At 37.6% G+C, this 131,432-nt stretch overlaps 1 protein-coding gene, 1 non-coding gene and 1 pseudogene across 3 annotated transcripts; 2 read left to right on the top strand and 1 right to left on the bottom strand.

Annotated features, from left to right (window-relative positions):
• The first annotated feature begins 20,499 nt into the window (after positions 1-20,499).
• ARIH1 (ariadne RBR E3 ubiquitin protein ligase 1) lies at positions 20,500-127,042 on the top strand. Of its 2 annotated transcripts, XM_040227398.1 has the most exons (15): positions 20,500-21,873; positions 47,510-47,577; positions 65,053-65,120; positions 83,395-83,539; positions 91,055-91,147; positions 91,653-91,708; positions 100,047-100,113; positions 101,403-101,509; positions 104,013-104,055; positions 104,572-104,643; positions 107,375-107,505; positions 110,929-110,986; positions 116,317-116,577; positions 117,741-117,853; positions 118,838-122,186. In XM_040227398.1, exons 1-15 carry the CDS (start codon positions 21,843-21,845, stop codon positions 118,920-118,922), a joined length of 1,398 nt encoding a protein of 465 aa, XP_040083332.1. In that variant the 5' UTR covers positions 20,500-21,842; the 3' UTR covers positions 118,923-122,186. The 2 variants fall into 2 exon arrangements, with proteins under 2 accessions (XP_040083332.1, XP_040083331.1); XM_040227397.1 differs by lacking the exon at positions 47,510-47,577 and having other exon boundaries at positions 21,195-21,873; positions 118,838-127,042.
• Positions 32,088-37,135, bottom strand: LOC120853587 (annotated as a pseudogene).
• Positions 89,991-90,063, top strand: TRNAE-UUC. Its single transcript has one exon. It is a non-coding gene; the product is annotated as a tRNA-Glu (tRNA).
• Positions 127,043-131,432: the final 4,390 nt, after the last annotated feature.

Here is a 131,432-nt window from a genome sequence, read left to right as displayed (position 1 = left end):
CAGAAGGCCTTTGCCAAATGGGTCTTCCCATGACCACTACCATGTAATAGGTCTCCATGGCATAACTGAGGCAGTTGAGGGTGACAGCAAGTGCAAAGAGAGGGAAGAGGGTGGAGGCAGAAGGAGGACTACCATAGGTATTAATAGCTTTCATTCTGATCCCAGGTACCTGCCTACTCTCCTGCCTCATCTTTTTCCTGGTGCAAGTGAAACTGTACAGTAAGAATGTCTTGGAACCCCATTTCCTGATAGTCTACCACATCAATTGGTTGGGCAGTATCTTCTACGTGATGATTGGTGAGTTAAAGCTCTTGTTAGGTAGGGAAGGCACAGAAAATGCAATTTTACGTGATTGCTTTTCTATCTCCTTTTCCCTTTCTTTGGGTTGTTTGTTTGGTATATTAAAATCTCATAATTTGGAAGGATTCTACAAGTGTCACTTTCATGTCAATGAACAATCCTAAAGCAAGAGCTTCCAATTTATCTAAAGCATTTTTTCAATAATGATACAGGACCCTGAACAGATGCATTCAGGAAGTAGAGAAGGTAAAGATATAACTGAGCTATTCACAGTTCTTCTGCTCTTTCAGAAGATAGTCTCTTAGTTCCCCTCTCCCTTTGTCATATCAAATAAACGTTATGGATCTTTATGGATCTCCAGAATAAAGCAGAGCAATAACACTGGAGTTTGCCTGTGTGACACTTCTCCTATAATCTTTCTAAGCCACCTACTTATCTTTATTAACGGCAACAGTAGTCTCCAAACCATTGCCTCACACACTGTCTCTTCATAAGACCCTTTTCAGCAAACATTCCAAAAAGATATATGTTTGTTTATAAAATATGCACACATATTACATTACTAATATAGTCATTACATTGTAAAATACACTCAAAAACAGAATTTAAACATTATTTGTTAAAAATATAAAAATAAATTATTATTTTCTTCCTGTGTCCCAGTAAGCTGGTTTGCATACTGCTGGAAAACATCGTATTACAGAAAAAACTGGGACTAACGTTTTGAATTCCAAGCCCCTAAAGATAATGAACAGGATGTTCAGAAATGTGTTATTAATCAAATCCCATTATAATTAAGTCAGTGTTACTCTTCAGGGGTGTTTGATGACTTGAGATTTTGTCTATTACTCATCTACAATGCTGACCTTGACCTTTTCTTTTTCTCTAGGGTTCCTCTCTGTACTCAATCACTTAAGTTCTCAAGTTCCTCCTCCAGATCAAAACCTCCTCGTGATCCCTATAACAAGGATAAGGGTAGGAAATATAGCCACAGTGAAACTGAGTCTGTCTGAGGGAGACTCAGGTGTTTCTTCATGGGTGAGTAAGGCACCAGAAAGACAGTTAAGTTCAGTGGTACAATCAAGGGCCCAAGCAGAAGCCGAGACATAGAGCCAGAGACACACACAGGGCCAGAGACAGCAAGTGAGTCAGTAATATGGGATGGGTTAATAGTTCAGGCAAGGCCAGCTACTGAGGCAGAACCAGCTGACACAGCAGAGCAGAGAACACAGCAGCAACTGTGAATATGCCAGGCAATGGACCTGACATTATTGAAAAGAAAATGAAGACAGACGCAGTTGAGAAAAATGATGATAACAAGACAAAAAGAAGTTAACCTTCGATCCGGGGTAGTAGAGGGCAGAGAAAGAATAAAAACAAAACAAACCCCTGCAGAGAGATTTCCCTTCAGAGCTGAAGATATTTGGTTGATTCTGTTTCAAGAGGAGTAGCAGTATCAGCGGTAATTCTGGGAGGAGAGTAGGATGACTGTTGAACTGCCCTGCCCCCCACCCCGGCCACTGGATTATGCTTCACTCACTGAAGAGGTTGATATTATGCATGAAATGGAGTCATTTGTATGGTTTAGGTCAAAGATGCCAACAACCTACAAATCTCAAATAAAGCTTACTAAAAAAGTTTCCATGTAGTGTTGTGTTCTGTGACTAGCAAAGGCTGCAAAAGATGGAGCACCCAATCCTCTAAGCCTTTCCAGAGTTCCATGACCACAAAATGGAACATCTCAGCAGAATGGAAAGAGCAATGAGTTCGGAAATCCAAACTCTCATTTTGGGACCTCCCTCCCCTAATGAGCTAGGCTGACTTTTGGCAAATATTTAACTTTCTTTAGCCTTGACCTGCAAGGCTCTGAAATTTCTAGTGCTTTTTTGGCCTTAAATGGTGAATAATAGAGAAATGATTCCTGTTGGTACATACAACCCCAGGTTATTTTAGTAAGTAACTTCCTAGTCAGAGTAATTAAATTTAGTTCTCTACCTCCAAGGCTACTTTTGGCTAGTCACTTCTTATTTTTATTCAGATAGCTCATTAAAAAAAAAAATGTAGGTGATGCCCATGTTTTTTTGACTATTTTCAGGAACTGGAAAGGAACTAAAAAGATAAAAGCAAAAGGAAAACAGACTCTGAATGAGAGTATACCATCTAGACTCAGAATTTCAGTGAGAGTTTAAATGGTTTTGCAGAGGGGTTGTGGCCTTTAAAACCAGAAGCTAGTTTTTTTGGTTTGCAGTATGAGTAGTTCACCATGAAAACTCACTCTTAACTCCTTAAATGGTCGATATTTTTACTACTTCTGCCGCCTGTACCTTTTGTGCATGCTCACTTGTGTCTGAGTCTTTGTGACCCTACGGACTGTAACTCACCAACCTCCTCTGTCCATGGGATTTCCCAGGCAAGAATATTGCAGTGAGTTGCCTTTTCTTCTCCAGGGGATCTTCCCAACCCAGGGATCAAAACTGTGTCTCCCGCATCTCCTGCATTGCAGGAGGATTCTTTACCATTTGAGTCATTGGGGAAACCTGTACCTCTTATTAGCTAAATGCTATGGCCTTTAATTTCACCATTTAAATATGACCTCATTGTAAAGCAATTATCCTCCAGCTTTTAAAAATGACCCCTATTTTAGTACTTTTATCTAAAAAACAATATGTTTCTGGAAACCAAAGCAATTGATGAAACAAATTTAACTCTAGCAAAAAGGGGGGCCTTAACAAATAGTATCACCATTCCACATATTTTACTTTCTAGAACATTAGATAAGGGACCAGGATTGAGAATAAAGGGTGAAAAAGGGTAGGGAGTATTAGAAGTATTCCAGTATTCTTTCTGGAAAATAGGAATTAGCAGATGTCCATATGAAAGAACAGACTCTCTGTGAGGACAGTTAAAATCTTAGTCATACCTTAATTTAGATTACTTAAATCGATTAGATAATTACATAGCCAAATACTACTAAGCAGATGTTTTGATGGTTGAGAAAAATCATAGAGAACATTTAGAGATACCAAGGGAACATTTCATGCGACGATGGGCACAATAAAGGACAGAAATGGTACGAACCTAAAAGAAGCAGAAGAGATTAAGAAGTGGCAAGAATACATAGACGAACTATACAGAGAAGATCTTAAGGATCCAGACAACCACGATGGTGTGATCACTCACCTAGAGCCAGACATCCTGGAATGCGAAGTCAAGTGGGCCTTAGGAAGCATCACTACCAACAAAGCTAGAGGAGGTGAAGGAATTCCAGCTGACCTATTTCAGATCCTAAAAGATGATGCTGTTTTACTGCTGCACTCAATATACCAGCAAATTTGGAAAACTCAGCAGTGGTCATAGGACTGGAAAATGTCAGTTTTCATTCTAACCCCAAAGAAAGGCAATGCCAAAGAAAGTTCAAACTACTGCACAATTGCACTCATCTCACATGCTAGCAAAGTAGCACTCAAAGTTTTCCAAGCCATGCTTCAACAGTACATGAACCAAGAACTTCCAGATGGAAGTTCAAGTTGGATTTAGAAAAGGCAGAGGAACCAGAGATCAAATTGCCAACATCCATTGGATCATAGAAAAAGCAAGAAAATTCCAGAAAAACATCTATTTCTGCTTTATTGACTACGCCAAAGCCTTTGACAATGTGGATCACACAAACTGGAAAATATTTAAAGAGATGGGAAAACCAGACCACCTTACCTGCCTCCTGAGAAATCTGTATGCAGGTCAAGAAGCAGCAGTTAAAACTAGACATTGAACAATGGACAGGTTCCAAATTGGAAAGGAGTACGTCAAGGTTGTATATTGTCACCCTGCTTATTTAACTTATATGCGAAATGCCAGGCTGGATGAAGCAGAAGCTGGAATCAAGATTGCCGCGAGAAATGTCAATAACTTCAGATATGCAAATAACACCACCCCTATGCAGAAAGCAAAGAAGAACTAAAGAGTCTCTTGACGAAAGTGAAAGATGAGTGAAAAAGCTGGCTTAAAACTCTCATTCAGAAAACTAAGATCATGGCATCCGGTACCATCACATCATGGCAAATAGATGGGGAAACAGTGGAAACAGTGACAGACTTTTATTTTCTTGGGCTCCAAAATTACTGCAGGTGGTGACTGCAACCATGAAATTAAATACACTTACTCCTTGGAAGAAAAGTTATGACCAAACTAGACAGCATATTAAAAAGCAAAGACATTACTTTGCCAACAAAAGTCCATCTCATCAAAGCTATGGTTTTTCCAATAGTCATGTATAGATGTGAGAGTTGGACTATAAAGAAAGCTGAGTGCAGAAAAATTGATGCTTTTGAATTGTGGTGTTGGAGAAGACTCTTGAGAGTCCCTTGGACTGCAAGGGGATCCAACCAGTCAATCCTAAAGGAAATCAGTCCTGAATATTCATTGGAAGGACTGATGCTGTAGCTGAAGCTCCAATACTTTGGCCACCTGATGCAAAGAGCTGACACGTCTTTTGGGGAAGGATTAAAGGCAGGAGAAGGGGACAACAGAGGATAAGATGGTGGGATGGCTTCACCAACTCGATGGACATGAGTTTGAGCAAGTTCTGGGAGATGGTGAAGGACAGGGAAGCCTGGTATGTCGCAGTCCGTGGGGTCCCAAAGAGTTGGACATGACTGAGCAACTGATGGTTGATTTATAATATTGTGTTAGTTTTAGGCATACACCAAAGTGAGATATATCGTGTCCGACTCTTTGTGACCCCGCAGGCTCCTCTGTCCTTGGGATTCTCCAGGCAAGAATACTGGACTGGGTTGCCATTTCCTTCTCCAGCGGATCTTCCCACCCCAGGGATCAAACCCGGGTCTCCTGCATTGCAGGCAGACGCTTTATTCTCTGAGCCACCAGGGAAGCCCACTAGTATTAGATAAATTAGAACCAGACATGGAACAATGGACTGGTTCAAAATTGGGACAGGAGTAAGTCAAGGCTATATATTGTCACCCTGCTTATTTATTTAACTTGTATGCAGAGTACATAATGTGAAATGCAAGGCTCAGTGACACACAAGCTGGAATCAAGATTGCCCGGGAGAAATGTCAACACCTTAGATATGCAGATGATACCAATTTATGGCAAAAAGTGAAGAGGAACTAGAGAGCCTCTTGATGAAGGTGAAAGAAAAGAGTGAAAAAGCTGGCTTAAAACTCAACATTTAAAAAACTAAGATCATGGCATCTGGCCCCATCACTTCATTGCAAGTAGATGGGGAAAAAAATGGAAACAGTGACAGATTTTATTTTCTTGGGCTCCAAAATCACTGTGGATGGTGACTGCAGCCATGAAATTAAAAGATGCTTGCTACTTGGAAGAAAAGTTATGACAAACCTGGACAGTGTATTAAAAAGCAGAGACATCAGTTGGATGGTTGGATGGTATCACTGACTTAAAGTACAAGAGCAAACTTTGGGAGATAGTGAAGAACAGGGAAGCCTGGGTGCTGTGGTCCATGGGGTTGCAAGGAGATGGACATGATTTAGCAACTGAACAACAACAAAACTAGTAATATCACTATGGGCCAATCATAATTTTTCTGATTTTCTTATTCATAAAGAGATTGATGTAGAGATAACTAGTATCTCATTTCACAACATCCTGTGATCCTATTGTGTGAAAAATGTATTTTTAGGTTTTTTTCTGACATGGATAGTCTTTGGAATTTCATCCTCCTCACCAATATTTTCATATTTATACTAACACTGGCTTACATTCTAACAGTGAAATACAGGTTTATGTTCTAGTTCTGTAAAACAAAATTAAGAAAACTTCAGAAAATTTCACATCTCATTCCTATTTTTAGATCTGATTTCTCCGTGATGGCATAAGATATTTAAACATGGAAAATGATTGCAGTTTTGCCCAGGAAATCAAATGTTTATTTGGTATATACCATATATTTTCCATAGCTATAATAATTGTTAATTAGATATTGATCTTTGAAAGAGCAATCTATTCCATTATCATTTTTCGCTGATTCCATATTCCTGTTTATTTCTTGAGTTTGTTTTCCCTTATACTTGTCACCCTGATTACATTTACTTTTAAGAATTAAAGCTGAATTAGGAATTTGGATAACTCCAAAAATAAAAGTTCTTATTCCTTTGAGCTGAAATATGTTAAGAGGATCAGTAAGGGTGGAGGTGGGAAGAGAGAGAGAAAAAGTAAGAGACACAGAGAGGGAGAGCAGGGGGGGATAAAAGTATGCCTGTATGCTGTTTTGCACCTTGTGTACAAGGTGGCTCACTTTCACTTTCCTACTGAGACTGAGAGCAGGTCCTTTAATCTCTATGAGTCTTTAATCCTTCCATAAGAATTAAAGTGTATTTGCTTTCTATCTTTTTTGTTCTTTGGAAATTTTTTTTAACTACCATTACAGTTATTTTGGCTTTTTGTATCTTTTTTTTTCTTAAACATCAGTAGTAAAACAGAGGAAATTAAATTTAAAAAAAATTACCAGTTATACATACGTATTGTAGAAGTATAAGAAAATATAGGTAAATTAGAGAAGAAAAAAATCTCTACCTGATATGGGATGGTTGTACAACTCTGTAAATGTATTTAAAATCCTTTAATTGTACACTTGAAATGTGTGGATCTTATGATTAGTAAATGAACACTTAGTAAAGTTTTAGAAATTCCTCTGAGTCACTCATGTGAATCTGCATACAGGACACAGGACCATCCTTTAACCATGTTTTGCAGCTGCCTTTTCTTCCCAATTCAGCTGCATAGCATGACCATCTTTCCAGATCAATTCATAGTTTCCTATCATATAATTTAAAATGGTAGCATGGCTTTTTAAAAAAAAACGCTCTCCCAGTGGCTCAGTGGTAAAGAATTTACCTGCGGGAGAGGCGGGTTTGATCCCTGGGTGGGGAAGATCCCCTGGAGGAGGGCATGGCAACCTATTCTGGTATCCTTGACTGGAAAATCCCTTGGACAGCGGAGCCTGGAGGGCTACAGCCCAGAGGGTCGTAAGGAGTTGGACACAACTTAAGCGAATGAGCACACACATGGCACACGATTTATGATTTGTTTAACCAATGCATTCCTTGAATGTTTGGCAGCGAGATTTTGGTATAAATTTTCTTAGGTTAGTTTGCTAGAATTATTTCTACTGCTGGATAAAGGGTATGCTCATTTTAAGATTTTTCATACTTATAAATTGCCCTCTAGAAAAGCTATACTCCTACAAAGTATCATTCTATCTCTGTTTCTCTCCCATCAAAATGTCTCTTCCATTATGACATGAAAATGAAATATTGTTATTAATTTCCATTTCAATTACTAATAAAATTAACCTTTTTGAGTCATTTATTGGACATTTGTATTTCAGTTTATGTCAGTCCATTCCTCAAACACACTAGTATGTGTATATATGCATGTTTCTCAATAATTTAAGTGAGATTTGTATATATTAAAGATAAATAATGCTTTGTCAGGTATATCAAATATTTTCTGTTTGTATTTTTTATTTAGGATGTTGCTTTTACAGAAGGAAACTTCAAATTATGTAGTCAAAACTATTAATCTTTTGCTTTATAGATATTGTTGTTGGTCCTACTTTTGTAAGGTTTTTCTCACTCTCAGATGATTAAATATTCACCAATATTTCTTCTACGAATACTTTTCTTTCATTATACTTAGATATTTAATTTGTCTGGATTTTATTTTGATATATGACATAGAGTAACGATCTAATTTGGCAGAGAGAATGAATAGGAAACAGATTAAGTTGGGAGCTTTATCTTATTTATTGTATGCCTTCTAAGTGTTGAAAACTGTGTTAAATATGCGGTTTGGTTTAGTCACTCTGTCGTGTCTGACTCTTTACGACCCCATGGACTGTAGCCCGCCAGGCTCCTCTGCCCATGGGGTTCTCCAGGCAAGAATACTGGAGTGGGTTGCCATTGCCTTCTCCAGGTGTTAAGTATGTAGTTTACAGTAATAATGGCTTCCCTGGTGGCTCAGAGATTAAAGCTTCTGCCTGCAATGTGGGAGACCTGGGTTTGATCCCTGGGTGGGAAGATCCCCTGGGGAAGGAAATGGCAGCCCACTCCAGTATTCTTGCCTGGAGAATCCTGTGGACGGAGGAGCCTGGTGGCCTACAGTCCACGGGGTCGCAAAGGGTCAGACACGACTGAGCGAGTTAATTTTAACTGGTAGCTCAGTTGGTAAAGAATCTGCCTGCAGTGGACGAGACTCAGGTTTGATCCTTGGGTTGGAAGATCTGCTGGAGAAGGGAACGGCTACCCACTCCAGTATTCTTGCCTAGAGAATTCCATGGGCAGAGTCTGGTGGGCTACAGTCCATGGAGTCCCAAAGGATTGGACATGACTGAGTGACTAATATTAACTATGTAATTTGCCAACTCAGAGAGAAGATATATTATACAGGTTTGATGACGGCTGTAAAAAAGTGCTAAGTTCTGAGGTAGTGTATAGTATGTGTGTGTCAATCACTCATTCGTGTCCAACTCTTGTGACTCCATGGACTGCAGACCTCCAGGCTCCTCTGTTCACGGGATTTTTCAGGCGAGGATACTGGAGTGGGTTGCCATTTCCTTCTCCAGGGGATCTTCCTGACTCAGGGATCAAACCCTGCATTACAGGCAGATTCTTTACCCTCTGAGCTACCAGGGAAGCTACTAGAATGTAGTAGGTAGACTAACCAATTTTTTGATACCTAATAAACTCTTGATTATAAAAAAAGAGACATTTTGATTCAAATAAAGGGCTTCCCTGGTGGCTCACATGGTAAAGCTTCTGCCTGCAATGTGGGAGACCTGGGTTTGATCCCTGGGTGGGAAGATCTCCTGGCACAGAAAAGGGCAACCCACTCCAGTATTCTTGCCTGGAGAATCCCCATGGACAGAGAAGCCTGGTGGGCTATAGTCCACGGGGCCACAAAGAGTTGGATACCACTGAGTGACTAAGCACAAAGGAAAGTTCAATTTAAAACAATGACAAACCCATGATCTCAGAGTATCTGTGGGTCAAAATCTGGGTGTGACTTAGCTGGGTCCTAGGTCTCAGGATCTCTCACAAGGATTAAACAAGGTGTTGACCTTGAACCCAATTGGGATTTCATTCCAGTCTCAAAGAAAGGCAATGCCAAGGAATGCTCAAACTACAGCACAATTGCACTCATCTCACACGCTAGTAAAGTAATGCTCAAAATTCTCCAAGCCAGGCTTCAGCAGTACGTGAACTGTGAACTTCCAGATGTTCAAGCTGGATTTAGAAAAGGCAGAGGAACCAGAGATCAAATTGCCAACATCTGATGGATCGTCAAAAAAGCAAGAATTCCAGAAAAACATCTGCCTTATTGACTATGCCAAAGCCTTTGACTGTAGATCACAAAAAACTGTGGAAAATTCTTCAAAAGATGGGAATACCAGACCACCTGACCTGCCTCCTGAGAAACCTGTATGCAGGTCAGGAAGCAACAGTTAGAACTGGACTTGGAACAACAGTTATGGAACCAACAGACTGGTTCCATATCAGGAAAGGAATATGTCAAGGCTGTGTATTGTCACCCTACTTATTAAACTTATATGCAGAGTACATTATGCGAAATGCCGGGCTGGATGAAGCAGAAGCTGGAAGATTGCTGGGAGAAATGTCAATAACCTCAGATATGCAAATGACACCACTCTTATGCAGAAAGCAAAGAAGAACTACAGTCTCTTGATGAAAGTGAAAGACGAGAGTGAAAAAGCTGGCTTAAAACTCAACATTCAGAAAACTAAGATCATGGCATCCGGTGCCATCACTTCATGGCAAATAGATGGGGAAACAGTGGAAACAGTGACAGACTTTATTTTTGGGGCTCCAAAATTACTGCAGATGGTGACTGCAGCCATGCAATTAAAAGATGTTTGTTTCTTGGAAGAAAAATTATGACCAACCTAGACAGCATATTAAAAAGCAGAGACGTTACTTTGCCAACAAAAGTCTGTCTCGTCAAAGCTATTGTTTTTCCAATAGTCATGTATGGATGTGAGAGTTGGACTATAAAGAAAGTTGCTACTGCTACTGCTAAGTCACTTCAGTCGTGTCCGACTCTGTGCCGACCTCATAGATGGCAGCCCACCAGGCTCCCCCGTCCCTGGGATTCTCCAGGCAAGAACACTGGAGTGGGCTGAGTGCAGAAGAATTGATGCTTTTGAATTGTGGTGTTGAAGAAGACTCTTGAGAGTCCCTTGGACTGCAAGAACATCAAAGCAGTCCATCCTAAAGGAAATCAGTCCTGAATATTCATTGGAAGTATTGATGCTACAGCTGAAACTCCAATACTCTGGCCACCTGATGTGAAGAGCTGACTCATTTGAAAAGACCCTGATGCTGGGAGGGTTTGAGGGCAGGAGGAGAAGGGGACGACAGAGGATGAGATGGTTGGATGGCATCACCAACTCAATGGACATAGGTTTGGGTAGACTCTGGGAGTTGGTGATGGACAGGGAGGCCTGGTGTGCTGCAGTTCATGAGGTCGCAAAGAGTCGAACACGACTGAGCAAATGAACTGAACTGAACTGATACACTATGAATTTTCTGGTTGGTATATACTTCCTGCCTATATAAAAATTAATATTATTGTGATTTAATTATTCACCGAGAATTAATTACATTTTGCACAGGAGAAGTTGAAGATGATTAGGATGGGCTGAAGTTGAAATAATTTATAAACTTGAATTTCTCTTTCAAACACATCATGGTTATAGCTTCAAATTGTTTTCCATTTTCTTCTTCCCTTCCCATCACACATACTACATTATGAATATACTCTTTGGGCAGTCAAGCAATGTGGTAGCTCTGAATTTAGCCACACAAGTACTCACACATGAATACACACAATAATTTTATTATTCAAATCGAATGTTGTGAGCTTTATTTTTAACTCAGGAAATTCAATTTTTAAATTATATTTAATCTTTGGCAGATACCAAAAATCTGAAACTGGAATTTGACTGTCAATATTAGACTTTGAAAGTGATAGCCTTAGCTAAGTGCATATATTTTCATCACAGGCAATATTGCCTCCAAGGGGAGAGAAATTGGTTCTTTGGTGCATGTATGTGTGAAAAAAGTACTCTTTTTAAGTATGAAATATAGGTCTAATACCTTATATAAATAGATATATAGTATTTCTGTGGTTTTAAAATTTCATGAGGGAAATGTTTAGGATTAAAAGGTCTGAAAAGTTTCCTTAAGGAATGATAATGAAGAAAGATAGTTGAGAAACACTACCCTAGTGCTAAGCTTAACAGATAAGCTCCCAAGTATGAAGTTTTCCAGTAAGTATCATTTCCTATATTAGACTGTAAGCTTCTTAGGGATAAGAAATGTAAACTGATTTGTATTTTCAATAATGTCTAACACAATGGTTTATATCCAGTGGCATTCAGTAAATGTGTATTTAATTGAACTAGCATGGAACACATCTTCCCCTCCTTGAACCCAGCCTATTGCCCAATAGAATCCAAATGTGATGATCAAAATGAGTTTAGTAAAATGAGGAACCTGACACAGTCTCACAAAAAGCTAGGAAAATAATGAGAAGCTTTGTTAAAAGAGTGGAATATCTTCAAAGAAGCGTAACAGGAATAGCATAATCTCTGGAAATGGAGGAACTGAGGCTTTGATCTCTAGCTCTACCATTTGCAAGCTATGGACTTTAGACATGTTACCTGTGGAGGAAGGGGGGAGAGGATGGAAAAGACTGAGAAAAGGGAAAATAATATAAGAAGGGTACAGAAGGGACAAGAACATTGTCCAAACAGGCCATGGTTCAAATATGCCATGTTATTTCATATTTATTTATTTATTTCTTTATTTTTAAGAAAATGGATGTTTTTTATTTTTTATTTTTTTTTATTTTTTTTAAATTTATTTATTTATTTATTTATTTTAATTTTTACTTTACAATTCTGTATTGGTTTTGGCATATTTCATATTTATATGTATATACAACACTCCTTTGTTCCAGAGCATCACTTATTTTTTCTCCGATTCTTAGCTCAGGCCACACCTCCCCTAGGAAGCCTTCTTTGACACTTTGTCTGCTTCCCACACTAATGTGCCTTATCCTCTTGCTACCCTAACATTCAGATCATACATCATTACAGTACTTATCATGTTATAATGTAATTAATGGTTTACACGTTTCCCTCACTACTCCAGCTTTATCTTCTTATTCTCAACATCTAGCCCATTGCCTGAGATACTGTTGGTGAACAATTGTCTTGTTGAAGTACCTAATAAAAATACAAGCATATAAAGAGTATAGCAACATTTTTCAATATTTGACAAATGAATAATAAGCTATACTTTTCAAAGGACAACTGCTTTAAAATTGACTGAATAATTTTCTTTGTATATTCTCAGGTCTAAAACAAAACATTGTAAGTCTCCTATGTCCAATGATGATATTGTAAAGAGTCCTTTACAGTTAAGTCAGGTAATCCTTATAATGAAAGGAGGAAAATCCTATTATTCTTCCTTTTTTTTTTAAAAAATGGGAAAACAGGCTCTTAAGTGGTTAAGTAACTTGCCTAAGGTCATATACTTAATAAATGGGGCTTCCGCATCTGGAGCTTATGGGGCTGTCACACAATAATATGCATCTTAAAGTTAGCTGAGTAAAATTTACTCTAGTAAAACATCTGTTTGACCCTCTTTACCTGCAACCTCCCACATACAATCATCTAGAAGAAAATAGACTCATAATTCATATATGCTGTTGTTTATCGTTCACAGAAAATTGTCTGTATTGTTTGCTTTATGAAAAAATGTACTAATCATTAACATGGGGTAAACCTTTAGGACTATACTATTTTAATAACATTTAGAGACAATGTTATAATTTTAATTATTATTGACCTTCCAAACTCTTTAAAATGAGAACTTGTTCAGTGCTTCAGCGTTTGAGTGTGTCAAAACACGCAACCAACATACTAACCTGTCTTCTCATGAAAGCAAAATGTGAAGCAGCTCATAAAGAATTCTGGACATAAAGTCATGTATCACAAGCCCTCCATTATTATTTTACTGATGATGTCTGTGAGGGTACAGTCAGGAAGACAGAATTGAAAAACCGGTTCTTGGCACATTGCAACATAACTCTAAGGAGTGGCATCCGGTTCCTGGAGCTGGAAGACGTGACTACGTCTTTTCAATCATGGTATTGTTTCAAACAAAACAAATGAAAAACAAACAAACAACAACAACAACAAAACCCAAGAGAGAAACAAAAAAATAAAGAAGAGACAGAAGAAAAGTGTTTATTCCTGAATGCTTTGGAGCTGGGTGGGCCTGTCAGATACTACTATTTCAGGTTCCCTCAGTTACTCCAATCTTTAGCCCCTTAAGGCTTTTCCATTTGTTCCTTGCTACAGTCCTTCACTCATTCATGAATAGGCAGCATTGAATCAGCTGTGTCCAATGTGCTGAATTCCAACATCAATCCTGTCTTGCCATGAACTATTAAAAGCTGAGGTACCCCTGGGGGTGTGAGAAGTGGGTTGGGCATTCGCACTAGAGAAACCCTAGATGAGGGCTGCCATGGAGAACATGTACGTCAGGTCCCCTCCTCCTCTTGCACACAACCTTCAAGTTTTCATGGAGACCTAGAGGAATTAACAGGTAACCCCTTGGAAGGAAAGTTATGACCAACCTAGACATCATATTAAAAAGCAGAGACACTACTTTGTCAACAAAGGTCCGTCTAGTCAAGGCTATGGTTTTTCCAGTGGTCATGTATGGATGTGAGAGTTGGACTATAAAGAAAGCTGAGTGCAGAAGAATTGATGCTTTTGAACTGTGATGTTGGGGGAGTCTTGAGAGTCTGTTGGACTGTAAGGAGATCCAACCAGTCCATCCTAAAGGAGATCAGTCCTGGGTGTTCATTGGAAGGCCTGATATTGAAGCTGAAACTCCAATACTTTGGCCACCTGATGAGAAGAGCTGACTTATTTGAAAAGATCCTGATGCTGGGAAAGATCGAGGGCAAGAGGAGAAGGGGACGACAGAGGATGAGATGGTTGGCTGGCATCACCAACACAATGGACATGGGTTTGGGTGGACTATGGGAGTTGGTGATGGACAGGGAGGCCTGGTGTGCTGCGGTTCATGAGGTCGCAAAGAGTCGGATACAACAGAGCTACTGAAGTGAACTGAACACTAATCTTGATATAATGTCAGCAAGATTCGATCAACACATTTTGAGGTAAGAAGGCAATGTCTATTGGTTTTAAGCTTTGTTGTTGTTTAGTCGCTGAGTGGTGTCCAATTCTTTTGCGACCTCATGGACTGTGTAGCCCGCCAGGGTCGTCTGTCCATGGGATTTCTCAGGCGAGAATGCTGGAGTGGGTTGCCATATCCTTCTCTAGGGGATCTTCCCGATTTAGGTTTGAATTAATTCATTCCAACATAATCAAAAGCTTGGAAGTATGTCAGTAACAGGTGATACATAGTAGTTTTGAAGCATATGGGTTAGTTGGGGGTAGAGTGATTGGAAAGGATGTCATGCAGAGGAAATAAGTATATGTGTGTGCTAAGTTGCTTTAGTTGTGTCTGACTCTGCCCTATGGAATGTAGCCTGCCAGTCTCCTCCATGGGATTCTCCAGGCAAGATTACTGGAGTTGTCATGCCCTCCTCCAGGGTTGGGGAGGGGGAGCTGAGAGAGCGGGATATCTTACTGATCCAAAGATTGAACACGCCACTCTTTCGTCTCCTGTGAAAGTGAAGTCGCTCAGCTGTGTTCGACTCTTTGCGACCCCGTGGACTGTAGTCCTACCAGGCTCCTCCATCCATTAGATTCTCCAGGCAAGAGTACTGGAGTGGGTTGCCATTTCCTTCTCCAGGAGATCTTCCAGACCCAGGGATCGAACCTGGGTCTCCCGCATTGGAGGCAGACGCTTTAACCTCTGAGCCACCAGGAAGCCCTGCGTCTCCTGTACTGCAGGCAAATTCTTTACCATTGTACCACCTGGGACGGAGAAGGCAGTGGCACCCCACTCCAGCACTCTTGCATGGAAAATCCTATGGACGGAGGAGCCTGGTGGGCCGCAGTCCATGGGGTCACTAAGAGTCGGACATGACTGAGCAACTTCACTTTCACTTTTCACTCTCATGCATTGGAGAGGGAAATGGCAACCCACTCCAGTGTTCTTGCCTGGAGAATCCCAGGGTTGGGGGAGCCTGGTGGGCTGCTGTCTATGGGGTCGCACAGAGTCGGACATGACTGAAGCGACTTAGCAGCAGCAGCAGCACCACCACCACCTGGGAAGCCACTGCTGTCTTAGAACCACTCAGTTTAGTGACTTCTGCCTTTGTAAACTCCTTAGCACTTAACATTTGTGCCATTCTTCTTGTTTTGTCATAGTTACCATTTTTATCATTAAACTTTGCTTTAAATTTGTCTCTTTCCCTTAAACAATGATTTCTTAGGTGTTCTCAGGGTTCTTCCTTTTCAAGCTCTGTAGAATGATTAGGTCCTTTGCACTGAATAGTCACTAATAACTATTGTTTGACCAAAAAAAGTGCCATGTATTTTAGAACATATTTTATTAAAAACAGTAAGACTGTATCTGCAAGATTAAAGTGGGACTATTTTAATTGAGGATAACACATCTGTTTATTCACTATTCTATTTTTATTAACTGTTTCCAGGCGGAAAAAACATTGCATACTGTCAATGTTTATGCTGCCAGTCTGGACAAGTAGGCTTGATAGCAATTACTCCATTACAACAAATACAAAGACATATTTTAGAAAAAGGAATAAGATCTTATTACAATTACTGAGAATTGTGTGGAAAAAACAGAGGACTTGGACTCTGAAATTTTGGATATGAAAGCGCTGGTGAGACTTGGCAAATTACTTTTTGTCTTTTTCCTTACCTATAAAATTAAGAATCTCAGCTTCTAGATGCAAACTACTTCATTTAGAATGGATAAACAGCATAGTCTATTGTATAACACAGGGAACTGTGTTCAGTCTCCTGGGATGAACCATATGGAAAATATTGTTTAAAAAGAATGGGTATGTGTGTAAAACTGAATCACTTTGCTGTAACAGCAGAGACTGGCATAACATTATAAATCAACTATGCTTCAATTAAAAAAAGAATCCCAGCTTCATGAAATCATAAGGAATAAATTTAAAATATACATGCACTCACTCTAGCATACAGTAGACAATAATACATTTGCTCACTTTTTGCCCATTCATTCAAATGCATCCACAAGGCAACACAATAGATACTGTAAATCAGAGAAGCCATTCTTTTGCAAATTTTGTTATAAAAAGTTTTTTCATCAAATGATTAAATATTAGGACAAACATATGTTCACTTCTGGGGTGGTGGTGATCATTTGCTATTTTTTTGCTGTAATAAGTACACAATTAGGCGAAATACATGTGTCTTGCAATCATGGGAAACACAGACATTTGTACATTGTAAATTTGTCTAATTGCAGGAGGGCGTGCATGTATTCTCCTCCTAGATACAGCATTATCTTACCACACATTGTAGATAGTTACTTGCATAAAATCTCTGGTTCAATAATAAAATCACTAATTCTGTATGCTAGAAGAAAAAGATAAGGTAGAGAGTGTATCTTAGGGTGTCGCAGTCAAAAATATCAGGTTCCATTTTTGGTTATCACTATTTCTTCCAGACTTCTAATGAGGCATACAACCTCAATTTCTCTAAGCCGCCTTATATTATTTACCACATAGAACTGGTATGATAAGATCTACCTCTCAACAATGGTGTAACATTTAATTGTTGCTTGTAATAAAATACAAAGTACACAGATGGTGTTAAAGAAATGCAAAGTATTCAATTAGCTTATTAGAATCTCTTTGCATTTTTGCTAAAATTGAATTTTAAATTAAATTTATATTAAAATTTCATTTTCTTACCTCCTGCCTGGTAAAACACAGAAACAATTAAAACATAAAAAAAAGCAAAAAGTGGTACATGATAAATTGCTATTTCCATTTAGTTTTAGAAACAGTGTTTTGATTAAATCATATAAGAATTTTGGGGGAGGTGAGACTCCAATTTGTGTAAGATTTCCCAGTTTTAGCACTGAAAATTCCACATCCCAGGAAACTCCCATTTTGTGCCAACAGGGACAGTTGGTCACTCTAGTGCCCTGCCATTGCTAGAGGTTTTTCCATAGCTTACAGCTCTATTATCTGCCCTTTGAAAAAGTCCAGTGCTATTTTAATTTCTATTTATCTGAAAAGCACTTGCATATTTTTCCTGCTGGAATTTAGTTCATAACTATTTGGTATGCATATAAATATTTATGGAGTTTTACACCATGAGTAGGATTTAATAAATATATACTTAAAAAAAAGGACATGGGGACAATGTGAATACCTAATTATAAAACAATTATTCTATTAGCACCAAGGAAATATTAACTTGCCCATTTTTTTTTTCAAGGAACTTGTTTAATCTCTTGTTTACAGACTCTTGTACTTCTACCCAGTAATCACCATACCTGAGAAAGCAATGACACAGGCAATACCTTTAAGATCAAGTCACTTAAAAAAACATTGTATAAAAAAAAAAAAAAAAAAAAAAAAAACATTGTATGTGGGTCATCCCTTAGCCAATTTGGGGCCAGAGAGAAGTTGTTATACTGGTTTCCTTTAATAGCACTACATAATAACCTGATTCTAAGATACTTTTAAAAATGTCAATGGAGTATTGATGAAAATCTCATTATACCCATGAATAGGAGACCCCAAAATTCAGAAGCACTATGATTTTGACCAAAAAGGAGTCATCAAACTGTGGAAACAGTTTCTAAGAAAAAAGCATGCCGATTTTCTTCCTTGGAAAACAAGAATGACATAGGCCATATACATTCATGTAAAATCAAAATAAAATCAACTACAAGGTTATAATTCCAATTTATAGGTTTTTTTCCCCCAAAGATGCAAGGTGACTTACAACACTTTTAAAAGTTCTAATTTTGTGAACATATAACTATGTGCCAGGCACTATGTCAAGTGTTTTAAATATATTATTCCATTTGATACTCACAAATAATTCTATCAGAATAGGGAATTATCCTCCAAAATGAAGCTTGGGCTTCCCTGGAGGCTCAGATGGTAAAGACCCTGCCTACAATGTAGAAGACATGGGTTCAATCCCTGGGTTGGGAATATCCCCTGGAGAAGGAAATGGCAACCCACTCCAGTATTCTCGCCTGGAGAATTCCACGGACAGAGCTTGGCAGGCTACAGACTGAGCGACTAACTTCAAAGTGAAGCTCACAGAGGTTTAGTAATTTGTTCAAAGTTACAGACAGCAACTGGAGGGGCAGAGGTAAATTCTGCTCTATTCCTTCCTATGCTGCTTCTCAACATTGTTGACATAAACATTGGTGAAATTCTATCTAGCCCTACCTCCTCTTGACCTTCAGTCTTGTATATCAGTATGTGGAACTGCCTTCTCGGTATCTCTACCTCAATGTTTAACAAGCAAATCATTTTTAACTTGTTTTAGTAAACACCATCATTCACCCACTTGCTCAAACCCCAAATTTAGGAGGCATCCTCATCCTTTATCAACCTCACAGTCAGGCCATCAGCAAATCTGTTGGCTCCACTTTCAAATTACACATGACTCTGACCACTTATCAGCCCCACTGTCACAACTCTAGCCTAAGCTGTTACCATTATTCACCTCCACTTCTGAGATGACCTCCTAGTTGTTCTCTGCTTTCATAGTCTATTCTCCAAAAAGCATGGTTATTTTTTTTAAAAAAGAGAGCATATTATTTCATTCTTCTGTTTAAAATCCTTTAATGATTTCCATTGCAATAATGTAAACTTCTTAAGATGCCCTAAGAGGCCCTGCTGGGCCTCTACCTTGATTTGTCCTCTCTGACTTGATCCTTTAACATTCGATTTTTGCTCAGTATGCTTCAGTCACAGAGGTCCTTATGATTCCAAATTTCTGTGATATAAAGTCATGTATTTTGAGCAGATTTGGAAGGGCAGGGTTGGGGATTTGAAAAAAACTGGTGAAGATTTCAGAGTTGCCTAGAGTGGCAGAACAATTTAGAAAAATTTAACAGGGCTGCTGGGTGGTGTTGAGGCATCAGGTGTGGTAGATGACTGGAATTTAATAACAGAATGTACGTGATCATGGAAATTTCTCCAGTAGTGGTCAGCTGCTCCATATCAAAGGGGAGGATATGGATGGTAGGGTTCAGTCAAGATATGAGTGGATGAAAAGAAAGACGGGGTAAAGGAGTTTAGGGTACTGTCAAGCTTTGCTGAATTTTCTCTGTAGATGTTTAAGAACAGGGATGGGTGGAGAGAAGGGTTGCTAGTATACTTAGGTTGCTCCAGGTGTGGCAACTACCTAGAACTGCTAAAATAAAAACAAGAAAGGACCAAGACATAAAATGTAAGTTTTAATTTGCAAATCCTTGGATTATTTTAGGAAATCTTATTATTAAAAACTTTACAAAATGGACAAATAATAAGGCTTATTTCCATTATAAAGGTATTTTTCACTTTTCAAAATCAGATTCCAATGGGAAACTGCTGAAAGGTAAGATTTATCAGTAAATTAGGGATTCAGACTTAAAAATTTTTCCAGTCTGGGCCAGTCCTTCAAGTTATCCCAAGAGGAAGTTTTCTCGTGCCTCTTCTTCCTTCAGAATATTTCTCTGGCTTTTCTGTCCTATTTACAAAGATTTACGTCTACTAGAATGGCATAAAATACTCTTCCTCTCTTGTTCACAACTTGATATTTTGTCATTTACCCTCCTTGCATTTTAAGCTCCCCAAACTAAACTACTTTATGCCTACTGTGCTCTCGCTTTTGTTATTTTCTCAGGCTAGATCATCTTCCCCACCGTCTCTGTTAAACTCCTCGCCATCTATCAACTCTCAGCTCACACATTTCCAGATAGGAGACAGGCATTATTTCTCTGCTTTATTTGGTCCCTGTATATATTTCTAGTATTGTCTGTACTGTATTATCTTACAACCCATTTTATATATAATGCTGCATATAATACATATTATTCATTTTAAATTATTTTTATGATTGCTATTTAAGGTCACCCAGGTGCTAAAACATAGGACAAATGTTCCGTGGTCTTCCTCAAGTCTCTTTCCTTTTCAGTCTCAGGTATAAAATGGGTACTGTGGCTCCATGAAGATAAGAAATATGTATGTAAAAATCTTACACAGTACTCAATTAAGGCAAGCCATGACTTTAACAGTTTAGTGCCTTGAATAAAGTGCTTGAACCTGAGTTCAGGAAACGCTAAATGACGTCACTGTAGGCGACTGAAAAATCACAGCACGTCCGGAGAGTACACAATCTAATTACTTAAAACGGGGTTCACCAGCAACACAGCTTAGAGGTTCTGCATAAAACAGACTCCACTGAGTAGCCCAGGCTACAGGATCAGTAGCTCAACAGCCGAGTATTCTTGGAATCACTCCCGGGCCGGCGGGAAGCGTCTCTCTGGCCCTGGGGGAAGGCCGCCATCCCCAAAGGATTGCGCGAGGAGCTGGATCTTCATGGCCTGCGGAAAAATCCACCACGTGGGCGGACCAGGCCCCTCTCGCTCTCGGCGACCAATGGCCACAGGCTCCTCCAGTACTCTGTTCGCTGTTGAGGGCCCAAACAGCGACCGCAGCCGGAACCCAGCATGCGATTCCCGCGGCGCCGCGCTCCCAGGGCAAACCGAGGCCGTGGGGTCTCCCCGCACTCCACGCAGGGGCGGCGGGGCGGGGCGCGATGACGTCAAGAGCAGTGACGCGCGACGCAGCGCGACGCGGTGACGCACGCCCCTTTGTTGGCTCAGTAGCGGTAGCAGCGGCCGTGGAGGTGGCGCTGGGGACTGTTTTCTCTCGGAGGCCTGAGCGGAGCCGCGTCTGATTGAGGCGGGCGGCAAGCGGCCCCCTCGCTCCCTCCCTCCCTCCTCCGCGCCCTCCCCGCCGCCGCTAGCCGCCAACCGCCAACCGCCGCGCCCGGGGAGGAGCCGCGGCCCGCGGGGCCGGAGCCAGGCCTGCGTCCGGACATCAGCCGGAGCCGGAGCGAGAGCCGGGGCCTCGGCGTCCCCGCCCTCTCCCCGCCTCAGGGCCAGCGTCCGCCGGGCCTCCGCGCGTCGCGCCATGGACTCGGACGAGGGCTACAACTACGAGTTCGACGAGGACGAAGAGTGCAGCGAGGAGGACAGCGGCGCCGAGGAGGAGGAGGACGAGGACGACGATGAGCCGGACGATGATAACCTGGATCTGGGCGAGGTGGAGCTGGTGGAGCCGGGGCTGGGCGTCGGCGGGGAGCGGGACGGACTGCTGTGCGGGGAGACGGGCGGCGGCGGCGGCAGCGCTCTGGGGCCCGGAGGTGGCGGCGGCGGCGGTGGCGGCGGCGGCGGGCCGGGGCATGAGCAGGAGGAGGATTACCGCTACGAGGTGCTCACGGCCGAGCAGATTCTGCAACACATGGTGGAATGTATCCGGGAGGTCAACGAGGTCATCCAGGTGAGTGTGGCCCCCGCGCCAGCTTGACGGAGCCGGACCCGGGAGCGGATTCGGGCGGTCCGCGCGGCCCCGAGGGGCAGGCCAGGGCCTGGTGCGCAGCCTAGCCTGGTGCCTCCCGGCCCTGTCTTCTCTTCTGCTGGGAATAGAGCAGACATTCGCCGGGTGTGGGGAGGTGCGCTAGGGGCGGTGCTTTCCAGGTCCTGCTATGGCGGAGGCCTCAGACTTTTTTTGCGGGCAATTGCTGCGGGTCCCTGGGCCCGGTGTCCTTCCTCTGGCCTCAGTAGAGCTTACAGGGGCGGGGCGGGATGGAAGGTGGAGGAGATCTGGGCCCCTAAGACGGGTTCCCCGGCTTTCAGTCTCACTTGAGCACTTTTGGAAGGGGTTAGTAGGCCTGAGGGCTTGCTTGGTGTACAGTTGCCCCAAGTGGGCACCAGTTAATAAAGAAATGGATCTGCCTGGCAGTCTTAAGTGCCTACTTAAAAGTGGGGGAAGGGAACTGTTTCTTGGGAGAGGTGCTGATGGATCTTCTTTTCTAATGGTGAGGCTTCTGCTTGTATCTTTTTTAATGTTTGCTGTTCGTTTGTGTTTTAACTGCTACTCTTCTCAGTTGTAGCATACTTGAAGCTGTTGGCATAGTTGCTGCAACTTGCCTACCCAGCCTTTGCAGCTCAAACAACAGCAAAGCGCATTGTTATTGTGTAATATTGAACAAGACTCTTATTGTGAGTTAGCAAGTTAGAGACTTTCTGATTCTGGACTCCTTTCTCTGATAATTTGTATTTCATTGTCGGTAGGTAGGACTTGGTTTAAGTATAACCTCACCTCATCTAATCTTGTGGGTCATATTTTGCGTTTTGAGCTTTAGAAAATCAAAAGTTTCAGTTCATTTTGAGAAAAATGAGGGGGTCATGGGTACTACTGCAGAATAAAAATGGAGTCTTGATTCAATATAATCCTTAGAAAACACTAGTTTCATGGAAGTAAACTGTATAGGTGAGCAGCAGGTTACGATTGCCTTCTGGTATGTGATTTTTTTTCCCCCTCTTAAAATTGGTTGACTAATATTCACTGGTAAATAAGCAGTATGTCACTGCGTGCTTGTTGAGCTTGCATGATTAATAGATTGTCTATTAATTTTTTACAGTATTTAGTAAAAAAGACACTTTCTTTTGAAAATGAAACCATCTATTTAGGCCTGTTTGAAGATAGTGTTTTAAATAATAGTTTAAAAAACTGTGATACTTAGTGCTATTACTAAACAGTGGAAATCTCAAACTTTTGTATAGATAATGTAGTCTGAAGAGGAAATTGAAGGGTTGTAAAAGAAAGATAAGTTTTATAGCTCTTTCTGATCTACAGATACAGTATTTAAGGTCTTAGGTCACTAAATGGAGAAATTTTTTTTTTTTTTTTGAGGAAAAGTTGAATTTACAGTGAAACCTTGAATTCCCTTTTCGTTTACTAATTATATAAAGTATATAGTAAATCTGTATTGAATCTGATGCTTTCACACCTATCACCTGGCTTATTCGAATGTTTAATTACCTTTTAAAATTCATAGATGTTTATTATCTAACTTCTTCTAGTATGTTTTCATGTAGTTAAATCTCCTTCAGCCTTTTCAGCTCTTAGGTGTGTCCTCAATCACTGAGGCCAAACCCTACAAATTCTTTATGTCACTTCTGGAACAGAGATGTAGCTAATGCATGTGACATCATTTTTTCTTTGTTAGTTTAGAGGAAGAGGAATAAACATGGATAAACTGAACTAAGAACTACAAAATACTAGAGAATTTTTTTAGGTGTCTTACTTTAACCATGTTTTCATGCTGGATTTTTGAAACAACTCTTTTTTTCCTAGTTTACTACTTGTTAAGGGTGCTCTTAAGTAGGACTGCTGAAATGACTATCTTTTCCTTTGTTAAAAGTTCATATTTAGAGAGATCAGTAGATCAAAGGATAGGATTTACCCCAGATCTTCTTTCTCGCAATGGTATACACTGGGCAAATGATGCACTAAACTAGGGTTTGGTTATGTTATAGATTATTTATGTTAATAGATTCAAACTTAATATACAGGTAACACATTGCATTGTAAGAAAAAAACTGATGAGGTGAGGGGGGGAAAAAAGATAAAATAATTATTTTGCCTGCTACTGAGAGAGATACACCAGAATCTGAACTGTAATAATCGTTCCAGATCTGTGGATGAGGTATACATGTTTAAAAAAAATGATAATTACAGAATAAAACTAAGTTCTTTTTATGTTTTCAGTAGGAAAAAAGCAGGTTGCAAAAACAGGGAAGGTCAACAACTTTCTCCTGTCAATAAGTAACTATTTTTCAAGTGCTTACACAATTACAGATCTAAACTAATTTAGTCAATCTGTTATTATTGGTCTTCCTTTTTATTGTCTAGTTTTCATCTTTTATAAACCTTACTAGGAATATTCTTACAGATAAATATCTGGATGTTTTATTTTGTTAGGATAAATTGCTGAGCCAGACATGTGCTTCTTTTCAGCCATTTAATAAATATTAGCACGCTGCTTTCAGCAAGGTTATACTAGTTTTCCCTCCATGGTTCTTGATTGGTCATCATTTAAAAAAATTTTTTTTTTTTAACTAATGAGATTGAATTTTTAAAGAGTTTTTTGGGCAGTGGTATTTCTTTCATAAATTGCCCTTTGCTTTTGCTCATTTTACCTCTTTTTGGGATGTTTATCTTTTTATTGATTTATGAGATCAGTTTATATTCATAGAGCCTTTAAACATCAGTCGTACAGGTTTTTCAATTAAATCTAATGTTGGTTTAATATATAGTAAGTTTTAAGTAAATTAAAAACCGTTGTTTTATTAACTTAGTTCACATCGGGGAACTTGCTCTTAATTCTAAAACATTTAAATTCCCTTCTTTCTGGTACTACTTCTCAATATGAATCACGTATGTTAGTGAATTTGAAAATAAATGTGCAGGAGAAAAAGATTGAATGTAAAAACGTTTGCCAAGTTAATTGAGTCTTCCCTGGGGGAATTTGATTACTTTTTCTGGGGAACAACAGATTAATACTGTTATTTGTAGATAACTGCTTGTTAGTTCTAGTCTACAATCGAGTTAACACTTTTTCTTTTAGAAAGTTCTTGGTTTTCTGGCTCTCTGTAACTTTTGTTTGTTTAATTTGATCTTCTTTTATTTAAACTCTTTGTGGCTACTTACCTTTTGATCTTTAAGATCAGGGGTTTTCTGTAACATATCTTAAGGGTAGAGAAGTGCTTAAAGTCCTTTATTTACCCAGCTATATTTAACTAGCATTGTTAATATAAGGTGGTTAATAATATTACAATGGTTATCTAATGTAGTTGTCTAAATATTTAAGTAATTTATTAAACTAACACTACATAACTCTGGAATTCAAGGATGTTTAAATGTGCTGTTTTTTGTTTCCACAGCATTCTTTAGCAAATGTTGATTGTGCCTTGTGTGTGTGCTGGTCACTATAGAGGACATGGTTCTTGCCTAAGAAGCGTATAGAGGTGGGGAACATAGAGATTCTTGGGCTCAAATCCCAGAGATTGTTATCTGTTAGTCAAGTCTAAATTGGAGCCTAAGCATCTTATATTTTTAGCCAGTCCAGTGATAGTTCTGAAGGACTGGAATGTTCATAGTTCACCCAGTGTCATGATTTTGACTCACTCAGGGAGAATGAGTAAGAAGGGCAAGTAACCCTTAGGAATACCACATTTAAAGGATATGCTGAGGAAAAGGCTCATGGAACTGTTGGATGTGAGTGATCAGAGAGGAAGCAAAGGAGAAGTGGGTGGGCTTCTTGCTATTAGAAGATTTATTATTCTTAATAACCTGTTTTAAAAGACAGCAAATTTTCTGTTGGCTTGTTGATATGAAATCTTTAACATTTTGCCCATTTTTTATTGAAAATATTTGAGGTGCTTCTAAATTGAGGTTTCATGAATAAATTAGAGGCAGTATAGTCCAGTGTATTGTGTATTGGTTCAGGAGTCAGGTCTGCTGCTGCTGCTGCTAAGTCACTTCAGTCATGTCTGACTCTGTGTGACCCCATAGACAGCAGCCCACCAGGCTCCCCCATCCCTGGGATTCTCAAGGCAAGAACACTGGAGTGGGTTGCCATTTTCTTCTCCAATGTATGAAAGTGAAAAGTGAAAGGGAAGTCGCTCAGTCGTGTCCGACTCTGCGACCCCATGGACTGCAGCCTACCAGGCTCCCCCATCCATGGGATTTTCCAGGCAAGAGCACTGGAGTGGGGTGCCATCGTCTTCTCCGGAGTCAGGTCTAGCCACTGCTTTTCCTAACTGGCAAGTTAATTTTTACATCATAGAACCTTCAGTTTTTGTCTGCTTCTCCTGCCCCCGCCTTTGTTTTGTTCTGGGAAGTTAAAACAGGACTGTTGAACTACTAGACTGGTCTTTTTTACATTAATGCTTAATTTTTCTAATATCCTTTTAAAAAAACTTCAGTGAATTGGAGGTCCTCCTTGTTTCAATGAAATTGAACTCAAGTGGGCATGTCAAGATAAATTTAGATTGGTTAACTGGGTTGGGGGGGATTTTGTGTGTGTGTGTGTGTGTTGAAGCCATTGAGGTGTTTGGTGTAGTTTATCCTTCTTGAACTTTTTATTTTCCCTCCAGCTGATCTCCTTGAGTTACAAGCTTGAAGTCATGTTCTTTTTGAATCACTTATGGCATTAGTCATGAATCAGGAACTGTGGGGGTGGGATCCAGCAGGCTGTTGTAACAAGCATTCCAGGTGATGCTGATGCTGGCTGAAGTTTGAGAGCTACTGGTCTAGTTGAGATTTAACAGCAGTGTTTCTCCATGTGTAATGACTAGTGATGAATTACTATAGAGGGGGTTAATGATGGAAGGCAAACTGTTTAAGAAACTAATAAAAGGAAAATTTTGAGAGCCTGAACAGTTACTAGGAGAGAGAGCTAGCTGAAGAGAGAGCCTACAAATAACAATTAACTAGGCTACTCAGGTGGCTCAGAGGTTAAAGTGTCTACCTCCAACGCGGGAGACCTGGGTTCGATCCCTGGGTCGGGAAGATCCCCTGGAGAAGGAAATGGCAATTCACTCCAGTATTCTTGCCTAGAGACTCCCATGGACGGAGAAGCCTAGTAGGTTACAGTCCACGGGTTCGCAAAGAGTCGGACACGACTGAGCGACTTCACCTTACCTTAGGCTACTCATGGAGGGGATTTGTTATCATTACTGTTATTCTTCAGATTAGAGTGGTCTATACTCAGTTATTTCAAACATGCAAGCCAAACCAGTGACAATCTCATATTCTAGGTTGGAACATTTGGGTTTTCTTCACCCTTTCTCACTCCCCGGCTTTTTTATTTTTATTTTTTAAAAATAAAAGTAGTTGAGAGAGTTTCTTTATTTGATACATGGGAAGGGATATAAGGAGTTGAATACTGTAAATGCAGTTGCTCAGTACTGTTCAGAATGTTGAAGAAAATGTGAGACTTACTCTTAAGGAGTTCATGGTCTCTGAGTTTCTACTCTTAAAGCTGTTAGATCAGTGCTAAATGGATTGTAATAGGTATTCATGGAAGAGATATGTGAGTTTTATCTGGAAGATGTCTAGGATTTAGGTGGATAGAAGAGAGGGATAGGAAGCCATTCTAAGGAATTGAAATAAGAATGAGGAAGCTGTGTCCCAGTGATGGTGAGGTCACTCAGGTAAAACAGTTTGTTAATTATAAGTGATAATGTTGTAAAAGCTGGGAGGTTTGATACTCTGAACAAAGATAGGCAGAAGTCATCAGATCAGATTACTTTCTTGTGGGTTTGTGTGTGGCAGCTATATGTATTATTTTTAGGCCTGTATTTTCCTCAAAACTTAGTGGCTTAAAAACAGCAAACATTTATTATCTCACACTTTCTGTGGGTCACGATTCTGACTTCAACTTAGTTGGGTGCCTCTGTTTCAAGGTCTCTTATAAGGCTGCAACTCAACATACTGGCTAGATGGCAGTTATCAAGGTTTGACTAGAGGAAGATCCCCTTGTGAGCTCACTCATGTGACTCTTGGCAGGCCTCAGGATTTTTCACTGGCTGTTTTTTGGCAAGTTCCCTGCCATGTGGGCTTCACTGAAAAGTGGCTTATGACACAGTAGCTTCTTTCCTTTGGGGCAGGGGGTTTCAGATAGAGAACCCCCCAGATGGAAGCCACACTCTTGTAACACCATCTCAGAAATGACATCCTATCTCTTTGAGGTACTCTCCCGGTTTTAAGTGAGGAGCTTAAGAGGAAGGGATTACACAAAAGTGTGAAGATGAGGAAGTAGATCCTGGGGGCCATTTGAGAGGCTGCTTACTATGATACATATAATCTGGCTCAGTTAAGAGGCGAATGAGAACTATAGTATAATGCTTACTATCCAGTCAATTTATATACTAATGGCAGTGTATAGTAATGTGGATTTTTTAGTTCAGAATAACCGTAAATTATTTGTGTTTGGCTTTGCAAAATATTATATCTTTAAATGATAAGTATTCCTAATTACCTTCAGTGGCTGAGATTGAAAGAATAGTTTGCAACTTCTTGGAATTATTAATAACTGGCAGGAATCGGAGATTCTCCAGTCTGTTGTTGTTTTTTTTTAAACTCTTGCTACATAGTGGAATCACCTGGGAATTTTTTCATCACATTTAAAATTTTGAGATAATTGTAGAGTCTAATGCTGTTGCAAGAAATAATGCACAGAGATCCCTTATACCCTTTACTGATTTTTCTATGATGATAACATCTTGCAGAACTAGTATATAGTATCATAATCAGTATATTGATACTGATGCAGTTTATTCATTCAGACTTCTTTATATTGGGACTCATAACCCAAGGCTAAGCAAACGAATTTCTAGGAGTTTGGACCAGGCATTATCATTAAACAGAAGTTTTCCCTGGTTTATTTTAATGTACAGCCAGGGTTGCAAGCAAAGTTATTGTTCTTGTCCAGTGTCTTTAATAATCCTCTCTTTGTAAGATTCCAGTCTGCTTAATTATGAGTAAATGACAATAAACTAGTTTGTGATATAGCTCATTCTAACTCTTGATTTTTGGGGGAAAAAAAATGGAATTAAACTGTTTACACCTTAACTTTGGTCCATTGTTCCTAGGGTGGCCCTTTGATATTTTTAGTTGTTTTCTTTTTTAAAAAAAATCTTATTTATTGCCTGCACTGGGTCTTCATTGCTGCTCTCAGACTTTTCTCTAGTTGCAGTGCAGGAGCTGCTTATTGCGGTGGCATCTCTTGTTGCAGAGCTCAGGCTCTAGGGTACAAGCACTTAGTTGCCAGGTGGCATATGGAATCTGCCCTGCATTGGCAAGCAGATTCTCAAACCACTGGACCACCAGGGAAGTCCAGTTGTTTTCTTAACAGTTTTTGTTTGGAAGCATGAAGGAAAAACTTTTTCTTGAAGTTAATCAGTCCTCTTTTCTTTGTCTCTTCTATGACAGTGAACCGGTATCTCTGATTATGCGTGTTGCCTACTTCTCTAAGTTTCAATTATACATGGCCTTTATTAGGTATAATATCACAGGCCCATAACTTTGTTAAGATCTTGGCTATTTATACAGTTCATCTTTTAATATTGATACTATATCAATATCAGGTTGATACTGATATCACTAACCTTTGGTTAGTATGTAACCTTACAAATAGATTAATTATTCCCTTTAACTGATGAGATAAATAGAAGAATGAGTGGTTAGACTGACATTTGATGATCACTTACTAGGTGAGAGAATAATCTGTAATCCGAGGCTGCTTCTAACCTGGGATCACTGAATCCTTTGGGACCCATGAGATGGTAGTGGCAGTCCTTGCCTTATTTTATTTTCAGTGTTTAAAAAAGCCTACTGTGTTTAAAACAAAGTAAATCAAAACTGCCCAAGCTAATTAAAATGTGGTCCAGTGTTGGATCTTCAGTTCCAAAAGAATGGGCATGTCTTATAGCATCAATAGATTTCTACAATCTTGTATTTTAAGTTTCTGAAATGGAGTTGGACCCTACGATGGTCCTTCCCCACCCACATTGTTTTGTCCTGAAAAACTTGAGCCAAAGAATAGGTTTAATCAGATAAGTGAGAAGATACAAAAACAAAGGAAAACAGTCCAACAAAACTGTTGTTCAGTAGCTAAGATTCTTTGCAAGCCCATGGACTGCAGCACGGCAGGCTTCCCTGTCCTTCACCATCTCCTGGAGCTTGCACAAACTCGTGTCCATTGACTCAGAGATGCCATCCAACCATCTTGAATGATACCTCAGTTCTTAATCTTGGTCTGTGGTAGATGTCAGTTGGTGTTTGAATTAAATTAATGGGTAGTTTGGTATCTTAGAAGGCAGTTTTAAAGGGTCTTATTGAGCTAGCATCTGCTCTGGCAGATTAACTTTTCAGAGGCCCTACTTTTTTAAAAATGAGAATACTAGTATTAAGGTTAAATACTGTATTGGGAGCTTTTTCATGTAACTTTTTTTCCTTAATGTAAACTTGCTGGATAGCATTCTCCCCTTTTTCTTATGTTCCATTTAAAAGAAGTGTCACAAGTGACCTTGTGCACTTAATACATTTTGGCAAAAAGTACAGCAGATAATGAAGTATTAGGTAACATTTCCTTATTACTAAGACATTTGTTTAGACAATGCTAAGAATAGCTATAATCCTACTCCCCAGACTTGCTTTGCTATCTGCTTTGAAACTGTCATACTTCTAATTCAAATATTAACTTGATTCCAATTACATATTATATCCTTTCTCAGTCAGAATTGTACAGTTTTTTAGGGATTAAGTATATGCTAGAGACTGAGAAGTATTTTCTGATTTTCTTAGCAAGTATAAGTAAAAACCTCTTATGTGGACTCATTGAAATTTGTGACATTTTGGACAGGTCTCTGAAACTCATTTAAAAACAAATTTATTGCCTTTTCTCCTTAAGGCTGTTCTTTCTTTGATTGATTTACTAATCAACCATTCTTGGAATTTGAAAGTCAGTGATTCTTTTCTGCCCCAGCATTTCCTGTATCCAATTAGCCCTGATCAAGTTACTCTGAAATTTGTTATTTCTCTCCTTTTAACTAAATAGGAAACACATATTTTCTTTTTTTTGCTTTTACAGTATCTTTTATTGGTAAAGATGGATATGAACTTATCAACAGTTCAACCAAAGTCTGTAAAGGGTTTTTGTAGAAATGAATTCAATTTCTCATAATAAATAAATCCACATTCTGTACAGTTAGAAAAACTGTGATGGTGGCAAAATAGGAAGATAATAAATCTCAGATTCAGAATGAAATAATTAAATCAAAGAGTGTTAAACATATTTTTGGAGTTGCCTCATTAGGGAGTCATGTAATGGGCTCCACTCCCATTCAAGGTCTCTCAAATGGGCACTAGAATAATGCTGACTCTAAAGCCTTCTCCTCTAATAATCTCATCTGGTTCCGTTTTTTATTACTATGAAACAAAACCCCTTTCACATGAAGAAATAAGTGTAGATTCATTCAGGTGGAATCGTTCATTTAGATCTTTTGGTGTCCTAACGATTCAAACTGAAATGAAGCCTATAATCCTATAGGCTGACACTCAGAAAGATGAACCATTTTTCCTACTTCTGTAAATGTCCAAGGAATTGACAAATCAACACCTAGAAAAAGACAAGGCATAATTCATCAGCACCAAGGAGAAATGATCTTCAAATGGAGCAGGTCTGTTAAGAGTCCTGATATCTCTGTGTTGATGAACAGGTTCTAGTCTCCCCAGAGGAAAAATCCAATGCCTAAGGTTAACGCCTTTAGGCAAAAGGTAAAGCTCAGCAAGCGACTTCATTCTGCATGTTCATTCATCCACACTTTAAAAAAAAAGTTAATTTCAAGGTTCTGGCACTCCACTCCTTTAAACATTTCTTTTTTTGTTTTTTGGAGGAGGAGGTTTCAGCTTAGACTGTCTTCTTTCACTATTTCATTATTTGTTAAAGTGGGAAGTAGCAACTTTATTACTAGTAATTCTTCAGCTACCATTCCAAAAGTTGCACTCAGTCACATACAACAGTTTACATTTACATGACCCTCTAGTAATAGTTAAAACTGCTCGAAGGTGGCCGTTACAAAATCCTGCTTGTCTTTCTTGCCTATCAAATATGACTAAACTGTTGGTGACTGGAACTCAGGTCACATATAGTCAACCACATTGCTGGATCCATGACCTACATCTCAGATTTGGCTAAACAGGCACACACAGCTACACCTGCTCCAGCTCTGCAGTGAGACACAGATCCAACAAGCTCCCAGCTGTTCAGCACTGGATCAAATGCTTCCACTGTATTTAGATATGCATTGCCATTATGACCACCAACTGCAAAGATTTTGCCCATCACTGTTTCGATCCCCACTCCACCCCTGGGAGTGGTAAGGGCTGCTGTGTAATCCCATTTGTTGCTTTGAGAGTCATACCGCTCAACAGAACTCAGGAGAATTATCATCAAAACCACCAACAACGTATAAGCAACCATGGAGCTCACTAACTCTATTGCCTGCTCTTCGCTGACCCTTCTCTCTAACTTCTATCCACTTTTTGAGACGTGGATCATACCTCTCCACACTAGACTGAGAGGCTACTCCATCATTGCCACCTACTGCATAAACATGGTTCACGAGAGCCATGGAGCCAGCACCTCCACGGGGAGTATTCAATGCCACTGTACTCCACTGATCAGATTCTATGTCGTATCTCTCCACATCGTTGAAGCAGGTGTTGTCATCTAACCCTCCAGTGGCATAAATTGGGCCTCCCAAGGAAGCCAGGGCAATTCCTCACCTCTTTGTGTTCATTGATGCTTTCATCATCCATTTATTAGTGAGAGGATCAAACATCTCCATGCTACCTAAATGTTCATTGCCATCATGTCCACCCACTGCATACACTTTACCTTCTTCCACTGAGATTACATCCACATGTTGCCTTCGACTGTTCATTTCTGGTCCAAAGAACCAACTGTTTTGTTGATAGAACAGCATTCAATACTGCGGAAGGGGTCACCTGATCCACCTCGACCACCTACACAAAACAGCACTCCAGCAGTATGCTTCCTTGGGGTAGCCTGCACAGAGTATTCCAAGTCAGGTACTGCTCTGCTACTCAAGTGAAGGTGGGAATTTCTTGCTTCATCTAATAAATCTCTACATTTTAGATTTTGTTTGACAGTCTGTTCTTTTGCCACAACACCCATGAGAAAGTCAACTGACAACAGCAGCAAACGAACCTGTGCAAGTATTTCATCCAACCATTGGGGATGATGTTGAGGATTGGCAAGAAGCCACTTGATGGCAGCACTCTAGACCTGCTTTTCATTCTCAGTGTTGAGGTCACTGGAGGACAAAAGCTTATGGAGATGCTCAGGTGACACTCTTAGGAAGTCTTCGCACTCCACCACTTCAGTAAAATGCTCACAGGCATACTGATTTGCCATGCCCATTAGGTCTATTCACTTGTGACTTTCTGCAGAGGCTCTTACCGCCAGACAGTTGGAGGGATGAAAATGTAACTTCATGTATTCACAACAAGCTCTAGCCACCAGTTCATCCTGTAGAATACAGGCTGCATATAAGAGAGGCTGGACATTGTCAACCGTCAAAGTGAGCTGTGAAGAATAGACAAACTTTACCAAGTCTTCTATTGCATCACCATCAAAATCTCTTATTTTAATCAGTGTTTGCTTGGCTTCAGCCATTTCAGAGAGAAACATGGCTTTGAAGTAGGGAATAACACAAGCCAATGGCAGTTTGTGACAGGAGATTAGCTTTGAGCCAACCTTCAGTGTGACATCACAGAGTTCTCCATTTTCATAAAACTGAAGAAGAGAACCATGAAAATCTTTCCAAGCTTCATTTGCTTCAAAGAGAAAGGAGTCTTCTCCATCACCATCACCAAGTGAAGATCTGTTCTTTATTTGCTGTTGTCTTTTCCTTTTGTGAAGCGATCCCTAGCCTGTTTTGCATCACAGCTTCTGAAGCCATTTGCAACACTCCTCTTTTAATACAATTCTCTTCTGAAACATCCCATTTATTCTTTTGTAAAGGATGGGGAGAAGGCAGAAGGTAGATGCAGTCCACTAAACTTCACATAGTTTTCAAAAACTACTCAAATGCCACTGTTGTTTGCTCAGTCCTGGGCTGGTTCCCTCCACTAGGTTCCCCACCCCCGCCCCGTCCCCGGCCTCGCCAAGGATGTAGCCGCGCTGCCAGGTTCCTGCAGCCCCGGACCCGTACTTTCTATTACATGTCTAGCCTAAATGCTTTAATATGGTGTTCGTGGCTTCCTCACCTTGATTTCTGGTAATTTTTTCATTCTTACTTGCTGCTATTTCTAATTTTCCCACCATTCCCAATTGCGCTACTTGTACTTTCTTACTATATAAATGCACATTTATGTCTTCCTGTTTTTGTTCACGCTGATCCCTCTTTTTGTGGTTGCTCTTTCTCTCTCTCTCTTTTTTACATTCTGTTTTATTTTTGGTTGCTCTGGGTCTTTGTTGCTTTCAGTAGTTGCGATGAGTAGGGGCTACTGTTCGTTGCCATGCACGGGCTTGTCATTGCAGTGGCTTCTTGTTTCACAGGCTCTAGGTGCAGGGGCTTCAGTAGTTGCAACATGCAGGCCCAGTAGTTGCGGCTTGAGGGCTGTAGAGCGATGACTCAGTAGTTACGGCACGGGGGCTTAGTTGCTCCAAGGCATGAGAAGTCTTCCCGGACTGGATGTAGAACCCATGTCCCTGCGTTGGCTGCTGTTGCTGTCCAGTCACTCAGTCGTGTCCAGCTCTTTGTGACCTTGTGGACTGTAGCCCATCAGGCTCCTTTGTCCACGGGATTCTTCAGGCAAGAATACTGGGGTGGGTTGCCATGCCCTTCTTCATGGGATTTCCCCGACCCAGGGATCGAACCTGGGTCTCCTATATTGCATTGGCAGGCAGATTCTTATCCACTATGCCACCAGGGAAGTCTTCTTTCTAACTGCCTGATATCCTTCTACTCATACCCTGCTCAGATATTACATACCTCTTACCAGGTCCCTCTTCCCTACCATCACTGCTCTTTTACCTGTGTTTGCATAGCCCTTTATATGGATAATCCAGGAGGCTGTAATATGGCCATCCCAATACCTAAGTCCCTAGCTGGCTCTGAGGGTTTTGAAAGTAAGAGCCAAGTCTTCATCCATAGCATATGTCACACTAATAGTCATAGTAGAAACTCAGTGAACACATGTTCTTTGAAGTTTTTCCCTTAGTTTTTTAGTTCCTTGATTTCCTTATCTGTAAACCAAAGAGAGCCGGACACGATTTTCTTCTGGCACTAATAAATTATTTTATGATTTCCAGATAATACCTCAGTAGTAGTATAAGGTGACAAGAAAAAAGTGTTTGAATTCCAAGAATACAAGCTTTTTAAAACCTTTGAATATACAGCGACTCTTTTAGATTTAACTTTATTTGCACGTAGTTCTCTGGCACTTAACATGAATTGAGAGTTACGTTAAAAACAACTAAGTCACTCTAATGCAGTAGTTCTCAAAGTATGGTCCATGAGAGGAAAACTTTTTAAGACGTTATTTGTCTGTTAACATGCTGGGATTTGTCTTGATAGTGCAGAAGCAATGGATGGTTATGTAAAACCATGGGAACCTTAGCACAGATCAAGTCAGAGGCACTAATTATACGAGTACTAGTCATTTTATTTTTCACTGCCACACATTCATTAAAAAATGTTTTTTTCACTTATTGTCCTGGGTGAAGCAGTAAAAATTATTAGTATTATTATATCTTATCCCTTAAGTACACAGTTTCTTAAGTACACATGTCTTATGGGGCACTTCTGCATACTCACGTACAGAGATTGTCTTGAAGAAAAACATTTGTGCGTTTGATTGGTTTCTGAGCTGAACAAGCTGCTTGATGGAACACCAATTTTACTTGGAAAAAATGACAAACTGATTATTCAGACAAATAGCGAATAAACATATGGTAACTATTTCTCTAAATACACCTGTTATTTAAAAAAAAAACTGCTTATAGTATTTGTTGCCAGTGAGAAATATTTAAAGTTTTTAAGTGCAAATTAGAATTTTGGAAAACATATCTGCCACTGTGAGACTGAGGCTGACAATATCCTGGTGATGAGATCCTGTATAATATATCAACATTTGGAAGATCTGCTTTTAACATAATGAACCAGTATTTTTCAAATGACTAATTTTCCAGAGATCAGTTGTGATATTTTACAACCATACATTGGTAAATGATCCATTCAAAGTACAAGATATGACAAGAGTAAGAAAAGTTCTTTGATATGATTTCAGATTCTGTTTTACAGCTATCCTTCAAGAAACTACCACCTTTTGAGTTTTGGTGTAATATAAAAAAATATCCACAGTTACCTGCAAAGGCTATAAAAGTTCTCCTGCCTTTTCCAACTCTACATGTCGTTGTGAGACTCTTTTTTTTCAAAACAGAACAATATATTTGAGGATTGAATACAGAAGCAGATATGAGAATCCAACTGTTCTCTATTAACCCACATATTAAAGACTTAAGTAGTGCACTTTTTCTGTCTGTTGTTTTAGAACATACAATTTATTTTAATAAAAATGGGCTTTATATTTACATAATGGGGTTAATACTGTTATTTTTAATGAATTAATAAATATTTAAAAAATTGTTTTGATATCTAACATAAATGCTGATAGTTACGATTCACATGAACAAAACTCTTTGGCGCCTTCAGTAATGTTAAAGTTTAAAAAGGGTTCTGAGGCCAAACAGATTGAGAGTTGCTGCTTTGATATTCTGAAATATTTCTGAATCACTAAGGAAACATAGTATTGGCTTGCAAACAGGAGATACGACTAACCAATATATGACTAACCACGCTATGTGTTTACTTTAAATTAGTAATGGGTTATATATGACAGGTTAGGAATTACTACTGATTAATCAGAAACATACATAAGCTATGTTAGATGCTGTGCTAATATGTAACAGATATTAGAAATTTGAATCATAAAATATGACTAGTTCTGTAAAGATGTTTGGAAATGGAATGGGATGCTCAGTTTTTTCAAGGAATAGCTAGTAGAGATATCACCTGACATATTCCATTAATGTGTTGATATTCTGGCTTCTGACACTGAAATGAAAGCTCTGTGAGAGCAGTGGCTTTGTTTTATTCATTGCGGTAGTCCTGCTGCCCAGAACAGCACCTGAGTGCTGAGTCGCTTCAGTCGTGTCCGACTCTGTGCGACCCAGTGGATTGTAGCTTGCCAGGCTCCTCTGTCCGTGGGATTTTCCAGGCAAGAATACTGGGAGTGGATTGCCATGCCTTTCTCCAGGGGATCCTCCCAACTCAGAGATCGAACCTGCGTTGCTTATCTCTCTTGCATTGGCAGGTGGGTTCTTTACCACTCTGCCACCTGGAAAGCCCACCTGACACATAGTAGTCACTTAGTAAACATTTTTTTGTGTAAACACTTTTATTTTACCCCCGTTGTTTAGTATTTTGCTGTGTATATAATTCTAGGTTGGTAGTTTTCTTTCAACACTTTAAAGATTCCATTGTTTTCTGGCTTCTATTGTTTGTGGTAGTAGGAGGAAGCTAAAGTGAAAGTGAAGTCGCTCAGTCCTGTCTGACTCTTTGCGACCCCGTGGACTGTAGCCTACCAGGCTTCTCTGTCCATGGGATTCTCCAGGCAAGAATACTGGAGTGGGTTACCATTTCCTTCTCCAGGGATCTTCCCGACCCAGGGATTGAACCCAGGTCTCCGGCATTGGAGGCAGACGCTTTAACCTCTGAGCCACCAGGGAAGCCCAGGAGGAAGCTAAGGAACCTTTTAATCTGGGTGTTTGTAATATTTTTGACTTTGTGTCTAGTTGTGGTTTTCTTTAGGTTTATTTTTGCTTTGTGTTTTCAGATCCTTTTGAATCTTTGGGGGTGATGTCTTACGGGTTTTGGAAATTCTCAGTTTTGCCTTTATCCCGTTTCCTCCAGTTGCACATATAATAGAGCTTTTTATTATGTTCCATATGTGTTCGATGCTCTTTTGTGTATCTTATATCCTTTTTTCTCTGCTTCAATTTGATTGATTTCTATTGATCCGTTGTCTGAGTCTCTACATCTGTCTTCTCCTTTGTCTGATTTGTTATTAAACACCTCTCAATTTTTCAGGTACTATATTCTGGAGTTTCCATTTAATTCTTTTTTACTGATGCTGATTTTCTGGCGATAATTTTTCTTTTTCATTTGTGTTAGATCTTCTGCATCATATTCTCCAGCATATTAAGAATTTATTACTAAAAGTGTTGTCAGCTAACTTCCAACATCTGAATTATGTTAGTCTCCACATACTATTTTGTTTTCAGTCACGTGTTCTTGTCATTTGACATATTTTGCTTATATGCCAGTACCTCTATATAAAGTGTTCAAAGATTCTGAATGATGATGGATTCCTCCAGAGAAGGTTTTTATTTTTCCTTCTGCTTGACAGTGAGGGTGGTGAGTGGCTGTCTTAATCCAGTAAGGTTGAGTTCTAGCCCTGTTCAGTTCTAGTCTGTCTGTTAGCTGCCATTGGCTTTTTTTTTTTCCCCTTCAACTAAGAACTGATATTTTTTCAGCAATCCCTCTCCTAAGGGCTCCCAAACTTTATTTCCTTCCCAGACTACTGGAAGCACCAATCTGTCTTTCAGAGGCTCTAGATTTTTAGTCTTGGCCCTGTGTGATCCCAGGATTCAGTAAATGTTCTGGGTGGAAGACCAGCCATTCCTCTACTCATTGAGATACCCCTTCAAGTCTCAGTATTAGCTTCATTTGGTTGTTGTAATAAGTTAACACAAAGTTAGTGACTCATTATTTTACAGTTGAGAAAGTCAGAAGTTCAAAGTGAATCTCACTGGGCTAGAATCAAGGAGTTGGCAGGCTGTGTTCCTTCTGGAGGTCCTAGGGGAGAATCTGTTCCCTTGACAGTTTCACCACTAAAGGCTGCCTGCATTCCTTGACTTATGGCTTCCTAACTCTAACCTTCAAAGTCAGAAAAGCATAGCATCTTCAGTTCTTTTCTCCACTTTTGCCTCCTCCAGCAAACATTTATTATAGTTTTAAGTTGCTTAGCGGGGTGATTCTGGGTCAGGGTCTCTGATGAGGTTGTAATCGTCCTGTCAGCCTGGGATGCATTTATCTGAAAGCTTGGTTTGTATTGAAGAACTGCTTTCAAGAGGACTCACTCACATAGTTGTTGGTAGGAGACTAGTTCTTTATCACATGGGCCTCTTCACTGGGCTACTTTAGTGCCCTTGCTACAAGTTGGCTGACTTCCAACTAGACCAAGTAGTCCAAGGAACCTAGACGGATAGAGTAAGTGTTTTTATGGTTTAGCCTTATTTTGTGATTTCTGCATTGTCCTATTGGTTATACAGGGCTTCCATGGTGACTCAGTAGTAAAGAATTTGCCTACCAAGACCTGGGTTCAATCCTGGGTCCAAAAGGTCTCCCAGAGAAAGAAATGGCAGCCCACTCCAATGTTTCTGCCTTGGAAATCCCATGGACATAACCTGGCAGGCTGCAGTCCATGGGGTCACAGAAGTGTCATGACATGACTTAGTGACTAAACAACAGCAGTTGGTTACAAGTCAGACCTATTCACTGTGGGAGGGAACTGCACATCCCGGAGGGCAAAGATCACTGAGGGCCATCTTGGAGGCTGGCCTGCCACACATAAAGGGAAAGATACAGGATTGTGGTTATGACACTTTATTTTATTAGTTCCAGGATCATGAGATTAAAAAAAATTTTTTTTTACATTATGCTTAATAAATAACAAAAAGGGAACTTGAAAGCTCCCCCAACTGGGTGTATATATAAAGCTCTTAAGTACATAATAATTACTTTGTCTATTTAATTCATATTTCTTATAAAACTCATACCTTATCTAAGACTAGAGTCTGACCCATCTACATTACTATGTGACCTTAGACTAACTTGGTTTATAGTCTGAACCTGCCCTTGCAGAAGGAAAGGTTTGGACATGATTTCTAAAGCTTCTTTCTAGGTATAAAATTCAGGTGACAAAAGATAAGTAGTGTGAATGCTTTCAAGACAGGAAGCTGAAAGACCAAAGCCTCCTTTCCATCTGATCTAATGGCCCTGTCTATCTTGAAATTGGTCCTCTTGGATTTTATAACACTATTCCTAAAAACATTATACATCTTCCTGTCATCATGTTCTGCCAAATCTGTACTGAACTTTTATGTTCATGTGCTTCCCCTTGGTGTGCTTTGGCAGTAGGTGTACAAAGATGATTGGAGAACACTTTCCCTTCCAGGGCGCCTAGTCTAGGAAAGGCAAACACATAAATAAATCCTTGACTGTAAAGGCAGTAACTAGGACCCATAATGCCTGCTTTTATCCACGTATAGCTTAATCTCAGTTATATCCTGTTTCTTGATTTGCTCTGGCCTGGTTTTCATAGTTGAGTATCTTAGTGTATTGCCATTACCCAGAAATCCCACACCTACCAGTTTGTCTTTTGAGCTGTTATTTTTACACCAGGTCAACCCTGATGTGTTTTCACTTTTGTTGTAGTTAGACCACTCTTTGCTGCTTGGTTAAGGAAAGCCTTGCCTTCTGAAGACACTAGCTGGTTTTTAGGAAAGAAGGAAAGTAGTCCTTTGAATAAGTCTTGCTAGAAGATATTAGAAGTTATTAGAAGGTTCTCATTGGCAACATCAGAAAAATTAAAAGAATGAAAAGGGTGATATTGATGGAAAATAGGGCCTTATCAGTGTGGTGTCATTACCACAGATTTTTTTAGGAAATGCTGAATGTCTCCTTTTTTTCTGAGTGGTCATCCTGTTCAATTTTATGACAGTGTCAAAAATGTCCATACTTGGTCTGTTTATGGCCTGAGAAAGTATACCGTATCTTTACCAATCTTGATAGGCAGTAGGAATGGGACAGGAAATGGTGTGCTTATGAGGAACCTACTAAGCCTAGGCTTCTTGAACCTAGAGGGTTCCATTAACTCGGTTACCAGAGGATGAAGATTAGGGTAAAAGATTCTTAGCCTGATAGATCAGACTTCTCATAATTTGACGTTTATCTACTTTACGCATCATTTCTTCACACTCATCTTGACACAACAAAATAATAGTCCCTGTGAAATGATAGTCACTGTGAAATTTTCCTTTGTGACTGTCTTTTTTCCTTTCAAATGCTTTTCCCCTAATAAACTCATTAATACTTCAAGACTCACCTTAAACATCATTTCATCTTTGAATCTTTCCCTTTGAGTGGGTCTCAGAATTTTGTATATATAATACTATTATTTTAAAAATAATCTGTTATTCTCTTGCTAATGGATTTTGAAAATCCTTGATCAGTGTGTTAACTTTGGTATTCTCATTGACTCCCACATTTCCTGAAACATGGCTAATAAACATGGATTTGAAGAGTCAAAATTAAATGTGAATGAGTTTTATTGATAAAAAGAAGACTTGGTACTACCCCTATGTTTTTCCTTTATGAATGGTTCACATTCCTCTTCTGTTGACTTCATCAAATTAAATCTTCTCTCATTCTCTAATATAGTTTCCATTTTTTTGTTTTGAACCAGTTGTTAAGGGAATATTAGTCATCACAACAGTTCTCTGAAGTAGATGGTATTTTTACTACTTTATGGATAAGGAAACTGAGACTTAGAGGAATTAAGTAGCTTGCCCAGGCTTTCATGGTTGGGGTCGGAACTCAGTATTTTACATCATTAAATATAAATAAAATGTATATGACTGCTCTTGTCTTATGTGCTGGGTATTTTCTGTTTGTCTCTCCAGATCTGCTCTACCTTTCTCTCCAACTCTGTGTGCCCCAGGAGACTAACTTGTACAGTCAGTGGGCTGTTTTCAGACTTTAGTGCTGTTGCTTATGAATCCAAATAAATAATAAACCAGTGTGAGGATAGAGGCAGAAGTCTACTATGTACCCCATTTAAACTTGGCATCCTACATATGTACCATCTTCAAGAAAATTTCTAGCCAAAATTGGTATTTATAACATTTACTACTTTCCATTCCAATTTAAGCATTAAAAACAAAGTTTTAACACTAAAAATTGATGTATGTTATAGAATGCACACATGTATAATGTAAACTTTGTGATTTATATATGAAATTGCAAACTGAGACCAGTAGTCTGCAAAGTCTGCATTCTCCTGACAGAAACATTGAGAGGTTCTAGGTGAATAGTGTTGTGAAATTGTTATCAATGAACTAGATAACAAATGCTTCATATATTTAAAGGGATATTAGCTGATTTGAGTTATTTTGTTCAGTAATGAGAAAATGTTTCTTTTGTGAAGTTCTTAGAGGACCGTATTACTGATAACGCACCGTTTAAAGTCAAATCTAAGTATGTCTTTATCTTTCAACTTTCTGTTCTTATAAAACAAAAACTTAGAGTGAGCCTCATTGTTATTTAATATGAAAGTAATAGTCCTTTGAAAAGAAAATAAATACGTGTATGTATATATAATTTTACTTAACCAGTCTGACTTTTAAAATATAATCATTACATTTCACTGCCCCTAAACATTTTGTTTATTTTGTATTACTATAATCATCTCAACTCACATTGCCTTAATATAGTTACACTGGGTCCTCGGACTATATGAGTATCTGTAGCTTGATTTATAATGTTGCATTCCACTCAGCTATAAAGCTGAAAGGGTGAGACTAGCACTTTAAAATTTACAAAAATCCTCTAGTCATCCTTAGGAATGAAAGTATAATATATAAACAGTAGTTAAAGAATGAAGGATGACAGTAAACTTGTCAGGTATTTGATATCAAAGTCAACACAATTTTTGATTCATGTAGAGTAAGATTAATAAGAATGAAGAAGATCTTAAAGGTTATGCTGGCCAGCAATTTAGCAAGTAAGTGTACTGTCTCCCTGTTAAGTGATCCCTGAGCCTATTCTTAAATGTCTACCATGACTTAAACCCCCACAGCTGCTCTAGAAGTAAGCGCATTTCATATTTGAACAGCTCTGATTTTGAATTTTTCCATATGTTAATATCTGTTTCTTGGTAGCTTTTTTCTTGAACCTACCTGATTCTAACCCTTTCTCATTTTAAAGAGTTATTTAACATATTGGAGATTACCAATGCGTTAAACTATATTTAGGCTAATATTTTTGTGTGTGTGTAGAGTCTAGAATAAAGCTTCTGCTTCACTTTTTAAAAAAATTTTATATTTTAATTGAAGGATAAATGCTTTACAGAATTTTGTTGTTTTCTGTCAAACCTCAGCATGAATCAGCCATAGGTATACATGTATCCCCTCCCTTTTGAACCCCCTCCCATCTCCCTCCCCATCCCACCCCTCTAGGTTGATACAGAGCCCCTGTTTGAGTTTCCTGAGCCATACAGCAAATTCCTATTGGCTATCTATTTTACAGATGGTAATGTAAGTTTCCACATTACTCTTTGCATACATCTCACCCTCTCCTCTCCCCATGTCTGTAAGTCTATTTTCTATGTCTGTTTCTCCTTTGCTGCCCTGTAAATGGATTCTTCAGTACCATTTTTCTAAATTACATATATATGCATTAGAGTATGATATTTATCTTTCTCTTGCTGACTTCCCTCTGTATAATAGATTCTAGGTTCGTCCCCCTCATTAGAACTGATTCACACTCTGTATAATAAATTCTAGGTTCGTCCACCTCATTAGAACTGATTCAGTTGCGTTCTTTTTACTACTGAGTAATATTCTATTGTGTATATGTACCACAACTTCTTTATCCATTCATCTGTCAATGGACATCTAGGTTGCTTCCATGTTCTAGCTGTTGTAAAGAGTACTGCAGTGAACAGTGGAATGCGTGGGTCTCTTTCAGTTTTGGTTTCCTCAGGGTATATGCCTAGGAGTGGGATTGCTGGGTCATAGGGTGGTTTTATTCCTAGTCTTTGAAGGAATCTCCATACCATCTTCCATAGTGGCTGTATCAATTTACATTCCCACCAACAGTGCAAGAGCATTCCCTTTTCTCTACACTCTCTCCAGCATGTATTGTTTGTAGACTTCTTGATGAGGCCCTTCTGACAGGTGTGAGGTGATATCTCATTGTAGTTTTGATTTGCATTTCTCTTATAATGAGCAATGTTGAGCATCTTTTCATGTGTTTGTTAGTCATCTGTATGTCTTCTTTGGAGAAATGTCTGTTTAGATCTTTTTCCTACTTTTTAATTGGGTTGTTTGTTTTTCTGTTACTGAGTTGTATGAGCTGCTTATATATTTTGGGAATAAATCCTTTGTCAGTTGTTTCATTTGCTATTATTTTCTCCCATTCTGAGGATTGTCTTTTCACCTTGCTTATAGTGTCCTTTGCTGTGCTTCACTTTTTATGGATTGTTAAAGATTGTTATGAACTGGTATTTTGGATTCAGACCGGTCTGTGTCTGCTCAAAGTTACAGAAAATAGGATGCTTCTGCAGCGCTTACACATCCTGTTCTGGTAAATAAATGCCAGGCAAAGCAGAAGCAGATGTTTCTTCATGCTCTCATTGCAGACATTGGCAAATTTTGCATAACAAGTGAATAGCTAACTCATCCTGATGTTACTCTTTTATTAATAGTCATTGTTGATGTTATATATTCTTTCCTTTAAGGGAAAAGAAGTTATAAGATTTGCTGACAGCCAAAATCTCATTCAAAAAAATGAAGCAGCCATACTTAGATTTAGAACACAGACATCAGTTTGCATTTTGACCTGTTCAGTGACTGTCTTCCGGCAAAGAATAGACAATTCTTCAAAATTATACACATTTTGCTAATTAGAAATCTCTTGGAGAATCTCACTGCCATTCATTTTCAACTAGCATCAGGTATTTTGGGAAAGTGTGTCTGGATATTTCAACTCTTGTTTAAACAGAATGTGGCCTTCCCTGGTGGCTCAGTGGTAAAGAATCCTTTTGCTAATGCAGGAGACGTGGGTTCAATCCCTGAGTCAGAAAGATCTCCTGGAGAAGGAAATGGCAGCCCACTCCAACATTCTTGCCTGGAAAATCTTATGGACAGAGGAGTCTGGTGGGCTGCAGTCCATGAGGTCACAAAAGAGTTAGACACGACTTAGCAACTAAACAACAACTACTACAATATTTCCTCTGACTGCATTTATATGAAAGCAGTTGCTGGACAGTGTTAACTGGTTGACTGTTTAAAATGTTTTCTACTGCCTTTTTCTACGCTTCTGAATCAGTTTAAGTGAAGACTATTATGAAATTGTGACGGAAATTTCTTATCTTTGTTAATCAGGGTTTTCTTCATTCTGTTTAACCAAAGCAAAATACAGAAATAAGTTGCATGTGTAGCCTTTGACTAAAAAAAATATTTTTTAAACAGCTTTAGTATTCTCAGACTGTTGATATGTTTTTTAAGGATTAGACTGTCATTTTTTTGTTTGACTGTGCATATATTTTCTTGGCTCAAAATTCAAAAAGTACCTGATTCCCTCCCTCAGAGCTAACCACTACTATTATTATCTTTATTCTTAGTACTTTTCTTTTAAAAGTAGAACTCCCACAGTTCTCCTAACCTGATTTTTATCCTCCTTTTAAGATCCTAAATATGATTATTTTATGGATTCCAAAAGTAATGCTTCAGTTTAATTGGGAAAAGTATATAAGTTGAGTACTTGATTGATTTTTACCTAGTATTTTCTTAGCTACACTGTTCTGGGGGACTACAGATACTGGACAGTTGTTTAAGGTGGTTTGTATAAATAAATTATAATACAGTGATGTGTCCAGCAGTAGAATTACAGGAATAAAAAAGGAATGTTTAGTGATATTTTCTGGAAATACTGACAGGTGGAAGTGGGTCTGAAGCTGGGTTTTGAAAAATGAGTAGTAACTTAGGCAGATGGGATTGGAGATGGAATTCCAGACAGAGGAGGAAGAGCAATAGAATGTACAAAAGGTAGAAGCTGTTAATGGTCTAGATTGTTGAATGAACAATAAGGATTGGGAAGTAGTGTGGTGAGAGCTGGAGCTAGACAGGTTATGCATTTTGTGAAAGGTTTTAGCATAGTGCTAAATTAGATGGGGCCAGTTGAAACAACTGCAAACTCTTAATATAGGATTAGTGTTGAGAAGAACCACTTTGTTGGCAGTATAGGGAGTGAATGAGAACAGGGTGACATTAGGAAGCAGGGAGAGTAGTGAGAGATGTATTATAATCTGGGCAAGAAATACATGATGAGGTTATGAAAGCAGGAACGGAGAGGTAGGAGAGGTATTCAGGTATTAGGAGGTAGCATCAGTGAGAATTGAATTATTTTATTAGGAGACAAAATAGTGGTTAAGACTTTGACATTGTATAGAACTTAGTTCCGGCTTTTTTTTTTTTTTTTTTTTTTTTACCTTTTATCAGCTTTGTGACTTTGTATCAGTTACATAATTTTAATCAATTTCCTTTCCTCATCTATTATAATGTAGTTGAAGCTTTAAGCAGCCTGCATTTAACTTTCTGAATTAATAATTCCTTTCCATTCTCCCAGTAAAGCAGGCTTATTTGATGTTCATGGCAAGCTCTCAGCTTGTTAATCTTCTGAGATAAGTAAAACTAAATGATGAAATTAACCAGTTGCATGGGACTCATCATACTATATGATGCCATTTATATGAAGTGTCCAGAATAGGCAAGTCCTTGGAGACAAAAAACAGGCTGGTTGGGGAAAGAGGAGAACAGGGAGTGACTGCTAGTGAGTATGGGGTTTGTTCTGGGGATGATGAAATGTTCTAAAATTGATGGTTAACACATCTATGTGTCACAACTCTGAATGTAATCAAAACCATTGAATCACATACTTTGAATTTTATGGTGTATGGATTTGAGGTAACAGGAAAACTCCACATCACTTTTAAAAATACAGTTGATAGTTTTGTGTGTAAGTGTTTTACTGTATCTTAGAAATTGGCCTAAATGGCACTAACACATTGTTTTAAGTCACCCAAGTAATCTAGATGTGGTGTGAGCAAACATTTTTACATAGTTACGAAAATACACAATAATAAAATGCTGAAATATGACTTTCATTCAATGATCCCCACTAATAAACTTGAATCACACAGGCCTTGGCACTACAATAGAAATTTTTGTGTGTAATAATTGCCATTTTAATATTTCATAGAAAGTCTTTGGATGTGATAGCTTCTTGTGTGTTAAAGAGCAACCTCTATTCAAAGAAATTGTGTGGCGTGGTTACAGAAATACCTGCTGTATCTGTAACTGCTGATGGTATTAAAAATACTGATTATTTTACCTTTGGCAATGGTACTATTTCTACTTGAAAGGGAATAATATGGAAGTCAGGAATAGTTTATTTAGTATGTGTATGGGAGAGTTGCGGATATGAAGTTTAGGTATTTTACTATAGAATGTAGGTATGTTTTCTGGTTCCTCCCTCTCCTGTATATACTTTGATTTTAATTTTTATCAAGTCTGTCTATCTGGCCTTTGCCGCTGTGGCCCATTGATCTGTCCATCTGTCTGTTACAGTGCATATTGGGTACTTCCAGACGTATGAATTCAGTGATGCAAAGGACAGGAGGGCTGCAGCAGCAAAGGTAGGACAGAATCATTCCAAAGACAAGTTATTAAAGGATTATTAATATATGTATATGTGAGCACATATTGATAGCAGCATCTAGTTATTTAAGGGCATACCATTTATCCTATAAATCGATATGGAAAGCCTGTTCTGACATGACAAATTTGACGTGTCTGTTTATAAAGGGCACAGTTTTACTGTTTTTTAAGCCAGAAGTTTACTTGGTATTCAGGCAACAAAGTAAATTGATATTTGCCACTATCTTTTTAAAAAATGATGAATAATAGAAATGATTAAATGGAAGATATTTATGATGCTTGCTTGAGATTCATGGACCAGGTTGATTTTCAGAAACTATGACAACAGAAAATCCCATTTGTAAAACGGGGAGAAGAAGCAGGCAAGATGGATTGATCTGGCCATGCATATATATTTATATATTAATGTTATATATCTGATCCTATTTTGATGAAAATAATTAAATCCTGGTGGTTCTTTTAAATTATGTAAGGAACCTTAAGGATTTTTACTTAAATATTGGTACCATTTACTCATATTTGTATTCATTTGTTTGCTAAATGATCACATTTGTAATAGCTGTTCCTGGCTTTTTTTGGGTAAATGTTGGATTAAAATGAGAGAGCAGCAGCACTTTTATACTGAATCCTAAGAGGTAAATCACAGCCAAGTTATAAGAACTTAGGCAGTGCAGTGCAAACATTTGAAGAAAAAGACGTGAAAGGCTTATATATTGTGTAATATAGTAAAGTGTTGGATTGCTTATTTATTACTCTAGTATTGGTTGTAAAGTGAGATTTTATAGGGATAACTGAATGATGCAGATATTTGCATCATTTTCTTTGCTGTTGTGCTTACAAAAGACAGGGGTTGTTTTTCTAGCAGGTAATTATAGCACTTCTCAAGGCTTCCTGAGTGAAAAGGCAGATAAAAGTTGGCATTTGGATTTCAGTGAAGATTACGAGATGTTCAAAATGACTTTAAAATGAAGATCTTAGATATCGGTAGCGTAAATTTTGGCCCCCAAAGTTAATAGTTACTTTAATAAACTCTATGTGCTATATTGAAGAGATCTAGTATACTGTCACTTGAATGTGAAAATGTATTTTGAAGTGACGTTTCATGGTATACTGTAGTAGAGGTATCTTCAATCAGTAGTGTTGAGGTGTGTTTTAAGATCTTCCCCGCACACACTGGGATTTTTTGATCTTAGAAACCTTTTTGGTTAACTTTTTAAAACTTTCATACCTTTCTTTCAAATGTTTTTTAGGTATTTCGTGGTGTAAAATAAATAACAAATTATTATTTATCTTTTTGTATGGCATGAATATTAGTCATGAATCTATAGTTTCTTCAGACTTGTCAGACCTAGTAGTCCAACTCAGTATAAAGAAAAATAGCTCTGAATTTCAGAGACCTAAGTTCTATGTTCTAATGTTGACTGCCACTATTGCCATTTCAAAAGTAACTTCTGCTTTTTGGTTTTCGCTTTTTTAAAATGCATGTTGGTAGAACCTTTACAAAATCTAGTTAATCTATGTCTTTGTGAAAAGGAATTCTTAGTAAGGGGGTGAAGAGGAAACTGTTTAACTGTATCTAAATCATTGCTAAGATTTGATTTTTTAAAGTTGTGCTTGTTTATGCTTTTGTCAATAAACTTTAATCTACAACTGACACTATTAAGAATCCTAAAATTTCCATTAGTCTGATAAAGAAAATGTTATTTGGTTGTTTTAACATTTTTTTGAATTGCCATTTCATATCCTTTGTGCCTTTTCTTATTGAGTTCTTAATATGATAGTTTTTGTAGTTCTTTTCATCTGTAATTTGTGGTTTAAAGTAATACTCCCATATAATGACAGATAAGAAAGTAAAGAGCTATTATGTCTTCATTTATACACCTGTTTCTTTTCATCACTCTTTGACATTATCTCTTTCCTCTTCCTTTTCTCACCTTTGTGGATCACAATTTATGCTAGCTAAATTTTTATGTTATCATAAAAATCAAGGTTATCATCATAACCAAGTCTTAGTTTGCTCATAGCTTGATTTTTAAAGTGACACCACTGAATGTTTGTTTTTATGGTTATATCACTGACAGTCCAAGTAGTCCAGTTTATACCTGGGTCATAGTTACACTTCTCCAGGAGCTGTCCATTTTGCTCTTCCCAGGATGCCCTTCCCACTAGGCCTCTTGTAATAGCCATCAGCCATGAACTTTTACATTACTGTTCTGTCCCTGTTTCTTGGATCTGTCTTTTTTCCTTAATACAGTCTCACTTTATTGGACTATATCCTTAATTTAACTCCCGTATACCTTTTCTCCACTGACTCTTATAATGTTTTCAGTTTGTCTTTAAACTTGGTTGCTAGATTGGCTAGTCAGTAAACTTCTAGACTGGGATGTTTATGAAAGATGGTGCCTTCTACATTCATGGTTGCTAATCTAATACCAGTCTGCTTCCTGTTTCTTGATGACTTTTTAAAAAAGTTTCAGCATTTTTTCTATATCCTTTTGTTCTGAAGAGACATATAAATGTGAATCTTCGGATTAAGTGTGTTGGGCCCTTATTGGACTCTTTAAACTGAGATGCTTGTGTCCTTTTAAAACTTTAAGAAATTTTTAATATCGCTTTGGCAATTCTCTCCTCTTCTTGGAGTTCCTGTTGATTGTTAAAAATAGTAGTGACTTTTCTTAAAAAACTAAGATAAAATTATATAAGAATGATTTCAGAGAGGATGCCTGTAAGAGTGCTGAACTTTCAACTTTCACAAGGAATGTGGTAATATCTAAAATGGAAAGATAGTAACTGAGCATAAGCATATTATTTAGGATAAATTTAAAAACAAGGAGAAACAGCTAAAAGAATTTTAAATGATTGCCTCAAAGGATTGGAAATCAGTAGCACCTGGGATATGGCCAAGATGGTTGTTAATCTTTGAGGTTACTATTAGCTTCTAAAACTTTTTTTAATTCTAAAATTAAAAAAAAAAATAAGTGATTCAGTGCAGTCCCATCATTAAAGGTCCACATTTAGTGATACTTCATTCTTTAAAATCCTCTCTGCAGATATTTGTAAAAATGCTCTTAGTCCAAGCCTTCAGGAAGGAAGATTCCAGTTGTATGTATCACATGGCTCTTTTTTAATTCTTAACCATTGAGCTGTGTATTTGAGGATAATTAGCAAGAGAATGTACTGGAGATGTACATGACTTGTTACAGCTTACTTGTAAAACTTCCTTTAAATGATACAAGAGAATATATTATATATTTTTGTCTATTTCAGGATCATTTGCATTTATGATCTTTAAAGACATTTACCATCTCTTTATTTTCAGGTAAAGTTTTTTGTAAAAAAGCATTTTTAAGATACTTTAAAAATTTACTTAAAACTTTAACAACTCACAGTATAAGCCGTATGATTTTCAAATAATCTCACATCTATATTCTACAAAATTTTGTGTACCACATGTACATGTGTAGGTTATGAAAAAGAAGTAATCAGTTGTTAATCAAAATCCTACCACTTACCAATAGCTGTTTTGAGTTGCTGTGTTGGGAGCAGAAGAATATTAGTTAAAAGAAATAACTTAAAGCACTAGGTCAGATACTGTTTTAAAAAAACAAAACAGTAGTAGCTGGGAATGTACATGTGTGTCTTTTCTGATTCCTCCACATGGAGAAATAACTATATACAAGACTTCTTAATGAGAACCTACTGTGTAGCACAGAGAACTCTACCCAGTGCTCTGTAGTGATCTAAATGAGAAGAAAATCCAAAAGAGAAGGGATATGTGTATATGTATGGCTGATTCACTTTGCTGTATAGCAGAAATTGACACAGCAGAGTAAAGCAACTATACGGCAATTTGAAAAACCAAAGACTTAACAATATTCAGTTTGCGTTATAGAACTAACTTTTGTATGCCATCTTTAGATATTTTGAAGATGGCTGTTAGTGTGAGAAGTGACAGTACATTGAAGTCACTCAGATGTTTTGTTTCTGTATTTGATGGAACACTTTCAGTATGTGCCACATAGCTACGTGGAATGCTAATACTTTGGGCTTGGAATCCAGAGGAGAGAATATGAGTAGATAACTCAGGGTTGCTAAATAATCTTAATTATTTCTCACAGTTTCAGAGCTATGAAAAAAATAGTAAAATAGGATAAGGTGGTTTATATATGATCTTCATTTGAGGTTTAGATTAGCTCCATTATGCCAAGATAGTTTGGAATCGGAGTTACCTGCTTCTTGGCCTTGCCTTTTAGACTTTTTTCCCCTTGTAATGAGAATTTTTAAGATCTGTTCTCCTAGCAGCTTTCAGATATACAATATGAAATTAACTACAGTCATCATGTTGTACATTATATCCTTGTGATTTATTTCATTTTTTGAAAACTTCATTCTTTTATTTTTGGTGTCGATGGGTCTTCGTAACCGTGTGCAAGCTTTCTCTAGTTGGGGTGAGCAGGCTCAGAAGTTGTGGCTCCTGGGCTTAGTTGCTCTGCTGCATGTGGAATCTTCCTGGACCAGGGATTGAATTCATGTCCCCTGCACGGCCAGATGGATTCTTATCCACCGTACCGCCAGGGAAGTCCTAGTTTTTTCCCTGCTCCTAACGGCAGTTAGGAGACTGAGGTCCACCAAAATCTTGCTTGAATGGGGCCTCATGTAGTGGTGAAGATTTAAAAGACTTAAAAGTTCTAAAAAGTTTAAAAAGAAAGAGTTAAAAGATCTAAAAAGTTTAAAAAGAGTTAAAAGATTTAAGATTGTTGTGTGACTTGGCTATTGTTCAGCTAGATGTGAAACTAGATAGTGCTATTAGAAGTTTTACATATTGTTTCTACTGTTCATGTAAATAATATCCCTTCCACCCAACCCGTTTGGTTTGCATTTGAATTTTTACAGAAAAATTTAAGTGATTATACACAGTTTAGTATCCTTCCATTTATAGAAACATTTCTTATTCTGATTAAACTCTTGACATTCTCTAGAGGTGAAATCTTTGACTCTTCAAATTTGAGATGACATAGAAGTAATTTCCTTCATAAAATGCCTATACAAGGGCAAATGAAAAAGAGCAAAGTCAAATTTGAAATGTTATTGATGGGTGGTTGGCTGGGTTCATTCAGTAACAACTTCTGGTACATCAAGATTAAGTTTATAGTTCAGATGCATACCTCAGAAAACTTTCAAGCAAAGTATCATGGATCTACAGAATTAAAATAGTCAAAACTTGTCAGTGTTAAATTTTTAAAAAATAATATCAAAGGGTAGTGAGTAAAGTGTGAACTTCTTGCTGAAATAATCTCCAGGAAGCACTTCAGTGGAAAAGTATCTCAAGACATTACCCTCAACATTCCGCCCCCCCCCTTTTTTTTAAACGTTCCTTCTCCCGATAGTCGCTTAGAAGTAAATATTCAAAACTGGAAACTTTGAGGATTAGTGTTGTTATAATTTTTTTTCTATGCATATAGTGTTTAAGCCATCTGAGAATTCTGTGATGTCTTCCTCATCCTCCTAATCCTCTCCATAATTAGGAGGATGGAGTAGAAAGCCAAAAACTTTATTTCTAAGACTGTTTTGCATTTAGGGTTTTTAAGATGTGAAATAGTTGTTGCCAGTTATTTAATAGATACGTGTGTGTGAGGTTTGAAGGAAGTTCATCTTTCTTCCCTTTTCTGCCCCCCATCCCTCTCTGCTGCTTTTTTCTGGGTTGTGAAAATGTGAGATTTTTCTGCAGTAGCAGAAACGCAGCATTGCATTATCCGTTCTTCAGCTTTCTATGTTACCAAGAGGCATTTGTAGCAAAGGCAGCAGGTAGGCTCTTGTGAATATCACCTGTCTGATGGTTATCTGGAGGCAGTTGTTGGCAGTGTCAGTGGTGATTCTTTGATCCCTTGGATCACAGTTAGCTGCCATTCTTGAATTTAGTAGCTCTATTGGTAGCTCAGTCAGTAAAGAATCTTCCTGAAATGCTGGAAACCCAGCTTCAGTCCCTGGGTTAGGAAGATCCCTTGGAAAAGGACATGGCAAGCCACTCCTGTATTATTGCTTGGAGAATCTCGTGGACTGAGGAGCCTGGTGGGCTACAGTCTGTAGGGTCCCAAAGAGTCAGACAGCAGTGAAGCAACAGAGCACACACATCGTTGCTGCCTTAAGGGGAGAGAGTCCCTTGTGCTTCAGCTGTCTAGTGTTCTGGTGTCGTTCTTGTAGACAGCCATAGCCTTACAGCCTATTCTTCCAGTCCTTGCAACCATTAAGTACCCAATTGCTCTTATTAACTCTCTCTTTCCTCAAAATATCTAGTGCTTTCTTTTCTGGCACCTAATCCTGATTGATCAAAGTCAAGAGTGTCTTTTGGTGACAGGATCCTACTCTTTAATTTTGTATATGGTACAGTGTAAGCTTTTGATACCTGGAGAATTTATTGTATGTATTTATTGTATGTCATTAACTGTTAATTGTATTGCAGTCTTTTAGTGACTCTTGGTATAAAGTACTCAGCATTCTTACATACTTTTAAAGGGAAGATGTTTATACCTGAATTATACATGATAATTTCTTAGAAGGAAATCAGGTATTTAGTTAAATCTGAGAATTTGGAAATGAAACTTTTTACAGTTAGTGTGACCAGCTCAGAATGTTGCTTCCTTATATAGTTTGTATCAGTGCTTCTCAAATTTTAATGTGCATACAAGTTAGTAGATGTGGATTGGGATTTAGGATTCTGCATTCCTAACTAACTTAAACTGCCTATTTTGGGGGGGATTATTTGTCTTTTATGGATATACATGTTTATTTACCTTTTATTGTAGGTGTTGCAAATATTTCTATACAGAAGTTTTTGTACTTAATGGCTTTTGGGTTTCTATGTTGCTTTAAAAGGCACATTAGTAGCCTGTAAAAATTTAAATCGGCAGTAGCTGTCTTAAGGATGTCTGACTCTTTGCGACCCCATGGACTGAGGAGCCTTGATTTTTCAGTCAAGAGTACTGGAGTGGGTTGCCATTTCTTTCTCCAGGGGATCTTCCCGACCCAGGGATCAAAGCCAGGTCTACTGCATTGCAGGTAGACCCTTCACCGTTTGAGCCACCTAGGAAGCCCTCTTAAGGAGGTCAGATTAAGCTGAATAGAAAAATAGAAGCATGAGCCCATTCTTGTGTAGGAAAATTGTCAAACTGAGTTTTGAAATGAAATCTACAACCTGTTCTATTTCAGATCAAATTTTGAGATAAAGCTAGCCTTTGTGGGGTCTTTTCTATGTATTATAAATTTTTTTTTTTTAATTTTTAGCTTTTCCCTAAAATAAGGATTATCTCTTGAGACTTTTCAAAAATAGTTGCTTCTCCATAGTACTAATCCTAGGAATGTCATTCAATAGCTTGGTTGATCTGCCAGGGGATTCTGTCATACTCTAGAGTGTGGGCATGTCTGCATGTATGCATACATCTAGAACTGTGGTTCTCCACCTTGGCTGCATGTTGGAATGCCAGGAAGCTTTCACTAAATGGTACTGCCAAGATTTTCCCATTTGCACCCAGTCCCCTCCTCCATCTCTCCTCCCTTACTTTGCTTCTGATGTATTTAGCCTTGGATGTGGGTTGCACATCAGTTTTTTAAAGTGCTTCATATGATTCTAATGGACTACCATAGTTGAGGACCATTTGATCAAAGAATAGAGGATGATAGTGCATAAAGTCAGCTGGGACAGTTGTCATATTGAGACCCACTTTTTAAAAATCCAGAAATGGAACTTTGGACATATTTTCAAAGCAAGCACTACTGCTATAACCACAGAATGTAATTTTCTTCAAATTACTAAAACACTAAGCCACTGTGTTCATATCGGAGTTCTACACATGCACTTCAGAGCCCTTCATAGCGGGACTGTTCAGGGCAGTAGTCCCTAATTTTGGCTCATACTGCTATTGTCTGGGGGAACTGCAGGTTATAGTTGGGTGAAAAGTACACATATCCGTTTCCCATTCCAGACAGTTGAAACCACGTTACTGGTGCTGAAGTCATGTATTGATATTTTTACATTTCCAGAGGAGATCCTAATATGTAGCCAGTAGGGGAACACCATTTTTTAGAGCTTATAACTAGAGATCATGTGAAATTTTAGATTGCCTTATTGTCCTAAAGGTTAAATATATTGCTGCAAGTATTAGTTTTCTAATTATGGTGATTTTGCTCATTAACTGATTTTATTTGGCTTGTTTGTATCATCTTCTTTTTTTTTTTAAAGAAACACCAATAAGAATTGGTGCATTTGAACTGTGGTGTTGGAGAAGACTCTTGAGAGTCCTTTGGACTGCAAGGAGATCCAACCAGTCCACCCTAAAGAGATCAGTCCTGAGTATTCATTGGAAGGACTGATGTTGAAGCTGAAACTCTAATACTTTGGCCACCTGATGTGAAGAGCTGACTCATTTGAAAAGACCCTGATGCTGAGAAAGATTGAAGGCAGGAGGAGAAGGGGACGACAGAGGATGAGATCGTTGGGTGGCATCATCGACTCAATGGACATGAGCTTGGGTAAACTCTGGGAGTTGGTGATGGACAGGGAGGCCTGGTGTGCTGCAATCCATGGGGTCGCAAAGAGTCAGACACGACTGAGGGAGTGAACTGAACTGAGTGACCTCCAGGTCTGTCCACGTTGCTGCAAATGTCAGAAATTCATTCCTTTTGTGCCTGAGTAATATTCCATTGCATGTATATACACCACATCTGCATCCATTCTTCTGTTGACGGATGCTTAGGTTGCTTCCATATCTTGCGAATTTCACGTACTACTACTGTGACCATTGCAGTGCATGTATGTTTTTGAATTGGTATAGAAATACCCAGGAGTGTGATTGATGGGTTGTAAGGTATCATTGCACTTTTAATAGTCAGAATTCCATTATGGGTGCTCTAGTACAAGTTAATTACTTTTAAAATTTATATTTTAAATTTATATTTCAATTTGCATACACTAAATTTATACTTTTCAGTTCAGTCTCTCAGTCCTGTCTGACTCTTTCTGACCCCATGGATTGTAGCAGTCCTGGCTTCCCTGTCCATCACCATCAAGTCGGTGATGCCATCCAGTTGTCTCATCCTCTGTCATTCCTTTCTCCTCCTGTCCTCAATCTTTCCCAGCATCAGGGTCTTTTCCAATGAGTCAGTTCTTCGCAATAGGTGGCCAAAGTATTGGAGCTTTAGCTTCAGTCCTTCCAATGAATATTCAGGACTGATTTCCTTTAGGATTGACTGGTTGGATCTCCTTGCAGTCCAAAGCACTCAAGAGTCTTCTCCAACACCACAGTTCAAAAGCATCAATACTTAGGCACTCAGCTTTCTTTATGGTCCAACTCTCACATCTGTACATGACTACTGGAAAAACCATAGCTTTGACTAGAGGGACATTTGTTGGTAAAGTAATATCTCTGCTTTTTAATATGCTGTCCAGGTTGGTCATAGCTTTTCTCCAAGGAGCAAGCTTCTTTTAATTTCATGGCTGCAGTCACCATGTGCAGTAATTTTGGAGCCTAAGAAAATAAAGTCTCACACTGTTTGCATTGTTTCCCCATCTATTTGCCAGAAAGTGATGGGGCCAGATGCCATGGTCTTAGTTTTTTTGAATGTTGAGTTTTAAGCCAGCTTTTTCACTCTCATCTTTCACTTTCAGCAAGAGGCTCTTCAGTTTCTCTTAGCTCTCTGCCATAAGAGTGGTATTATCTGGATCTCTGAGGTTATTGCTATAAGACAATGTACATCCTCGACGTACTCCTTTCTCAGTTTGGAACCAGTCCATTGTTCCACGTCCGGTTCTAACTCTTGCTTCTTGAGCTGCATACAGATTTCTCAGGAGGCAAGTAGGGTGGTCTGATATTCCCATCTCTTGAAGAAATTTCCATAGTTTTTTGTGATCCACGCAAAGGCTTTCAGGTAGTTACTTTTAGGTATATAATTCCATGAGTTTTGACAAATGCCTAGAGAATATAAATTTCATCTCAGCCAGCTTACAGAACAGTTCCATTATCACCCTCTAAAAGGCTCCATTCTTATATCCTGTTTGTCCAAATCATACCACCCCCCAACCCCTGGCAACTAGAAGATTTGTATACCATCCCTATATTTTGCCTTTTCTACCTTGTCATAAAAATGGAATCTTGCAATAATATGTAGCCATTTGAGTATAGCTTCTTTCACTTGGAGAAGGAAATGGCAACCCACTGCAGTATTCTTGCCTGGAGAATCCCATGGATGGAGGCGCCTGGTGGGCTATAGTCCACAGGGTCGCAAAGAGTCGGACACGACTTTCACTTTCTTTCACTTAGAATTTGCATTTGAGATTCATATGTACTGTTGTAACAATAGTTCTTTGTTGGTGAGTAGTATTCCATCCAGTGGCTGTACCACCATTTGTTTATACATTCCCTAGTTGCAAAACGTTTAGGTTGTTCTCTGTTTTTACCAGGTATGAATAAAGCTGTTTTATATATATATGTGTGTGTGTATGTGTTTGTATGAGTATATATATATATATATGGAGAGGAAATGGCAACCCACTCCAGTACTTGCCTGGAAAATCCCATGGACAGAGGGGCCTCGCAGGCTATAGTCTGGGTTGCATAGGGTTGGACACGACTGAGCGACTGACACACACACACAGACATCTTCATACAGGTTTTTGGGTGAACATAAGTGTTCGTTTCACTTGGGTAAATTCCTAATAGTCAGATTTTGGGGTTAAATATTATGTTTAGCTTTATAAGAAGCTTTGAAACTTTTTCTGGTTGGCTGTATTGTAGCTGTCCTGGGTCTTAGTTGCAGCATGCAAGATTTTCTAGTTGCGGCATATGAATGAATCTTAGTTGTTGCATGTGGGATCTAATTCCCTCATCAAGGATTGGACCTGGGTCCCCTGCATTAGGAGTGCAGAGTCTTAGCCACTGGACCAGCGGAGAAGTCCCTTGTTTAGTCCTTGCTTGCATTCTATTCATGTTTAGTACAGCTTTTGGTTTCATTTATTTTCTCTTGTTTTTCTGTCTTCAGTTTTATTGACTTCTTTTTATTAATTCTTCTGCTTGTGTTAGGTGTAGTTTGCACTTAAAATTTTTTTTAAAATCTTTCTTCATTTCTAATGTAAGCATTTAACACAATTTCTTCCTAAACAACATTAGCTACATTTCACAAATTTTGATGCTTTGTATTTTTGTATTCCTCAGTTCAAGATGTTTTCTAATTTTCTTCAAGACTTCCTCGTTGACCCTTGGATTACTTAATAGAAGATGATTTATTTTCTGAATCGTCTGTTCAGTGGATTACTGAGAGAGGAGTTTTGAAATCTTTAAGTATAATTGTGGATTTGTCTGTTTTACTTTCATTTCTGTCAGTTTTTGCTTCATTTATTATGGGACTTTATTGTTAGGTGCATGTTTTCTTGGTGACTTGGCCTTTCCACTGAGATTTCTTTGTATCACTGGTAAATTTTCCTGTTTTGAAGTTTATTTTGAGAAAAACAGCTGCTGCAGCTTTTGCTTGATTTGTGTTTTGCATAATACATCTTAAAAAATTTTTTTTTACTTTTAGTCTCTGTATATCATTATATTGGGCAATGGGTTGTTATATAAACAATATATAGTTTTCCTTAAAAAAAAATTAAACTTTCTGTCTCTTGTCTTTTATTTTCATTTAGCAGCACAAAGATTTCTTTTTTTAGTTAAAGCATAATTGACATATGACCTCAGTTTCAGGTGTATAACATAATAATTTGGTATTTGTATAGTTACCTCTGTCTTTTAAGTGTTGTTTTTTTGTTTGTTTTTTCCCCGCTTTTCACATTTAATGTAATTATTGATGTGGTTGAATTTTGGTGTTTTAAATTATTTTCCTCTTTTGTCTTCCTTTTCTGCTTTCTTTTGGATTGAAATTTTAAAAATATTCGACTTTATATATGTATTGGTGCTTTTCTCTCTCTCTCTTTAAGTGGTAGCTCTAGGTGTTATATACAAATATTTCACTTCACAGTCTCCTTAGAGTTAATATTTTCCCACTCCAAGTGAAACATAGAAACCTTACACCTATATGGATAATGTTTTTATCTGTCCCTTTGTATTGCAGTTGCCATATGTGTTACATCAGTATGCATTTAACCTTTCCCCTCACCATAACATATATAATTTTTGGTTTACATAACATTATAATTTTTGGTTTCAGCAATTCTGTTTATTTTCAGAAACATAAGAGGAGAAAAATAGACTATGATATTTACTTATTTACCATTTCTGTTGCTGTTCCTCCTTTCCTGAAATTCTGGGTTACCCTCTGCTGCCATTCCCTTTCTATTTGGAGAACTTCTTTAGCAGTTCCTTTAGAACAGGTCTGCTGGCAATAGTTCTCTTGGTTTTCTTCTGTCTGAGAATATCCTTTGCTTCGATTCTGAACTATACTTTCATTGAATATAGAATTTTAGGCTGGTAGCTTTTGATATTATCCCACAGGACCCCAAGACTTAATACACACACATACACACACACACTCACTCACTCTTGTTATTGACATATCTTTGAGTTCACTGACTGCTCTCTCATCTCCTCTCTGCTCTTGAGCCCATCCAGTGATATTAGAGTTTTTTAGTCCTAAAATTTTCCATTTGGTTCTTCTTTCTTTTTTAAATAATTCGAGCTTCTGTCCTAAGAATCTCTCCCATTCATTTTAAGGTGTTCACCCTTGCCTAATGTGTCATGTTTTTAACAGACGCTTCAAAAGTCTCTGATAATTATAATATCTGGGTCATCTTGGGGTCAGACCCAGGTAATTGTCTTCTCCCTTGATAGTTGGTCAGATTTTTGTGATTGTTCTTGCTTTGTTTCTGGTAGTTCTGTATTCTCTCCTGCATGTGTAGTATGTTGTGTGAGATTCTGTGTCATCTTAAAATCCTTTCAAAAATGGTAAGGATCTTTTATTTGTTTTAGTAAACAAGTCAACCCAGTTAGGTTCTACCTGCAGTTCTTTCTCACCTTATGTACAGGTTGATTCCATTAGCTGTTCAGTTTTCTAAATCTTTGCTATGTTCACTTTGTCCCTCCCATTCCCACTAGGTTGATCTAGGATTTGGGCAGCAGTTTATATCATAGTTCTGTTCTGGAAACTTCTCCTATTCTTCTTTGGCTGTTCCACACGTGTATTGCTTGCATTTGTGCCTAGGACTTGGTTCATCATAGAATTAGGAATCTGCTTCTGCATCTCTCAGTGATTTCCTCTGTCTCCCAGGGGCTCTTTTCTTCATTCCTCTAGCTGAATGTATGGAGTTCTCTTAGTTTTAGTTTTCTGCCTGTCATGCCTTGAGGTGAAGTGGCAAGAGAAAAACAGAAAATAGTAGGGATTCTCTCACACTCTTCACAACAGACTTCTTCCTTGTTCCTCTGTTCAGAGCAGTGGGTTTTCCCTGGTAGTTCTCTGTGGTCTGCAGTAGTGTAGTTTCATGGCTGGGACTGGTCTCAGGCCAAGGTTGGGAGAAATAAATAAAGGAAAATGAAAAGTATTCTCTCTGACTTCTCCAGGGGCATTTGCCCTAGTCCTCTGACCAAGAAGGTGCGCTTGTATGAGTTTTTGCTGATCATGCCTATTACACAGTTATGCCTATTTGGCCCATCCTTGTGTCCAAGCCAGGAGATAAAACAAACAGGATACTTATTACCATCTTATTTGTTGTTCTTCCCTGTTCTCCCCAATCTACCTGCTGTTATTTAATTGTTAGAGGACTCTTGTTGGTTGTATTTTGTGCAGAGTTTTTAGTTGTAATTGGTGGGAGGGAGATGCCAGGACCAAAAGTCAGATTGTTCTGTTTTTTAAATAAAAATAAACATGATTAATGTGTAACTTTCATTTGACTAAAGGTACCCATTTTTAAGTATATAGTTTGAGTTTTGATAAAGATTTTTCCCTCATCATTACCAACCATCACATTTTTCAGTCCCTCAAATGCCCTTGTGCCTTATAGCTTTCTGTCATCCCCTCCTCATTCTGCCTTGAATTACCCTGTTGTGGAGGATATAAAAGATATTTAAACATATGTAAGTAATATTTTAAATATTCCTTTGGATTCTCCCACATGGAATAAATGAAGGAATATTAGATCCAGATTGTCCTAGGCTAGAATTTCCAACTATTGTACTTAATTAGAGTTATGATGGAAAAGGGGATGGCACGCCACTCCAGTACTCTTGCCTGGAAAATCCCATGGACGGAGGAGCCTGGTAGGCTGCAGTCCATGGGGTCACTAGGAGTCAGGCACGACTGATCGGCTTCACTTTCACATTTCACTTTCATGCACTGGAGAAGGAAATGGCAACCCACTCCAGTGTTCTTGCCTGGAGAATCCCAGGGACGGGGGGAGTCTGGTGGGCTACCGGCTGTGGGGTTGCACAGAGTCGGACACAACTGAAGCGGCTTAGCAGCAGCAGCAGAAGTAGATATTGGGTAGTTTTTGTGTACTGCTGGAGCCTAGTCACAGTTCTCTCATATTTGAAGTGGGAAGTGGGCATATTTCCCTTACAGAGTGCTTTGGGGATTAGATGGGGCATATCAAATACTGTGTTGTGCCTGTGTGCTCAGTCTCTTGTCATGTCTGACTGGTTTTTGACCCCAGGGACTGTAGCCCATCAGGCTCCTCTGTCCATGGGATTTTCTAGGCAAGAATACTGGAATGGGTTGCCATTTCCTCTCCAGGGGTTCTTCCCTACCCAGGGATCGAACCCACATCTCTTATGTCTCCTGCATTGGCAGGCAGATTCTTTACCACTGGCACCAACTGGGAAGTTCTTACACAGGGTCTGGAATACAGTAGATGTACAATAAATGTTATTTTTCCATCACCTTTCCTTATATTCAGTGCACATAAATGACTTGAGCCAGCTGCACTGAGATAGTGACCAAATATATTTATTTAGTATTGTGAAATATTCTTTGCCCTGAAGTGTAGATCACTGGCAAAATATAGCTATTTGGGCATTATGATGTGGTTTAGCCAAATTTTCCAGTATCCTTTATCCAATTTCCCCAGTATCCTTCTGGGGAAAATTTTACGGCATGTACTCAATAAAGTATGTACATTATTTGTTTAGGTCTTTATTGAATTTGTTACAGTATTGCTTCTGTTTTATGTTTTGGATTCTTGGCCAAGAGTCATGTGGAATCTTAGCTCCCTGACCAGGGATCGAACCTGCATCCACTGCATTGGAAAGCGAAGTCTTAACCACTGTACAGCCAGGGAATTCCCTGTAATTTGGTTTTTTGGCCCTGAGGCCTGTGGTATCTTAGCTCCCCAACCAGGAATTGAACTTTCTTCCCAAGCATGAGAAGGTGAAGTCTTAACCACTGGACTGCCAGGGAGGTCCCTGTGTACATTACTAAACAAACACTTACACCTACACAGAAATTTTTGAACAGCCAAAACCAGAAAGATTGCCATGTTTTCTTCATCCTGGGGGACCACTGGTCTAATGTTCTGAATCCCTTTGGCAACAGGCAAGTTTAGGGGTGGAACCTAGGAATCTGTTTTTTAATAGAACATTCCATAGTTATTTTTGAAGAATCAATAAAGCAGGTTTAGAAACTCTGGATGAGATCAGTTTTTGATGTGGGATCTCAAACACAGAAAAGGCACTTAACAATATTAGGTCAAAGAGGGCATTTCCCCACCTCTCACAGTTTTCTCTTTACAAGTTGAGACTTAACAGTTCCTGAAAAATTTTTCCCAGTGGCGGAGAATCCAGTGTTTTGGATGTCCCAAAGTTATAGTTACAAAATTCCAGTGAGTACTACTAAATTTCCCTAATTGATGGGATTATTACCCTTATTTTAAATATGACTGAATAACTGTTTCAGTTACAGGCAAGTGAAAGTTGCTCAGTCCTATCCGACTCTTTTTGATGCCATGGAATTCTCCAGGCCAGAGTACTGGAGTGAGTAGCCGTTCCCTTCTCCAAGGGATCTTCCCAACCCAGGGATTGAACCCAGCTCTCCTGCATTGCAGGTGGATTCTTTACCAGCTGAGTCACAAGGGAAGCCTACAATCCTGTTGTAAAAGAGCTGGATATGTGATAAAATCTATATTCTGTACAAATATTATAATTTAGGGTGAGCTAATAGGTTTCTTTTCACCTATTCTTATAGACTGACAGTGTTTTTCTCAAATGGTGTGTTGAAGGAAGATTCTTAAGGAAGTCTGAGTCTAAGAAGTAAGGAATACCTAGATGGATTAGCAAAATGTGCTTGGAGCAGAGGGTTGGGACTTACCATATTTGCATCTTTGGCTTTTTTGCCAAAGGTTAGTCAGACACAACTTAGCAACTAAACAGCAGCAGCAGTGTGGATGTCTGTGAATTCTTGTGACAAATGGTATTACTGAGAATAATTGATAGGGATTTCTTTCATGACGTTTTTATACAGGATTGCTTTTAAAATAAATCAGTAGATGTGTGTTATTAATTCAGCTGTGACCAACTCTTTTGAGACCCCATGGACTGCAGCTTGCCATGCTTCTCTGTTCATGGAATTCTCCAGGCAAGAATACTGAAGTGGGTTGCCATTCCCTCCTCCAGGGCATCTTCCAGATCCAGGCATCAAACCCAGGTCTCCTGCGTTGCAGGCGGATTCTTTGCTGTCTGAGCCATCAGGGAAGCCCAAACACTTACTGTGCCGGAACATTGCTGTCTAACTATGGTTTATATGCAGAGACCATTTTTGAAATGTTACTTGATACAATAAAATCATGCATAAAGTACAGATAAGCAGACTCAGGTTTGAATTTCAGTTTTGACATTGTAACTAGCTCTGGTGTCTTTGAATAAGTTGGATTTCCTTCATCTCCTAGGCCCCATCATCTTACTGAGGTAAAACTGTTCACTAGTTTCATGGAAAATGGGAGGGTCTGTGACATCACTGCATGATGATGGGGCAGTAGACTTTGGACTCTGTGGTTTCCTTTGAGAAATGAAATAGTGATTACAGATGGTACTCTATAAATCATTTCATAGTGCAGGTATTTTATCTTTTTCATTAAGTGTGGGCCTTTTGAATTAAAAATGGTTTGGACTGATTAGAGCTATTCAGTACATAAAATATTAGAAACTTTATTGATTTACAATGTGTTGATGTGGCAGTCTGTTAAATCTAATTGCAAAAAAGTTCACTTTATTAGTGCTTGATTTAATACAGTAGTTTTTCATTTAATTTCTTCTTGGCTTATTGTGAATTCTGCTTTAGAATCTCATAGAAACATGACATTAGTGTGACAAACTATTTGTAAATAGTCTTGCTCTTAAAATTTTGTATTTTCTTAGGGGAATAAAGAAATACCTTAGGAAAAGTAATTTGGGTGGGGTGTTATAGAAGAGTAAATTCAACCTAAAAAATTCACTAAATGTCAGTAAGTGCTATTACCTTAAAATGACTTTTTTTCCCCCCTTTAGAATCCAGCAACTATCACAAGAATACTCCTTAGCCACTTCAATTGGGATAAAGAGAAGCTAATGGAAAGGTAAGGAACTATATTGTGAGCTTTATACTTAGAAGTTATTATGGAAAGCCTGTTGAACTGAGTTTATGAGACACAAGTAAGGGATTGATTTATATACTTAGTGAACAAACCCATGTATGAATAGTATTTGCTTTGATATATTCCCCATCTGTAAGTTTTGCAATAAACTTAGTGTTAAGGGAACTCAGGCTTGTTTCTTCTTTTACTTTGGAGGTGAGGTGTGGGGACTCTGCTTCAATATCTTCTATAATACATCCCCTTGAGTACTGAGAACTAAAAGTAGGTGTTTTTTTGTTTTGTTTTTTGAGGACTTAATATATTAGAACACATGAATAAGATCTTCTTTTAATTACTTAAAACTTTCTTGCCCATAAACTTTTTTCTGTGGCATAATAGTGACATTTCTTTAATAAATATAAAGAAGTTGCCCTTCTAAAACAGCTGTTTGGAGTGGTTCTCTGGTTTCAGTGCAGGACTAAATCCCATTGGGCATTTTCTCTCTGGAAATGTTTCTGGTTCTAAAGGCAAGAAATTACAAGGACTAGAGAATGACAGTAATACTGCCTTCTTTATCTTTTTGTCTTTCTTAGATTGGAAATTTGGAGCACTTGGTAATAGGATGAGACCTGTTATTTATTCTATCAGTCTAAAACCAGCAGTTCTAATTTTAATTTTAAAATTACATACAGTTTTTGTTACAACCTGAGAATCCAAGTATTATGAAAAATAAATGGAAAATATTTCCTGTGTGACTTTAAAATCAAAAACGCTTTGCAAAACATGTTAGTTAATACCAACAATAGTATGAAGTTTCTCACATCTTGCACCCCAATACAATTTAATAGTAACAGCAAAATTGTTAATTATTGAGCCCTCTGTGCCAGGTATTATTTCATTTCATCTTAGTGATAGCTTTATGGAGCTACAAATTATCATCCCCACTTAATAGTTGTAGACCCTAAGACTTTGAATATTTGCATGTGTTTTGTAACACAAGGAGTTAGCACTTAAACTCAGATTTGTTGGACTCCAAAGCTTATGTTCTTAGACACATACTGTAGAACTTTCCTAGGTGCTTGAAGAATAAAATGCTCCTTGACTAGTGTGGTGGGTTCCTCCCCACCCATTTTTGCATGGATCTGACCTTTTATGAAAAAAATCAGTGGTACTTTTAATTTTGGTCAAGTTTTTTTCAAACTTACTTTATGACACCTCTGTTAGGAAAAAGGTAGGTTTCATTGTTTACATCTGATACTCCTCTGCTGAGCTAGACTTTTTATAGTTTGTTTCTTATCAGTGTATCTCTCTAAAGGCATTCTCAAATTTGCCTTACAGCATTGCTGACACTGTTGAAAGCATTCTTCAATTAAATACTATACTTAAGTATGAATTGAAATAGGTGGCTTCTGGAAACTTCTAGTATGTGTGAACATTGCAGTTTCTCCTTGTAATTCCAGTTTTTGTTTTGTATATTCTGGACTTGTAAATTCTTTTGTGTTTTTAAATCAGTGTGCAATACCTTTTTGTCTCACATAATGTTTCACATTATATCCTATGTTGTCTGATGGTAGCACTGCTATACTTTATTTTGTAATTACTAATAAGTTTAGATTTAGTTACTGATTTCTTTGATTTGTGCTTTATATTTACCGTGTTTTCTGTTGGGTTATTTGGCTTGCTCAAGTTTCCTTTCCCTTTGTTTCCCCCTAATAATTTCAGAGTTATATGTTTTATTTCAGTTTTTTAAATGATCACCCTTACAGTTTGTATATGCATACTTAACTATAAGTTTATAACAGTATACTATTTATATTTGTGTCCTACACAAGACAAAAACTGTAGCATAATTTTCTTCTCTGTCCTCCCCTCTTCCTCTCTCAGTTGGATAAGTTGATATTTTGAAGTTTTCGTTTAATGTAAAGCATTTTTACTGTTAGTATATTTAACTTTTTTTGTTTTTTGGCTAAATTTTTTTTTTCATCCCACTGTTTTCTCCATATTTACTTTTTCCCTGCTCCAGAATAATACATTCTTTAGTGCTCTAAGAGAAACTCTTTTTTTTTTTTTTAATTTTAATTGGAAGATAATTACTTTACAATATGGTGACGGCCTCTGCCATACATCAGCACGAATAGAGTGTAGGCATACATGTGTCCCCTCCCTCAAGAGAAATTCTTAATAGTTTGAAATTGTGGAGTAAGTTTGGAAAATATAGCTAATTGCACACTTTAAGTCTGAGGACTCATGTTTTTAGTTTGGGAAATCCTTAGCTATTATTTGTTTAATATTACCTTTTCTCCATTCTCTTGTTGCTTTCTAGAATTCCTGTTGGTTATATGTTGAAACTTCTGGATCTCTTTTCCACCTTTTTAAAAAATGCTTCTTCTGTGCTTGTCTCTTTACTTTGGTCTGTGAAAGTTCTTCAGGTTTACCTTTAATTCACTAACTTGCTTTTCTTACTGCATCAGCTGTTTAGCCATCTTGAATTGTTTAACAGTATCCAACTTATTCATTTTAATAACTTTATTCTTGTTTTGTGGGTGCTGTCTCTCTAGGCTGGTGTCAATAAATAAACTTAGAGTTTAAAATATGTATTGGTATTTGTGTATCCTTCAGAGTATATTATTTTCAAAATGGTCACATTCTGGGCTATAATAAATTCCAAGAAAAATTGATACGTCGCTTCTATTTTCACACTTGCAAAAAAACTGAGAATCCAAAATTGAAATTATTAAAAGTTAGAACTAAATAATGGCAGGTCAGATGTGGAATGTGGCTGAAGAGGTACAGTGAAATTTATAGTCAGTATCTATAAAAAAAGATAATTAGGGAGAAAACAAACTGAACCTTTGAAACAGGAAGTTAGAAAAGTATATAAAATAAACTCAGAGAGTAGAATAGTTATTTAAGATTCAGCATTAGTGAACTAAGAAACAGAAACAGCATTAGTGAACTAAGAAACAGAAATAAACTGATCTTTGAAATGGATAAAGGGAAATAAGAGAATGAGAAAACAAGACCTATGGAGAAAATATTTGCAAAAGATACCTGTTAGCTGAAATACATAAAGAATTCTTGGAACTCAGTAGTAGGATAAAGACTCAATTTTAAAGTGGGCAAAAATCTTAATACTTACCTTATCAGAGAAGATATACAGACGTCAAGTAAGCATAGGAAGAGATATTTAACATCACATATCATCATTAGGGTACTGCTCATTAATACGGGATTGTCGAAATTACCACCACACACCTTGGTTAGAGTGACCGAAATCCAGAAAATACCCCCAGTACTAATGAGGATGTGGAGCAGCAGGAACTCTCATTCATTGCTGTTGGGAATGCAAAATGATCTAGCCACCTTGCTTCCAGTTTGGAAGTTTCTTACCATATAATCCAGTCACGCATCTTAATAGTTACCCAAATGAGTTGAAAACTTGTGCCCACCAAAACCTGCACATGGGTATTCATAATTGCTAAAACTTGGAAGCAGCGGAGATGTTCCGCGGTCAGTGAATGGCTGAATGAGCTGTGGCACATCCAGGCAATGGAATATGTCATTGCTAAAACGAAGTGAGCTATCAAGCCGTGAAAAGACATGAAGGAACCTTAAATGAGTATTGGTGAGTGGAAGAAACCAGTCTGGAAAAGTTGCGTACTGTTTGATCCCAAGTGTATAACATTCTGGAAAGGGCAAAATTATGTGAATAATGAAAAGATCAGTAGTTGCCAGAGGTTAGAGGGATCCAAAAGAACCTTTGGGGCAGTGAAAGTGTTCTTTATGAAACTGTTAGGATAAGTATATGTCAAGTATACATTTATCTAAATGCATTGAATGTTCAACACCAAACCTGACACCTAATGTAAACTGTGGGTGACAATGATGTGTCAGTGTAGGTTCATTGCATCAAATGTACCACTCTTACGTGAGATGTTGACAGAGGGGGCGGTTGTGTGTGTGTAGTGGCAGGGGTTATATAGGAAACCTCTGTACTTTCAACTTTGAGCTTAAAATTGCTCTTTAAAAAAGGTAAAGTTTATTTTGAAAAAGAGGGGAATAAATCATTGTAAATCATTGGCAAATGTGATTGGGGTAAGAGGAAGAGGCATAAATAAACAACATTGGAAATAATGTATAATTATGGTTAGGAAAACATATTTCAAAAGTTTTAATTAATACTGTGTATACCACCACGGGGCTTCCCTGGTCTCAGGTGGTAAAGAATCTGCCTACAATGTGGGAGACCCATGTTCCATCCCTGGGTCGGGAAGATCCCCTGGAGAAGGGAATGGCATCTCACTCTAGTATTCTTACCTGGAAGATCAATGGACTGAGGAGCCGGGTGCATTACAGTCCATGTAGTCTCAGAGTCAGACACAACTGAGCGACTACACACTTAGACCACTTATACCATTACATTTGAAAGCTCAGAAAGGAAATTACCCATCTCCCAAAGAAAAAAAGTAGGAAGACAACTGTAGGAAAATGTAAATACACTAGAAGATGCCTCTCCTTTCCCAAAAAGCACCAGATGATTTTATGTTCACGTTCTATCTCAATAAACCTTTAAGGAGCTACTAGTTCCTACTGAAAATTATTTTAGAATGTAAAAAAAGATAAGGCATCATTATTTCATGTTAGTCAAATCAGAATAAATCTGGTTATGATATTTGACAAAGACAGCATAAGAAAACTACCTTTGTTATGAACATAGCTTTTGATTTCATGAATAAAAATAATTGAAATAATAATGGTCTAGTAGGATTTCTCCTAAGAATGTAAGAATGGGTCACCTTTAGGAAAAAACTTGTCTGTAGCATTTACTACTTTTAACAGGTTAATGAAGAGAAGCCAAAAGGTAATTATAAATGTCAGCAATGTATTAATAATATTGTGTATTTATCCGAGTCAGAAAAATTTTTTTTGCAAACTAAGAAGGTAATTTCTTAGATTAATAAAGGATATCAACTAATAACCTATAGCAAAACTGTACTTAATTTTGAAATATTAGAAATGTGCCAGTTAAAATCAAACAAGGTTATTGACAGTCACCACCATTTAAATGTATTGGGAGTTCTAATACATAAAATAGTACATGGAAAATTAAATAAGTAGCATGAAGATTGTTTTGGGGGTGGGGGGATTATGGATTTTTAAAAATTCTTTATGCTTTGTATTCTGTGAATTTCCCTCAATAATTGCAGAAAAACTTTATAACAAAATAATTATTTAATTCAGAAAATAAACATTTATTTGTAATGAAAGCACTTTCCTGTAAGAAAGAAAGAAAGACTTCTCTGGTGGTCCAGTGGTTAAGACTCTGCGCTTCCAGTGCTAGAGGCGTGAATTTGATCCCTGATCAAAGACCTAAGATCACATGTGCTGCACAGCATGACCCAAAGAAAATAAAACATTAAAAATAATTCTTTTAATTAAAAAAAATTCATACAGGAGAAATTCTGTGAAGACAATATAATCATTACCTAGGAGACTCAAGACAATCAATTGGTAAACTATTAAAGTACATAGAAATTACCTATGCCTGGGCCCTTTTCCATTCTTACCTCTCCTCTCACCCCATTAATACCCTTGAAGAATGAAAAGAAACATGGAATTATAAGGGAGGCTTAGCTTCAGTGACACTGTGCTTAAGTATATAAAAGTGAAAGTTACTTGTATGATAATCTTACAGTATTTAGGATCCCAGGAATCACAAGCAAAGATAGATAATATGGGCAGTAAATTTTGTTACATAGCATTAAAAATAATCTTGTTTTCCAGTTGGTGACACAAAATGAATTCAAATATTATTTCTGTTCATTTTGACATACTTAAAGATGATTCTTACCTTGGTAAAAATTGTGAAGTTTTAAATTTCTTTCTCTCTCTCTTCTATACACTAAGCATATCAATATTCCTTGTGTTTATTAGTGAGCCATAGTCCCTGTGCTGGAGGAGGGAATCCATAGTCCAGCAACAGCAATATAGATATAAATAGAATCTTAACAATAATTCTTCTTACTTGCCTCCTGGACTTCTAGTCCACAGCTTAAACAGATCTGTCCTGACCCTAAACATGAGTGACTTATTCTTTTGAAAAATAAATTTTGGTGAAGGTGGGGAGGGGCTGGTAGACAAGGAACCGTTTTAACTTTCTGGTCTCTTTTGTGTCTTGTAGCAGCTTTCCAGACTTTTGCCATTTTCTTTCTTACCCAGCATTCTGCTTTTTAACTCTGCACATTTCTTTTCTCTTTTACAAATTAGATAGAATTTTCTTTATTCACTAGGCTTCTTCCCATGATCCTCCAGGTGAACAAATCAGAGAATCAGAAGTACAGCAATAACAAGTCTGTCGTTCTTTAAGGCCAACCTTTCCATCTGGGCTTTGATTCTGTCATAATTTTTGTGGGATGTTGCTTTCATTATTTCATTTGTTATCTTGAACTGTCTCCTTTTCTGGTATATCAGGGTTTTTAGTTGCAAGCAAACTGAGAAGTTAAGTGGAAAAGACGTTACATATTGAGAATCAGCCATGAAGTCCGAGTTCAGGAAAATGCCAAACTATTTTAATGGAAGAGCTGTTGCTGGTGCCGTTGGCACAGGCATCACAGCTTGTAGCATCAAATATTGAGCGTGTGACACCATGGCTAGTAATTCTGCTATTGCAGTATTTGAAAATTGAGTATCTCCTTACCTCTGATAGAGTAAATCTCTTGTTGAAGAACACTTGTGTCCAACTCTTCACGACCCATGTACTACAGTCCACCAGGCTACTCTGTCCATGGGATACTGGAGTGTTTTGTCATTTTCTTCTTCAGGGGATCTTCCCAACCCATGGATGGAGCTAGAGTTCCTGGTGTAGAAAATAACTCACTAATCTTTCATTCCTAGCACTTAACACAATTCCTAACTTATATAGTGTTTAGTAAATACTTTAAATTCAGCCCTTTCTAGCTTTTGTTTTTCTTCAGTAGAACTTTTATTTAACCTATGACTTGGATATAAATCAGATTTCAGTTTGTCAGGAGTTTGAGAGAAATCCACCTACCACCACCACCCTGTGCCAAATTAAGCTCCTTTACAGTTAGTAGCAAGTATCAAGTTGGTATCTTTTCTGCAGCTCAGATTTCTTTTCTTATGTTTTGTTAAATTTTAAAACTCATTGTAGTCAGTAATATATAAGGTGAATGTTAATAAGTTAACTGGCCTGTCTGAAGTGAGGAGCAGTACAGGTGGCTGATGACTACTTTTAATGGACAGGTGTGATCAAAGAATCTTAAAAATGGATATCAGTCTTTTCTACCCTATGTTGCAGATAGCTTTCCACTTTTCATTCTGAAACATTAACACCCATTTAGTAATTAAGTATGGGGGTTAGCCCTTGTACGTTATTGTGATAGTATGTAGCTTTCCTTAACCACATTAATAATAGTATATTGTTTCACAGTTAACTGCTAGAATGTGAAAGTAAAGTTGGTTTGTCAGATGGCAGACTTTTGTGATAGCATTAATCACTGTTCTACAGTATAGCAGAGTTTCCTCTTCAAACAACTCAGGTGTTAGTGGGGAGCAGTGTATAGAAAGCAGCAAATGTATTATCTTATTATTGCTATTGTGGTTAAGAATTTATTGATGAGATAGCATTTGATTGGACTTAGAAGGTCAGGGGAATGTGAGAACCTGGGTATTACAGGTTCAGAAAATAGTTTTGGTATGGGGGGTGTAACATATGTTGAATGGTAATTGAGATTTACATGAAGAATAGAGAAGAAATGATTGGATGTGTTTAGTGGAAAGTACATTTTGGAAGACCTTGAGTGCTTAGCAAAACTAACAGTATGAGCTGATTGAAAGCAGGAAGACCAATTGGAAGACTATTTCAATAATACAGATAAAAGAAAAATGTTGGCTTGACTTAGGTTGGTGACAGTTAATTGAAAGCAGAGTATTGATGGAAGAGATCCGAAGAAATTTAACAGAAAATAAAGGAGACTGGAGAACTTCAGGGAATCATTTCATCCACTAAATAGAATAACAAAGAACATCTGATAATTAGTAAAATAAGAATTAGAGGGTTAAAACCCAAGAGAACATGGAAATCTAGGTAAATGAGCCAAGTACCCTGGTCTGCTGTGCCCTAGAGGCATATGCTGATCCAGAAGAGGTAGCCAGGAGACTGAACTGTGGTTTTTGTTGGCCTTTGGTTAGTGGGAGGAAAGTTGGAGTTCTCATCCCACCAAGAATGAGGATAAGGTAAACTAGCTCTCCTAAAGACTGAAGATAGTATTCAGGTCATCTGAGTGGCCCAGAAAAACCTCAAGCCTTGAAGTTGAATTAAGATGGTTCCAGACTGTTAATGTACCCAGACACCTGACAGAACCAAGTATAAATTTTTTCTAGGGAAAAGCAGCAAGGCCTCAAACTACTTCCTCAAATTATTTTTTATAATTAAAGTATACTAACTTGAGATTCTAGATATTAGAATTAGTCACACTAAATTAGTAAACTAAAATAGGTATGCTCTCATCAGGGAATTAGAATGTATGAGCTATCATATAGATTTGGAAGAAAGAAAAAGCTTATTAAAATAAGCAAAATTAATTCAGTGAATTAGTTTAACAGCTAAACAGGTTTCGTGTACTGTTAGATTGGTGCAAAAGTAATTGAAGTTTTGGATCCTGAATTTTAAATCATTGTAACTAGACTCCAACACATGTTCGTATTTATTAATCAAAATAGGAACTGTTACAATCAACACGTTTTTGCCAATGAGAAATAAGTTTGTTTATTCCTGTAGCATAAAACTCCATGTGATATGAGTTGATGAACTCTTGGAAAGCATTTTCTGCTTCCTGCTGGTTGTGGAAACATTTTCTCTGCAAAAACTTGTCGAGGTGCTTGAGGAAGTGGTCGTTGGTTGGTAAGAGGTCACGTAAATATGGCTGAGGCAAAACTGTACGCAGTTCGTTCTGGTTTGAAGCCTTGGTTGTACAGCGTGCAGTCAGGCATTGCCATGGAGAAGAATTGGGCCCCTTCTGTTTACCAGTGCTGGCTGCAGGCGTTGCAGTTTTAGGTGCATCTCATTGATTTGCTGCTCATACATCTCAGATGTGATGGTTTCACCGGGATTCAGAAAGCTGTAGTGGACCAGACTGGCAGCAGACCATGGAGCAGTGACCATGATCTGTTTTTGGTGCAAGTTTGGCTTTGGGAAGTGCTTTGCGGATTCTTCACTGTTCAGCCACTGGTCTGGTTGTCACCTGTTGCATAGAATCCACTGTTCATCGCACTTCGCAGTCAGATCAAGAAATGGTTTGTTGTTGTGTAGAATAAGAGAAGGCACTGCAAACGGTGATTTATAGTCAGCTTATGAGGCACCCACTTCCACTTACCATACTTTTTCACCTTTCCAGTTTGCTTCAAATGCCAAATGAAAAATGCCAAATGACCATAGAATGATTGATGAGTTCTTTGGCAGCTTATCCCGTAGTTTTAAGAGGATCAGCGTCGATGATGGCGCTCTCAGTTGGTCATTGTCACCTTCCGATGGCCAGCCACTGTACTCCTTATTATCTTCAAGGCTTTCATTTCCTTTGCATAACTTCTTGAACCACCACAGCACTGTACATTCCTTAGCAGTTCCTGGGCCAGATGCATTGTTGACACTGTGAGTTGTAATTTTGAACTTGAATAAAATCACTCAAATTTTCCTTTTGTCTAACATCATTTCCACAGTGTAAAATACATATAAAATAAATAGCAAGTAATAAGTCATTAGCAAAAAACATAAAGGAAGAACTGTGCATTAAAATGATGTATAACATAACCACATTTATTTAAGAATGTATTCCAATATCAAATTGCACATTTCAGCAGTGCAAAATGCAGTTACTTTTGCACCAACCTATTTTTGATTTAATAGGAAATCAAAACACTATTCAGAATTATGCACACACACTGACTGATAGAAAATACACAAGAGAAGAAACATAAAAGACACAACAAGACGGTCTCCGTTGAATTTAGAAAAAGAAGAGAAAATAGGGCAGAGGTGATATTTGAAGGTTTAATGATTGATTTTTCTGGATTGGTAAGAAATTTTAACTGTTGCCATGCAAGATAATATTCGTTGGAAGGACTGATGTTGAAGCTGAAACTCCAATACTTTGGCCACCTGATGCGAAGAGCTGACTCACTGGAAAAGACCCTGATGCTGGGAAACGTTCAAGATGGGAGGAGAAGGGGACAAAAGAGGATGAGATGGTTGGATGGCATCACCGACTCGGTGGACACGAGTTTGAGTAAACTCCAGGAGTTGGTGATGGACAGGGAGGCCTGGCGTGCTGCAGTCCATGGGGTTGCAAAGAGGTGGACACAACTGAGCGACTGAATTGAACTGACTGATGCATAATAAAATGCTGTTTTATTGGTTCTAAGATGTAGTTTTTCACACCTTAGATATCTGTCTGAAATCTAAACGCATCTTTCAGTTGATGGCACCTTACAGTCCAACAAGATTGATAATTTGACTTATGTGAAAAATTTCCCAGTTTACTTTCTGGTAAGATCATTAATTTTGGTGCCAAAGCATTTTATGAAATATGGTAAAAAGAAATCTACATTTTAAAACATCATAGTAAACCTATAAACATAAACAGACAATCATAAAATTTCACTTACAAAAAGTGAAACTGTGTGTGTATATAATGTATGTAGAGGGAAAAATAGAAATTGAAAGTATATATTACATTCTTCCAGAGGATAGCTGACTTCCCAATACTAAAAGTGGAATTGATGGTAGGATGATCCCTCAGTAGATGAAAGAAAATAAGTGCTAATCTAGAATACTGTAATCATGGAAATGTGTTCAGAAACAGTGCTATCTTTTAAAATTAATATTAAAGTGGCTCTATGTTGTGTTTAGCATTTGTATTGTTTTAGGCCAACATTTCAAATTCTATCCATGTTTATTAAAGTTTCAAATATTCATAAGTGCTATTTAAGCAACTATTAGAATGTTAAGGGAAAATAATTATAGACTGCTGCCTAATTTTGTGCTAAAACATGTATAAATACATGTAAAGTGCATGTGTAAGAATAGTAATGAGCTAAGCATTCATCTTAAGTCTCAAGTTAATGAGCTAGATATGTCAAATAGAAAAAGAAGAATAAAATAAATTCAGAGAGAATATGTACAAGAAGAAATACTAGGGGAGACTTTAATGAAATGGAAAAGAAACATACAGTAAAAGGGATCAAGAAGACAAAAGATGAGATTAGTAAAGAAAAGAAAGCACAAATAACCAATACCCGTAGTGAATCTCCCTTTGAATCCTAAGATACTTAAAAAAAGATACTGTTAATAACTAAGTTGAAATTTTACATGAAATGGATAAATTCTTAGGAATTTGCAATTTACAAAAATTTACATAAGAAAAAGAAAACCCTTATGGGGTTATAACTGTGAAGTGAAACTTTCAATAAAGTCCAAGTCCGGATTGGATACACTGGAAACTTTGAGCAACATTTAATGAGACAGAAATTCTAACCTTATAATATGTAACTTTATATTCTTTTAAAAAACAGAAAAAGTTTGCTCCACCTTCTTGAAGCTATCACAACCTTGATACTAAAGCCCAAAGGAAAATTACATGTCAGTTTCTATCATATACATAGATGCCAAGGGAAACAAAAACCCCAAATATTTGCAAATTGAATCCAGCAGTACATAAAAACAATTAATAATCTGGCACGGCCAAGATTTATCCCAGAAATGCTAGGTTGGTTTAACAGTTTAATATGGTCACTTGAACAAATAAATGAGAATAATATTTCAGTAGATGCAGAGGAGCAATTGCTAAAAATTAGCAATTATTCATGATTTTTAAAAAGAAACACCATTAGCAAAGTAGGCACAAAAGGAAACTTTCTTAATCTAAAAATCTATAAAGGCATCTGTAGGAGATATAGTTCATGATGAAATGTTGAAAATATTTCCCTTTTATATGGAGTTCAAGACATGGGTGACTTATCTTTGCTCATATTCAACATTATACTGAAGGAGATCCTAGCCAGTAGTATACCAATAATCATAAAGTATAGTGGTTGTAAGGCAGCTACTAGGCAGGTAATAATCACTGATATGAATGGTGTATATTGTAAATCCAAAGGAATCTACAGATAAGTTGTTAAATGATTTTAGAATTATAAAAATTTATTTTTCAATTAGCAGCAATAAAATTGCATATCTTGCACCCAATAATTCTACTTCCAGGTATACAGGGAAAAATAAGCATGTCTAAATTGAAAGTTACATATAAGTGTGTTCATAGCATTTGTTACCCATACGAGCCACAGGCTACAAACAACTCAGGTGTCTATAGATAGGTAACTGGTATATTTATATAATTCAGAAATGAAAAGTAAAATAGCGCAACAACTGACTACACAGATGAATCTTAAAAACATTATATTTAGTGAAAGGAAAACAAATTTAACAGACTACCTAGCCTCAATATGGTTCTGTTTATATGAAATTCAAAAACAGGCAAAAATAAGTTACATTGTTTGAGGGTGGATATTTAGGTGGTAAAATGGAGTAGTGATTATCTCTTGGGGGGAGAGCTTGTTACTGAAAAAGAGGTGTTTACTGCTAAGTCACTGCAGTTGTGTCTGACTCTGTGTGACCCCATAGACGGCAGGGTTTCTAAAGTACTAGCAATGTTCTAGCTCCTGACCTGGATTGTATGATCCCCTCCTCCATCGCCTTATTCCCTGAATTCTTACCACGTTTACTGTGGTAGTGGCTTTTAAGAAAAACTCATGATGACAAAATTATTGACATGGCAAACAATGATGCCAGTCATTTGGAATTCAAGAAGACTTACTAGCCAGCTATATGTATACTTCTATAACCAGACTTAGTTTTTAAGCGGTAATTGTTCCTGCCTTGAAATTTAATGCATATTACTTGGTATATTTCACATATTCAAGGAAAATGAAAAATTAAGATATAAATATTCTGGAGAGTTGGCTGATTAAGTGCCAGTTTTCTTAACTGTATTTCTGAAAACATACTGAATGACTTCCCTGGTGGTCCAGTGGCTAAGAATCCCCGCTTCCAGTGCAAGAGGGCACAGGTTTGATGCCTGGTTGGGGAACTCAGATCCCACACACCACACACATACTGAATGAACAGAAAGAACTGTAGGGTGAGGGTTTATAATCTCTACTGAAGACCTTCTCACGTTGCTCTTCTAACTTACTTTGCTGCACTACACAGCTTGCAGAATCCTAGTTTCCCAACCAGGGATCTAATGATGCTCCAGCATTGAGAGCATGAATTCCTAACCCCTAGACCGTCAGGGAATCCCCAGCCCTTCTAACAATCTTAATTTGGAAAAATCTAGGCCTTGTGAGAGATGGAGTGGGGACACTGTAATCATCATGCCCTTGCCCCACTGAAGAAAGTCTGGACTGAAGGAAAAGAGCAACACTGCCATTCTGTTTTTCTTTTCATCAATATGATTTTCTCAAAAGGATAGATTTTGTAGGAAAGGAAGATAGTATTGTTTTATGATAATCTTTGCAGCTGTGTACTGGAGTCAGTGAAGCAGAGAGAAATATGTGTGTTAACTCATTAAGCAAGGTACTTGAACTAAATTGCCTTACATTGAATTAGTCTCTCTTCATCTTGGTCTGTTTTGACCAGCAAGGATGTACGTAAAAGCCAGCAAACTGAAGGAACTTTCAAATATGTAGTGACCCAGGTATACAAAGTCTGAGAAGTTAAGAATCCACGTATATTCTTGAGCATGAAAGTGAAAGTGAAGTTGCCCAGTCGTGTCCAACTCTTTGCCACCCCATGGACTGTAGCCTACCAGGCTTCTCAGTCCATGGGATTTTCCAGGCAAGAGTACTGGAGTGGGTTGTCATTTCCTTCTCCAGGGGATCTTCCCATCCCAGGGATCGAACCCGGGTCTCCTGCATTGTAGGCAGATGATTTACCCTCCAGTTCAGTTCAGTTCAGTTCAGTCGGTCAGTCGTGTCCGACTCTTTGTGACCCCGTGAATCACAGCACTCCAGGCCTCCCTGTCCATCACCAACTCCCGGAGTTCACTCAGACTCAGGTCCATCGAGTCAGTGATGCCATCCAGCCATCTCATCCTCTGTCATCCCCTTTTCCTCCTGCCCCCAATCCCTGCCAATATCAGAGTCTTTTCCAGTGAGTCAAGTAGTTCTTATAAAACTGTCATGATTAGCAGGTTGAAAAAAAAAGCTTCTTTGTTCTTTTAAGAAGATTAAAGTAAGCAATAGACTTTGAGATAAGGGATCAAAGATAAACTGATGAAATAACAGAACAAGATAAAAGGAAGCTGACAGAACTAAGGGGGGGCGGGGAATAGGGACAAGCAGCAATCTTGGAGAAGTTAACTCATTATTGACCAGAGACACATTAATATGTCTTTTGTTACCTGAACGTTACTGACGGGAGACCTTTCAAGTATTCACTTGCATAACAACTTGCAGGCCACAGGTGTTTTCTGCAAAAATCCCCTGGTCAGTGTATTGAAAGCATGTTGACAGTAGCCAGAAATAGAGCAGGTACTATGGAAAAGGAAGACATGTAAGAGAAGAAAAGGACAAAGAAGGAATTAATAGATGGTAGGCAAGGAGGACAAGTGAACAAAGATTGGGTGTAAATCCAGCAGGTTTAATAGCTAAAATCTCTTGAAATAATTACTACCTGAATTGGCATTTCGAAAGAGAAAGTTAAATGCTAAGATCAACCCTATAGAATGATACTTCAAGAATGAAGAAGCCTTGCATATATGTCAGTTGAAAAATGATTTGAATTATAAAATTAGAATTATTTTTACTAAAGACTTCAGTAACAACAGGTACCAGAAGAAATGGAGGTTGTCATGGGTAGGATTTTTGCTAAAATGAGCATTTGAATACAGTTAAACATTTTAGGGACTTCCCTGGTGGTTCAGTGGTTAAGAATCCACCTTGCAACTCAGGGGACATGGATTTGATCCCTGGTCACATGCCCCAGAGAACTAAGCCCTCGTGCTGCAACTACTGACCTCTAGCACCGCGGTGAAAGATCCTGCGTGACACAACAGGAGATGCATGTGCCAAAACTAAGGCCTGGGGCAGGCCAATAAATTTTTTAAAACCCAACATTTTAATTATGTTTAAGTAATTACGGCTGTCAGGCTTAGGAAATAGAAAGCAGTTTTTACTGTTCTTGAAAGGACAGCTATGCAATGTAAAAACAATGTAATTAGTGAAAAAATTATGTAAAATGGTAATCAACTGGGAAGAGTTCTGGGAAGTTCCAACCTAAACTATAGAGTTAAGTGTAGGATATTATATAAGGACAATCAAATTATTATTTACAATTGGCAAAATTGGTTTAAATACCCGTTTTAAGGTATGTTCTATAAAAATAAAATAGACTTCAATACCTTTCCACATAACCATAGCAAAGTCTTTGGTGGACAGAGCATGTGATGAATAAAAATAAAAACAAATTTTTAAATGTTACATTTCTGTAAAATGGAGCTTAATTAAATGAAGAAAATTTCTTAGCCTGCCTGCTATGACCAGCAATATGAGTTGATTTTTTAGTTCTCCATTCTGTTTACCTGGGCTGTATTTGAAAGTTATTTGCCTTCTAGAATGGACTGAAAACTATAAACTATAATATATTGCTATCTTTAAGAAATATCCCTAAATAAAGAAATTCAGATTTATTATTAATTATCTCTTTATTCTCTAATAGATACTAGGGCTACTATAGTAATAAAATAGTCCTCATGGGGTTTACATTCTAGTAGGAAAAACATAAAATAGTGATTACAGGAATGGCAATGCACTCCAGTATTCTTGCCTGGAGAATTCCATGGACAGAGGAGCCTGGTGAGCTATAGCTCACAGGGTCACAAAGAGTTGGACACACCTGAGCTACTTTCACTTTATCTTTCGCAGGAAAAACATAAATAGTGATTACAGGGTTAGTAATGTGATTTGTTACACAGGAGTACAAAATACTGTGAGGATGTAATACAAGGGAGCCTTACCTAATTTGAAGAGGAGGAACTGTCAAAGATGATTTGTTTAAGGAGATGAGGTTTACATTGATAGGTAGAAGGAAGTGTTTTGGTAGTTGAAACACCCTTCAGTAGTGGCTATCCATTTGGCTTAAAATTAAATGGAACCCCTGCTTGCTTCTTACTGCACTAAAATAATTTCCATGTAAATCAACAGTTTTAATGGAAACAGTTTAAAGGAAAGGCCTAAATCATGAGTGAATTTCTATAGTCTTTGCATATAGAGATAATTTTTAAGAAGTTTATGAAATCCATAAATCACAACAGTGTTGCATGGTAAATTCGCCTACAGAAAAATTAAAATTGGCAGTTAAACACCATTAAACAATATTAAAAGGCAAGTTAGAAACTGGGAAGAAAGCAGTCCATAAAACAAAGGATTACTCTTCATTTACTCGCTGAACTCGTAAACTAATAGCAGTATCTTCACAGAAAAATATATTCAGCTTCACTAATAAAGAAATACAAGTATAGATATATTCCCCCCCATCAGATGGGGCAGGATTTTAATCTAGGATTGTCTGTATGTGGAACATCTCTAAATATCTTCCAGTATAAGGTTGGTTAAGTATATTATAGTATATACCTACAGAGAAATATTATGCAACAGTGAAAAATAATGTAACCCCATACTCATGGACAGAGGTGTTGTTACATATGGTTTAGTGAAGAAAGCAGGTAATAAGCCTGGAATATGAGATTATATCAAATGTGCACGTCTGTTTGTATTTGCATAGAATGCTATCTAGACTGTTCACTGAAGTATTAGTTAGTTGTTAATTTTCAAGTTTTAGATTGTGTTTTCTTGTGTCCACAATTTTTTTAAAATAAAAAACAAGGGGTTAATTGGTATACTTATTCATATTTAGTATTTTCTTCATATGTTTCAACTTTTCAGATAAAACATATCTTAGGTGTTTTTCAGAGATAACTTGTAGAAAAGCGTTTGATTTATCTGCTCTATATATTTTGATTAGCTGAATAATCAGAGACTACTTCATATGCATTCCCCTTTTATATTAATAATATGTTGACATTTTGGTTGATAACATGACCATTTCATTGAAACATAATTGTAGTCAAAGCATTTATAAAAGGATATTTGTCTTTAGAGAGTGATGGTGGTTGTCATGAGTGATGTTCTGGGATGCAGTAAATGCTTTGACACAATGCCTGAATAAGACTTTCATGAAAACTATTGGGAAACTCTTTTGAGTATTGATAATTTTTTATCAGTCAAGAAAATTGAAGTTATTTAAGCCTGTACTTAAAAAGTAAATTGATCAGATTCCATGTTAACATTTTTGCTGATTAAATTGAAAGTTTTTTCTTTAATCTGTTGCTTTTCCGTTTAGAATATTAAGATATTTTCAGGAGACCAAAGACCATGTCCTAACTGGATTAATGAGAAACATTGTGCTAAGTATTTACCCCTATCTTCTGTCAAGAAGTTTACAGTTTAGTTGAAACTCCGTAGCTAGTACTTGCAATACTATGCTGTTGATATGTTAGTGAACTACTTCTGTAAATATAGATACATACTTTATATGAAAAAAATCAATGTATAGATTATTTGATATAAAAACTTCTAAAGATAAACTTTTTTGTTTCCTCCTTCTTCCCCTACCCTAATAAATTAATCATTTTCAAAGAATATTTAGAAAGCAAGTCTTTTGTAGAAAGAGACACATGTAGTTTTAATTTTTAAATGAGCTGTGGGATAAAGTATGCCTTGTAGGTAGTTTACTTGCTAATATATTTAAACTGGTAGAACTAAAATTATTAATAAAATTAATTCATTGGTATAAAATAGAGCCTAGCCTATTAAAACACACTCTTCATAAGGTACCATTAGAGATAATACAACTTTTATTCTTAGATTTTAGTTTTAGTTCTGTTAATATACTAATATCTTAACTTCTCAGGATAAAAACAAAGTAAGAAATGTTAAAATAGCAAAAATTTGATGTGTTTACCTATACATATACTTCTGTTTGCTACAGTTTGTAGCCATACAACACATTTTCTCTGAGCAAGAAAGGATATGGTCTTGGTTTAGTTCACTTCATTGCTTTTCCCTATAGAAAATCAGGTTTTTCAGAGCTCTAACAGTGTGCTGTTGCAGGGCTCTCATCCTTTCTGTTTAAATAATGCAGGTACTTTGATGGAAACCTGGAGAAGCTCTTTGCTGAGTGTCATGTAATTAATCCAAGTAAAAAGTCTCGAACACGCCAGATGAATACAAGGTCATCAGCACAGGATATGCCTTGTCAGATCTGCTACTTGAACTACCCTAACTCGGTGAGTATCTGGTAGTTTAAGGCCAGCACTGCTGACTCTCTACTTCAGAGGATAAATTGACTTTTCATTATTTCAACAAAGGCAGTTCTGGGAGTCTGGGATTGTAGCAAAGCAGTAACCTATCCATATATTAAGAATAAAGAGTGAGAGCTTGTCTCTCAGCCCCTCCCCATCCCCATTTGCTTTTTAAAGCTGGAATTTGTCCAAGTTGTCATTACACACCTAAATCTTTTTACTTTACCTCTATGGGAGAATTGTGTAATAGGTAGGCAGCAAATAGAATTATCTTTATCCAAATTAAAATAGATTGAAACTAAGTTTTTAGAATTTCCAAAACACTTATAAAATGTCTTTAATGTTATTTAACTAGAGAGCTTTCAGGACTCTTCTTAAAAGATTGTCACACATACAGATCCATTCCAACAGCGATTCTTTAGTATGTGTATCCCTCCTAAAACCTATTGTATTTAGAGGATTTACTGTAATTATCTAGTGAAGAAGTGTTATGCTTAAATAAACACAATCTTCCTATGAAAGCACTTTATTAGTAACCATAAGAAAATTACATTTGTTGCCCAAAAAATGTATTTAGTTACTCAGAATTCACCTCTTAAAAGATGTTTAAAGATATTTAAGGCTAATTTAATTCTACAACAATTATAACCATCTTGTTCATATTCTCTACTGTAATAGTTAAGCAGCTTTTTCTAGTAATTAGTATATACCAGATCTTTGTTGCCAGTATTATATATTTTAACATATTGAAGGTTTTTTGTTATTAATCTTAGAATTTGACATGTGTACCTTTAAACATTCTCATTTGAAGGAAATTAGTTTGTTCGTACACACAAACGCTTAGAAGAGTTTTAAAAGAAAGTTAATTATATGCTCTTAGAGAAGTGGAAAATCAGAGTTAAAATTAGTAGGAGCATTTCCCTGGTGGTCCAGTGCTTAAGACTCCTCATTCCCAGTGCAGGGGGCACAGGTTTGATCCTTGGTCAGGGAACTAAGTTTGCATATGCCACATGGTATGGCCTAAAAAATAAATCAATTGATTAAATTTAAAATTTTCAGTCAAAAAATTTTAGTAGCTAAAATACTAAATTGAATTTCCAGATTCTCACGTCATTCTTAATTTATTTTCAGATTTAAAAAAAAGTTTTTGGCCTTACCATGCAGCTTGCGGGATCTTATTTTCCTGACCAGGGATCAAATCCTTGTCCCCAGCAGTGGAAGCATGGAATTTTAACCTCTGGAGTGCCAGGGGAAGTACCCCATATTCTCAGTCACAGCTGTAACAATAGCTTTTTGGCTTTGGGTAATAAATGATTTAATCTGGCTGAGTCTCAGTTTTTTTTAACCTTTCAAATAAATTGAATAAAATATTGTTTCAGATCTCTGTCAGCCTGAAACTATATTCATTTCCCTCTACCTAAATCACAATCCTAACTTAAGTATTTAAAAAGAACAATCAGCACTACTATTGAAAATACATTAGTTTTGTGTTTTGACCTTTTTATTACCTTTCTTTAACATTCTCTTTGCCAGTTGACATTTGTATAGTGTATGTAGTTTATAAATGGTTCTATGAGGTAATACTAAGACTCAAAAAGTTTGTTCCGGATTATATGAGGTTTCCTTATTCCTTGGCATTTCCCTTCCTGCTTTCTTACAGCCAGCTCCTTTTAGTATAAACCTTAAATGTAAGTACTGAAACTAGCTGCTCACAAATAACCACTATAACTTTCTCACTGCCCTTGGTATTGTCTGACAGTTTGAACAAATTAGAATTGAAAATCATAAGTAGATATTTGCAGTGTGGATTGTGCTATACTTATAACTGATAGTGGAGGAAACACTCTTCATTTATTCAGCAGACTCGGCACTATTCTGAATGTTAGAAACAATGGAGAATAAAGGCATAATTTACAGGTTAACTGGGCAAATAAGTAAAATGACATAGAAAAAATGGTAAGAGCTTTGGTAGGGCATGGTACTGAGGGAACATATTGGAGAGACACCTAACCCAATTTTGGATCAGGGAGACTTCCCACTGACATTGATATTTGAATTAACCTCTGAAGGTGTGGTAGGTAGGGCAACAGGGAGTATAGCAATACAGAAACCAGAGGAAGAAAATGCAATACCAAGAGTGGTAAACAGTGCTAGCTTCAGAGAAAGTAATTGAAAGGTGAGTTTGGAATTAGCAACAAGAAGTTGACTGATGATCCTGAAAAGTAATTTTAAGTATTATGGTAAGATGGGAAACCAAACTACATGAGCTAGAGAGTCATTGACTTGAAGGTGGGAAAGGAAGTAGAGGCAGTAAACATAAGTTACTCTTTCAAAGGAAGTTTGGCTGTGTAAGTGATCGGGCAAGAAAGCAAACAGCAGCATTGGTTGGAAAGTAAGTTAAAAGTGTTACGGAAACTGCGCCAGGTGTTAGGAAAAAGTAATCACAGTGAAACTAGGACTTCTTTTCTCAGTTTTTGGGCTAATAAGGGATAATTTTATCAGTTTTGCAAGTGAGTGTCACCTGAGATTCTTTATTCAGGCTTATTAATTGGATGAATGGTTACTTTACTTATATTATTTACCTAACTCCCATGTATCAATTTCCACTATTCTTCAAACACTGATAACTTGCCTTTTATTATTGTTTATCTTCAATACCTTTATCCTTCTAGAAAGCAACTTTGCTTTATATAGTGCCACATGAAAACAGGTTTTTAAGTAAATGCTTCTGACAGCTTAGTTTATAAACTTGATACTTTGGAGCTATTTTGGGTGGTCTCTTCTTCAAAAAAAATTTCCTGAGATTTTGGAACACTCTTTTAAGTTCAGCGATTCCTCCTCTGTCCCCCTAACCCACTTGTGTTGTGTCCAGTTCAGGAATTTCTTAGCCTTGGCAACAGTTACTTTATATAATAATATTATTTTCAATCAAAGCAGAAGATTTAGCTCTACTAGGAAATATAGCTTGAGCTATATCATATCTTTTTTATGAAGTAAATCATTTTATACTTTCTAAGAATAAGGTATATTAAATAGATAAAAGCAAAATTGAAGATTGTGAGTTGCCACCCTCTTTTTGCTTTACCTTTGAACATGTTTGTGTGATTTATTTTTCTAATTTATGTTGTTTAGTCTTGTTATCTGTTTAATTGAAAAAGTTATTGGAAAGGGGAAAAAAACCTTTGTTTTTGTCTTTTTATGTTATCTTAAAAGAGCCCTGGTGTAAAAGTCCTCCAAAGCAGAGGTGTTACCTATAGAGATCACTGAGTAACCATTGTGACCTTTAATCTGTCAGTCTTTGTAAAAAAGAGGAAAGCACATGAGGGTGTGTTTTTGTTTTTAGGTTATGAATAAAACATTTTATAATTATTGATAATGACTTTATTATATTTGTTCTTTATAGAATGTACCCTCATTATAATATCAAAAATCAAATACTCTCCTTTAGTAATCTGACAATAGGTTAGTGCCAGATCTCCTTCATTGTTGTGAGTAGTATTAAGAATAGATTCTTTTTATTTCTCAGATCTTTTGTTTTTAGATGAGAATATTGATTTCCCAAATATTTATCTTCACTTATTTTGTGACTCAGGTAGAATCATTGTCACTCTCTGAATAGTAACATATTTTAACCTTGATATTTTCCATGTTATTCGGTCTGTAAAACTAGTATCAGGACTCTGAACTTTCTCTTTCCCAGCTACTTTCCAAGCATATTTTATATAGTTGGTATGCTATAATACTGCATCTTATTTGCATTTATATCTCATAAGCAACATCAGAAATTTTGTAAGCATATTTCAAATAACAGCTAATTAGAAAATCTTATAGAATTTAAAATGCCACTTTAATAAGAGCCACAAAATGAATAAAAGAGCTAGGAATAAACTTGGCAAGAAATATGAAAGACCTATATGAAGGAAAGGGGAGATAAATGAATGACAGGTATTTGGAAAGATAGAATATTAGTGAAGTAAAGCAAAGACTAGATTGATGAGGGTGGAGAGGAAGCTAGTCTTACCAAATTCAGAAATAGGCAGCAGTACAGTAAAGCAGAATAGAGTCGAGTATTGTTTAGTTGCTCAGTCATGTCCGACTCTTTGCCACCCCATGGACTGTAGCCTGCTAGGCTCCTCTGTCCATGGGATTTCCCAGGCAAGAACTGGAGTGGGTTACCATTTCCTTCTCCAGGGGATCTTCATGACCCAGGGATCAAACTTGGATCTCTTGAATTGGCAGGTGGATTCTTTATCAATGAGCCACCAGAGAAGCCAGAGTCAAGTATATTTGTGGAGAATTTAATATACAACAGAGACGGCATTTCCTTTAAGAAGGGTTATTTAATAAATGGTGTTTGAACAACTCGATAGCCATCTGGAAACTTAGATTTCTGCCTTACTCCTTATATCAAAATTATTCTGGTGGTCCAGAAGTTAAGAATCTGCCTGCCAGTTTAGGGGACACGGATTTGATCCCTGGTCTGGGAAGATTCCACATGCCATGGGGCAACTAAGCCTGTGAGCAGTAACTGCTGGAGCTCTCGCACCCTAGAACCTATGCCCCACAAGAGAAGCCACCGCGCTGAAAAGCCCATGTACTGCAACTGGAGAGCAGCCCTGGCTTGCTGCAACTAGAGATGCCTGTGCTCAGCGACAAAGACCCAGTGCACTACCCCCCCCCCCCCAAAAAAAAAAAAAAAAAAACCACAACTGTAATTTTTTTTCCCAAGTTTAAAAATTTATTTGCACATATTGAAACAAAATAATCTTTTAACTAGTTTTTCCTTTGTATGTCTTTTAATTTATTTTTTTTATTGAAGGATGATTGCTTTACAGAATTTTGTTTTCTGTCAAACTTCAACATGAATCAGCCACAGATATACATATATCCCCTTTCATTTGAATCTCCCTCCCATCTTCTGCCCCATCCCACCCCTCTAGATTGATACAGAGCCCCTGTTTGAGTTTCCTGAGCCATACAGCAGATTCCTGTTAGCTGTCTATTTTACATATGGTAATGTAAGTTTCCATGTTACTCTTTCCATACATCTCTTCCTCTCCTCCCCTCTCCTCATGTCCATAAGTCTGTCACAACTTTTTTTTAACTTAAGAAACTAATTTAGAGGCCATGAATTCTAAAGCTGATACATTTTGCTGTATATGAATAAAGAGGTTCTGCACAGTAGCAAAATGTATTGAAACTGGGAGAAAATATTTTCCACACTTACAAACAGTCAATTTTCTAAATAAGTAAAAACAAAACAGTAAAACATTTAGAAAAAAATGCCCAGAGGAAAATTTGGCAAAATAGGTGAAGACAATACACAGAAAAATATACAGCCTTAAATCTTGTTTCAAATTTTTAAGCTTCACTCAAAAGAAAAAATTAAAATCAAAACTATTGGTAGTTAATTCATTTTCACCTGTTACTGGCAAAAATCAAGGAGTTTAAGTGTTTTGGCATGGGTGTGAGAAGGTTTTCTTCAATACTGTAAATTGCAACAACCTCTTTGTAATAATCGAAATGTATACTGTTAGAATTTCACTTGTACAAATTTTTCCTGATATACATTCATTTGATCACAAAGATAATAAAGAAAACCAAGTTACAGAAGAAAGTTTGTGATACTTCTACCATATATTGGAAATAGTGATTACTTCTGGGTAGAAAAGTAGAGGACAAGGTAGAGAAAGATGGAGATAAGGGAGACTTTTTTTTTAAAACATAAACTCATATTGTTAAATAATTATCTTTAACTATAGCCTATATTCAGAGAAGGCAGTGGCACCCCACTCTAGTACTTTTGCCTGGAAAATCCTATGGACGGAGGAGCCTGGTGTAGGCTGCAGTCCATGGGGTCGCTAGGAGTCAGATATGACTGAGCGACTTCCCTTTCACTTTTCACTTGCATGTATTGGAGAAGGAAATGGCAACCCACTCCAGTGTTCTTGCCTGGAGAAGCCCAGGGAAGGGGGAGGCTGGTGGGCTGCCATCTCTGGGGTCGCACAGAGTCGGACACGACTGAAGCGACTTAGCAGCAGCAGCAGCATAACCTATATTATATTAATTTAAAAAGAATTAGGTAGTAAATATAGTAAAATATTTTTAAAGTAAAATATGATAACCATGTTTGTCGTTTGAAAATGTAGTCCTCTACACTCTTAATATTACTTAAAGTACCTGCTTTTAATATCCCATTATAGAATATAATAAGGTTGATTTAACCAGCCATCCAATTGAAAGTATTTCAAATCATATAAGTAGTATAACATTAGGCCAAAATGTTACTGTTATTATTATTATTCAAGTATTACTACTATTCTGAAGAAGTATTTTGGTTTCCATAAGGTTTTATTTTCTAGGTTAGGTATATTCCATTGCAGCTCAGTGAAGTGTGGTATCCATGTGACATTTTAGAAATAACACCGTTGGGAGCTCCCTGGTAGTCCAGTGGTTAAGACTTGGTGCTTTCACTGCTATGGGCCTGGGTTCAATTCCTGGTCAGGGAACTAAGATCCTGCAAACCAAGCAAGCAGTATGGCCAAAAAATAATAATAAAGTAGCTTTATTGAGATGTAATTCACATACCATACAACTTATTTAAAATGGTCTTAAGCATAGTCACAGAGTTATGTCGCCATCACCACAATTCATTTTCAAACATTTTAATAATCCCTCAAAGACCATTATTCTTGTATAGTCACTTCCCATTCCCCTCAAGCTTGTTAGCCTTAGGCAACCACAAATCTACAAGTGAAATCAAATAACACGTGGTGTTTTGTGATTGGTTTATTTTATTTTGCATGTTTTCAAGGTTTGTCCGCATTATAGTATGTGCTTTACTGCTTTTTATGGTGGAATAATTTTCTGTTACATGGATATTCCACATTTTGCTTATTTATCAGTTGATGGACATTAGATTTGTTTCCACTTTGGAGTTATTGTAGCTAATGCTGCTGTGAACATTTGTGTACAAATTTTTATGTGGGTATATACCTAGCAGTGGAGTTGCTGAATCATTTGTTAATAACTTTTAATTTCTTGAGAAACTGCCAATGTTTTCCAAAATTCCTGTACATTCCCACTAGCAGTGTTTGAGGGTTCTGATTTCTCCATATCCTTGTCAGCACTTTTATTGTGTCTTTTTGATTATAACTGTCCTAGTGGGTGTGAAGTGGTGTTTCATTGTGGCTTTGATTTACCTTTCCCTGAAGATTAAGGATATTGGGCATCTTTTCATATGCTTATTGGTACAAACTTGTGTGCCTTTCCTAAAAATTATAAATATCTAATGTAGATTCATCTCTCATTGTTTTGTGTTTAATGAATTGTGTGTATAGATTTTGCCCCTTAGAAATTCATTTTAGGAGCCCATTTAGTCCTGTCAAATTGGACATTTTAGCCGCCATGAGAAACATTATCTGATTGATTCTTACTGAGTCACTATAGTGATTCTTGTGATAATTTCTTTTGAAAGTCCATATATTATTTTTGTTGCAGTATTTCACTGGCCTTGAATGTGGACATAAATTTTGTATGCAGTGCTGGAGTGAATATTTAACTACCAAAATAATGGAAGAAGGCATGGGACAGGTAAAGATGCCAGTTTGTTCTTGAGTTTTTGTTGAATTTCTTTTAAGTGTTTAGACTGTTACACAAATATAAACAGGTAAAGCATTCTGGGTTGTGAATTATATTTGGCTCTTTTTTTCTAGGTTAAAATAACTAAAAGATAATTGAGATTTTTTTTTTTTCCTATTTACAATATGATATTCCAGTTAAAAATCCAGTGCAGGTAATGTTTTCTTAGCAGGCATTAACATTTGTATTTTTCTGGCTAAACTTGTTGAGAATTTTTGTTGTATCTCACACCTTGCCAGTTAAATTTAATATTGAAAAACCAGTTGTTTGGGTTAGCAGTTTTAGTTGCTTTATAGTGACAAATACTCACGTACAGGTTTCTTTTAAAAGAAAGGAAATGATTAAGGTCCTATAAATGTTAAGGTATCCTCAGAACCTAGCAAAGTTCCTGGCAGTGGTAAACATGCAGTAAATATTTGTTGAATGAAGACATAGTTTAAATTTCGATCTTTTCCAGACTATTTCGTGTCCTGCTCATGGTTGTGATATCTTAGTGGATGACAACACAGTTATGTAAGTACTTTTGATAGATTCTGCATGTTGAATATATATTAGTTGATTAAGCCTAATTAATTTTTGCTAAACACCACACCGGAGGTGAACATTTGAAGTCTGGAGAGACTTTCTAACCTACATTCCTTTGTAGTACACAAGCCTGTTTGTAGCCTGGTTAAATGCCCAGTCAGTATTTTGTTAAGTTGGCAATGCATGATAGCTAGATTTCAGCGGACTTTGCAGTTGGAGAATAGGTTATGTCAGTGTGTCAGTTGATCTTCTGAGAAGCAGAGCCAGGACATAGATAAAAGAGAAGGCGCTTTTATTACGGATAGCATTTATGTAGGATAAATAGGAATAGGAGGAGTAGACAGACATGATACAGTTCTGACCCCTGTTGAGAAAGAAGGAAGAAGGATTTAGTAGGAAGACTAAGACTGTGTGCAGCTGTGAGAGTCTCTGTCAGGCCTGTTGGGAACTCCAGTGCGTAGATTTCCCACAGAGGAATGCTTCAGGCAGCAGAAGCAGCCAGGCCCTGGCACCAGTGTCAAGCCTAGCCTCTCACTGGGAGCTAAGCAGGGGGTGTGTGGCCTCATCTGGAACACTGCTACGAATCTCAAAGGCACTGCAGCTGGAGGCTGTTGGCCAACTACTGGCCTTGTGAAAGGTTCCTTTTTGAAGGAGAGAAAGAAACTTGAAGAAAGAGGTATAATTAGCTCCTGTACATGGGATAAAATCCAGAGTTGCTTAATTCCTGAGTCAGTGCTGTTTTTATAACCTCAGGCAGCCTAATTGATTTTAGTCTAGGAAGATAAATAGATTGAGGGCCTGAATGATCCACAGACAAATTTTATAATTAGTCCTGGATAATTGCCTGTATAGAAAGGTATGTCTGCATTTAAGCACTGGGATTTGAGAGTAATAAGAGTAAAAGCAGCCGTAGGTTTTAGTGAGCAAATTCTTAACCTAATGAAGCCATAAATTGACGTAACCAGCACAGTTTATAAAGCCACTGATTCCACTTTATTAATCCCAACCTACTTTGGTTTACTAAAATACATTTACTCTTGTCAGCTTGTCTTTCAGTAAATCTTATTTCCATTAACTGTGTATGGTCTTAAAGTATCACCATCCTTGAGTTGTCTTTAACTTGTCCTCTGATACTCTAATTCTTTGTATTCTTTCATCAGTACAGGTGACTGTATCTTTTCATTCGTTCCACAAACATTTACTGGGAGCCTGTTTTATTAGCACATATACACAAGAGAACAAATTAAGATACATTCCCTTTCTCCAAGAGGTTCCTAATGATAAATACATAGTTTATGTTTGATGCATGCATGTTTGCCAGATCGTTTCAGTTGTGTCCGACCTTTTACAACCCTATGGACTGTACCCCTCCAGGCTCCTCTGTCCATAGGGTTTCCCAGGCAAGAATACTGGAATAGGTTGCCATCCCTTCTCCAGGGGATCTTCCCGACCCAGGAATTGAACCCCTGTCTGTTGTGTCTCCTGCATTAGCAGGCAGGTTCTTTACCACCACTGCCACCTGGGAAGCCCATTTTATGTGTAAATGTATGTATAAAGTACAGTTACAGAGACACACATTACCTAAAGAATTAGGACATCTTAGGCAGAGATAACAAGGATTAAAAATTTTGTGTGGAGAGTAATAGTCCATGAACTTCTCTTTTACATATTCTGTCATGGCTAAAGCACAAAGGAGCAGATTACTAGAGATGAGGATGAAAAGAGTTTGACAGTTTGAGTTTTGTCATAAAAGGTTATTAGGACTGATGAGATTTGCATTTTCGAAATAACCTAGGTAGTTAAAAGGGATAGTGTAGAGTGGGGAGGCATTTGGGCAGTGAGATGTGGTTAGAAGATTATTGTTTATCATGCCTGGTTAAATAAATAATGTAAATCAACATTAGATATTCTGACATTAAACATCTTTTTATGTTTGTTTATTTGGCTGCATCTTAGTTGTGGCACATGGGATCTTCATTGCAGTGATGCGGGATCTTTCGCTGTGGCACTTGGACTCTCTAGTTGTGTGTGGCACAGGCTTAGTTGCTCCATGGCATGTGGGATCTTAGTTCCCTTACCAGGGATCGTCCCCTGTGTTGAAGGCTGATTCTTAACCACTGGACCACCAGGGAAGCCCCTTGATTATTTTTTCATTTTTTAAAAAATATTCATTGAGTTAAAATATTCATTTAGTTATTTGGCTGTGCTTGGTCTTATTTGCAGCACATGGGATCTAGTTCCCTAACCAGGGATCAAACCTGTGTCTCCTCCATTGGAAACATGGAATCTTAGCCACTGGACCACTGGGAATGTCCCATTGTTTTTTAAATGAAGTAAACTTCTCATAACATAACATTCACCTTTTAAACTAAAGTACGCAGTTCTGTGGCTTTTTGAATACTTATGTGATGTTGTGTAACCATCACCACTATCTAATTCCAGAACATTTTCATCACCCCCAAAAGAAATCCCATATCCACTAAACAGATACTCTTGATTCCCTCCTCTCCCTAGACTCTGACAACCACTCATCTTTGCTGTCTGCATGGATTCGCTTACTCTGGACATTTCATTTAAATGGAGTCATACAGTATATGACCTTCTGTGAATGGCTTCCTTCCCTTAACATAAAGTTTTCAAAGTTCATTCATGTTGTAGCATGTATAAGGACATCATTCCTTTTTATGGCTAAATAATGTTCCATTATATGGATATTCCATATTTTATTTCTCCATCAGTTCTTGGACATTTGAGTTATTTTTGCTTTTTGTAGAAATCTTTTTTACTATTTGAATATTTGTGTGCAAGTATTTTTATTGAACACCTGTTTTTAATTCTCTTGAATGTATATACCTTTGAGTGGAATTAATTGTTGAGTCATATGGTAATTTTGTGTTTGGCCATTGTGCACTAATTACTTTTATCCCTCAGTTTCAACATGTGCAAAATCTGAAGGTTTACTCATTTGAAAAGTACTTACTAAATACTTTCCACAGGCCAGGCACTGTATTGGACATAAGAGATCCTTTTATGGAGCTTATTGTTTGGTTGAGAATAGGGAATTAGGGAGGCCTATATTAAAAAATGATTATATGATAGCTGTCTGTGGAAATTATGACACATTCTGTAAAGAAGTGTATAATTTGCCATGAGAACTGAAGGGGAGTGGTCTACGTTTTAGACTGGTATGAATTGTCAGGAAGGGCCTCTTTGAGTGAGTAATAGTACATCTTAACTGAGTGAAATAATAATGATGGTGATGAATTCAGCTTCATCTGATATTTATTGAGTGCTTACTATTTGCCAGGCACTATGCTAGTCTCCCAGCTCTATTTCTGCTATCCATTTTACAGGTGAGTAAACTGAAAAATGGGGCTTCCTAGGTAGCTCAGTGGTAAAAGTCCACCTGTCAAGCAAGAGATTCGGATTCGATCCCTGGGTTGGGAAGATCCTCTGGAGAAGGAAATGGCAGCCCACTCGAGTATTCTTGCCTGGATAATCCCATGGTCAGAGGAGCCTGGCAGGCTATAGTCCATGGGGTATCAAAGGGTTGGACATGACTTAGCGACTCTGAAAAGTGGAAGTCAAAGGACTTACCCTCAGTTCGTAAGTTGAGAAGCCAATATTCTAACCTAGGCTGTCCCACCTCAGAGCCCCACTAGGGTAATCTTTTGTTTGCTTTCCAAGGGAGGTATCCGCAAGCAGAAGCCTTTGAGGAAGGGCATGCTGTGTTCAGTAGCTCAGTCGGGGATGACTCTTTGTGACCCCATAAATCACAGCATGCCAGGCCTCCCTGTCCATCACCAACTCCCGGAGTTCAAACGCATGTCCATCGAGTCGGTGATGCCATCCAGCCATCTCATCCTCTGTCGTCCCCTTCTCCTCCTGCCCCCAATCCCTCCCAGCATCAGAGTCTTTTCCAGTGAGTCAGCACTTCGCATGAGGTGGCCAAAGTATTGGAATTTCAGCTTCAGCATCAGTCCTTCCAATGAACACCCAGGACTGATCTCCTTTAGGGTGGACTGGTTGGATCTCCTTGCAGTCCAAGGGACTCTCAAGAGTCTTCTCCAACACCACAGTTCAAAAGCATCAATTCTTCGGTGCTCAGCTTTCTTCACAGTCCAACTCTCACATCCATACATGACCACTGGAAAAACCATAGCCTTGACTAGACGGACCTTTGCTGGCAAAGTAATATCTCTGCTTTTCAATATGCTATCTAGGTTGGTCACAACTTCCCTTCCAAGGAGTAAGCGTCTTTTAATTTCATGGCTGCAATCACCATCTGCAGTGGTTTTGGAGCCCCCAAAAATAAAGTCTGACACTGTTTCCCCATCTATTTCCCATGAAGTGATGGGACCGGATGCCATGATCTTCGTTTTCTGAATGTTGAGCTTTAAGCCAACTTTTTCACTCTCCTCTTTCACTTTCATCAAGAGGCTTTTTAGTTCCTCTTCACTTTCTGCCATAAGGGCGGTGTCGTCTGCATATCTGAGGTTATTGATATTTCTCCCGGCGATCTTGATTCCAGCTTGTGCTTCATCCAGCCCAGCGTTTCTCATGATGTACTCTGCATGTAAGTTGAATAAGCAGGGTGACAATATACAGCCTTGACGTACTCCTTTTCCTATTGGGAACCAGTCTGTTGTTCCATGTCCAGTTCTAACTGTTGCTTCCTGACCTGCATATAAGTTTCTCAAGAGGCAGGTCAGGTGGTCTGGTATTCCCATCTCTTTCAGAATTTTCCACAGTTTGTTGTGATCCACACAGTCAAAGGCTTTGGCATAGTCAATAAAGCAGAAATAGATGTTTTTCTGGAACTCTCTTGCTTTTTCAGTGATCCAACAGATGTTGGCAATTTGATCTCTGGTTCCTCTGTCTTTTCTAAAACCAGCTTGAACATCAGGGAGTTCACGGTTCACATATTGCTGAAGCCTGGCTTGGAGAATTTTGAGCATTACTTTACTAGTGTGTGAGATGAGTGCAATTGTGTGGTAGTTTGAGCATTCTTTGGCATTGCCTTTCTTTGGAATTGGAATGAAAACTGACCTTTTCCAGTCCTGTGGCCACTGCTGAGTTTTCCAAATTTGCTGGCATATTGAGTGTAGCACTTTCACAGCATCATCTTTCAGGATTTGAAATAGCTCAACTGGAATGCCATCACCTCCACTAGCTTTGTTCGTAGTGATGCTTTCTAAGGCCCACTTGACTTCACATTCCAGGATGTCTGGCTCTAGGTGAGTGATCCTACCATCGTGATTATCTGGGTCGTGAAGCTCTTTTTTGGTACAGTTCTTCTGTGTATTCCTGCCACCTCTTCTTAATATCTTCTGCTTCTGTTAGGTCCATACCGTTTCTGTCCTTTATCGAGCCCATCTTTGCATGAAATGTTTCCTTGGTATCTCTAATTTTCTTGAAGAGATCTCTAGTCTTTCCCATTCTGTTCTTTTCCTCTATTTCTTTGCATTGATCGCTGAAGAAGGCTTTCTTATCTCCTCTTGCTATTCTTTGGAACTCTGCATTCAGATGCTTATATCTTTCCCTTTCTCCTTTGCTTTTCGCTTCTCTTCTGTTCACAGCTATTTGTAAGGCCTCCTCAGACAGCCATTTTGCTTTTTTGCATTTCTTTCCATGGGGATGGTCTTGATCCCTGTCTCCTATACAATATCATGAACCTCCGCCCATAGTTCATCAGGCACTCTATCTATCAGATCTAGGCCTTTAAATCTATTTCTCACTTCCACTGTATAATCATAAGGGATTTGATTTAGGTCATACCTGAATGGTCTAGTGTTTTTCCCCACTTTGTTCAATTTAAGTCTGAATTTGGCAATAAGGAGTTCATGATCTGAGCCACAGTCAGCTCCCAGTCTTGTTTTTGCTGACTCTGTAGAGTTTCTCCATCTTATGCTGCAAAGAATATAATCAGTCTGATTCCGGTGTTGACCATCTGGTGATGTCCATGTGTAGAGTCTTTCTTGTGTTGTTGGAAGAGGTGTTTGCTATGACCAGTGCCTTCTCTTGGCAAAATTCTATTAGCCTTTGCCCTGCTTCATTCCGTCCTCCAAGGCCAAATTTGCCTGTTACTCCAGGTGTTTCTTGACTTCCTACTTTTGCATTCCAGTCCCCTATAATGAAAAGGACATCTTTTTTGGGTGTTAGTTCTAAAAGATCTTGTAGGTCTTCATAGAACTGTTCAACTTCAGCTTCAGTGTTACTGGTTGGGGCATAGGCTTGGATTACCGTGATATTGAATGGTTTGCCTTGGAAATGAACAGAGATCATTCTTTTGTTTTTGAGATTGCGTCCAAGTACAGCATTTCGGACTCTTTTGTTGACCATGGTGGCTACTCCATTTCTTCTAAGGGATTCCTGTCCACAGTAGTAGATAAAATGGTCGTCTGAGTTAAATTTACCTATTCCAGTCTATTTTAGTTCGCTGATTCCTAGAATGTTGACGTTCACTCTTGCCATCTCCTATTTGACCACTTCTGATTTGCCCTGATTCATGGACCTGACATTCCAGGGTCCTATGCAATATTGCCCTTTACAGCATCGGACCTTTCTTCTATCACCAGTCACATCCACAGCTGGGTATTGTTTTTGCTTTGGCTCCATCCCTTCATTCTTTCTGGAGTTATTTCTCCACTGATCTCCAGGAGCATATTGGGTACCTGCCGACCCGGGAAGTTCCCTTTTCAGTATCCTATCATTTTGCCTTTTCATACTGTTCATGAGGTTCTCAAAGCAAGAATACTGCAGTGGTTTGTCATTCCCTTCTCCAGTGGACCACATTCTGTCTGACCTCTCCACCATGACCCATCCATCTTGGGTGGCACCACAGGGCATGGCTTAGTTTCATTGAGTTAGACAAGGCTGTGGTCTGTTTGATCCGACTGGCTAGTTTTCTGTGATTATGGTTTCAGTGTGTCTGCCTTCTGATGCCCTCTTGCAACACCTACTGTCTTACTTGGGTTTCTCTTACCTTGGGCGAGGGGTACCTCCTCTTGGCCCTCCTGTACCCACACAGCCGTCGCTCCTTGAGTGTGGGGTTGCTCTTCTCGGCCGCCTCCCCGACCTCTGGTGTGCTGTGCTTAGTTGTTGCTGTGTCTGTCTCTTTGCGATCCCCTGTACTGTAGCCCCCGAGGCTCCTCTCTCCATGGGGATTCTCCAGACAAGAATACTGAAGTGGGTTGCCATGCCCTCCTCCAGGGGATCTTCCCAACCCAGGGATCGAACTGAGGTCTCCCCCATCGCAGGCAGTTTCTTTACTGTCTCAGCCACCAGGGGAGCCCTGAAGAAGGGTGGTGCTTACTATTCTGAAAGAACAGAAATGTGAGAGGAGTCCACTGAGGAGCGCACAGGACGGGGTGGTGGTCTTCTGGAAGGGGAACGGGATCAGAGAAGTGAGTGGTGTAAGAAACTCAAGATGAGATTGGACTGCACATTGTTTTGATACTGTTCTTAATAGCTTCTTTGGTGGTTACTCTCTCTGCTTTAATACTGTTTTCCTATAATACCCATTTCCAAAGGAAATGGCACTCCACTCCAGTACTCCTGCCTAGAAAATCCCATGGGCAGAGGAGCCTGGTGGGCTGCAGTCCATGGGTTCGCTAGGAGTCGGACGCGACTGAGCGGCTTCATTTTCACTTTCATGCATTGGAGAAGGAAATGACAACTTGCTCCAGTGTTCTTGCCTGGAGAATCCCAGGGACGGGGGACCCTGGTGGGCTGTCATCTGTGGGGTCGCACAGAGTCGGACACGACTGAAGCTACTTAGCAGCAGCAGCAGGTGAATAAGGAAAGCCATGTTGCAATTAGTAAGCATTTCTAATAAATTACCGAAAGATTTCAGAAGGAGGTGGCTATCAGAATTATATGTGGCAAAACCTATATCCATCTCTGAACATTCCTGTCAAGATTGTTTTATTTCAAACACTGATTTTAGGGGAGGAGATCTCAGGAAAGGTGGCCAAGAATTGCTGTCTTAAGGCAAGATATGAGAGTCAGAAGACTCTGAAAGGGGCCTAAATTTGGTGATAGTTGGTAAGTCATTAGACTATATATAACACAAATACCAGTTGGGTAAAAATAGAATATTTAGAGTATAAAACCAGGGGGGAACATCTACCAAAATAAAACTGTTTAGAAACTTTGAGATTATTGGTTTGATTCCTACAGTTATATATGTTGACAGTTTATATATATTTCAGTATTTTGAATTTAAAGCAGTTTCATACCAGAGCAATGAAATTTTATTTTATGAATGTGGAAAATACCCTTAGCTGAAAACCTTCTAATAAACTATTTTTATTCTCACTTTCAGGCGCCTGATCACAGATTCAAAAGTTAAATTAAAGTATCAGCATTTAATAACAAATAGCTTTGTAGAGGTAAGTGATTTTTCATGTTTTCATTCTTTAAATAAAAGAAATTCTGTTTATTAATAGAAGTAGTCAGTTTGTCTTACATAAGAAACACCTTTATGATAACTTCAGTTATTGTCTTTTTATGAAGCATGCCAAAATACCTTTATTCTCAAAAGAATCTGACAAATCAATAAATAGATGTCTTTTCATAGATCTTAAGCTTTGATAAAATTATTTTTATAGTCTTTATCCTTAGCAGAGAACTGTAGCTGATTCTTAGTGATGTCATGTTTAATCATGTTTGATACATTAGCCCTGCTATATCTCTGCTTGTTTTTCCTTCCTTCCATTATGAGTAAACTTTGTTAAAAACGAATTGTCTCGTGGTTTTTGTTTGTTGTATCAAATATGGCTTAACAGAAAAGAAATTGTCAAACCACGGCCAGCCTGTTTTTTGTAAATAAAGGTTTATTTTAACATGCCCATGTAGTCTGTGACTGCTTTTTTAGCTGCAGTGGCAGAGTTGAGTATTTGCTAAAGAATGGCCCATGAAGCCAAATATATCTACTATCAGGCTCCATGTGAAAGTTTGCCAGCCCCAGTGTAAGAGAATGAGTGTAACTTGGTATTTCACTTCTAGAAAGTAATTTTAATTTTTATTAGCAGTTAAACTGAAGGTCTTCTAGAAATAGCAGTTTTAAAGAATTATACATTTTTTAAAATGGTCAATAAACTTGAATTCTGATGGAGTGTTCCTTGAGCAATGTTTTGTCCTATGATAAAAATATATCAAAAGTTATATTTCTTTCGAAGAACTAAAATGCAACCATTGTTGTGGCTTAGGAACTGGTTTTTGTTTTTAGAAGAACTTTTTATGGTTAAAGAGAGAAATTCCATGTGTATTCTTTAGCTTGTTTCATATAGCATATGAATTCCTTCCCTGAGTAGAAGCATTATTTTATTTTTTTGCATCTTATAAAATTGCCCTGAAATAGAACGATACACAAATTGATGTTTGTTAATGATCACATAATGGTGATCATTTATTTTAAAGTTTCTCAGTGGGATTTTGAAGATAGAACAAGGGATAGTTTATAATTCCAGTTATTCAAGTGATCTATAATCTTACAAAAACAGTACATCCAAAAGCATTGCTGTAAAAGACTATTGATAGCAGGGTTTTATATGCTTGTGACACTATCTGAACTTTATGATAGTGAGTAAGTAGTATACATAATTGCATGGTGTCCTGGGAAATCTTGCATCATGTTTTAATTTGCTGTCATTTAAAAATTTTCTAACTTGTGTTTCAGTGCAATCGACTGTTAAAGTGGTGTCCTGCCCCAGACTGCCACCACGTTGTTAAAGTTCAGTATCCTGATGCTAAACCCGTTCGCTGCAAATGTGGCCGCCAGTTTTGGTAAGCAGGTGATTTCCTAAGTTGGAGTAGTACACATAGCTTTTCTATTTATTTTTGGTAATGAAACAAAAAATTTTCTTTACCTCAGGTAGGTTGGTGATGACTGATTTTAAATAGCATATATTTCTTTTAAATAAAACTTAGCTTAGAAAGTCTCATATCTTAAGATAATTTTTTCTCTTTCTATGTTGCTGTAGTTTTGGATTTATTTTCTTATGGGAAAAAAAAGTGCAGCTATAATCACTTTTCCTTGTATCCTCCATTGGCACATATATAGGAGCACACCTAAAGATCTGGGACAAGAACTTAGTTCTCATTTCTGATCAACTGTTTATTTTGTCACGTTGTTTTTTGTTTCCTTATGGCTCATGATTTGTTTCAGATTATCTCTTAGGAAATACAGAGTTAGGTGTTTTTAATTTCCTTTGTTCTGAGGAGTTTAATCTTGGTCCTAAAAAATATGTAGATAAATTTGGAAAGATAAAACTTGGTTAATTAGATGTTGATTAAATCTTTTAGTTGGTGATTAAATCTTTTTTAACTAAGAGTTTTCTCTGGGGCTTCTGGCCACAGCTTTCTTGGTAACCTGGATTCTTGAAGTAGCATAGCTTTTGATTCTAGGTTCAGCTTAGCAGGGAATTTCCATTACCACACATTAGAGACCATTCCTTTATGGATCTTTTAGGAATGAGAAGCTGGTCAAGCCAAGGGGCTCTATAGCTAGCAAATACACATTTTATTGGTTTTCCATATCATTCTTTTTTTGTTGTTTTGTTTTTTTTTGGTTATGGGTATGCATTTTGTGGGATCGTAGTTCCCTGACCAGGGTTTGAACCCAGGCCCTTGGCAGTGAGAGGATGGAGTCCTAACCACTGGCCCTCTAGGGAATTTGCTCTGTATCTTTCTTTTTTCCCTCCAAACAGCAATAGATTTAGTCTTAGCATCATTAATACTAAATATTTCCCCAAAGAATAGGTAAACTCACAGTGATTAAGTTTGTGTAAAATACATGGTATTTTTGTAAAGGTTATACATTATCATTTCAGAATTTACTCTGTAGACAGAGTGTGGAGTCTAATTCCTTCCCTGCTTTCGAATATATTTTGTGTATGAAGTATTTCAAATACAGATTTAGTATAGAGAATAACAGCAATACTTAAATACTTAGAAAGTTACAACCCACCTTAATGAAAATCAGTTTGTTTTTGTCAAGAAATAAAACATGAAAGATATATTTGAAGCTTCTTGATGTTCCCTTCTCTTTTCCATTTCCCATCTTCTTTTCTAAAAGTAACCATTATCCTGGCTTCATTTAAAGTGAGAGCACTTTATTCTTCTAATTTGCAAAGGATTTTTGGCATTCCCAAAGTACTTGATTAACTAATTAATCAGCCATTCCACGGTTATTTTTTTCACAAACATTTGTTTTTATTCTTAGCAGTAGTGTTGGTCACTCAGTCGTGTCTGATTCTTTGTGACCCCATGTACTTTAGCCTGCCATGCTTCTCTGTCTATGGGATTTTAAGGCAAGAATACTGGAGGGGGTTGCCATTTTCTTCTCCAGGGGATCTTGCTGATTCAGGGATAGAACCAGGGTCTCCAGCATTGCAGGCAGACTCTTGACCATCTGAGCCACGAGGGGAGTGTTTATTCTTAATTTATACTTTTTAAACAAATACATATACCATGTTCTTATAAAGCAGAAAAGAATTACCAGTTAATATAGCCGAATATGTAGTCATCATCTTTTGTTTTATACCTTATTTGATACACTTTACTAGGCTGAGGTTCATTTGTTTGGATCTTGCAAAAATATGTGACCTGTTTGTTTCCCACATATTGCTTACTATGCATTAGTACTAAAGTATAAAATTACCATATGAAATCAGGCTAACTCTTCATTTGGAATGTTAAATATTTAATATATGCCTGTGAAGCATTGGTTGAAATTTAAGTTCAGATTATTGAACATGATTTCATTTTAGTTCAGTTAGACAGTGGTTGCAGCAGAGAATTACACATATTAAAAACTATCAGAAAATACAACTCTAACTAAACTGATTGTATTGTCTTAACAGTTTGTTCTGGAGGAAGGCATGGCAATCTACTCCAGTATTCTAGCCTGAAGAATCCCCATGGACAGAGGAGCCTGGTGGGCTTCAGTCCGTGGGGTCGCAGAGATTCGGACATGACTGAGTGACTAAGCACACAGCACACAGCAGTTTGCTTTAGATAGTCATTTATTCTGTAATTGTCATGATAAAATGTCTTCATCCTTCAGGTCATTTCTTCATTTCACACATACACACTCAGTATGTGCTGGCCCTAGTACTACGTGCTAAATAAATGACTTCAGAGTAAAATAGATATGGTTCCTGTCCTTGCATTAGCCAGTCACTAGAAACTGGTGAAAGTACTGAGGTACTGTAAAGCATGAAGTTGTTTGTTTGTTTACTCACAGTAGGTAGGACTTAATTCTTTTAACTCTTGTGTCACTTAACAGCTTTAACTGTGGAGAAAATTGGCATGACCCTGTTAAATGTAAGGTGAGTTTGCCTGGCATTTTCATTTTTAAATAAGGTAGTAGAGTACTTCTAAGACTTGATGACTTTAAGTCACAGCCCACATTTTGTTATTTATTCATTAGTAGTTGGAACGTGGTATTTTGTCCTTTTTCATTTCAGGTGATCTTTGCAAATATTCAGGGAACATTCCTTAGGAATAAAGTCATCTCCTGATTATCAGGGTAATGAGAGTTAAGCTTGGAAAGCTTTATAATTAGCTAAGGGGAATGACATACCTTGCAGCTGGGCTTCTCGTTGAATTCTAGGTTCCTCACTTAACCTGCAGCCAGAGAAAGTCCTCCTTTGGTTGATTTTTTTTTTTTTTTAATGTACCTGGACTGTAAATGATAATCACAGGATTTCTTGGTTTAAAAGGAAGTAAATCCAGTGATAATCCTATCCTTTGGCTTTTACATTTAAGCTTGACTATATTATGTTGATGTAATTTGCTATCCTTAAGTCTTCTGTTGTGCTCTAACAGTTCTTGTTTTCAAACAGTGGTTGAAGAAGTGGATTAAAAAGTGTGATGATGACAGTGAAACCTCTAATTGGATTGCAGCCAACACAAAGGTTGGTACCTTCCTTCAGTAAACCCTTGGGATTGAAACTGATAAGAATAGGTGTATCAGCTTCAAAGGCAGTAAGTTTACCTACTGAAGGGCCTTGTTTTCCCTTTTATTTGATTAGTTTGCTTTTTGTTTTCAGAATGATTGCCTATTGATAATTTTCCTTTGTTTTACTGTTTGAGTTTGTTTTATTGAGTACTCTGCTGTAGTATGTGTAATACTCTGCTTTAGTTTTCTTTCATCAGAAAAGTAGTGGTTGCTTAATCAGTTTTCTACCCCGGGGTTTGATAATATCTTTTCATGTAAATTCTTGGCTGCCTTCTAGTATACCAATATAGACTTTATTGCATCTAGCCTTTTTTTTTTTTTTAAACTAGGCTATATTTCTGCCCCTTAAAATCTCCAGGAATTTAACTTTTAAGGAGTTATTCTTTAGGGCAGTATCGAGTCAGAGTAAACGAGTAACTTTATCATGTTACCGAACTGGGCTTAACAAATTTAACGTTTTTAACATGTTAAACTTCCAAAATATGATTTACTAAAAGACTTGATTCCTGAGAAATGGAAGCTTAAGGATAACATGAATATCCTTGGTTTTGGTAGGTTTATTAATTGAATTCATTGGTCATGATATTAGTTTTAAAGTTCAGTATCTTTATGACATAAAGCACGTCTTAAACCCTAGAGGAATGTCTTACAAATGCAAATAAACTTGAAGACCCTTCTTTTCTGTCCCTAAGTGGTAAGCATTTGAATCTAAACTGTGTACCCAGCCAATTTTTTGTAGGAAATTGTATAAACATCCAATCTTATGTCCTATCTGAATAGGAAGTGGCTTTGAGTGGTGAATAATAGTGTTATTCATGGGCTGTTTATTTTTATTGTTGTCTTTCACATGTGATGCTGATGCTTTAAAGAATATTGAGTTGTTTGACCAGAGTTAGTTATAACTTTGCCGTTGGTTAGTTATAACTCCTTATAAGGAGTTATAGAATAAGGAGTGCTTAAATGACAGCCAGCACATGATTCTATAACACTGATACCGTGCTCTACCCTAAAAGATTAAAACGTGTACATTTCTGTCTCTCAGAAAGCACTGGCAATAAAACAGTCCTGTTGCATAAAACAAATACCCACATCTTTGGGGAATGTAGTTTTGAAATTAGCATTTCTCTGTTTCTGAAACCAGCATGATAAACATACCTTATGGCACTTAAGAAAACCTTACTATAATATCAGAAAGTGGTTACTTTTTTATTTTTTACAAAATTTTCTGTTATTTAAGCATTCTTCTTCAAAAATTGAAGATTTCTCCACCAGAAATGTTCATTAAAGTCCTAGATCCTTAAATATGCTGTCAGATTACTATTTAGAATAGAGCAGTTGTATTTTCCCTAAGTAGTTTGTTTGATTATAAACTACCCTCTTCTGCATCTGGAAAAATCCCTGAGTACTCTAAATCCCCAATATATTTAAAATAGGGAGTATAGGTTTAAATATGCTTGACTTTGTTTAGAGGGTAGATTATTAAGTGAGAATGGCAATTTGTAATAATAGATTTATCCAGTTGGAAGTTTTGAGATGAAACTGAGGGTTTTTCCCTCTGGGGACATTTCAGAAGCTTATTTTTGTTACTCGCTCCTTAGATTTGCAGGTTGTTGTTATATTAAGAAGTCAATACTGTTTAGTTAATTATAGCCAAGAAATACAGAATGAAACATATTTTAGGCCTGAAATTTGCTTCTTTGGGAAGATGGTAGTATTTTTTATGTGAGTGACTTCAAAAATCTGATGGTATTGACCTCTTTTGAAATACTATAGTTTGTGGACAGTAAAATCTGTTCACTTTAGCTGAATTGTACAAATATTATGTTGGGTGATACTTTCCTCCCTTTATGGGAGTAATAGACATCAACACAAAAACATACAGCAAAAATCCAAGCTTTACATCTTATTCATAGTTTTATTAAAAATAATGAGTAAGTTTCATTCTCTAAATTTTTCAAGAGGAAAAACATTAGATGTGCCCATAAGGTAATGACTTTGGCTCATTAGCAACCAAGAAAATGATAGACTTGAGCAGGGGGATGTAATCTCTGCAGCACTGTTGTAAAGGAACCAGAATGAAAAGATTTTAACAAGGGTATTTGGCAGAAGAAAGTTGGGAAATTCAGTAACCACAAAAAGAATTATCAGTCTTGCTTGCCTGACTCTTAAGGCCAAATTGCTTGGGTCTGAATCCTAACTCTGTCGTTTGCTACTTGTATAACCTTGGATTAGTTTCTTTAAAGTTTTCTCTTAGTTTATTTGATGAATGGAAATAGGAGTAAGACCACTATAAGGATTATGAGTTAATGCATATAGAACACTGAGAACAGTGTATGGAATACAGGAAGTATTCAATAATTATTTCCAGATAGCACTGGAACAGTATGTTTACAGGAACAAAATGTTTAGCCTCTCATAAAACTGTTATTACTATGTGTATGGTTAAAAGTACTTTAAATGTTTTTGTCCCCCAACCCCACTAAAACAAATCCTTAAATCGTCATGCATCTTAAAAATCCATAATAATAACTCATTTTCAATAGTACTTAAGTGTTTGACACTGTTCTAAGTGCTTTACATGTATCAATCACAATAAATCACAGAATCAATTTAAAAAATAAACCAAATCTAGAGCTGGCTTCTCCTCAGTGTAGCATTGACACCAACTTTATAGTTTCTCTTCATAGGAATGTCCCAAATGCCATGTCACAATTGAGAAGGATGGCGGTTGTAATCACATGGTCTGTCGTAACCAGAACTGTAAAGCAGAGTTTTGCTGGGTGTGTCTTGGCCCTTGGGAACCACATGGATCTGCCTGGTAGGTTGGGGAAATGAAGGGAAGAACATGTTCACATAACTGTGTGATGTATCTGCCGCATATTATGAATAAGGTTTCTGCCTCATGAAAATCACCCTCTGACTTGGGACTAGATAAATGAATACAGGGTGTGATCAGTATTAGAAGTGTATGCAAGATATCCAAAGAGAGAGTTTAATAAGGTTTACTTTGCAGAGCAGGTAACAACTGAGTTGAACTTTAAGAAAGACTAAGAGTTCCATTTGTTCAAAAAGTGGTAGGAAAAACATTTCAGGGCAAAAGGAGTAGCATGAACAAAAGTAGAATGTGATAGTACATGACGTACTCAGAAAAGAGTTGCGTTGTCTGTCTCTCTAGACAATAATTAAAAACTAAGAGACTTGCTGGAACCCAGTCCACAGTTGTGTTTTAGTTATCCTGCATGCCATTAGACAAAAAAAATTTGTCCAAACTTTAAGAACTGGAAAATTACCCAGTGAGATCCAGAGTTTTAGCATTCATTGCAACATAAGAACAGGCCTGCATTTCTGTTTGGCAAAAATCACCTGAAATTGGTTGGTTGCTTTTTAGATGGAGCCTTTACTGCGGTTTAGTGTTTTCCCTAAGACCAAAGCTTATTGGCATTTGCGTGTCTTACGATGGCACATTTGGTAGTGATACATACCTTTGTTCCCTGCATGTTTCTTATCATGCATGCTGGGAAAATGCAAGTTAGATTAAGGATGTCTTGTTGCATTTTTCTGAAAACAGGAAAAATGGGAGCTAGCGCATCTGCTGGTAAATGTGAAAATATTTCTGGGTGTTATAATAATGCAGATTGCCGTTTTCACGAGTTTATGTTATCTGCGCTTGTCTCCTGTTGATGTTTGCGTTTGTGGCCCCTCATAAATTGTGGGGAGTAGGAAAAGAGAAAGTAGACTGGGACCTGAAGTAGTTTGGATAGTTATCAGAAGTATTTCAACGCTATATCTGTAGTTTAGATAAGATGCTCTGATTAGGTGCTTTCCATACTTTACCTCGGTATTGTGGCTGCTTTGTAGAGAGTGGGTGGGAGGGGAAAAATTGAGAGCTCTAGACAAGATGAGGAGAATCTGAACTTAGGACAGTGGCAAGCCTTCCCTTTTAGTTTCTTTGGAATTTTCATTCATGTCATTAATTAGAGGAATAGTAAGAGCGATTGTCTGGAATTGATTCTAAACTAGGTAAAAACTAACTGGTTAAGTGAAAAAAAGAAAGTGATTTTACTACTATCAGAGCCAAGGAAAGATATTTGGGGTTTAGGAATGCTAACTGAGGATTAGAGTGTTCCTGGAAACTAAATTCATTTGAGTGTATATAAACAAGTTTAGTGAAGAGGAGAGGGAATGGGGGGAGAAGTATTAAAGAGACTTTTGTGTGTATGTAAGGAAATCTCTGATCACAACTCAAATTTTAAATGAACTGGGTTGAAAAATGGAAGGGGTACAAAACAATTGACTACTACAGAAGAATGAAGAATGGCCCGGACTGGAGGGTATCAGAAATGTTGCCTGTATCTTTCCTTTTCCTGTGGCTAACATTGCAGATGAATCCTTGCTGTGCTTTCTTATTTAAATCTGAAAATGTCTTAGAATCTTCAAAATAACATTCCAGATAGCACTGTCAGTAATCTCAGTTGGAAATATAGATGAGCCCTCCTTGCTTTCTTGGCCTTAAAATTCTTAAGGTTAACAGAGTAAAGCCCAGAGTGAGTTGAGGCTTAAAAATATCTAACAAATATCAAAAGGAAAGTTTTTGAGGATATATCAGTTAGGAAGAAAATGTGTTAATCGTTGACCAGTAGATAGGGAGAAGAGGCATCTTTAGGCTTATTTGTGAGTAGGATAATTATTGGTAAGAGAGGATTATTAATCCAGCTGGGGGACAGTTAATTAATGTCTGTTGACTCAGGTGAATTATGGTCTGGGTTACTTTAAAAACTTTGAGATGCAATCAGTGAGCCACTCTTGATTGTTTCTGAGTACTGTGGAAAATAGAAAGGCACCTAACATTGGGAGCAGACAGTGTAATTCCAAATTTCCAGAATTTCTGATTCCACAAATTGCATATGAACCATAGTTTGTTAGTTTTTTTAGTTTTTCTCTTATGTGAAGTTCCAGAATCAAATGGTATTGTTAGGATGATGAATTACGGAATGTTTGGTAGATTTCAGCAAGGTATTTCATTGTGGACTGAAGTTTGTAGCCTAGGCTGTGAACTACAGATGGAGGTGTTTGGGAGGTAATAGATTTGTGTCTTCCTAGTGGAATGCTTTAAGGTTTGCTGAAAGGTTTTGTCCACATCTTTTTTATTCACATAAACTATATACTGCTTTTCTGTTCAGTTATACTGCTGATTTTCTTGAATTAATATAAAAATTCTGTATACATTTTGGGTTACATCAAAGAGATATTGAATATATAAACCGTTTTAATCTTAAAGGATTTGACAAGCTGGAATAATAAATTCAGTTTAACAAGATTTATATTAAGTTCAAAATTCTTCTAAAAAGATCATCGTTAAAAAGATTCTGAAGATATGAATTCACTAGTTAAGAGCATGGGTCTCAATTGGCAGAAGGGCATCAGATTAATTTCCACCTCTGAAACTCTTCTTTTGTGATCTTAAATATGTTGCTTATCTTCTCAAAATCGGATTCTTCATCTGCTCAGTGAGGATAATGATACATATTTCATAAGGTAATTTAGGGGATTAAATGTGATAGTACAGTTAAAATCCTTAGTAAGTGGATGGAGTATAGTATATGTCAGTTGTACTCAAAATGTAGGCTCCCATAAAATAAAACAGATAATCAGAAGAAGGAGAAGTGCCCATCTTACACATCTCCACTCTGAGCTGGCTTCTCTGGGCAGATTTCCCCTTGCTCCTCATTTTGTATATTGAATTTTCAGGGATTCTCATAAACTGTTCAGAGCATATAAAGCATATAGCACAGCACTTGTTGCATAACAGCCTGTCAACAGTTGGCTCTCTTTGGTGAGAGAACAAGTGAGGATAACAAGGTGAGTAATCTGGAAAAATTGAAAATATTTGGCTAAATAACAGACCATGTAGGAGATGAGATAGTCTCTTTCTTCAAAAAGTGAATTAGAAGTTCAGACTACAGTTGGTAAATAGAAGAATAACAGTGTTTTCCAATGATTATCAGTAAACTTAATGAGTGGACTACCTCAGGGGGCGGGAAACTGCTTTTTACTAATAGAGAACAGACACACTCTTGGAAAGGATTCAAACACCTAGGGGCTTTTTTTTTTCTTCACCTCATTTTATCTTTGTAAAGGAGAATATTGGCTCTATATAATCGCTAAATCCAGGCTAAAATTCTGTGATTTGTTGCCTTTTCATTGATTTATGGCTTTATGGAACCCTCTTTACTTACTTCAGGTACAACTGTAACCGCTATAATGAGGATGATGCCAAGGCAGCAAGAGACGCACAGGAGGTAAGTACATTTATTTTCTGGTAACGGTTGAACAGGAATGTGCATTATCTGTTGATTAGGGAATGAGTTAGCAAAAGAGTTCAATTCTGAAAGATTTGTTAAAGGATATTCCAGTAAATACTGTATATCAGTGTACATGTAGAAAGGGAATCTTATGCAAAACACATATCAGGAGTATTCCTATTGATAGATTTGTTTGCATTAAAAACAAAATCACTCTAGTCATACAGCATGCTTGCAGGCTTCAGTAGCTTTCAGTACCAGGTTCCCCTTCCCAGCAAAGAGTCTAAGGAACAGCATTCGTTAGATGGCACTGCTGCTGTTTATATTCAGCCTCCCTTCTTTTTAATTAATTAATGACTTCATTGTTCATCAAGAAGCACTAATGATTTTAGGTAACTTGGAATGAACTGTCTCAGGAGGTAGGGATTTCCCTATTACTGAATAAGGAAATAACCCACTTTTATAGAAGAGATTCAAACCCTTGGTGTGGATTAGATTCAGTAATGCTTTGAGTTCCTTTCACTCTGGTAAATCTGCCTTATTAGTAGAATTCTAGAATTTAGTCATCCCTTACATTCATACATTCTGTATTGAAATTCCCCATCTCTCCTCCTAGAATCTTTTAAAATGACTTGTCTTGCCAAGATGCAAGCCAGAACACGACGTGTTTGTTAATTATTTCACTTTTCAAAGGCTCCTTTAAAATTTCTTTAAATTACTGTAAATACAAAAGAATATATTTACATAACATAGGCTGTCATATTTCAGATGTTTACAGTATCTGTGATCGTTTTAAAGGGGGAAAAAAAACACATTATAATGTTGGTTTACATTATATTCATTATAATATTACTGTATTAACTGTGTTTAAAGTAAAACCAGCTGGACTATTTTAAGCAGCTATACAACCAAACAAACCCACAACCAGTGAAACTCAAAAAAACTAATGATACAGATAAGTTATTTGTTGAAATTAAATTACTGTTAATAGAATAAGACCCAGAATTTTTGAATTTAGTATTACTATACTACTATAAGTACCACGTGATAATTTGTTCTCCCATCAGTTTTCTATATATCAACTATTGCCTTTTCACCCCTATAGTGCATCAAAATTTGATTTGATCAGAATTTATTATTAATGTATTTCCTGTCACTTATTCTCAACTCTGGTGCAGTTAAAGTAACATGGCTTGATGCCATTTTTAGCCATTTTACAAATGTAAGATCTGAAAGCATTGATTCTCATAAGTTTATTCAGGTGGTCCAGAGTGTGTGTTTTTTCTTCAGGTTATTATCAGATTTTTAATATTTAAAAATTTCCATGGTCTTTTTAAATAGATCATTTGGCACCCCTACTCCTGTTCCCTCTAGTATCCTTAGACTATAATTTGAGAAACATCGCCCCATGTAACCTTTGTATAAAAAACTCTACAATGAGAATGATGCCTTTCCCACCCTCCATTTTGAGTTGATTCCTCTCTTTCATTTTTATTCAGCTCAGTTTGTCATTGCATCTCCTTCTGTTTCAGGTTTGTTTTAAAATCTTAGCTTCCCCCACCACCACCCCCTTTCTGGCTTTCTGTTTTTGTCCTAAAAAGGGTTTCTTCTAACTTTGATAATATTTTTTCAATCCATAAAGAAATGCTGTTTTTCTCTTACGTAGCATTATATTTTTCCTAATTACTATACTACTGTGGGCTTTTCGTTTTTGTGTGCTAAGTTGCTTCAGTCGTGTCCAACTCTTTGCCAAACCATGGCCTGTAGCCTGCCAGGTTCCTCTGTTCATGGGGTTCTCCAAGCAAGAATACTGGAGTGGGTTGCCAATTCCTTCTCCAAGGGATGTTCCCGACCCATTGATTGAATCTGGGTCTCTTAGGTCTCCTGCATTGGCAGGCAGGTTCTTTAGTAGTCTAGCTACATCTAGCCAGAATTTGCTGACAGTGGAAATTATATGGGTTATCCTTGACCTTACCTGGTAAGTGTTTGGATGCTGATAGAATTCCTTTCTGAGATCTGCAGGGAGAGTAGATTATTGGACATAGTTTCTTAGCCCTTTTAATGTGTAGATTGTAGACATTAGGTTGCATTATTTTTCTAGGTCATATATATATTGGACTAAACTAGAATCTTCTGATCCTGTGAGTTGACTGTATTTGTTTATTTAGTAGGAGCCATACCTCCCAGAATGGAGCACACCATGGCACACACACCTAGCTTATTCTTTCCTTACTTCCTCTACTTCCATACTCTGGTCTAGTGTTTTCTGGCAGTTGTAGTTGTTCTTTTTTAAACAGTGGTTCATAGCAGCTTTATTTGTTATAGTCCCAAATTGGAAACATCTAAAACTTTCCTTAATTGGTACATGATTAAACAAACCATAGTAATCCATACTGTGAAATATTATTCAGTGATAACAAAAAATGAACTGTTTATCCACATAGCAATTTAGATGTCACGGGCACTGTGCTGAGTGAAAAAGCCAGTGTCAACAGATAGCATTTTATATTGTTGTTGCTAAGTTGTGTCTGAATCTTTGTGACCCATGGACTGCAGTGCGCAAGGCTTCCCTGTCCTTCACTGTTCCATTCCCTGTGTTTGCTCAGACTCATGTCTGTTGAGTCGATGGTACTATGCAACCATCTCGCCCTCTCTTGCCCGCTTCTCAGCAGTTGTAGTTCGTTTGTTTGTTTTCCATTTTTAGACAGTTGTAGTTCTTAAAAAAGTACTAGAAGGTTGGCACACAGTACAGAAAGAACATAGATGGTACTTTTTTCTTTTCTGTGACCACACTGTGCGGCTTGTGGGATGTTAGTTTTCCAACTAGGGATTGAACCTGGGTCCCTGGCTGTCAGAGCACAGTCCTAACTACCAGATTGCCAGGGAATTCCCTAAATTTTCTTATCTTCTAACTCGGAGTCAGTATACTTCTGTGAGTGGTCAGGTAGTAACTGTTTTCAGCTTTGCAGACTATCCAGTCTGTTAGAGTTGCTCAGTTCCATCCTTCTCCTGTGACGCTTGCTGACTCAGCCATAGACTTAAAAGAGTGGACATGGCAGCATTTCAAGTTAACTTTGAAAACAAAATTAGGCAGCAGCTGGATTGCCTACCCATGTTATAAGCAGTCAGGTTATTGTTTTGTGTGTTTTTCCAAAGCATTTTCAGGACATTGCAGTTCTCAATCCAGATTCTGGCATTTGATTTAAAGATGGGTATTATTTGCAGTGGTAGTATGGGTGTTTTGTTTTTTTTTCCATATTGAATTTTAAAATTATCTTAATGATGCAAGCTGTTTGAGAATTCTTAGTCATATTAAGTCCTATAACATATATTTTAATGCATGATTTAGGTTTTCCATTTCATCCTGGGAATTCGACAGGCTTGAAAATATTAGTGCTTTGTATGGAGGTAAAATGCCAAGTAGATTATTCTCTACATATTCTATTTTTAGAAATAATTGGCATAATTTTATTATGTATAATCATATCTAATAGCAATACTATTATTTTATCTAATAATGAATAGATACAATTGTCATAGTATTTTTAGATATGATTGGCATAATTTTCCGCTGTGTAAGCATTGATTTAATACCTACCTGACTGCTGAAATAATATGACTTGTATAGGTTTTTTAGGTGTTTCCATGTTGTAAGATACTGGATCATGTAATTGGCTAGTTATGTGGTTCAGAGTTAGTGTTTCTGAGTAAGAGACCAAGCATAAGGCCTCGTAGTATCTGTACTGTTTGTAGGCCATAGGCATGAGGAGAGGAAGAGGAGAACAGTGTTTAAAGAAAAGAAATACATGTGTGTGGTAAGAAACCCTTCTATAGTAGTTACATTCAGCAATCATTTTTTAGATATTAAGTACTAGAGTTATAACAAGATTGCTTTTTTAAAATCTTGTTATGTTTAGTACTTAATATGAAGAAAATGATTTTTTTGGCTGCTTGTGGAATCTTGCTCAAACTCATGTCCATTGAGATGGTGATGCCATCCAACCATCTCATCCTCTGTCGTCCCCTTCTCCTCCTGCCTTCAATCTTTCCTAGCATCAGGGTCTTCTCCAGTGAGTCACTTCTTCACATCAGGTGTCCAAAGTATTGGAGTTTCAGTGAAGCCTGGCATGCTGCAGTCCACAGGGTTGCAAAGAGTCAGACACGACTGAGCGACTGAACTGAACTGTGGAATCTTAGTTCCCTGACCAGGGATCAAACCCATTCTCTCCTGCAGCGGGAGATCAAAGTCTTAACCACTGGACCACTGGACAAGTCCCAAGATTACTTTTTTAAAAGTGTATCTCCTTAATATCTACAGTATAATAAGAGAGATCCATGTGAATTATTTTTGCAGTGTGATAAACAATATAAAACAAATTTAGACCTGATATCATATTTTTAAATACTTCATCATATTTTTTAATACTTCATGTACTTCAAAAGACTTTTCATAAAACTGTAGTATTTATGTTTGTATCTTTATTATATGTTCTTTTATAACTATGCTGTATATTTATTATATATTTTTGAAGCAGTATTTTGTTAATATGTGTTCCAGTATCCCCATTTATCTCATAAACTTTCTTTTATAATTGGTTCCAGTGGGGATCCATATAGGTCCAAAGTTGGATGTCATGTTATCTGTAGGTCCTTTAATGTTTTGGGGCTTTTTTTTTTTTTTCCTTCTTCTTCTTTTGCCATTTGTTTGTTGAGGAAACTTAAGTCATTTTTGTGCTTGCTGTAGCATTTTTCATATTCTTGTTTTCCCAACTGCAACTCCCTGGTTAGGTTCTTCTATCCCTAAACTTGCTGAAAGTGGTGGCTAATTCTAGATACTCGAATTCAGATGATTTGGTGAGGGATGTAGAAAGAACACAGAACACTTAACTGGTGTTAAATGTACTTTGTAGTTTCTGTTGCATTATATTAGGTGTTACATGATGTCTGGTTGCCTCTCTTTTGTTTTTTACTTTGTAATACTGATGCACCTTATTGCACACTGCAGAACAGAGCTATCCAGTAGAATATTCACAATGATGGAAATGTTCTTAATATCACCATCTGATTTGGTAGACACTGAGTGCAACAGTAAGAAACTGAATTTTTAATTTTAATAGTCATATGTGACTGCTGGCTGCTATGTTGGAAAGCACAGCTATAAGACATTAAAAAAATATTAAGTAACAGAGGTAGCAAAAGATGTCTCTTTGTTCTTGATTTTAGCCTAAATTCCTATTCCATTTCATCAGTAAATATGGTACCAGGTTTTGTGTGCCTATAATAAATTTGTTGTAATTATGTGACCTTCATTTTTCTTAATGGGACAGAGATCCAGGGCAGCCCTGCAGAGGTATCTGTTCTACTGCAACCGCTACATGAACCACATGCAGAGTCTGCGCTTCGAGCACAAGCTCTACGCTCAGGTGAAGCAGAAGATGGAGGAGATGCAGCAGCACAACATGTCCTGGATCGAGGTGCAGTTCCTGAAGAAGGCGGTCGACGTCCTCTGCCAGTGCCGCGCCACGCTCATGTACACTTACGTGTTCGCCTTCTACCTCAGAAAGAACAACCAGTCCATTATCTTTGAGGTAGGAGTCGTGACGGAGCGGGTAAAAACCACCTGTGTGTCATGTGACTACTCATCTTTTATAGAGAAGAGTTTTAAAGATTCCTCTTTGCCCCCGAATGTGGATCAAAAGTTTATCGTTTATTAGGAAGGTACAAAAAATTCAGAGATCTTGCTGTAAACTACATTCAAATTGGTGTGGTTTAGCCAGATGGTGATTTTAAGTGTGCAGGCTCTGCAGTTAGTCCTGAATTTGAATCTTGACTTCATCACTTTTTAGCTCTGTTGACTTGAAGCAAGTTACTTAACCTCTTCTATATCTCTATTTTAGAATGGGGATAATACTTTTCTAGAAATGTTCAGATGTTTAAGTGAGACAATCCATGTATAATGCTTATGTAACACCAGGAACATCGTAAGTTCTTTCAAAAGTCTATTCAGGTAAAACTCATAACACGGTATTAGAAGTAAATATGGTGCTTGTCTTTTGTGGAGAAGCAGTGACTAAAAGGGGGCTTTCAGCAGTGAAGTTTTTTCAAGTAGAGATGCTCATTTTAAATTTATGCATGCAGTATTGATGTGGATAGATGGCTAGATAGTAACAGTGACTAGCAGATGGGAATTTAGATGGGTAAATGTACAGAACTAGCTATACTAGTAATGGATAACAAAATTTTAATCTTCCATACAGTGTTTTCTGATAAGATTAGGTATCTGCTGCTGCTGCTGCTACATCGCTTCAGTCGTGTCCGACTCTGTGTGACCCCATAGACGGCAGCCCACCAGGCTCTGCTGTCCCTGGGATTCTCCAGGCAAGAACACTGGAGTCTAGCTAGATATAAAGAATAATGCATTTCTGTTTGTTCCTCAGGCTTTAGCATAATAGTTTTCAGAGCTAGACAATTTCCACAAACGTTTTCTTAAGTACTTTCAAATTGTGCTTGGTATTCTTCCAGAGGTAATGGATAGATCTTTGGTTCTTTTTATAGTTAAAAAGTTCTCCTGAGAGAAAAAAAGAGAAAACAAGTTGTTAGAGGTGGAAGTAATGAAGGACTTTAGAGGTGCAGTTGACCACCTGTGAAAATTGGGGTCGAGTCCAGTCTATTAAGGAAGCAGCTAAGATGGTTTATCTCTTAGCTTTCTTTTGAAGGCAGAATTTACTATATATTCTTCTTCCTATTGCAGAATAACCAAGCAGATCTAGAGAATGCCACAGAGGTGCTCTCGGGTTACCTCGAACGAGATATTTCCCAAGACTCTCTGCAGGATATAAAGCAGAAAGTACAAGATAAGTACAGGTAAGTTTATTTTTAGTTGTTGAGCAAAAATGTCTGCCACTGGTAGTCTGGTATGCTGTAGTGGTGAACTTAAATGATGGTGAAACTTGAGTTTAGCATGTTCAACAACTGAACTGCTGCCATGTTTCTCACAGATTGCTTCTGTCCTTTGGGCATAGGGAGGAAAGTAGCCATTTGTCCCACTGGCTGATCCTGCTTCTTCCATGTGGCTTTATCTGTGTAGTTATTGCCCTGACAGGAAGAAGGAGCCCAAAAAGGGCAAGTGACTATTAGGATGAGGGGTGAGAATAACATGAGGCCCTGGCCTAGGGATCCTGTGGATTGTGGCTTTTGGCAAGTGAGCTACCCAGACTTTTTAAAGATTTATTTCTAAGATTTGATTTTCCAGGGAGAGATTTACTTTGTCCTAGGCTTAGATGATACTTTAAGAGATGTCACCTCTTAAGTAAAAGATGCAAAATGAATGCTTTCTCACGTAGAGCTCTTTCTCCAAAAGTTGTTTTCTGGCAAAAGTTGTTTGCTCTTTAATAGTAGTAGAAACCTCTGGGAATTTGCAAGACTTGAAAATTTAGTCCTGAGTAATATGTTCACTTCCCTTAGCCAATTATAGCTACTGTTAGTACTTTAAGATTTTACAGTTGTGAATAAATCCCCCCTGAAATTACTTCTTCCTGAAACTGTTTACTTACCTGTAGAATGATAAGATTGAATCAGATAATTTCTAAGGTCTGTTTATTGCTCTGGAATTAATTTCCCCAAACTAGAAACTCCGAAAAGTACCTTTTGAAAATTAGAAATAGTCATGTCTTTACATCTAGACCTAAAAATATGCCTTTTAAAAACAGGTTCTATGTCTGGTTCTGTGTCTGGATAAACTATAGGGAGCCCTAAAAGACAAGTAAATGCCTCTTTTAAAAAAAGGAAAATTTATTGGAGGCTGACAACAGGTATTTTTTTTTTCTCTCTCTCTCTCTTTGATTACAGATACTGTGAGAGTCGACGAAGGGTTTTGTTACAGCATGTGCATGAAGGCTATGAAAAAGATCTGTGGGAGTACATTGAGGACTGAGAATGGCCCTGCATAAAATGAACTCTGAAAACTTTACCATCTAGAGTGCTCATGCAATTAAAACAAACAAAACACACACAGACAAGGAGGCACTAAGCCTGTTCTGACACCGCTGGTCTGTAGCTCCAGAATTCTGTTTTGTTAACGGAAAGTTTAAGTAAATTATATTGTAATAAAAAAAAAAGGTAGATAAACCATTGTACAACAGTATTCTAGGCCGCCAACAAAAGTGTGACAGACACACTAAAAGCCCTCCAACTTTAACTTGTAACGTAGCTTCATTCTCCAAGCTGACTCCTTTTTTTCATGTTCTTTTTCCTGAGTGTAGTACAGTTAAAACTTAAAGCTGCTCCTTGACACTGCTTTTCGTGTCCAAACCAGCCATTTTGTTGTACTTTGGTAAAGGACCTCTCCCGTTTCTCCCCTACACATACAGATATACCCACACACACAGACTGTCGCTCTCTCATACCCCAAGGTCATGAGTGAATAATGATTAGTTCCTTGTAAAGAAAATTCTTGGGGCGGGGAAGAGGGTAGGCAGAAAGAGGAATTAAAAAAAAAAAAACAAAAAAAACTTTGTATATGACTTTTAAAACAAGAGGACAACACAGTATTTTTCAAAATTGTATATAGTGCATATGCATGGACAAAGCAAGCGTGGCACGTGTTTGCATAATGTTTAATTACAAAAAATATTTATTCTTTAAAAATCTTCAAGATTATGTCTATTTGCTGTGCATTTTCTTTCAGTTTGCTTTATCTTTCCAGGGTTGAGGGTTGGGATAAAAGGTGTGTTGGTTTAGCACCTCTGGAAGACCTAACTAGAGTTCTTTGATTTCCCTTTCCTGAAATTACTTTGCCCTCTCTGGTTTTGATGTATTTGTTGCTGGCCCTGGGTCTCATGCCCGGAATTGCCAGCTCCTGGTTGAGCACAGAGAGGTCAAGCTCTGACTAAATGCCGTGGCTTGATAAGGGCTGCAACAGGGAGCTTTGTTGCTGCCACTGAAGCATGACCCGGTCTCCAGCCTCATCCCTCTCCGCAGCCTCCTACATCTGTGTAGGCCTTTGTGTGCCCGTGTCATACACACAGCTGAAGGCTTCCTAGGCTTCCTGTCACATCCAGAGGACACATTTCAAAAATTTGTCCCTTTAATTGCTGCTTTGAGCCTTTTAAGATTTTAGTTATGGCTCTTCTCTCACCCCTTCTTTATGTTAGGGTGTCAAATAGGACGTTTTTGCTTTAAATATAAGTATAAATAAATAGCCATTCACTTAGATTCAGATTGTGAATTAAAAATGGCAGATACTGAAATTGCTTGTGTGTGTTGCTGTGGGTTCAGTTTGAAGGCAAACATCCTAGAACTTGATATTCCCATCTAGTACATTTAAATAGAAATCTTTGCTTCTTTTCTATTTGTCAACAGATAGGAGAATTAATAAGGCGTTTTAGCTGTGATGTCCATTTTTATGAAATTTCTACTAAGAGCTATGTTAAAAGTAAAAGATGGTGGTGGTTTTATTAACTATGTATCTGTTTAGGCCATTCTGGCTGTGGTATTTTTCATCCCTAAATCTGTCAGTTTTATACAGGAGTACAGAGTGAACTAGGCAACTAGATGAGGTCTTCATACTATACCACTTCTGGCTGAAGGACCTCTTTGTCTTCCTCTAAATGTCTTGCGCCTAGGGAGTGTTTACCTTTTGTGAGGCAGCTTTGTCTGCTCTTGCACCGTACATCTTACTACTCCATTGGGAAGTAGGTTCACTTTCCTCTGGCCTTTTGCCTAAGTTAGGCTTTGCTAAATCAACCCTACTTTTCCTTTTAGAAAAGGTTGTTACATGAGATGTACTTGCAACTGTTCTTTTCCCATCAGAAATCAGTGAATGTTTGCTGAGTATATTATGCTGCTTTCTTAAACCACTTGTCGCTCTAGGATCAACTTTACCTATACCTTTTATCCTCCCTTCCCTTGCCACTTCAGGTGCAAATCTGAACACAGTGTCTGCTTCTTCCTTATTCTCTTCTCCTTCCCTTTCCCTGTCAGCCATTTGATTTTATTTTAAATGACTGCATCAATCTTAAAAGACATTTATCAAAACTAAGGTTTTTTTTTTTTTTTTTTTTAAGAAAGCTTGAATAAGTTCCTTTCCCTGGTAACTTTGAAAAGCAGCCAGAGTTGCTATCTAGATATATGTGGTCCCCTTAAAATGTTTTGTGTATATGTGGTGTTTTAAGAAATATCTTACATGGTTAACTACAGTATCTAGATTTGAGTGTCATAAATCCTTTTTACACGCTCCCCTTACAAGAGGTATCCAGAAACAGTGTGTACACTTCATAATAACAGCCCTGACCCATGGAAGAACAGTGCTTTTTAGAGCTGTTTTCTAGTTTCGGTGTTGGCATATTACCTGAGGGTATTGCAGTTGTGGGTGCATTCCCTAATATATATGGATCAAGATGAATCGGCCTTTTCCAGTTCAAGCTTTTGACAACTATCTCCATATCTGACAGAACTCCCATCAGTTAATCACTTTCATTGTCAGTAACTTCGTGATCTCAGCTGGGATAGGTCTTAAGCCATATGATATGGCTTCCCTGTTTCACCTACCTAAGTGTTTCTGTCAGAGGGCTCTATTCATGGTTAGCACCAGGGTCTCCCTTGTCTTTTTGAGGTCTTCTGAAAATTGCATGCATCATTTGAACAATTCATTGAGCAGTAGATGGACTTAAATAATTTACAATAAAATTGTTGATCCAAAGCGCAGGACTACAAACCACAGTGGTAAAATTGAGTAGCATATATCATCAGACTCTAAATTCTATGTAATCCGCTGCAACCCAGATTGTATGTGTTTTATATGTGTTTAAATAAATACACGAAATACACATGTGTATACATACACACAAATATAGCAGATCCAAGATTGACTGACTTGATTTGAAATGGTTGAATCTGCAGTGTAAAATGTGGATCAGCCATGATTAGGAACTGAAATTTAGCATAAGAGAGAAAAGGACTTGATGTACAAAAATCCCGGTATAGAGCACTTGGGGGATGGGAGGGGGCGGGTTGGTGAGACAATCAGATCGGTAAATTGATTAAATGCTCCTAACCCTGTAATTTTGTGCATAGAGCACACTGTGCTGTGGAAATAACTGTTCTTAGATTTTCATTGTAACTGGACTGTTCAGGTTGCCCAGAGGGAAAGAACATTCCTAATTCTAATAAAATAAACTTTTATTTTGTTATTCCATTAGTTACTTATGTTTATTTTTATATTAAGAAAAAGACATTGGTGGCCTAAGAGTCACCTCTATTATGTGCCTTATTCACTGTTCCTACTTAACATAAAATGTCAAGATTTGGTTCAGTTTCTTTGCAGGGAACTGTGAATGAGACTCTCCCCAACAATAAACTTGGTTAATGAAGCCTTCAGAGCATTTTCTGGAAGCTTTCCAAGTTCTGTGTCTTGAACATTGAATTTAGGTTGCTATTCGTTTTATAACAGTGATATTAGATGCTCAGTAGATCTTTGTCAGTTTATAGAGAGAAAATATTTAAAAGTCAATTCTTAAACTTGAAACTCCTTCACATTACTTCCACTTTTACTTTTAGAAGCTGATCTCTCCTGCCAAAATGAGGGGAGAGTTGTCTTAAAGAAGGTCCCAAAGTTGAGATCTTTGTCATTAATATTCAAGGCCAGATTTTAGGACAGTTTAATTTGGTCTTATTTGGATTTATAATTACCAGAGTTCATCTATCACATATCTTCAGAACACTTTAACTTGTGTCATTGTCTAAAAGAAAGGTAAGATTACTCAACACAATTAAGCAACTTGTCCAAGATTTCAGTTTCTCCTATCTCGAACTTAAGCTTTATTCTTCTGAGCAGCATCATGCTACCTCTTTGTATCATATTTTGTTAATCTGGTTTCAGAATGACGTAGCATTTGATATGGGGAGGTGGTTCTTACCTAATCTGTAGTGTACTTTTGAACGTATCAAAGACTGTATAAATACCTGTTACTGTACCTGTTAGAGGAAGGCTATATGCTACATCTGATCTTTAATTTGCTCTTGCAGTATTTGCAACTAATGTGGCTCTCTCTTTTGCCTCATCATAAAAATCAGCCATGGATAGAAGAATAACTCTTCCCATCTTGGTGGCTGGGACTGGCATCATGAGAAGACTATCACACATGATAGTTGAGAGTAGAGAGTTCAGCATCATTTGATTTGGTAAACAGTGGCCAAGTAATTTGCAGTTGTAGGTTTAATTATTTGTTAAATGAATTTCCAGTGTGAAAATTTTTGCACTGTCCATAGGAACTTGTTAGAGAATTTGTTTTATAACTGAAGATGCACAGGAAAGCATATTTTCATTTGTTTCTCAGCATCTCTTCTGTGGAACCTGTGAAACTTTTCAGAAAATAAGTAGAATTAGGGGGAGACCTTGGCTCGTATAGAAACAGGGAAAAGTGTGAACTCCTCATATTTTTTCAGAGTTCTTTGGGGATAAAGTTGCTGTGTTTCTGGTTCATTTTAAGGAATTTGTTTCTCCATTTATTTACCCAAGATGAAATAGCTAACTCGGAAATGTTCAACCAGAAATAATCAAATAATGCCTACTGCAGGAGCAGAGGCAACTGTGGTTGATCTTTTAGCAGTAGCTTTTAGAGTAGTGAAAATAATATGAGAAAAACATTAAATGTTTATCAAATCAAAACATCTTTTGAAAAACAATTTTTAGACTATGATTAAACTATAGATAATGTTTGTTTAGGGCCATTTTCAGAGTGGAAGCCAGTGAGAATATAAATCAGTCACACATTGATAATGTAGCAGCTCTAACAATGCCAAAAGCACAACTTTACTACCACAGTAATCCATGGGTCTCAAGTGATACCAATACAAGAGTCAAACTCAGATGTCTACAAGAACCAGGTAAATATTTTAATAGGCTTCCCTGGGTGAAGAGGGCTCTGAGAGGAGCCTTTCAATTTTGAAATGTTGGTTATTAAAATATTCTTAAATGTGGGTCAGAGAAGAGCTGCACATAGACCTATCATTTTCCAACTTGTGTTGCAACTGGAAGTCATTGTTCATTTTACACATTGAAATCACAGATACTTCAAAAGGACAAGCTCCCCCCCCCCCCCGCAAAAAAAGACTGCTTGAGTCCCACCCCATATAAATTATGATTTTAATTGCTTTGGGTTGTGTCCTGAGCAGTATTTTTAAAGCCACACCCAACCCTGATGCTTGTGCAGTGCCGTCGTCTAAGACTCATAGGCGAGGTTGAGTCCATTGATGTAGATACTTAGATAGTTGCCAAGAGGAGTATAGCGGAGCACTCTATAGTCAGATGGGACAATAGGGCTTGTGGCAAATTCACCGGCTCAGGAAAGGGCCATGCTGTATGCCTTAGCTGAGTGGGTTTTGTGGAATGCTACCTCCTAAGTGTCCAGTGTGAAGTGCCCAATTTGTTATTTTTTTTGTTACTGGTTTTTTGAGACGTGATACACCTTGGAGAAAATAAATTGACAAAACCAAAAGTACTGTAGAATTGACAACCTGAATAGAATATTCACATCAACTGGAAATATGTTTTCTTAGAGAAAGAAACCTGTCTGGAAGTAGAGTAAGCAAAGGATGTTGGTTAAGCTATCTGTTTCAAGTCAATGCACAATTTCATTTAATCAGTTAAATTCAGAGCACTTGAAAGTCACGAGCTGCTTCTTGGCCATTACTTTTTCATTCTTTTGATCAACTTGTATGTTTTAAGACAGTGAATTTTCTCTTATTTTTATTCTGAGTGTGGTTGGTGCAGTAGAAAGAATATCTGTATTTCTCAGCCACAGTTTTACCTTTGTAAAATGGGGATACTGGTGGCTCAGACAGTAAAGAATCTGCCTGCAATGTAGGAGACCTGAGTTTCATCCCTGGGTTGGGAAGATCTCCTGGAGAAGGTAATGGCAACCCACTCCACTGTTCTTGCCTGGAGAATCCCATGGACAGAGGTGCCTGGCAGGCTACAGTCCATGGGGTTGCAGAGTCAGACATGAGCAACTAACACTTTGGCTTTCGATAGGAGCTATAATTTGAGTGCTTCTTGCCAGATGCCTTACTTAAATTATTTATATCGTCTAGGCAGCCCTAAAACAAAGTAGGCATTGCTGTCCTATTTTATGAGAAGAAAGGTGTCAAGACTAGTAATTCAAACTTCACAGCATTTATGGTGGTGTCGTGCTTGTCTGATTCCATGTGTTCATTCCCTCATAATATTTTTTATAGGAATGTTGTGAGGATCAAAAAAAATCAATGGGAAAAGAAAGCCTAGTTACAACTAATGAGCATACTAGTACTAACTGAGGCAAAAAATAAGGATGCAAAGTTGTGTTATAGACTCCCAAAGCATGATGAAATTGGATCCAGGAACTAGAAAGCCATTTTGGACTCCTGAAACTGGCATTGTCTGTATAGTCTACATCATTCTAAAGGATTCTGCTTTTCCTCTCCACTACCACCATAGCTCTAGGTGTTAGATGTTAACTGTCCCAGACACGTGTATAGAAAACCTAACAAACCCTTGGGACATTATGATTGGTACAAATGTGACTTGAGGGGAGCTTACCCCTGTGGATAAAGAAGCAGATCTTAGAGATAATATTTTGCTGGCTGTACATCACAAGTGTCCTCAACAACACCAAAATGCCCTGAAAGTTTTCTTTTTAAATAAATGTAAAGAGTTTGTGTATGATAGATACTCATGTCTAACTTATTTCATGTTTACTAAATGCTTCATGTCCGTGTTTCTGAAACTCCAAATCATATGAGATAGTTACCACCTCCATTTTATAAATAAGATAGAAGCTCAAAGAAGGTGGGTTCTCTCTCTCAGGCCATCTGTTTGTAAGTGGCCGAATGAAGATTGAAACCTTCAGTAAGCACCCACAGTGTTGGGAACTGTTTTACCACAGTGAACAAAGCAGTCTGTTGGAGGCACTTAATCCTGATTCTATGTAGAGATTCCATGGGTTGCTCAAAGTCACCTAGCTAGTTAATGCAGGACTGCAGGCACATTTTGACTACTAAATTCATCACTCTAGCTGCTTCCCAAACAACTTTGCCAAAAGTAATTGCTAAATTTATAGACTAGTTAAGGGACTTCCAACCTCAGGAGACTCAATGACCAATTCTTTTTGACTTTTCTCTATTCAAAACATGTCTTTTTGTTGTTAACCTCAGATACTCTGAGAAGGACTCAGAGTATGCCTTTTTCTCTCAGAGCCACCCTGGCATTTTAATGAGAATTTAAAAGCAAGCCTCATTTCCCAACCCTCTCCAGAAAGCACATCTCTTACCTATTTTGAGCTGATGTGGCTTCTTATGCACAAAGTAACATCTCCTAATTTGATGTCTTATTTAGCACCAGTATATCCCTCCTCAGGATTCCACCTATCTAAAAGTTCGGTATTTACTTTTGAAGCTGCCTGCTTTTGGCCATGAAATATTCAAGTTTCTTTCAGAGTGGGAATTTGAAAGGTGATTATAGAGAATTCTCTATGGTAGATAGTTGATTGTCTGGAAAGCTGTCTAGGCTGAAAACTTGCTTCTATAGATTTTAGATTTCTTTCTGATGGTTAAAATTGTTTTCTGTATGCTTAAAACCAAAGCAGTGCCCAAGAAACTACTTCAGTGCATGTCCAATGACAATTTCTTAGAATTGTGAATCAGGATCTGATTCTCTGGAATCAGTTGGCCAAATGGGGTTCCTAAAGAATGAGAAAGAAAACACATGGTCTCCAGTTTTCTGAGAAACCTTATCTGAAAACATCACTACTTCCTGAGTTTCCCGACTTCCTCTTGTAGGAGACTCCTATGTGTACTCCCACCTGTGTAGGTCACGTCCTTTTCTCAGGGAGTGCCGCATAAAATGATTACCAGAATTTAGGAACACCTCTTGTAGATCTACCTGGCAGTAAACATTCTAGTAGAATGCTTTACAATTGTAAGTTCTTGCACCTGCTCTCGAGTCATTTATAACCTAACCAACTGGTCTTCCTGATATGAACAGAGTTGTTTGCTTGTTAATAAATTCCTACCGTATGATCCTGACTTGTGGTTTGTTTCTCCATAACTAGGGCAAATACTAAAGTGTTTTCTAACAAAGGAGGAAGCATCATCTGCATCTCTACCTGCTTTGAATAGGAAATAAATTTGTATCCCCAAATCACGTGACTGCTTTAGAGTATTGCAAAGATCATGACAGCAAATATCAGAGTGGGTTTAATGAAGAGTAATAGTGTTCTACATGCCTTTGAAAGATTTTTATTCCATTGTTTTAACTACCTTGCAATAGGGTAAGTTATGTGTTATAGCACCTATTCATGTTAAAATCACATTACTACACATCAGTGCCTTAAAATAGTCAAATGGTTGTTCACTAACCAATGGCAATAAATTGTTGGTTCCACAAAATTACTTCACAGATTACAAATGCTACTTTGTAGGTGCACTGAATTGTGTGCCCTTTAAGATAAATGCTATAATCGAGGGCCTAGCCCCGAACAGATTAGAGCCCAAAGATTGCACTGAGGAGAACAAATCAGGTCGGTAAAGGGTTGGGAACAGATGCTCTTAGAGTAGGTGTCCTTAACCCATCTTTAGTTTAAGTTGATCTGTAGAAATGAATTTATTATAAAATGTGCAGTTAAGTGTTCACATAGTTTCAACAGTTGTATACATCTGTGAGGTAACCCTCCTCAAAGAAGATACAGAATGTTAGCATTAACCCAGAAAGTTCTCTTGTGCATCTTTAAAATTATCCCTACTCCCCTTTACTCCAGTGATCATTTGCTGATTTTTCTAACTATAGATTTATTTTGCCACTTTTTGACTTTACGTAAGTGAATCATACATACTCTTGCATCTCTCTTCTTTCACTTAAAATGCTTTAAAGACTTTTCCATATTGTATGTATTGTTAAATTATTCTTTAGTGCTGGGTAGAATTTCATTCTAACATGTACCAGTTTGTTTATCCATTCTGCTTTTAGGCTGTTTCATTTGGGGCAATTATGAATAAGGCTGCTATGTATATTCTTAAGTTATATGTTTTTGTTTTGTGGATACATTTTTATTCTCTTGGATAAATACCTAACCATAGAAAATTGCTGAGTCATATGACAAGTTTTTAAGAAGCTGCCTTCCTGTTTTCCAAAGTGGTTTATCATTTTGGGCTCTCGTCAGTGATGTATGAGTTCCAGTTGCTTCCCATGTTTGTCAGCATTTACTGTTGTCTGTTTTTTTAATATTATCTTGGTGTGAAAGAACTCTGGTTTTAATTTATATTGCGTTTCCCTGATAATTAGTGACATTGAACACTTTTCATATGCTTAATTTACATTTGTATATCTTCCATTCTTTAATGAAATACCTTTCATGTGTTTCCCCTTTTAGAGCTGAATTGTCTTTTTATTGTGGTTATTCTGTGAAATCTGGATACACGTTCTTTGATGGATGTATGTGCTGTGATTTTTTTTCTTTTTTGTAGATTATGGTTTGTTCACTTACTGGCATCTTTTGATGAGCAGAAGTTTTTATTTTCATAAAGTCTACCTTATCAAGTTTTTCTGTGATTTTATGACCCCCAAGCTCAAAGAGAATGTGTTTTCTTCTAGAAGTTTTATGGTTTGGGTTATGTCTACCTGTAATCCATTTCACTGGTTTCAGGTTTTACATTTATGGTAGGGAGTTTTACATTTAGGTATATGATCTGTCTCAGATTATTTGTACAGAACATGTTTATTTCAACATAGATATCTAGTTGTTCCAGCAACATTTGTTAAGAAAGATTTTCCTTCACGCATTAGATTGACTTAGCGTCTTGGTTGAAAATCAGTTTGCCATATGTGTGTTAGTTATTTCTAGACTCTCTATTCTGTTCCCCACAGAATACTTTATTCCTCACAATACTTCATTAATACTGCTTTTCATATTTTCCAGCAAGTCTAATGTTTTGTCTGGTATTGTTGTTGTTCTGTCACTTAAGTCATGTCTGACTCTGCGACCCCATGGACTTCAGTGTGCCAGGTTTCTCTGTCCTTTACTACCTCCTTGAGTCTGCTCAAACTCATGTGCATTGAATCAGTATAAATTCCCTTTAATCTGAAAAACTTCGTTTCAGCATTTGTTCCATTGCAGCTTTTCTAGAGATGAATTCTGTTTGCTTTTATCTGTCAGAGATTATACTTTACATTTATTTTTGAAGGTTATTTTAGTTGAATACAGAATTCTATGTTGACCTTTTATTTCTGTTTTCAGTTCTTTAAATTTGTCCTCAGTTCTCATTTGTTTCTGGTGAGAAGTTGTCCATTTTTATGTGTTTGTCTGTCTATACTGTGTTTCTTCCCTTTGATGGTTTTATCTGCTTTTTATCTTTGGTTTTCAGCAGGTTGGTTATATGTCTAGGTATATTTTTCTTTGTATGGGGTTTACTGAACCTGTTGAATCTATATTGATGTCTTCCATTAATAATGGGTATTTCTTGTGGCTGTTAGCTCTTCAGTTATTTCTTTTGTTCCATACTCCCTCACCTATCCTCTCCTTCTGGGAGTCCAGTTACATGTATATTAGGTTATTTGATTTTATCCTGCAGATCTCAGGTGGTTTCCCCTCATTCTTTTCCCTTTTTGTTTTTAGCTGTCATCGGTTTCCTGATGCTTTTCTGTTAAACCCATCTGATGAAATCTTTATTTCTGATAACAGTACTTTTAGCATTTCATTATATTTGTTTAGTTACCATGTTTCTGCTTTTTATCACAGTTATTTCAAAAATCCTATCTATAGATTCTGACATGTTGGCCTCCACTAGATTTTTTTTTTTTTTTAGCATTTTGCTTTTAGCCAGAGTTACTTTTAAAGATCCCAACTGATAATTCAACATCTGGGTCATTTCTCATTCTGCTGCTCTTGAACCTTTCTCTGTTACCATGGATCTTACTTTCTTGCTTTTGCACATGTCAGTGTTTGATTGTATGCAGTGCATTTTGTATACAAAACAGGAGAGACTGAAGTAAGTATTACTTACCTTCAAAGTGGGGCATGCCCATTTTTCTTTTAGCCACTTGAGTAGTGACTCAGTCAATCTAATGTTTATTTGAACTAGATCTGGGCTCTTTAGCAGCTTTAGCTTGATTCAGCTCACCATTAGCTTCAAATATTTTGAACGCAGAATCAAAACTTTCCCTTCAGTAGGGCCTACTGAAAATAGGTTTTGGGCGTGGACAAGATCCCAGAGATCTGACTTTGCTTCATAGCTAAGATGTCAGCTTTTGGAAAAGTGCGTGATCTTTCCTTTCTAGTGGGAATTGTAGATAAACCAGCCACTAACTTGGTCAGTGGGATAGGTGGCAGGGAAGGTATTTCTCTCAGTTCTTTTTTGTTTGTTTTCTTTTAGTTGATAATTTTTAGCTGCACTGGGTCTTCTTTGCTATATGCAGGCTTTTCTCTAGTTTAGGTAGGCAGGGGCTACTCTCTAGTTGTGGTGTACAGGCTTCTCATTGGGGTTGCTTCTTTTGTTGCAGAGCGCCGGCTCTAACTGGGTGGGGTCAGTAGTTTCGGCACACGGGTTTGGTTGCCCCATGGCACTTGGAATCTTATTAGACCAGGGGTCAAACCTGTGTCCCCTGCATTGGATTCTTAACCACAGGACCACCAGTGAAATCCTCTCAGTTTTACTGTGTGCCCCACCCTTTGTTTTTTCCAGAGGAGTGCCTGCATTGCCTGGGGGTTGGGTCTCTCAGCTCTCCTGCCTCCTGTCTCCCTCTTAGCCTTCAAGAGTATCTCTGGTGGATTTCTTAGCATTCCTGTGTTGCCCCCTCATTTTATGAGCATCTTGCACTTGGGAAAGGCTCCACTTACCTCAAGGGAAGGAGCGATCTCTCAACTCTTCTACTATACATACCCTGTCCCACTTTTGGTCTACTACCTCCCTATACTTTTTTTTAAGATCCAAGAGGTAAGATTGGTAGGTGGGTGCAGCTCTCTTTGTGAATTTGAGTCCTCTAGATTCTATTGTCATGCCAGCCTCAACGGGACTGTTACATTTTTTGTTAAATTCAACTGCCTTCTCTTTATTCCCCAATGATGGATTTATCTTCCTGGCATAGGAATATAAGCAGCCATGTATCTCCTCTCTCCTATGAAGGACTTAGCGCTTTCTGGAGGTTGGTTCACTTAGATTTATGTCCTCAGCTCTCTGATGAATTAAAAATATGTTTGATTTTCAAGCTAATCTAGCCTTTGTTTGCTAGGGTGGGAGATATATGGCTCTTGTGGTTTTCTACATCCAAATGAGTGAAATCCAGGAATGGGAGCTTTAAAAAATGGTTTCATCTACATATTTTTAAAATAGTTTTTAAAATTAAAACTACATGGATAATAAAAAGCTAAATTTTACAGAATGGTGAACAATGAAAAGGGAATTACCTTCCCGTTAT

This window comes from Oryx dammah, unplaced genomic scaffold (genome assembly GCF_014754425.2).
Source record: "Oryx dammah isolate SB20612 unplaced genomic scaffold, SCBI_Odam_1.1 HiC_scaffold_26, whole genome shotgun sequence".
NCBI classification, from domain to species: domain Eukaryota; kingdom Metazoa; phylum Chordata; class Mammalia; order Artiodactyla; family Bovidae; genus Oryx; species Oryx dammah.
This window is presented reverse-complemented; position numbering and strand designations above follow the sequence as displayed.

Excerpts from the sequence above, each read along its gene's own strand:
- ARIH1 (XM_040227397.1), top strand. The coding sequence starts at position 21,505 with ATGGACTCGGACGAGGGCTACAACTACGAGTTCGACGAGGACGAAGAG. Across the intron at positions 100,114-101,402 it reads TAACAAATAGCTTTGTAGAG|TGCAATCGACTGTTAAAGTG; the intron begins GTAAGTGATTTT and ends CTTGTGTTTCAG. Across the intron at positions 104,056-104,571 it reads ATGACCCTGTTAAATGTAAG|TGGTTGAAGAAGTGGATTAA; the intron begins GTGAGTTTGCCT and ends GTTTTCAAACAG.